The 131,364-nt window shown below is 44.6% G+C and overlaps 1 protein-coding gene across 3 annotated transcripts; it reads left to right on the forward strand.

The window, feature by feature from the left end:
* Positions 1-11,631: 11,631 nt before the first annotated feature.
* On the forward strand, positions 11,632-107,750 carry ATF2 (activating transcription factor 2). 3 transcript variants are annotated; one of them, XM_040439626.1, is made up of 12 exons: positions 11,632-11,945; positions 39,939-40,009; positions 41,366-41,462; positions 43,191-43,309; positions 44,932-45,060; positions 46,594-46,769; positions 48,095-48,209; positions 55,149-55,235; positions 77,209-77,358; positions 79,462-79,668; positions 94,825-94,930; positions 105,848-107,750. In XM_040439626.1, exons 2-12 carry the CDS (start codon positions 39,962-39,964, stop codon positions 106,072-106,074), a joined length of 1,461 nt encoding a protein of 486 aa, XP_040295560.1. In that variant the 5' UTR covers positions 11,632-11,945; positions 39,939-39,961; the 3' UTR covers positions 106,075-107,750. The 3 variants fall into 3 exon arrangements, with proteins under 3 accessions (XP_040295560.1, XP_040295561.1, XP_040295562.1); XM_040439627.1 differs by having other exon boundaries at positions 11,632-11,748; XM_040439628.1 differs by lacking the exon at positions 105,848-107,750 and having other exon boundaries at positions 94,825-94,938.
* The last annotated feature ends 23,614 nt before the right edge of the window (positions 107,751-131,364 follow it).

Consider the following 131,364-nt stretch of genomic DNA (forward strand, 5'->3'; position numbering starts at 1 on the left):
CCTGGATATCACAGAACATTTATCTGAATCCAAGAGGAACCCACTGGACGTGTTATTATCCCAGTGAAATCTTACTGAGGTAAATGAGTAGTCAGTAGGGCCTCTCAATTAATCGTGTCCTAGTATAAAGCAGCAACCAAAACCAGTACAACAGCAGAAAGCACTGAAGAGTGTAGACCTGGCTATTGAATAATTTTTTTTTGCAAAAAATACAATGGGGGGGTATCTATTATAAAGGTTATATATGAAGTCAGTCTTGCTTCTGTCTGTGTTGGTGTACCTGGTCTCAAATTTATCATGTTGCATGTTTGCTAAATTTGGTGCATCTTTAACCCCTTAGGGACCGGACTCATTTTCACCTTAAGGACCAGGCCATTTTTTTGCAAATCTGACCAGTGTCACTTTATGTGTGAATAACTTTAAAATGCTTTTACTTATCCAGGCCATTCTGAGATTGTTTTTTCGTCACATATTGTACTTCATGACACTGGTATGTCAAAAAAAAGCATTTTCTATTTATTAAAAAATACCAAATTTACCAAAAATTTTGAAAAATTTGCAAATTTCTATTTCTCTACTTTTATAATAGTAATACCTCCAAAATAGTTATTATTTTACATTCCCCATATGTCTACTTTATGTTTGGATCATTTTGGGAATGACATTTTAATTTTTGGGGACATTACAAGGCTTAGAAGTTTAGAAGCAAATCTTGAAATTTTTCAGAAAGTTTCAAAAACCCACTTTTTAAGGATCAGTAAAGGTCTGAAGTCACTTTGTGAGGCTTACATAATAGAAACCACCCAAAAATGACCCCATTCTAGAAACTACACCCTCAAGGTATTCAAAACTGATTTTAAAAAGTCGTTAACCCTTTAGGTGTTCCACAGGAGTTAATGGCAAATGGAGATAAAATTTCAGAATTTAAATTTTTTGGCTAATTTTCCATTTTAATCCATTTTTTCCAGTAACAAAGCAAGGGTTAACAGCCGAACAAAACTCTACATTTATTGCCCCGATTCTTTAGTTTGCAGAAACACCCCATATGTGGAGGTAAACTACTGTACGGGCACACGGTAGGGCGTAGAGGGAAAGGTGTGCCGTGTGGTTTTTGGAAGGAAGATTTTGCTGGACTGGTTTATTTACACCATGTCCCATTTGAAGAACCCCTGATGCACCCCAAGAGTAGAAACTCCATGAAAGTGACCCCATTTTGGAAATTACGGGATAAGGTGGCAGTTTTGTTGGGCCTATTTTTCGGGTACATATGATTTTTGGTTGCTCTATATTACATTTTTGTGAGGCAAGGTTACCAAAAAAATTTATTTTTTTGTCACCTTACATCACAAATAGTGTAATGGCAAGCGATCAAAAAGTCATATGCCCCCCCCCCCCCCCACAAAATAGTGCCAATAAAACCGTCCTCTCATCCCACAAAAAATGAGCCCTCTACCTAAGATAATCAGCTAAAAACAAAATAAAGACTGACTCTTAGACTATGGAGATACTAAAATGTTTATTTTTTTTGTTTATAAAAGTATAATATAGTGTAAAACCTAAATAAATAAAAAGTAGACATATTAGGTAATCGCCACATCCGTAAGAATCTGCTCTATAAAAATACTGCATGACCTAACCCCTCAGATGAACACGGTCAAAAAAATAAAATAAAAACTCCCAAAACAGCTATTTTTTGGCCAATTTTCCATTTTAAACAGTTTTTATCCAGTAGCAAAGCAAGGGTTAACAGCCAAACAAAACTTAATATTTATTACCCTGATTCTGCAGTTTACAGAAACACCAAATATGTGGTCGTAAACTGCTGTATGACCAAACGGCAGGGCGCAGAAGGAAAGGAACGCCGTATGGTTTCTGGAAGGCAGATTTTGATGGCATTTTTTTTGGCACCATGTCCCATTTGAAGAACCCCTGATGCACCCCTAGAGTAGAAACTCTATAAAAGTGACCCCATCTAAGAAACTACACCCCTTAAGGTAATGAAAACGGATTTTACAAACTATATTATTAACCCTTTAGGTGTTCCTCAACAGTTTATGGCAAATGGAGATGAAATTTCAGAATTTCTATTTTTGCACCGTTTTTATATATTTTTTTTTTACCGTGTTCATCTGAGGGGTTAGGTCATGGGGTATTTTTATAGAGCAGATTCTTACGGACGCGGCGATACCTAATATATCTACTTCTTTTTTTTTTTTTTTTTTTTTTTTTTTTTGAGTTAGTGTCTCAAGTCTGAGAACCATAGTTTTTTTTTTCGATTGTCAGTGGCTAAATGGAATTAAAATTGGGGAAGGGGATTATAAATTTAGTACTCCATGGAAGTGTGGTACTCCCTGAAGCAACCAATAATGCAGAGACCCAGATGATCGGGGCACGTGTCACACTGAGTGGTGGTGTCCTTCCGTATCCCCCTCCTGTGAAACACTCTGCACCTTTTTTGGGTCCGTCCCTTCTTTCCAGTATGGGGGACCACACCTGGAAAGTGTTGACCAGGGACGATCCGGGCGCCTCCAGTTCCCGGTCAGAAAAGATCAGGGCCTTCAGGACTGCCTCATAGATTTGGAGGAATTTCCCTGTGTTGTCAGCGCTCCGGGACAGCACAAAAGAGTTGTACAAGGCAACCTGTACCAAGTAGACCGCAACTTTTTTGTACAATGCCCGGGTTTTGCGCATGGCATTATCTGGCTTGAGGACTTGATCAGAGAGATTAACTCCTCCCATATACCGATTGTAGTCGACGATACAATCGGGCTTGAGGACCGTTGCCACGGTACCTCACACAGGGACAGGGGTGATGCCGTTACCGTGAATTGTGGACAGTACAAGGACATCCATCTTGTCCTTATATCTGACCAGCAACAGGTTTCCACTGGGTAAGGAGGCCACGTAGATTTTTCTGCACGGTCCCACAAGCGGACGTGGATCTGGCGGTGAGGGACTGGAACAAGGGGATGCTAGTATAAAAGTTATCCACGTACAGGTGGTAACCCTTATCTAGCAGTGGGTGCATAAGGTCCCACACAAGTTTCCCGCTAACACCCAGAGTGGGGGGACATTCTGGGGGTTGAATACGGGAATCTCGCCCCTCGTACACACGAAACTTGTAAGTGTACCTTGAGGTACTATCACAAAGTTTGTACAGCTTCACGCCATACCTCGCCCGCTTAGAGGGAACATACTGGCAGAAAATGAGTCTCCCCTTGAACGCAATGAGAGACTCATCAACCGCGACCTCCCTTCCAGGTACATAGGCCTCCAAAAATTTGGCCCCAAAGTGATCGATGATCGGCCTGATTTTGTACAGGCGGTCATAGGCAGGATCACTTTGGGGGGGCACATGCTACATTATCTGCATAATGCAGGCATTTCCGGATGGCCTCAAACCGGGTACGTGTCATGGCTGTACTGTAAAGTGGGGTCTGGTAGAGGACATCCCCACTCCAGTAATGCCTGACATTGTTTTTTTGACTAGGCCCATGTGCAGCATGAGGCCCCAAAACGTCCTCATCTCGGCTGCACTGACCGGAGTCCAGCCACCCGCCCTAGCTAAAAAGGAGCCCGGGTGTTGAGCAATGAACTGTTGGGCGAACACGTTCGTTTGCTTCACCATCAGGTTCACAAAGTGGTCACTGAAAAAAAAAAAACTAAAATAGTCATATTCAGTGAAGCCCACTGTGGCAATCTGGATTCCTGGTTGGCCAACAAAATCAGGAATCGCAGGCTCAAAATGCTCACCGGTAGGGCTGGAAAACTAGTACAAGCCCCAGAGCTTCTTGTACTAGTGTGGGCCACAGAGTCCCTAGCATGGCGGTCCACTTGCTCCGCCTGCCGGCGTCTCCGCCGCCTTGGGGGCTCATCATCATTGCTAGATGATGAGGAGGACGCGGATGACAAAAGGAAAGTGGGGTCATCCTCGTCCTCACTGGGGCTCTCTGAGTCGGAGGCAAGCTGGGTGTATGCCTCCTCGGCCGAGAACATCCGGCGGGCCACCCCCCGCGCATCCAGGGGGACGCCCCCCGCGCATTGTCCCAGGGTGCCTGCTCAATGATTTCACCAGGCACCTTGCGCGGCGGTGATCGGAACTACACATGACGTACCGTACGTACGTATGTCATGTGTCCTTAAGTACCAGTACATCATGAGGTACCGGTACGTCATGTGTCCCCAAGAAGTTAAACCTAACATTACATTTTTGAGTCACCCCCTACCCTCCTGGAGTTGTCTCACCTCAGACATTGGTGGCACCTCTATCTGGCACCCGCATCTATAGAACGAGAGCGCTCTCCGCTCTCTGAGAGCGCATTCATTTCTGTGGGAGTTCTGAAAATAACTGACCGCTGGCTCTGCTATTTCAGTCAGTCCCACGAAAGTGAATGGAACAGTGGCCACACTTGAGCGAGACGCTCTCGTTCAATTTGGGGGCCCTGTTGTAGAGAAAGATGCAGGTGCCACATTGTTGTGGGATCCCCACCTATCTGACATTAATGGCATATCCTAGGGCGGTGGTGGTGAACCTATGGCACGGGTACCAGAGGCGGCACTCAGAGTCCTCTCTGGGGTCACACACCCTGGAAAAAGTCTATGGTGCACCATTATGCCTTAGACTTTTCCTGCCATTCATCAGCACAGGGCGCACTATGAACAGCGCAGGCAGTGCACTGAATGTAGGCAGGCTATTATAGCTAAATGATAAAGTACATGGAAGATATACTATATGGGAATGTAGTATTCAGGTTACATTGCCGTGTTGGCATTTTTAGATAAATAAGTGGGTTTTGGGTCGCAGTTTGGGCACTCAGTCTCTATAAGGTTCACCATCACTGGGATATGCCACCAATGTGTGAAGTGACATAACCCCTTTAAGTTGCAGTGATAAATCTTGCACAATCCAAGCCACAATTGTCAATTGTGACCACAGCATCTGAGTGGTCAATTACCGGGAGCACTGCCCTCCTGGTGACCGAATGGCTCTCTCGTGACAAGATCGCAGAAGCTGTTTGGTTGCTATGGCAGCCGAGAGCCTTTTAAGGTCTGCCATAGTGAAGTTAATATCGAGCCCTGAAGCATGATGAATGAACATACCTAATATACGAATATATAATCAAGCGTGTTTGCTCAGGCATATTATAGACTGGATAAGACACACTCGTTTTCATTCAGACTATGTGTTAGAGAGTAACCTCTGTTCCCCCTGGGACCTTTGTACCTTATTACACACGAATCTGAAGAATCTACCAATTCACCTGCCAAACTCCATATTATTTTGACACACCTGGGCAATTTGGAAAGCTCTTAGGAAAAACTTTCACTTATGTCATAGAATGTCAAAACATTTACCTTTATGGGGACACCCAGAATTTGAGCAGGGCAGGAATAGTGTTCTGTTTAAAGAATGGAGACGAAAGGGGATAGCGACAGCCCAGCAAATGATGCATGAAACTGAAAATAGATGGCGAACATGCCAGGAAGTTAGGGACACATATCAGCTAGGCCCTTTCCAAACCATGCAATACGCACAAATCAAGAAATTCCTGACCGACAGATTATTAGATGTTTCTGAAGAGACAATTAAAAATGACTTTAACAGGATACTGATGAGAGGGACAGGTCCCCAATTAATTTCTCTCTTATATTCCCAATTACGGGAGAGATTGGGAAATGGGTTGCCGCAGCAGGCTTTTCGGTCTTGGGCTCAGATACTAGAAGATGGAGAGGCTGGGGATAAGATTCTAAAAGGTTGGTGGGCTTTGAGGAAGTCTATATCAAATGAAACGTGGAGGGACACACATTTTAGACTAATGCATACTGCCATATATGCTTTCAATCTGCCATCTGCCCCCAGCAGACCTAACAGACTCACCAGCTGCCCAAATTGCCTTACACTACTACACGGATCTATATCAAAGTCTGTGGACTTGCCCCTAAAATTATTGTTTGTGGGAACAAGTAGCTCGGATAATCAAAGATATCTGAAACCTTATATTCCCACAAAAACCTATGATATACCTATTCCATTATTGGGAGGAGACAAAGGATGGGGTCTGCACGGAACGAAGGTTGCCAGCTCTTTTCCATGCAATCTGTATGGTAACCAAAAGAAACATACTGCAACTTTGGCTGCAACCCTCGGTTCCCTCTAGAGACAACATTTTATTAAACCTGAAAGGTTTATTGGCGTTGGAACGTAGGGAAGCGGAGAGAAGTAAAGAAGGAAAGAGGGGCAAGTTTTTGAAAAGATGGCGGGATTTTATGACACAAATTCTGTCTGATTCTGAAATAGAAAATACAATGAAACCCTTCACACTCACACAATGGTACTTGAAAGAACAATTGAAGGGAGCGCTAGGCCGTTTGCCAAGGAAATAATCATTCCACACTAACACGAAGTAGAAGAGTACATGACAGATGCAAACTTCGCCAATTCTGTCTAGGTTCATGGAATATGCAAAGTTTTTGTTCCGAGCAGAATGTTTGTTAGTTTAATTAAGACTGGGGGGGGGGGGGGGGGGTAAACAATGTTAATTATTGACAAGCTATGTAGTCTTCATACCTATGTAATTGCAGCAATTGTACTGTCAAGATTTATTCAAGCCTCTTCCCTTAATAAAATTTGTTTAAAAAAATAATATATCGAGCCCTGCCATAGGAAACTAGTGATTTACCTGGTAAAGGACTCCCTTTTCCACTCCCATAAGCTACAAAAGTAAATCATTGCAGTCAATGGGAGAAGCTATCAGATGATCACATTTTAAATTCCCCTAAGGGGACTAAAAATTAATCTAAAAAATGTTTTAGAAAACATTAATAAAAAACATTAATAAAAAGAACATAAAAATTCAAATCGTCCCCTTTTCCTATTTTAAATTAAAAAGCAATAAAAACTAAAGATCATTAGTATCACCGTGTCCAATATGCCTGAACTATTAAGTGTTTTTCCCGTATGATGAACAGCGTAGCAGAAAAAAACTAACATGGCTGATTTGCTGTTTTTTTGGTCACATCACCTCCCCCCCAAATTTAATAAAACGTGATCAATAATTATACATACCACAAAATTAGACAATGCTGCTGTCTGAGCATGAGCTACTGAAAAGGAGGACATCCCTGCGTCCATTCAGGCCCTGCGCCAGACGGGGGACAGGGAGTCAGAAAACCGGACTGTCCAGCTTAAAACCGAACGTCTGGCCACCCTACCTGTCGGGTTTAGGAAAAAAAAAGGAAGAGGGCTAATCCTGTACTCCTATGGAGGGAAATATAGGATATAGACGCAGGGCGCCAAGGGTAAAGGCCAGAGTGGATATAGAGACCAAATGTATTAAAAATAAGAAAACATGTCCTATAGTAGGGCATATAATAAAAGAATAGAAGCCGAAAAAGAGTAAGGCAGCCGAAGGTGATAAACTATAAGCAGAAACGCTATATAGTGACAATAGAATAGAAGAAATGGAGGAAAAAATTCACCTAATGGCGCCAAACTGCTAGCGGATATAATAACTCTATGGTTATGTCATATGTGCCCCTTACCAATAAATAATAGGATAATCAGTATTCGGTGACCATATGGTAGAACTATCTACCATCCGGTTCTGTTGTCCGATCTATAGTAGCATACATAAAAGCAATATAAAGTGCTTTAAAAACATAAAAGACAGGTGGAATACACCACACTCACTTCACCAGGGAGGGCTGCTGTGGGATAAAGCTCAAGACACCCACAACAGCTTCCTCCCTCGCCTGGCTCGCTCGTAGGGTTACTGGAATATACGGCAGTCCAACGCTCTGAACTTCTGGTATAGTCCTTTAATAAGATCAGTCAGGTATACACTCATCTAAAGAATTATTAGGAACACCATACTAATACGGTGTTGGACCCCCTTTTGCCTTCAGAACTGCCTTAATTCTACGTGGCATAGATTCCACAAGGTGCTGATAGCATTCTTTAGAAATGTTGGCCCATATTGATAGGATAGCATCTTGCAGTTGATGGAGATTTGAGGGATGCACATCCAGGGCACGAAGCTCCCGTTCTACCACATCCCAAAGATGCTCTATTGGGTTGAGATCTGGTGACTGTGGGGGCCATTTTAGTACAGTGAACTCATTGTCATGTTCAAGAAACCAATTTGAAATGATTCGAGCTTTGTGACATGGTGCATTATCCTGCTGGAAGTAGCCATCAGAGGATGGGTACATGGTGGTCATGAAGGGATAGACATGGTCAGAAACAATGCTCAGGTAGCCCGTGGCATTTAAACGATGCCCAATTGGCACTAAGGGGCCTAAAGTGTGCCCAGAAAACATCCCCCACACCATTACACCACCAGCCTGCACAGTGATAACAAGGCATGATGGATACATGTTCTCATTCTGTTTACGCCAAATTCGGACTCTACCATTTGAATGTCTCAACAGAAATGGAGACTCATCAGACCAGGCAACATTTTTCCAGTCTTCAACAGTCCAATTTTGGTGAGCTCGTGCAAATTGTAGCCTCTTTTTCCTATTTGTAGTGGAGATGAGTGGTACCCGGTGGGGTCTTCTGCTGTTGTAGCCCATCCGCCTCAAGGTTGTGCGTGTTGTGGCTTCACAAATGCTTTGCTGCATACCTCGGTTGTAACGAGTGGTTATTTCAGTCAACGTTGCTCTTCTATCAGCTTGAATCAGTCGGCCCATTCTCCTCTGACCTCTAGCATCCACAAGGCATTTTCGCCCACAGGACTGCCGCATACTGGATGTTTTTCCCTTTTCACACCATTCTTTGTAAACCCTAGAAATGGTTGTGCGTGAAAATCCCAGTAACTGAGCAGATTGTGAAATACTCAGAGGGGCCCGTCTGGCACCAACAACCATGCCACGCTCAAAATTGCTTAAATCACCTTTCTTTCCCATTCTGACATTCAGTTTGGAGTTCAGGAGATTGTCTTGACCAGGACCACCCCCCTAAATGCATTGAAGCAACTGCCATGTGATTGGTTGACTAGATAATTGCATTAATGAGAAATAGAACAGGTGTTTCTAATAATTCTCTAGGTGAGTGTATCTCAACGCGTTTTGGGGATAACAAACCCCTTCCTCAGGAGCAAGGTTCAGTAAAGATATTAACAGAATATTAATATTCCCAAAATATTTTTTATTCGGTAATATCTTTACTAAACCTTGCTCCTGAGGAAGGGGTTTGTTATCCACGAAACGCGTTGAGCTATACCTGACTGATCTTATTAAAGGACTATACCAGAAGTTCAGAGCGTTGGACTGCCGTATATTCCAGTAACCCTACGAGCGAGCCAGGCGAGGGAGGAAGCTGTTGTGGGTGTCTTGAGCTTTATCCCACAGCACCCCTCCCTGGTGAAGTGAGTGTGGTGTATTCCACCTGTCTTTTATGTTTTTAAAGCACTTTATATTGCTTTTATGTATGCTGCTATAGATCGGACAACAGAACCGGATGGTAGACAGTTCTACCATATGGTCACCGAATACTGATTATCTTATTATTTATTGGTAAGGGGCACCTATTGACATATGACTTTACCATAGAGTTATTATATCCGCTAGCAGTTTGGCGCCATCATGAGAATTTTTTCCTCCATGACATCCACCCTACCTGTACCACTCCTGAGTACAGTGGCTGCCGCACACTACGTCCGGCTCCCCCGATCCTCACCGGACAACGGCATCTGAAGGGTTAAAAGTCTGCGATCGCACGTGCAGTAGACGCTATAGCTGACAGTTCTCTGCTGTTTCAAACAGCAGAGGCCCGCAGGTCATGTCTGCGACTGGCAATAATGCCGATCGCAGGTATTTAAGCCTTTAGATGCCGTCAAGTTCGCAATTTTTTCATCACCCAAAAAATTTGATCAAAAAGTCACACACACCAAAATGGTATCAATAAAAACTACAGATCGTGCCGCAAACAATGAGCCCCCACACAGCTCAGTAGTTATGGGGGTCAGAATATGGCAATGTAAAAACGCAAGAAAGTATTTTAGTCCCTACTAAAGGTCATCCAGTTCTCACGAATAGTCTTTTAGCTCTTACTTAGATGTGGTATAAAGTTTTATTTGACGGTTATGTTGTGGTTATGTAATGCAACATCAAACTTCTTGTAACATTGTACATTTTGTCTTACTGGAATGTAGTAAGCTTCTTGTAATTTGTGAATATCTCAATAAAGATGTTTAAAAAACAAAAAACAAAGACACTGTGGCGCTTCGGTGAGCCAGCGGCCTCTTCCTGGGCCAGTGACATCACATTTATTGGTCACATGGCCTAGGCACAGGTAACTGGCCAACAATATCAGAATCTTGGAAAAACTCTTAAAGGGGTTGTCTATTCAGGTCCTTCTAATCTACAGTTGTCAATAACCTGTGACGAATGTTTTAATCTGTGCGATGGGGAGATGCAGCGGTGGCCGTGCGGGGATCAGGAGTGACGCGGGTGCCGGGGAGCGGGGTAAGTATAATCTATAGGAGAGGCTCGGTCATTGGGAAGGGGGGGGGGGCATGTTTTACCCTTTGGATAACCCCTTTAAGATGTTTTACATAGTACTTACCCATCCTGCGCTCCACCAATGCCCCCATCTCCTCTGCCCAGGTCCCAACCGGATGTAGCCGCTTCTTTAACTGTTTAGCTGCATAGTATTGAACAGGAAAAGAAGTGGCCGCATCCGGTGTGGACTTAGGGCGAAAGAGATGGCGTAGCGAGTGACGGGTAAGTACTATGTAAAACATCTGGATTAGAAGAAATGACCAGAGAACCCCTTTAAGCCACAAATATGAATTTGTATTATTCTTTTTTTAACAAATCTGTATGAAGGCACCAATGAGTGTACAGTGCTTGGTATGGGGTACTCAAAAATCAGTATGTGGGCATGTGCACTCCCAAAGTTTGGAAACTGTCCTGAAATGCCTGACAGTGAAAGGGTCAAACAAGTGGCCAAAAGTAGTGTTGAGCGAACTTGAGTTTGGCGCCTAAAGTTCGGGTTATCGAAGAATTGCGTTATGGACCATAACGGAATTTAGACTCCATAACGCAATTCTTCAATAACCCGATCTTTAGACGCCGAACTTAAAACACAAGTTCGCTCAACACTAGCCAAAAGGTTACGATGGGGCATTGGGGGCAATTTATCCAGAACCAGTGTAAAGCAGAACTGGCTTAGTTGCCCATAGCAACCAATCAAATTCCACCTTTTATTTTTCAGAGCTCCTTTGGAAAATAAAAGCTGGAATCCGGTTGCTATGGGAAACTCAGCCAGTTTGGCTAAATCTCCCCCATTGTCCTTGGGAAGCATGCTCAGAGCACTCAGTGGGGCTTTCACAATGCTCTCCCTGATACATTTCTTCAGTCTATATAACGTTTATTGTGACTGCAAATACTGATACAATAATAATGACACCAGGCCACGTCACCCCCCAACTACTACAGGAAACCAACATGGGACCGAAGGCGCATGCGCGCAAATCAAGCGGCTCATACAGGAAACAAAAGCCCAGAAAGGCAAAGACATCCGGCCCGTGGCTCCGCCCACCCCTCGATGTAGCGCCGCCATTACCACTCCTGGCAAGCCAGTCTCTGATTCGATGACGTAATCCCCTTTGCTGGCTCTACCCCTGACAGCAGCAGGCAGAGATCAAACTCCCACCCGCCCTGCTGTCAAAGCGAGATATCGCGATAACCTGACAGGGAGCTGGTGGGATTTGGCCTTGAGCAAGGTTCAACCCTTCTAGGGGGGTAAGTTTGTAAACACGGAGGTCGCACGGCTGCTCACCTGTCGCGATACGAGCTGCACTACTAGGATGTCGGCTGCCTGGGAGCGCACGGTGACATGGCGGAGCGCATAGAGCCGTAATGTTTTATGTCTTCGGTGCGGGAGATCGGAGCTGCCCAGGTGCTGAAGGACAGTACCCTCCTCCATACTTCCCTGTCAGGTAGGGTGGATGACGGACAGCTGAGGGTCAGGGTCCTAGGCTGCAGCTTTGTACACCCAGGACTGTCTGCCATGATGTCTGGTTACCATGGTAACAGCATCCTGGTTTTCCTAGCCCCCCTGGACCATACACACCAGAGACATGCCTGGCGACCGTGCCAGCCGGTCAGCGGCCCCTCCATTGTTCCCTGTGACTAGTTGTCAGCGTATCTATGGGGGCAGCGCTATTGTTTGCAATGATATGGCCGCCATTCACACCTTACATTATTACGTTCCAGTCTTCACGGGATCGCTTGGCATACGCGGCCGTGCTGTCCTATCTGGCCTCGTAACACGTGTGGTGCCAAGTGTTACACGTGTTGTGCCAAGTCTAATGAGTGTCTGATCAGTAGTGGTCCAACCATTGGGACCCCGAGAATGAGAATCGGGGGTCCTGTATCCCCCCCCCCCGGATGAATGGCGTGCTGCATTCGGCAGTTCTATAGAGATAGACAAGCGGCGCGGCGTGTGCTGAACTGCCCCATTCATAAGGGGGACACGGGACCCCCACTCTCGTCAATGGTAGGGGTCCTAGCATCTGGACCCCCACAGATTAGACACTTATTTGCTATTCCTTCTTGACAGTCCGCATCCCATGCATGTAAATGGGGTGTCCGCAAGTAGACGGAAACGCAGAGGATTCGCCCCTGTGCACACAGCAGCACACTCCTCCGATTTCTGCCATGGCCTTAAAGGGGTTTTCCAGCTTTTTTTTTTTTATTCGAAGCCCGCCACGTGTAAGTGTTGAAAAAAATCATATTCATCCGCTCCGCTCCGGCTCCTGGACTCCCTTCAGTGGTCCTCCAGTCCCTTCCTGGTAATTTCCAGACGGACAGGGTCACAAGTCCCTCCGCAGCCAAAGACTGGGCCTCAACGGGGACCTGTCCCCAAGCAGCAAGTCGCTGCTGGGTCAGTTATTAACACGTCATTGGCTGCCGCGGCACATGTGACCCTGTCCATTCGGACGTTTACAGAAAGAGCAAGGCAGCGGGGAGCCAGTGAGTATGGTTTCTTCACAGGTATAGCAGACCGGGCTTCACATTTAAAAAGTGCACAAAGCTGGAAACCCCCTTTAAGTGATTATCCAGAATTATCCATGGGCGGTCTCATATGGACAGTTTCTTTTTTGGACTGTAATTCATGAATTTGTAAGGGGGATGCACCTAGGTAACGTGCCTATGGACATCCCCTATGGTGATGAAAACATGGAAGATCACTCCCACTATAGCAAAATGATGATGTGTGACATACGGGGATCGGCAACCTCCAGCGCTCCAGCTGTCCTGAAACTACAACTCCCCGAATCCTCCTTTTTATTTATTACAAGAACAGATGAAAAAGAGTGCATGCTGGGAGTTGTAGTTTCACAGCAGCTGAAGTGCCGGAGGTTGCTGATCCCTGACCTATGAAATCGCCGACGGATTGTGTGGAGGCGTTGCCCATAGCAACCAAGCAGAAAATATAAGCATTAACCTGATTGGCTGATCTGGGCAACTGCTCCATTTTTCCTTTGCATCAATTTTTGATAAATCTCCTCTATTTTGTGTTCTGGACAGTGACAACCTGTCTGATGATGGCGGATAACGATCGTTAAAGTCACATACTTAGATATTATTGGCCTATATCAGATCAATGGGGGTCCATCTCCCGGTTCCCTGAGCCTTTTATCTAGGGATGAGCGAAGCGAGCTTCAGATCCTACATCCGAAGTCGCTTCGCTCAAAACTTCGCTTTAATGCTGTACGGAGATCTGTCTCTGTATAGCATAAAAATGTATGGGCTCCGGCGAGGCAAATTTATTGTTTTGACCGAAGTCTCGCGAGACTTAGGTGAATGACTTCGAGATTAGATTTTTCAAATTGAAAACCATTTTAAAACTTGGTTTCGAAGTTTTGCCGAAGTTATTCACCAAAGTCTGCCGGAGCCCATACATTTCAATGCTGTACGACGATGAATCTCCATACAGCATTAAAATAAAGTTTTGAGCTAATTGACTTCGGATCTAGAGGATAGGCCATCAATATCTAAGTCCTGGATAACCCCTTTAATTTGTGTGTGTGATGATAAGATCTGTAATCTACGTAGCTGAATAAAAGCTTGTATTATGCTCCTCCCTGCAAATATTTACCTATCGGCGGTTATACTAGTACCCGGCAGCTGCCACTATTGCGGCTTTATGGCGCTGAATTGCTGTGGGTCGCGCTCAGGTGTTTGCACGGCTTGTGTTTGGAGAAACTCCCTTTATAAGCAAAACCTGAGTGCAGCCTGGAGTTACTTTAAAGGGGTCGTCGAATTTTACAATTGTCACAGCCTGTAATGGGCTTTCCTAGGGATAAGTCTAATTTCCCTAAAATGTCAACTTGCGTTATTTTTACTGATTTGCAACAAATGTATTCTGTGTGAACGCGGCTTAGTAGACTCCTGCACCGCCTTGTAGATGGCTGGTAGTCTTGTAGCCTTGTAGATGGCTGGTAGTCTTGTAGCCTTGTAGATGACTGGTAGTCTTGTAGCCTTGTAGATGGCTGGTAGCCTTGTAGATGGCTGGTAGTCTTGTTTTCTTGTAGATGACTGGTAGTATTGTAGCCTTGTAGATGGCTGGTAGTCTTGTAGCCTTGTAGATGGCTGGTAGTCTTGTAGCCTTGTAGATGACTGGTAGTCTTGTAGCCTTGTAGATGGCTGGTAGTCTTGTAGCCTTGTAGATGACTGGTAGTCTTGTAGCCTTGTAGATGGCTGGTAGTCTTGTAGCCTTGTAGATGACTGGTAGTCTTGTAGCCTTGTAGATGGCTGGTAGTCTTGTAGCCTTGTAGATGACTGGTAGTCTTGTAGCCTTGTAGATCACTGGTAGTCTTGTAGCCTTGTAGATGACTGGTAGTCTTGTAGCCTTGTAGATGACTGGTAGTCTTGTAGCCTTGTAGATGGCTGGTAGCCTTGTAGGTGGCTGGTAGTCTTGTAGCCTTGTAGATGACTGAAAGTCTTGTAGCCTTGTAGGTGGCTGGTAGTCTTGTAGCCTTGTAGATGACTGAAAGTCTTGTAGCCTTGTAGATGGCTGGTAGTCTTGTAGCCTTGTAGATGACTGGTAGTCTTGTAGCCTTGTAGATGACTGGAAGTATTGTAGCCTTGTAGATGGCTGGTAGTCTTGTAGCCTTGTAGATGACTGAAAGTCTTGTAGCCTTGTAGATGGCTGGTAGTCTTGTAGCCTTGTAGATGGCTGGTAGTCTTGTAGCCTTGTTGATGGCTGGTAGTCTTGTAGCCTTGTAGATGACTGGTAGTATTGTAGCCTTGTATATGACTGGTAGTATTGTAGCCTTGTAGGTGACTGGTAGTATTGTAGGCTTGTAGATGACTGGTAGTCTTGTAGCCTTGTAGATGACTGGTAGCCTTGTAGATGGCTGGTAGTCTTGTATTCTTGTAGATGACTGGTAGTATTGTAGCCTTGTAGATGACTGGTAGTCTTGTAGCCTTGTAGATGGCTGGTAGTCTTGTAGCCTTGTAGATGACTGGTAGTCTTGTAGCCTTGTAGATGACTGGTAGGTTGTAGATGGCTGGTAGTTTTGTAGCCTTGTAGATGACTGGTAGTATTGTAGCCTTGTAGATGACTGGTAGTATTGTAGCCTCGTAGATGACTGTTAGTCTTGTAGCCTTGTAGATGGCTGGTAGCCTTGTAGCCTTGTAGGTGGCTGGTAGTCTTGTAGCCTTGTAGATGACTGAAAGTCTTGTAGCCTTGTAGATGGCTGGTAGTCTTGTAGCCTTGTAGATGACTGGTAGTCTTGTAGCCTTGTAGATGGCTGGTAGTCTTGTAGCCTTGTAGATGACTGGTAGTCTTGTAGCCTTGTAGATGACTGGAAGTATTGTAGCCTTGTAGATGGCTGGTAGTCTTGTAGCCTTGTAGATGGCTGGTAGTCTTGTAGCCTTGTAGATGACTGAAAGTCTTGTAGCCTTGTAGATGGCTGGTAGTCTTGTAGCCTTGTAGATGGCTGGTAGTCTTGTAGCCTTGTTGATGGCTGGTAGTCTTGTAGCCTTGTAGATGACTGGTAGTATTGTAGCCTTGTATATGACTGGTAGTATTGTAGCCTTGTAGATGACTGGTAGTATTGTAGGCTTGTAGATGACTGGTAGTCTTGTAGCCTTGTAGATGACTGGTAGCCTTGTAGATGGCTGGTAGTCTTGTATTCTTGTAGATGACTGGTAGTCTTGTAGCCTTGTAGATGGCTGGTAGTCTTGTAGCCTTGTAGATGGCTGGTAGTCTTGTAGCCTTGTAGATGACTGGTAGTCTTGTAGCCTTGTAGATGGCTGGTAGTCTTGTAGCCTTGTAGATGACTGGTAGTCTTGTAGCCTTGTAGATGGCTGGTAGTCTTGTAGCCTTGTAGATGGCTGGTAGTCTTGTAGCCTTGTTGATGGCTGGTAGTCTTGTAGCCTTGTAGATGACTGGTAGTATTGTAGCCTTGTATATGACTGGTAGTATTGTAGCCTTGTAGATGACTGGTAGTATTGTAGGCTTGTAGATGACTGGTAGTCTTGTAGCCTTGTAGATGACTGGTAGCCTTGTAGATGGCTGGTAGTCTTGTATTCTTGTAGATGACTGGTAGTATTGTAGCCTTGTAGATGACTGGTAGTCTTGTAGCCTTGTAGATGGCTGGTAGTCTTGTAGCCTTGTAGATGACTGGTAGTCTTGTAGCCTTGTAGATGACTGGTAGGTTGTAGATGGCTGGTAGTTTTGTAGCCTTGTAGATGACTGGTAGTATTGTAGCCTTGTAGATGACTGGTAGTATTGTAGCCTCGTAGATGACTGTTAGTCTTGTAGCCTTGTAGATGACTGGTAGCCTTGTAGATGACTGGAAGTCTTGTAGCCTTGTAGATGACTGGTAGCCTTGTAGATGGCTGGTAGTCTTGTAGCCTTGTAGATGACTGGAAGTCTTGTAGCCTTGTAGATGACTGGTAGCCTTGTAGATGACTGGAAGTCTTGTAGCCTTGTAGATGACTGGTAGTATTGTAGCCTTGTAGATGACTGGTAGTATTGTAGCCTTGTAGATGTCTGGTAGTCTTGTAGCCTTGTTGATGGCTGGTAGTCTTGTAGCCTTGTAGATGACTGGTAGTATTGTAGCCTTGTATATGACTGGTAGTATTGTAGCCTTGTAGATGACTGGTAGTATTGTAGGCTTGTAGATGACTGGTAGTCTTGTAGCCTTGTAGATGACTGGTAGCCTTGTAGATGGCTGGTAGTCTTGTATTCTTGTAGATGACTGGTAGTCTTGTAGCCTTGTAGATGGCTGGTAGTCTTGTAGCCTTGTAGATGGCTGGTAGTCTTGTAGCCTTGTAGATGACTGGTAGTCTTGTAGCCTTGTAGATGGCTGGTAGTCTTGTAGCCTTGTAGATGACTGGTAGTCTTGTAGCCTTGTAGATGGCTGGTAGTCTTGTAGCCTTGTAGATGGCTGGTAGTCTTGTAGCCTTGTTGATGGCTGGTAGTCTTGTAGCCTTGTAGATGACTGGTAGTATTGTAGCCTTGTATATGACTGGTAGTATTGTAGCCTTGTAGATGACTGGTAGTATTGTAGGCTTGTAGATGACTGGTAGTCTTGTAGCCTTGTAGATGACTGGTAGCCTTGTAGATGGCTGGTAGTCTTGTATTCTTGTAGATGACTGGTAGTATTGTAGCCTTGTAGATGACTGGTAGTCTTGTAGCCTTGTAGATGGCTGGTAGTCTTGTAGCCTTGTAGATGACTGGTAGTCTTGTAGCCTTGTAGATGACTGGTAGGTTGTAGATGGCTGGTAGTTTTGTAGCCTTGTAGATGACTGGTAGTATTGTAGCCTTGTAGATGACTGGTAGTATTGTAGCCTCGTAGATGACTGTTAGTCTTGTAGCCTTGTAGATGACTGGTAGCCTTGTAGATGACTGGAAGTCTTGTAGCCTTGTAGATGACTGGTAGCCTTGTAGATGGCTGGTAGTCTTGTAGCCTTGTAGATGACTGGAAGTCTTGTAGCCTTGTAGATGACTGGTAGCCTTGTAGATGACTGGAAGTCTTGTAGCCTTGTAGATGACTGGTAGTATTGTAGCCTTGTAGATGACTGGTAGTATTGTAGCCTTGTAGATGTCTGGTAGTCTTGTAGCCTTGTAGATGGCTGGTAGTCTTGTAGCCTTGTAGATGGCTTGTAGTCTTGTAGCCTTGTAGATGGCTGGTAGTCTTGTAGCCTTAAGAAAAGATTAGTCATCACTTCTGTTAATGTGAAAGCAATCAGAAATGTCCTTGTATATAACATTAACCCCTCAGGTGCGGCACCCAGCTCCCTGTCACAGAGGTTGGGTGCAGGCTATGTGATTCTGCCGCCGCACCCGCCTCCTGTATCTGTTTTAGACGTTAATTTTCATTGGTAGCGCAGTGCGCCTGGCCCTCCTCCGCCCCTCTTTCCTCATTGGCAGCAGTGGCACAGGGGGAGGGAGAGAGAGACTGCTGCTGAGGGAACATGGCGCGCGCTGACAGCAGTAGCGCAGCCTAGTATCGGTTAAAGGCAAATCCCGGTGCCGAACTGATACCGGGACAAAAGTATTGATTGGGTATCAAAATTTCGATACCCGCAACAACCCTAGGTACAGCCACATGCCACGGCTGCGATGTGGGCACCTTGCGGCTGAGTACCGCTCTTCTGTTTCAGCCAGAGTGGGATCAAATGAACTAATTAGGACTTCATTAGGCTCCTTATATTGATGACCTAGCCTCAGGACAGGTCTCAAATATCTGATTGGTGAGGGTCCGACACCGCACACCCCTACAATCAGCTGTTCCCTGCAGCCCCCGGTGCTGGAACTAGCGCTGTGAATGAAGCAGGAAGCACAGCGCCATCCAAACTGTAGTGGCCGTGCTGGGTTACTGCAGGTGATCTCCCATTCACTTCAGTGGTAACTAAGCTGCAGTACCTGGCATGGCCTACACTTTGAACAGAGCTATGCTTCCTGCTCCATTCAAGAACTAATTTCGACAACAGAGGCTGCAGGGAACAGGTTATTTGTGGGGATGCAGGGTGTCGGACCCTCATGACCTGAGGATAGGTCATCAACATCAGGAGCCTTTAAATCCTCTTTCATAATGAAGACTGAATAAACAATAATTAGTTAATTTGATCCTGCTTTGTCTTATAAGGCCGTGCGGTAATCGGCTGCAAGACGGCCACATCACAGCCGTGGGATGGGAAGACTGCACCATGTAATACTGTACCCTATAGATTTCAAAATGAATGGGTCAAACCTCTTAGTGACAGCACTTGGGATTTACTTGCAGGTTGAGAAGGCGCACCACTGTGACCACTGAGGTGGTAAAAGATTGACACAGCTTTAGTATAGCAGAGGGGCACTGCTGTGACTACTGGGGAAAGAGGGAGAACACTGCTATTACTAATGGGGAGAGGGGGAAACAGAGGTGACTATTGTTGGGAATGGATGGAATCAGTGCTTTGGAGGATGGGGCACTGCAGCTGATATACTGTATATACACTGTGGAGGATGGGGCACTGCGGATGATATACTGTATATACACTGTGGAGGATGGGGCACTGCGGATGATATACTGTATATACTCTGTGGAGGATGGGGCACTGCGGATGGTATACTGTATATACTCTGTGGAGGATGGGGCACTGCGGATGGTATACTGTATATACTCTGTGGAGGATGGGGCACTGCAGATAATATTCTGTATATACACTGTGGAGTATGGGGCACTGCAGCTTATATACTGTATATACTCTGTGGAGGATGGGGCACCGCGGATGGTATACTGTATATACTCTGTGGAGGATGGGGCACTGCGGATGGTATACTGTATATACACTGTGGAGGATGGGGCACTGCAGATAATATACTGTATATACACTGTGGAGGATGGGGCACTGCAGCTTATATACTGTATATACTCTGTGGAGGATGGGGCACTGCGGATGGTATACTGTATATACACTGTGGAGGATGGGGCACTGCGGATGATATACTGTATATACACTGTGGAGGATGGGGCACTGCAGATAATATACTGTATATACACTGTGGAGGATGGGGCACTGCAGCTGATATACTGTACATACACTGTGGAGGATGGGGCACTGCGGATGGTATACTGTATATACACTGTGGAGGATGGGGCACTGCGGATGGTATACTGTATATACACTGTGGAGGATGGGGCACTGCAGCTGATATACTGTATATACACTGTGGAGGATGGGGCACCGCGGATGGTATACTGTATATACTCTGTGGAGGATGGGGCACTGCGGATGGTATACTGTATATACACTGTGGAGGATGGGGCACTGCAGATAATATACTGTATATACACTGTGGAGGATGGGGCACTGCAGCTTATATACTGTATATACTCTCTGGAGGATGGGGCACTGCGGATGGTATACTGTATATACACTGTGGAGGATGGGGCACTGCGGATGATATACTGTATATACACTGTGGAGGATGGGGCACTGCAGATAATATACTGTATATACACTGTGGAGGATGGGGCACTGCGGATGGTATACTGTATATACACTGTAGAGGATGGGGCACTGCGGATGGTATACTGTATATACACTGTGGAGGATGGGGCACTGCGGATGGTATACTGTATATACACTGTGGAGGATGGGGCACTGCAGGTAATATACTGTATATACACTGTGGAGGATGGGGCATTGCGGATGGTATACTGTGTATACACTGTGGAGGATGGGGCATTGCAGCTAATATACTGTATATACACTGTGGAGGATGGGGCACTGCAGCTAATATACTGTATATACACTGTGGAGGATGGGGCACTGCGGATGATATACTGTATATACACTGTGGAGGATGGGGCACTGCAGCTAATATACTGTATATACACTGTGGAGGATGGGGCACTGCGGATGATATACTGTATATACACTGTGGAGGATGGGGCACTGCGGATGATATACTGTATATACACTGTGGAGGATGGGGCACTGCGGATGGTATACTGTATATACACTGTGGAGGATGGGCACTGCGGATGGTATACTGTATATACACTGTGGAGGATGGGGCACCGCGGATGGTATACTGTATATACACTGTGGAGGATGGGGCACTGCGGATGGTATACTGTATATACACTGTGGAGGATGGGGCACTGCGGATGGTATACTGTATATACACTGTGGAGGATGGGGCACTGCGGATGGTATACTGTATATACACTGTGGGGGATGGGGCACCGCGGATGGTATACTGTATATACACTGTGGAGGATGAGGCACTGCGGAGTGTATACTGTATATACACTGTGGAGGATGGGGCACTGCGGATGGTATACTGTATATACACTGTGCAGGATGGGGCACTGCGGATGATATACTGTATATACACTGTGGAGGATGGGGCACTGCGGATGGTATACTGTATATACACTGTGGAGGATGGGGCACTGCGGATGGTATACTGTATATACACTGTGGAGGATGGGGCACTGCGGATGGTATACTGTATATACACTGTGGAGGATGGGGCACCGCGGATGGTATACTGTATATACACTGTGGAGGATGGGGCACTGCGGATGGTATACTGTATATACACTGTGGAGGATGGGGCACTGCGGATGGTATACTGTATATACACTGTGGAGGATGGGGCACTGCGGATGGTATACTGTATATACACTGTGGAGGATGGGGCACTGCGGATGGTATACTGTATATACACTGTGGGGGATGGGGCACCGCGGATGGTATACTGTATATACACTGTGGAGGATGGGGCACTGCGGATGGTATACTGTATATACACTGTGGAGGATGGGGCACTGCGGATGGTATACTGTATATACACTGTGGAGGATGGGGCACTGCGGATGGTATACTGTATATACACTGTGGAGGATGGGGCACTGCGGATGGTATACTGTATATACACTGTGGGGGATGGGGCATTGCGGATGGTATACTGTATATACACTGTGGAGGATGGGGCACTGCGGATGGTATACTGTATATACACTGTAGAGGATGGGGCACTGCGGATGGTATACTGTATATACACTGTGGAGGATGGGGCACTGCGGATGGTATACTGTATATACACTGTGGGGGATGGGGCACCGCGGATGGTATACTGTATATACACTGTGGAGGATGGGGCACTGCAGCTAATATACTGTATATACACTGTGGAGGATGGGGCACTGCGGATGATATACTGTATATACACTGTGGAGGATGGGGCACTGCAGCTAATATACTGTATATACACTGTGGAGGATGGGGCACTGCGGATGATATACTGTATATACACTGTGGAGGATGGGGCACTGCGGATGATATACTGTATATACACTGTGGAGGATGGGGCACTGCGGATGGTATACTGTATATACACTGTGGAGGATGGGCACTGCGGATGGTATACTGTATATACACTGTGGAGGATGGGGCACCGCGGATGGTATACTGTATATACACTGTGGAGGATGGGGCACTGCGGATGGTATACTGTATATACACTGTGGAGGATGGGGCACTGCGGATGGTATACTGTATATACACTGTGGAGGATGGGGCACTGCGGATGGTATACTGTATATACACTGTGGGGGATGGGGCACCGCGGATGGTATACTGTATATACACTGTGGAGGATGAGGCACTGCGGAGTGTATACTGTATATACACTGTGGAGGATGGGGCACTGCGGATGGTATACTGTATATACACTGTGGAGGATGGGGCACTGCGGATGATATACTGTATATACACTGTGGAGGATGGGGCACTGCGGATGGTATACTGTATATACACTGTGGAGGATGGGGCACTGCGGATGGTATACTGTATATACACTGTGGAGGATGGGGCACTGCGGATGGTATACTGTATATACACTGTGGAGGATGGGGCACCGCGGATGGTATACTGTATATACACTGTGGAGGATGGGGCACTGCGGATGGTATACTGTATATACACTGTGGAGGATGGGGCACTGCGGATGGTATACTGTATATACACTGTGGAGGATGGGGCACTGCGGATGGTATACTGTATATACACTGTGGAGGATGGGGCACTGCGGATGGTATACTGTATATACACTGTGGGGGATGGGGCATTGCGGATGGTATACTGTATATACACTGTGGAGGATGGGGCACTGCGGATGGTATACTGTATATACACTGTAGAGGATGGGGCACTGCGGATGGTATACTGTATATACACTGTGGAGGATGGGGCACTGCGGATGGTATACTGTATATACACTGTGGGGGATGGGGCACCGCGGATGGTATACTGTATATACACTGTGGAGGATGGGGCACTGCGGATGGTATACTGTATATACACTGTGGAGGATGGGGCACTGCGGATGGTATACTGTATATACACTGTGGAGGATGGGGCACTGCGGATGGTATACTGTATATACACTGTGGAGGATGGGGCACTGCGGATGGTATACTGTATATACACTGTGGGGGATGGGGCATTGCGGATGGTATACTGTATATACACTGTGGGGGATGGGGCATTGCGGATGGTATACTGTATATACACTGTGGAGGATGGGGCACTGCGGATGGTATACTGTATATACACTGTGGAGGATGGGGCACTGCGGATGGTATACTGTATATACACTGTGGAGGATGGGGCACTGCGGATGGTATACTGTATATACACTGTGGGGGATGGGGCACCGCGGATGGTATACTGTATATACACTGTGGAGGATGGGGCACTGCGGATGGTATACTGTATATACACTGTGGAGGATGGGGCACTGCGGATGGTATACTGTATATACACTGTGGAGGATGGGGCACTGCGGATGGTATACTGTATATACACTGTGGAGGATAGGGGACTGCGGATGGTATACTGTATATACACTGTAGAGGATGGGGCACTGCGGATGGTATACTGTATATACACTGTGGCCACAGTTGATAAGTTTTTTCTGTTTAGTAGGTGTTGATCCTGCTGTGATTACTGGGGGTTATACTGCGTTCACACCTCCTGGTTGTGGTGCAGGGCCCAACACTTTGCTCCCCACTGATTTCTAGCCCATTTCCCCAGGCTTGGCGTCCATTGAACTCTATGCCGTGGGCCTATAGGAGCTTTGTGTGTCAACCATCATGCACAGTCCTGCGGTTAAGGGACCAGGTTTGAAAGCCGGTTTATCTCAGACTGACACAGCTAGCAACCAGTTACACACAGAGCAAAATGAGCTTGAAGGTTACAAAAAGAAAATGAAGCAATGCAGTCAGTAATGGTAAGTGTTCGGGGAGCAGTAGACGCTGCTGGCTGTACTTCGGGGCTTTATTCATATTAGGCAATGATGTGGAAGTTGTCAGGCAATGATGTGGAAGTTAAAATGTGGGGGGTTGAGTCCGCACAACCCGTATGTAGGTGCATATCACTATGGCGAAATACATATACAAACGGAAAGTGCAAATGTGATCGCACACTACATCCAGCACTCTGCCCTGCCTCTATGCTGGATGAGGCATTGGTGTACATTTTGGCCAAAGTGTAATAAGCCACTCACCGCGTCAAGGTCGTCTCATTTGAGTGGTCCCTAACACTTGTTCCTACCTGTTTATGGGCCATGACAGCCACATAGGGACCACAAGTGTTAGGGACCACTCAAATGAGACGACCTTGACGCGGTGAGTGGCTTATTACGCTTTGGCCAAAATGTACACCAATGTCTCATCCAGCATAGAGGCAGGGCAGAGTGCTGGATGTAGTGTGCGATCACATTTGCATTTTCCGAATGATGTGGAAGTTGTCGGGCTCGGCTCACTTCTCATTTTTGTACAAGTTACAGTATTCTCCAACTTATACCTGTGACGTGTCTCTAGGTCCCCGTGGCATATGCCGGGCTGGTATGTATCAACACGCCTTCGTTGTATAGGAAGACTATGCTGTCCTATGCTGAGGGATACAGTAAAAAAATAAAAATACACCACGTAGTGTATGTATGAGCGAGGTATCCTATTGTATGCCTTCTTGTGGGATATGGCACAGCCTTACCGTACGTTGGGAGATCCTCCTGACATGTACCTCATAGGCCCAACACAAGATGTGAACAGAGACTCCGCTTTGCTGTTCTCTCCCGATCCAAAAATCTGCAAAACAATAAAAGATTAAAAAAGAGACAGCATTGTTCTCTGCAGCGCGTTCTTTTCTTCGTCACCTTCTCCGCTTTCCAGGCTCCTGGGTTCTGTGGCTATTTGCATATTTCATTTGCACATTTTGTCCAGATCTGGTGGACTCTTCTGTTAGGGTTCATGCACACAACCGTATGTATTTTGTGGTCCTCAAAAAACGGATCCACAAAACATACGTGTGCATTCCGTATTTTGCGGAACAGAACGGCTGGCCTCTAATAGAACAGTCCTATCCCTGTCCTACAATAATAGGACACGTTCAATTTTGTTGTGGAACGGACATGTGGACATACGGAAAAAGAATGCACACGGAGTAACTTCTTTTGCGGAAATGAAATGAATGGTTCTGCATACTGTCTGCAAAAAAAAACGGAATGGACAAGAAAAGAAAATTGTGTGCATGAGCCCTTAGGCTGGTTTTACACGAGCCAGTGCAATGCATGTGCCTGCGAGAACTCCCGTCCTGACCTACATGGCACTCGTAGCATTATGTCAGTGTTATAGAATACATTCCAGGAATTTAAGGGTTACATAGCATCGTAAATCAGTATAATGCTATGCGATCCTATAAGTGTGACGCAGGTCAGGACGGGAGCTCTAGCAGGCACACGCTGCCAGTTCAACGCATTGAACTCGCTCATGTGAAACCAGCCTTAAGGTAACTTCTCACTTGCGTTAAACAGATCCGACCTGCTGTTCCGGCAGAGAACAGCCTACCGGAGTTCACTAGATCCGCCTAAGGGTCCATTCACACATCCGTAGGTGTTTTGCGAATCCGCAAAACACGGACACCGGCAATGTGCGTTCCGCATTTTGCGGACCGCACATCGCCGGCACTTAATAGAAAATGTCTAATCTTGTCCGCAATTGCGGACAAGAATAGGACATGTTCTTTTCTTTTTTTTTTTTCGGGAACGGAATTGCGGGCCTGGGCAGCACATCGTGCAGCCCCATAGAAATGAATGGGTCCGCAAATCCGTTTCCGCAAAATGCGGAACAGAATTGCGAACGTGTGACTGGAGCCTTAGGCCTCTTTCACATGACCGTATGGCTTTTTCAGTGTTTTGCGGTGCGTTTTTTTACAGATCCATTGTTCTGTTTTTTGTTTCCGTTGTGTTTCTGTTCTGTTTTTCCGTTACGTTTTTCCGTATGGCATATACAGTATACAGTAATTACATAGAAAAAATTGGGCTGGACATAACATTTTCAATAGATGTTTCCGCAAAAACAGAACGGATACGGAAGACATATGGATGCAATTCCGCATGTGTTTTTTTTTTTTTTTGGCGGACCCATTGACTTGAATGGAGCCACGGAACGTGATTTGCGGGCAATAATAGGACATGTTCTATCTTTCAACGGAACGGAAATACGGAAACGGAATGCATATGGAGTACATTTTTTTTTTTTGCAGAACCATTTAAATAAATGGTTCCGTATACGGAATGCAAAAAACGGCCCATAAACGGGGAAAAAAAAACGAGGCCTCATTCACACGTCTGTATGAATGGTCTGGATCCGTTCCACAAGGGTGCGGACCCATTTATTTTTAATGGGGCCAAAACGAATGCGGACATCACACTATGTGCTGTCCGCCTCCGCACTTCCGGATCCGCAATTCCGTTCCCGAAAAAAATAGAACATGTCCTATTCTTGTCCGCAACTGCGGACAAGAAAAGGCATTTTCTAATATAGTACCGGTGATGTGCGGGCCGCGAAATGCGGAACACACATTGCCGATGTCTGTGTCTTGGGGATCCATAAAACACTTACGGACGTGTGAATGGACCCTTAGCCAGATACTGCTATTCACCATCGGACCCCATTAACTATAATGGGATGCGGTGGGAATCTGGGCGCTTTTTGGCCGTACAAAAAATGCTGCATGGACGTTTTTTTGTAAGGCCAAAAAGCTGGCATTTCAGACCATTATATCCAATAGGGTCCAGCGGTGAATGGCAGTATTTGGCTAGGCTGGATTTGGTGAATTCAGACAGGCTGTTGTCTTCCAGATCCATTTAACGCAAGTTTGAACCTACCCTAAGCCAACGCTGGGTCTTTCCCAGGACATTTCTGCCTGTTGAGAAGTAATCAATGTGTATGTGAAAAGCCATTGTCTGGAGTGTTATAGGGATCGGTTCCACTTCCGGTTATGTCACCAAATATGGAAACAGATCCAGGGTGTAAGACACTCTCCCGTTCCACGATCCACTGGGGTCCTCGTGGGGCTCGGCCTGCGGGGGACCCCGTTGGAGTAGCGGGACAGGTCACACATGTGCCTGGGGAATCTTCGGTTCCGACTCCTTTGCGGGCAGACGCGGTAGTGCGTCCGCATGGTCGCCCGGAGGGGAAGACCGCCGGGGTCTCGAAGGCAGATTGACCGGACTGGTGGCGGCATGCAGCGTCCGGTCCTGTCTCCGGTATCGCCTGCGGTTTCCGTTCCGGCGTCCGTGCCGACGCAACCGTGTATTCATGCTGGGCCGCTTGAGCGTCTGCGTGCACGCTCGAGAGGAGGTTCGCAAAAGGATACGCGGCCGCTGGCGAGGAAAATACCTGTACGTAAATTCTAGTAGATTAGAGGGCAGGCATGGGTTAAGTGACTAAGGACCAGTCTAGGCTGCACAAGTGTCAGGGATTAGGATCATTATGTGACCTATGAGGAATAGACACATGGCACTTTGTGATTGGCTAGCAGGTACTTAAAGGGTGATCTCCCTGGCCGGTCAGTGCCCACTGTTGTTTTGACAACCCGGGTGTATGTTGCGGTTCATATTCTCCAGACTTACCTGTGCATGACCTCTGCCTTCCTCGATTTATCTCTAGAGACTGCCTCTGGATACCTCATCTTTGCCGAACAGTTTGTCTCGTGTATGACCTTGGATCGGACCCTGGAAACCCTGACGTCTCATCCCTAGGTACCACGTTACACGGACTAATACTGCGCATATGAACTGTGGCCTGGTCACTGGCTGTCCCCTTGGTGTTTCCCTGCACAGGTCATTATTCGGGCTGGTTACCTGTATGTGCTTACTGGTTTGGACTGTACTGCCGTTTATTTAATAAATCCACTATTGTTTAACCTCTGTCTGGTTGCTTGGGGTTCTGCACCATTACACAGGGAGACCTTGAGCGGATTTCTTCTACCATCCATTAATAGATTTCTTCTTTCTCCATTACTATGTAAAAGAGGGAGGGAGGTAAAAACCACATTATGTAAGAGGAATTTAGGCTCATTCACGCAAACACCATCTGGTAGTTTGCATATGACCACCCTGAGATATTGAGCATAGAAAATGAGCCCAGGTGTGGCCTGGTCGGGCATGTAAGAGGACGCAATACTGAGAGGCTCCCGTCTCCATCTTCCTGCTATATTGCTAGCTGGCCCTCGGAATACTCCCCTCCGTGTGCAGACCTCGCCTGCGCCAACATGAAGCGCGCGGGCAAGAAAGAAAAGGAGCAGAGAGATGCCCGGGATTCCTGCACCGCCGAGGCAAGATGGCGCCGCATCGGAGGCGAGAGCCGCGGAGGTTGCGGCCCGTCTGGGCAAATTCCCCCGCTCATCCTCAGTGCCCCCTCCAAATGTATCAGGCGCCCCTACCAACTGTGTGGGGAAACATCCATAAACCCCTCTGAGAGCGCAGACTGTGCGCCTCAGGTCCCCAAGATTGGTGGCTTAGCAATCACGGAGGGAAAAGGCCATAGATCAACAGGCTCTTCCCTGTGCGACAGAGAATCCTATGAAGCTTGACCACTTTCCTACTGATGGAGTAGAACCCACAATTAAAGATATCTTTGCAACTGTACAGCAGTTCACTGGCTATTCTCACTACACACATGGGCAGCTTGCAAGAAAATGTCTCCCTCGTCAGGCAAGATCTTAGGCAGGTCACTGAGAGGATCAAAGAGGTCGAAGATAGAGTGAGCACCATTGAGGATCAATTGCCCCCTGGGAAAAGGGATCTCGGCAGAATTATACATAATGTGACACTACTGATGTCTAAAACTGATACAAGGAGAATCAACCTCAGATTGATTGGGGTCCCCAAAAAAGCAGAAGGGACTGACCCAGTGGCATTTTTTTTGAAGATTGGCTAACCCTTAAATTTGGCAAGGACTGTTTGCCATTGAAAGAGCACACAGGGTGCATTTCCGTGCTCCACCACCGGGGCCCCCCCTCATCCAGTCTTAATGAGATTGCTACACTTTAGGGATAAAGACATCATTCTCAAAAAAGCCAGAAATCATCCTGAACTTTTAATCAACGGAAATAAAGTTTCTATCTTTCCAGATTTTTCTGCTGAGGTTCAGCGCAAAAGAGTAAAGTTCCAGGATGTGAAACGCCGTCTTCGGGACCTAAAAATCCCCTATTCTATTTTATACCCAGCCAAGCTCCGCGTGGTGGCGCATGGAGAAACCTGCATATTTGACACACCGATGGATGCGGCGCAAGGGTTGGAGGCCAATGAACGCACTTTCTACAAGTTCCAGGAACTGTAATGGATCCTATGAGGGTCAAGGATCGTGTCCGATGAGTATAATATACTACCTCTGTGTCCTCTCCTTTGCTCTTGTTCTATTCTGATAGGAGTTTATACATTATAGAAATGTAGAAGATATAGGCCTTAGAATATTAGGGGAGCAGCTGGATGCAGACTGTATTCTTCAGGAAGCAGGTCGGAGGAGTACTAATACTTACTGCCTTTATTTCTTCACATTATGTATTTGAAAGTTTTGTTAATAGGCAGGAGTCCGACTACAGGAAATATTTTTGCCCTAAATGTATTTGTTAGGCTGCTAACTGTCTGGTATATGCTCCTGACAACTGAATATTAGTTTTTTATGATGTTATTAAGTGGTTTGCAATCGGGTGGGATTGGCGATGAGATGGGCACAATACAAATTTGGGATTGGGGTCAGGGGCGTTGCTAGGGCCTGAAAACATCTGGGGCACAAGCCCGCTGTATCACGCCCCCACCCCATGAAGCCACGCCCCCATTGCCTGGGGGGGGCGACTTCACAGTAGTTATTAACCCCTTTCAGTGGGAGGAGCAGGCGCGTGACGTCAGTGAGCGAGCGCCGCCTGCACTGCATGTTTCCGGAGCTGAGTGTGTAAGATAGTAATGAGATGAACGCTGATTTAAAGTTCAGTTACTGCAGGGTACGGATTAGGATTGCAGTTTATAAATGTATCCTCCTGTCCTGTGAGCAGCGGGGCCGGTGTAGAGTAGCGCAGGAGAGTCAGAGCGGCCGGCCCTGCCAGTATAACATTCGGGGCACTTGTCAAGCCCCAAATGTTTTGACCTAACGACGCCCCTGATTGGGGTAGATGGCGGAGGGAACACCAGAGCCCCCAGGATGGTTCTTCTGACCGTATGTACCAATGTGGGGATTATGGCTGATAAAATTAAAATAGTGGGGTGGAATGTAGGGGGATTAGGAGACTCAACAAAGCGAGCTGCGATATTTTTAGCGTTACAACAATATCAGCCTGCAGTGATTTGTCTATCAGAGACGCACCTGGTTTCCACTACTACTCATTTATTACAGAAACCATGGCTGGGTCGCTCTTAGCACTCCACACTCTTCACGCATCCCAGGGGAGTGAGTGTCCTAGGGCACAGATCTATGCCTTTTATATGTCACTCATCTCGTATAGACCCTATAGGGAGATGTGTGTGCTTGCACTGTACTTGTCACCACATCACCTTTGTCCTAGTAGCAGTATATATCCCTCCTCCTTATAGCAGTCTAGTGTTGAAAGAGATCATGGTCTTTGTTGAGGAGCTGTCTATATGTCCCATTTTAATAATAGGTGACTTTAATACATGTCCTTCTGCAAAGATGGATAGGATGGGAGGGTCGAGTATGGATAGAGAAACTAACTTTGCCACTGTATTACGGGAACTAGACCTACATGATATCTGGCGGGTTAGTAATCCGAATGGGCGCGAGTTCTCATGCTTTTCTAGCTCTCACCGCTCATTATCTAGAATTGATTTCACTGTGGGATCCCCAGATATGATGTCTCTAGTAGCAGACGTCACATATTTGCCAAGACACCTATCTGACCACTCCCCTATACATGTAGTTCTTCAGCTGGGGGTGGGGAAATCTTTTGGGGTCGGTGCGTGGAGACAACCCTTTTTGGATGCAGCTGGTGGATGGGGGGGAGGGCATTATAGAGGAGATTAGGGAGTTTTTCACTAATAATATAGGATCGGCATCTGTGGGAGTAGTGTGGGATGCATGTAAAGCATTCATCCGTGGTTTATACATTCAGCAGATTAGCCGCCATAAAACAAAAACCAGGGAAATTCAAAAACAGCTTCAGGACCTAGTCAGGGAATCGGAAAAGAGATTTGTTGTACATCCCTCGCAGGAACATGAGGCGTCATTTGTGAAGGCGCAGACAGATTTAAAGGAACATCTACTCCGTAATGCGGATCGTTAACGTTTCTTTCTTAAACAAAAATATTTTGAGGCTGGAGAAAGCTCTGGCAGACTATTGGCCAGGGTCGTCAGGGCACAGGATGGCCCATCAAAAATTCTGTCCATACGGGGAACTGATGGTTCTCTGGCCACGACTGACGCTGGGAAATGCAGCCTATCTAGACCAACCCCTGACAGTAACCGAACTAGATTCGGCGCTTAAATCACTCCCGAATGAAAAGGCTCCCGGGATGGATGGTTTACCAGCGGAGTGTTATAAAAAATATACCAAACTATTATTACCACAACTACTATCTGTCTTTATTGATGCCTTTCAAAATGGGGAACTGCCAGCTTCAATGAAGGAGGCAGTGGTGGTTGTACTACCAACGTCTGGGAAAGACCCTCCCCTCCCTGATTCGTATAAACCAATCGCCCTATTAAACTCCGATGTTAAAGGGAACCTGTCGTCAACTTTATGCTGACCGCACTGAGGGCAGCATAAAGTAGTGACAGAAATGCTGATTTCAGCGCTGTGTGACTCATGAGCTAAAAGTAAGTGGTTGCTGAGAACCAACATCACAATCATTCCAGCACACGCCTTGAAAAGAGTCAAATCTACCTGAGAAGAGTCCTGGTTATTCCTGCTCTCCTGCCACCTGCTGATGGCTGACAGACTTCTACCTAGTTTTCTCGGTTTCTCTCTAGGAGAGAACTGCCAGTTATCAGCAGATGGGCGGGGAGAGCAGGAGATTAGGAATAACCAGGACTCTTCTCAGGTAGATCTGACTCTTTTCAAGCCCTGGGCTGCAATGATTATGATGCTGGTTCTCGGCAACCACTTACTTTTAGCTCATGAGTCACACACCGCTGACATCAGCATTTCTGTCATTATTTTATACTGCTCTCAGTACGGTCAGCATAAAGTTGATGACAGGTTCCCTTTAAGATATTGGCAAAGGTCCTAGCAAATAGGCTACAGGCTGTTATCTCGACTCTCATCCATAATGATTAGGCAGGATTCATGCCTGACAAATCCACCTCGATAAACCTTAGGAGGCTATTTCTTAATATCCATAGGAGGGCAGAATCGGTGGGAGATCGGGCCATACTATGTCTGGATGCGGCCAAAGCCTTTGATAGTGTGGAATGGAACTATCTCTGGGAAGTATTACAAGTCATGGGCTTTGGAAACACATATATATCTTGGGTTCAACTACTATACCGCGGTCCCAGAGCTAGCATTAAAGCTAATGGTGGTACATCGGAGGTATTTGGGTTTGGCAGAGGCACACGTCAGGGGTGCCCGTTATCCCCTCTTTTATTCGCCATTGCGATTGAACCGCTTGCATGTTTACTCCGATCCTGGGAAAAAATTGTGGGTTTCCCTATGGGAGCCAAAAAGGAAAGGTAGTCTCTTTACGCAGATGACATGCTCATATATGTGGGAAATGCGAAGCAGTCGCTGGGCCCTATCATGTCTCTTATACGGGATTTCGGAGACAGGTCTGGTCTTCGCATTAATTGGGGCAAGTACATTCTGTGTCCACTGGATCAGACCCCTGTTGATTTCTCCCTTTTATACATTCAGCTGCAGGTTGTCCACAAATTTAAGTACTTGGGAATTGTGGTCTCAACAAACATTAGGCACTACGTGAAAAACAATACAGAGTCGCTTCTGAATAAAATAGGTGAAAAAATCAATGCGTGGTGCAAACTACCAATGTCTAAGATAGGTAGGAGCAATCTCCTTAAAATTATTCTCATGCCAAAGCTTTTGTATGTCTTGCAAAATTTCCCTGTCTGGATTCCACAACAATTTTTTTTCAGGATAGATATAATGTTTAGAAGCTTGATCTGGCGTAGAAAATGAGCCAGGATCCGGCTGGATATTTTACAGAGAGGAAAAAAAGAAGGCGGTCTATCCATTCCCAATCCATGGCTATATAATACAGCCAGGTCCATAAATATTGGGACACCGACACAATTCTAACATTTTTGGCTCTATACACCACCACAATGGATTTAAAATGAAACAAACAAGATGTGCTTTAACTGCAGACTGTCAGCTTTAATTTGAGGGTATTTACACCCAAATCAGGTGAACGGTGTAGGAATTACAACAGTTTGCATAAGTGCCTCCCACTTGTTAAGGGACCAAAAGTAATGGGACAATTGGCTTCTCCGCTGTTCCATGGCCAGGTGTGTGTTATTCCCTCATTATCCCAATTACAATGAGCAGATAAAAGGTCTGGAGTTCATTTCCAGTCTGCTATTTGCATTTGGAATCTGTTGCTGTCAACTCTCAAGATGATATCCAAAATGCTGTCACTATCAGTGAAGAAAGCCATCATTAGGCTACAAAAACAAAACAAACCCATCAGAGAGATAGCAAAAATATTACGCGTGACCAAAACAACTATTTGGGACATTCCTAAAAAGAAGGAACGCACCGGTGAGCTCAGCAACACCAAAAGACCCGGAAGACCACGGAAAACAACTGTGGTGGATGACCGAAGAATTATTTCCCTGGTGAAGAAAACACCCTTTACAACAGTTGGCCAGATCAAGAACACTCTCCAGGAGGTAGGTGTATGTGTGTCAAAGTCAACAATCAAGAGAAGACTTCACCAGAGTGAATACAGAGGGTTCACCACAAGATGTAAACCATTGGTGAGCCTCAAAAACAGGAAGGCCAGATTAGAGTTTGCCAAACCACATCTAAAAAAGCCTTCACAGTTCTGGAACAACATCCTATGGACAGATGAGACCAAGATCAACTTGTACCAGAGTGATGGGAAGAAAAGAGTATGGAGAAGGAAAGGAACTGCTCATGATCCTATGCATACCACCTCATCAGTGAAGCATGGTGGTGGTAGTGTCATGGCGTGGGCATGTATGGCTGCCAATGGAACTGGTTCTCTTGTATTTATTGATGATGTGACTGCTGACAAAAGCAGCAGGATGAATTCTGAAGTGTTTCAGGCAATATTATCTGCTCATATTCAGCCAAATGCTTCAGAACTCATTGGACGGCACTTCACAGTTCAGATGGACAATGACCCAAAGCTTACTGCAAAAGCAACCAAAGAGTTTTTTAAGGGAAAGAAGTGGAATGTTATGTAATGGCCAAGTCAATCACTTGACCTGAATCCGATTGAGCATGCATTTCACTTGCTGAAGGCAAAACTGAAGGGAAAATGTCCCAAGAAAAAGCAGGAACTGAAGACAGTTGCAGTAGAGGCCTGGCAGAGCATCACCAGGGATGAAACCCAGCGTCTGGTGATGACTATGCGTTCCAGACTTCAGGCTGTAATTGACTGCAAAGGATTGGCAACCAAGTATTAAAAAGTAAAAGTTTGATTTATGATTATTATTCTGTCCCATTACTTTTGGTTCCTGAACAAGTGGGAGGCACATATGCAAACTGTTGTAATTCCTACACCGTTCACCTGATTTGGATGTAAATACCCTCAAATTAAAGCTGACAGTCTGCAGTTAAAGCACATCTTGTACGTTTCATTTCAAATCCATTACAGTGGTGTATAGAGCCAAAAATTTTAGAATTGTGTCGATGTCCCAATATTTATGGACCAACAGCTGAGGGGGTGGGGGAGAACCCCAGGGGATATCGCATCTGCCCGGCTAATAGCACACATTATAGAAGATGACTCACCGGTGGTCCTATTGGAACAAAGTGGCCTCTCTGATAAGTTGGGGAGACACCCTACACTTACTCGAATACACAAGATTTGGCATAAGTGTTGGGATTTGCTGTCTGTGCAGGGATTTAGGGTCCATTCACACGTCTGCAAAATGGGTCTGCATCCGTTCTGCAATTTTGCGGAACAGGTGCGGACCCATTCATTTTCAATGGGGCCGGAATGTGCACTTCCGTTCCGCAAAAAAATAGAACATGTCCTATTCTTGTCCGCAATTGCGGAACGCACATTGCAAGTGTCCGTGTTTTGCGGATCCACAAAACACATACGGACGTGTGAATGGACAGTCACTCCCCTGTGGAAAAATCCCCTGCTGCCTGAGATATTTCGCTTAGAAGGGTTTTCGCCCTGGGAACGGAAAGGCGTGAAATTTCTGTATCAGCTGCAGAGAGATGGGGCGTTCAAATCATTTGAACAGCTCAGGGACAACTTTGCCCTGCCTCATACGGCCTTTTACCAATTCTTGCAGCTACGGCACGCATTCCAGGCTCAGGCAAAATCTATATCGCTTACATGCACAACAGTCCCACTGTTCCAGCAGATTCTCACAAGTGACTCCTCCAGTGGCTTAATGTCATCCATATATAGGAGCTTGTTTGTGAAATCTGTGAAACAAGATACATTAGTGGTCAAGCGAAGGTGGGAAGGAGAGGTTGGCCCAATATCAGAAGGCCAATGGAAGGCGGTTATAGCCTTGACGCCTCAGTTATCATTATGTGAGGGCCACCGTATGTCCCAGTTGTTTCTTGTCCACCGGGTATATAGAACTCCGGCATTTCTGTTTAAAATTGGTGTTAGGAATGATGCTTCATGCCCTAGATGTGGAGTTAGTCCTGCATCCTTGCTGCACATGTTCTGGGAGCGTGCGGGGCTTGGAAACTTCTGGTCAGATATCAAAGACGCCTATCTGGTTTCGGTTTCGCCCGGGCCAAGGACATGTGTACTGGGAATATTGGACATTCAAAACCGACACTCACGCACCAGAGTGCAGCGCTTGCTCTTTCAGGCCAGTAAATTAATAGCTAAACACTGGCTTAGACCCCAAGCCCCAACTAGGGCTGAATTTTTGAACAGAATGACCGAGATCCTTCGCCTAGAAAAGGGTGTTTATCTTAAAAGGCAAGGCTATGTTTAACAAAATATGGGACAAATGGGTTGAATGTACAGTACAGACCAAAAGTTTGGACACACCTTCTCATTCAAAGAGTTTTCTTTATTTTCATGACTATGAAGGCATCAAAACTATGAATTAACACATGTGGAATTATATACATAACAAACAAGTGTGAAACAACTGAAAATATGTCATATTCTAGGTTCTTCAAAGTAGCCACCTTGCTTTGATTACTGCTTTGCACACTCTTGGCATTCTCTTGATGAGCTTCAAGAGGTAGTCCCCTGAAATGGTCTTCCAACAGTCTTGAAGGAGTTCCCAGATATGCTTAGCACTTGTTGGCCCTTTTGCCTTCACTTTGCGGTCCAGCTCACCCCAAACCATCTCGATTGGGTTCAGGTCCGGTGACTGTGGAGGCCAGGTCATCTGGCGCAGCACCCCATCACTCTCCTTCATGGTCAAATAGCCCTTACTTTCAAAGTTTTCCCAATTTTTCAGCTGACTGACTGACCTTCATTTCTTAGAGTAATGATGGCCACTCGTTTTTCTTTACTTAGCTGTTTTTTTCTTGCCATAATACCAATTCTAACAGTCTATTCAGTAGGACTATCAGCTGTGTATCCACCTGACTTCTCCTCAACGCAACTGATGGTCCCAACCCCATTTATAAGGCAAGAAATCCCACTTATTAAACCTGACAGGGCACACCTGTGAAGTGAAAACCATTTCAGGGGACTACCTCTTGAAGCTCATCAAGAGAATGCCAAGAGTGTGCAAAGCAGTAATTAAAGCAAAAGGTGGCTACTTTAAAAAACCTAGAATATGACATATTTTCAGTTGTTTCACACTTGTTTGTTATGTATATAATTCCACATGTGTTAATTCATAGTTTTGATGCCTTCGGTGTGAATCTACAATTTTCATAGTCATGAAAATAAAGAAAACTCTTTGAATGAGAAGGTGTGTCCAAACTTTTGGTCTGTACTGTAGGTCCATTGTGGTACTTTTTTCGGGAAGCAGGGTCGCAGAGATCGGTGTAGATGCAGGACTTCCTAATATGAATCCCACAATGTAGAATGGAGAATAGGTGTGTAGACCCGGCGTGGAGGTGGATAGGTAACACTGTCTTGATGCGGTTGGACATGAAGCCCATACTTAGTGTATCAAGAGTTTGTTGGTGTTCCAATACAATATACCTTTATTGTGGTTGCTGTACCCGTTTCATCGCCAGGGTGGTGGTTGGGATGGTTTAAGGGTGGGGTAGTTACTGTTAATATTAAATATGGATGAATGGGCCTTGACATGTAACTTGTACTTCTACTTCTGGAAAATGTCTAGATAAATTTCTGCAGGTCCAAATAGATTACTTATACTCATTATTGTATCCGCTGATGATATTCCATGTTTATTTTTGTATAAATGGAAAATCGTTAATAAAAATTATCTGATAAAAAAAAATATTAGCCCTAAGTATTATGGGGGTCATTTATTAAACAGAAATACGCCTAAATTATAGCGTCGAAAATGGTCTAAGGGTTCGTTCACACATCCGTGTGTGTTTTTCAAATCCGCAAAACACGGACACCGGCAATGTGCGTTCTGCATTTTGCGGACCGCACATTGCCGGCACTAATAGAATATGCCTATTCTTGTCCACAATTGCGGACAAGAATAGGGCATGTTCTATTTTTTTCGGGAGCTGAAATGCAGACCCGGAAGTCCGGGTCCGCATTTCCGGATCGGGGCCGCACGTCGTTCGGCCCGATAGAAATGAATGGGTCTGCAATTCAGTTCCGCAAAATGCAGGACGGAATTGCGGATGTGTGAATGGAGCCTAAATGTAAGAAATCAAGGAAGCTGTCTTACATTTAGAAGCGGTGGTGGATTAGATGAAGTTATGGAGTGGCCGGCGCCTCTTCATGACTCCGGCGGATCCTCTGCCAGGTATAAGGCTTATTAAGACCGGACGCCCTATGTGCCTTCCTTGTAATGGGCTGTGAAAACAGAATAGAGGAATCCTCAGCAGTGAAGCAAATATCTGGAGAGATCCATGGTCTTAATTTCTGAGTTTGGTTTTGTGATGCGTTCATATCCTAAATGGACAGCTGTAGCATGACCTATTGTATTATTGATATATATATATATATATATATATATTTTTTTTTTTTTATGTACTATTAAAAAAGTCAACCAAGATTCTACTCTGAAATGCTTTTGAGACATGATAGATCAACGTGATTGGAAAATAGCATCTTTGCAACCAAAAAGTGCTTCACTTCGTCTGAAATTTTAAAAAAAGGAACGTTGCAAATAGCCTTGATTAAAAAACACCCTATGGGTTTGTGTCTCTGGCAGGTAATTAGTGCACAGATAGGAGAGAAATTGACTGCATGATCAGACTACACAGGGTCTCTTTGTAGTCTGTTACCGTGGAGACACACAAGGGTATATTTTTTTCTACATGCAGCAGATTTGCTACAGAAATGTCTACAGCTATTCCATTTATATGAATAGGGCTTATAGAAATCCTTGTGCTTGACAACACCAATCAGATGAATGAGACTTATTTTCAGTCAAAGACATTTCTGCAACAAATCTGCCGTCTGTGAATATACCCTAAGTCAGCTTAGGAGTTGTAGACACAAATATTTAAGTAAAGCCAAATCGTGAAACTGCTTTTTTTTTATATTTTACATGCATAAGAGGGAAAAGAACTGTTGCAAAGACACTTCTTTTAGCAGATTTCCAACTTCTGTCCTTGGGTAATAGTTTTAAAACGTATCAGATATTGTTAGGTAAGATAAGCGACAAACAAGGACCTGTCTCTTCTTCTGACTCGTCTGTTTTAGAAACTACTTGTATTCCTCATAAAATAACTCCTTTGGAACATCTTTTCTTAGACTTCTGTTTGTAATATTCCTCTGTTATTCCTGCTGGAAATGTTTAAATAAATTGTCAACTGGATGTTACCATTCCCCTTTTCAACAGGGTGCCCATCTACACATTCTCACATTGCCAACACTAACTGGACAGTAACAGAGGACACAGGATTGAATCATATTCGTTAGGGAAATGGTAACACCTAGTTATCAATTTATAGCCACAGTTCCAGGAGGAAAAACAGAGCAACGGCACAATACATGGTTCTGAGAAAGGAAGCTCCAGAATTATTTTATGCGGACTACAGAACCTTTTGGAGGTATAATTGTGGTCTGAACCAGATGGCAGAAGTATAGTATACAGCAAGTTCAGCAAACGTATGTAATAATGATTAGCATTATATAGCACCAACATATTCCGCTGCACTTTACAGTATATGTCGTTTTCTTACCCCCACCCCCTTGGCAAGAATAATCACATTGTAATCTCCCACATTCAGGAGCCAGAAGTAAATCTGAATGAAGAAGTTGTAATGTATACAGTGCAAAAAGTTATTTTTTTTCCCCCCTAGTTTTTATGAATAAATAAAACTGTGGGTCATCATATGTGCTTATAATACATCTCTGTCTCTCACAGGTAATCCCGAGGACCTGTAGAATATGAGTGATGACAAACCATTTGTATGCACTGCCCCTGGATGCGGCCAGGTAAGACGCCGAGCAGCAGAACATGGGGTAGTCGACCTAACATCCAAGGCCCTGGAAATTGTCTTCAGAATGTCTTAAAGAGGCTGTTTATCTTCTCAGTGTACTTACAGTCAGGTCCATAAATATTGGGATATCGACACGATTCTAACATTTTTGGCTCTATACGCCACCACAATGGATTTGAAATGAAACAAACAAGATATGCTTTACCTGCAGACTGTCAGCTTTAATTTGAGGGTATTTACCTCCAAATCAGGTGAACGGTGCAGGAATTACAACAGTTTGCATATGTGCCTCCCACTTGTTAAGCGGATAGTCTGCAGTTAAAGAGGACCTTTCACCGATTCTTACCCTATGAACTAACTATACAGACATGTGGAGCGGCGCCCGGGGATCTCACTGCACTTACTATTATCCCCGGGCGCCGCTCCGTACTGCCGCTATGCCCTCCGGTATCTCCGCTCATTAAGTTATAGTAGGCAGAGATTTCAGTCCCTAAGTTATGGTAGGCGGAGTCTGCCCTTGTTCTGCTCTAGCGCTGGCCAATCGCAGCGCAGAGCTCACAGCCTGGGAGGTTATTTTCTCCCAGGCTGTGAGCTCTGCAATGCGATTGGCCAGCGCTACAGAAGAACAAGGGCAGACTCCGCCTACCATAACTTAGGGAACGGAGATACCAGAGGGCATAGCAAGAGAACGGAGCGGCGCCCGGGGATAATAGTAAGTGCAGTGAGATCCCCGGGCGCCGCTCTACATGTCTGTATAGTTAGTTCATAGGGTAAGAATCGGTGAAAGATCCTCTTTAAAGCACATTTTGTTCGTTTCATTCCAAATCCATTGTGGTGGTGTACAGAGCCAAAAATGTTACAATTGTGTCGATGTCCCAATATTTATGGACCTGACCGTAGCTTTAGAATGCCCCACAATTCCCTTGCTCCCACACCACATCGCAGTTTACTGCCCTTCGTGAAGACCCATCGTCCCTATGGAGAGGACACATTATGTAAGCGGGGCAGGGTTGACTGTAAATGAATGTGAATATATATATTTTCGGAGACTTATGTTTTTAAGGAATATTCACCTAGACCCAATCTCCGGCACTCCAGCTGTGGTGAAACTACGACTCACAGCATGCTCCATTCATTTGGGGAGTTGTAGTTTTACCACAGCTGGAGTGCCGGAGGTTAGCCGTCACAGACATAGACTTATATAACTGGTTTCTATGGAAGAAAGAAGATTTCTCATACATTTGTAGAATTGTAAGTGGCCTCCAGAACAGTTTTTTTTTGTCTTAAAATAACAAAAATTGCACGGAAACATTTTCTTATATTGATATTATATATTGTTTTTAATTAACAGCGTTTTACTAATGAAGATCATTTGGCCGTGCATAAGCATAAACATGAGATGACACTGAAATTTGGCCCTGCCCGAAACGACAGTGTAATTGTTGCAGGTTAGTGCTTCTTTTGTATGTTAATAATTTGATTGGACTGCCCTTGGCTTCTTGATATCAATTCGGTATGGCCCAGTCCGCTGCAGATTTGACCATTAAAGTCTATGAATACCTTTGAGCTGAAGTTTCTTTTTTTTATTGTTCGTTTGTTTCCTGATTGCAAAAGGAAGGGAAAATGTTCACTTTCTAAATAGTTTTCATTGAAACTTCCTACCATTTTGTTTCTGTAGAGTCTGTGCAGCTGCTGTACATAGCTGGTTGTTCTGTTGATTTTAACATAATTCTGACAGCACACTGCTTCTGGCTGTGCCAGGTCTCCTCTCTCCCACTCCCTTCTCTCAGTGTTAAAAATACCTTCAGGGAGAGAGATGAGGTTGTACACAGCATAACCGAGTAGAGAGACCTACAGTCTGTGCTGTATCAGAGTGTAGATAGGTAGAGCCCAAAACGCAGTCGGCCAGGGAAAGAAGGCCAATCGTACAGACTAGGTATCAGTGTACAGTAAGAGGAAAGAATCTACTCTGTATGGGGGATGACGGGGTAAATCACACACTCTTTAGCATCGTTGTCAGAAGCACAAGGGAGAAGATCCCCCTTATAAGCTGTGGAAAAAGGAATCAGAACAGTCTAAGACTGAAGCTGTACTGATGTATGACTGCTAGTGAAGGCCGCATCATCCTGGACACACAAACCTCACATCTAGCATGTATTAGGCCTCTTTCACACGAACGTGTGCGCTCCGTGGCCGTATTGCGGACCGCATTTGCGGATCCGCAATACGCTGGCGCTGTTCCGTAGGCATTCCGCACCACAGATGCCGACCTATTCACTTGAATGGGTCCGCAAATCAGGAGATGCGGAATGGTGCGGAACGGAAGCACAGAACGGAACCCTACGGAAGCACTACGGAGTGCTTCCGTGGGGTTTCGTCCCATACTTCCATTCCGCAAAAAGATTGAGCACGTCCTATCTTTTTGCGGAACGGACGGATCACGGACCCATTAAAGTGAATGGGTCAGCGATCTGCTGCTCCGCGGTCGGTGTTCGTGCATTGCGGGCCGCAGCACGGCCACAGGGCACGCACGTTCGTGTGCAAGAGGCCTTACTGAGACATAAATGAAGGATTAAAGATTGCAACCTGAACTTAGTGCAGATTTTTTTTTAAACAAGGTAATGACTGAGGTATTTCCTACTGACACCCTGCACCCTCACTGATCAGCTGTTTTGTGCAGAAATGGAGACAGACAGCTCTGTACATGGTGTAGTGGCCTTGAATGTGAGCTGAGCTTTAATATGCCGGTGCCATAAACTACACTGTGTACAGAGCCTTCTGCTTCCACTCAATGCACTGTTAGCCGCCAGCGCCAAAGCAGTCTGAAACGTCTGATTGGTGGAGGATGTGAAACCCTCACCGATCCAAGAATGGTCCGGGGTAGTGGAATCTATAAGGGAATTCTTAGATAACGCGAACCTCGTATGCCGAACTTGAAAACATAAGTTCGCTCATCCTTTATGGTAGCCGTTAATTGGTGCCACTAAAGGGAGGATGATCCAGGTGCCCTACCCACCCCAAGATTTTATTTTTGCTCTTTACATATAGCTCTAAAAGTGTGGATTTTGGGACTTGCAATGTTTTTCTAAGTTTATGCATTCACGGGTTACGGAGAGTAAGACAACAAAAGTAGAACTGTTTTTAAATCCTTTATTTCTGTTACATTGAATTTAAAGATCAGACCCCAACCCCGACTCGGTTCCTGAAGAACTGTGAAGAAGTTGGTCTGTTTAATGAGCTCGCAAGTCCGTTTGAAAATGATTTTAAGAAGGCATCGGATGATGACATTAAGAAGGTACATAAATTATTACTTCCAGTATCTCGGAGCCGGGGCACACCGACATCTGAGAGATCGCATAGCTGTGTCCTCTGGTTCAACCGTTCTGTGCTGTTACATGAGAGGAGATGCAGTTGGTGGAAGTCTGTCCTTACACATGAATGTCTTCTTATATAGGCAGCATAATTCTCCTATAGAAAAGAATGTAGGGAGTTTTTACCTTTTTGCCTCTTTTTTTTAATCACAATTTTTTTATTAAAGACGTAGAGACTTGCAGGGGGCAGATAGTTACTGAATCAACTATTGAAGCAATATTTCACGTGTGCTGCAAGGGGGGCATATTCTAACTAATAGGGCCACAAAACCATGGAGACGCTTTTTGAATTAAGATGGCATGGTGCTACATATACTTTTAAACGTACATCATACAGTTAGGAAACCATACGGATTGGACAAATCAAACACCCCCAGAACAGTATACAGGTGAAACTCGAAAATTTGAATATCGTGCAAAAGTCTATTTATTTCAGTAATGCAAATTAAAAGGAGTTGCATTAATGCAGCCTAAAATTAGAATTTTGTGAAAAGGTTCAATATTCTCGGCTCAAAGATGTCACACTCTAGTCAGCTAAATAATCCATACCCCCTGAGCAAAGGGGACCTCAACATTGAGACTTGGGGTTTCATAAGCTGTAAGCCATAATCATCCAAATTATAACACATAAAGGCATGACATATCTCGCTTTGCATGTAATGAGTCTCTCATATGTCAGTTTCACCTTTTAAGTTGCATTACTGAAATAAATGAACTTTCCACGATATTCGAATTTTTCGAGTTTCACCTGTACATAAGAATAAGAGACCCAAAGGAAGGAAAGAAGTTAGGGGAGAAAAGAAAGAAAGGAAAAAGAGAACCTGGAAGAATGAAAGTTCTCACTACTTCTCATAAGAAAAGGTCAACAAAAAAGTATATTGGTCCTGTCCTCCTTGGCCCCTAGCTAGTGCTGGCAGCAGTTTAGCATGGTCAGAGCTGCTTCCATGACTTGGCCATTGTTAGATGTGCTGCAGGTAAGATGGATGTGGAGTCTAGCCGAGGTCTAGGAATTCTAGGTAAGGCTTAAAAGGGTTTTCCAGGAGTTTTGTACTGATGACCTGTCCTCAGGATAAGTCAACAATATCTGACACCTATCAGCCGTTTGAGAGCACACCAGCGCTCGCAGTAGTGCTGTAGTCTTCTCTCAGCTCACCAAGCACAGTTCCGTACATTGTATAGCGTCTGTACTTGGAATCGCAGCTCAGCCCCTTTCACTTTAATGGAGCTGAGCTGCGCCTAGGCTATGTGACCGATGAACGTGTTAACACTGGCCTAGGAAAAGCTGAGAGAAGGCCGTGGCACTACTGTGAGTGCCGCTGCCTTCTCAAACAGCTGATCGGCGGGGGACCCGGGTGTTGGACCCCCACTGATCAGATACTGATGATCTATCCAAAGGATAAGTCATCAGTGTTAAAATCTCAGAAAACCCATTTCATCGTTGTGTCAGAGAGCAAGCTAGGTCGTACAGGTGACTGCACCAGGTTGTTGTTTTTCTAATTGCTCACTTGTATGTCAGAGATTTCAGGTTTGTCAATCTGTGTTGTAGATGCCTTTGGATCTTTCCCCTCTTGTAACACCTGTTATAAGAAGCAAGATTGAGGAACCAGTTATTGTTGAAACCACACATCAGGACAGTCCATTACCTCATCCAGAGTCTACGACAAGTGACGAAAAGGTTACAAAGCCTGGGATTTATTAGTATTTGACCTGAACGCATGCAATTTTCTTTTAAGTGGGGTTTGCAGTGGACAAATATTGATGACCTATCCTCAAGAGCAGAGGTCTGACTCCCGGCACCCCTGCAATCATCTGTTTGAAGCAGTAGCGGCGCTTGTGCAAGTGCTGCTTCCGCTTCAAAATGACCTGCATGTCCTCTCACTTGCAGAGGTGGCGCAGTGTAATTACAACTGATCACCCCGTTCACTTGAATGGAATGAGCAGTTGTAATCAAACTGGACTGCCTCTGCAAGCGCGACAACATGCAGGTCCTTTTGAAGCAGAAGCATCGCTTGCACCAGCGCCGCTACTACTTCAAATAGATGATTGCAGGGGGGTGCCGGGAGTCAGACCCCTGCCTACCTGATATTGATGACCTGTCTCGAGGATAGGTCTTCAGTATTTACCAACTTCACAACCACTTTAATCGTCTACAAGGTTCTGTAAAATGTGTGCTCATAACTGCTTGAAGGGTTGTCTGTGATTTTCAAAAACACGGGAACCTTCGAAAAAACTTACGGTAAGTTCCCAGTAATTACCTTATGTAAAGGTGCCACTGATGTCCAACAGAAGAGCAAATGTTTGTTTCTTAGGCAAATGTTTTTACGGGAGAACATTGCACTTTATAAACAGGGAATGTTCTGCTCACAATTTGCAAACTGAATGGGCGACGCATGATTGTCATAACGATCATTCGGCCCCATTCACTTTGCGTTGGACCCTGTGAAAGGCCCTTTAAAATATAAGCAGGAAACCTGCCAACACTCAGGGTGTGTCCAAAATAAGTATAGACGATTAATTACCTAGCAGGTCCCACGCCGCCAGTCCGATTTTCCTGGAGGGGCTCTACTGACCCAGCTGCAGCGGTGACGTCACATTGACAACACGTTGTATCACTGGCAGTGACCAGTGCTTGGTAAGTAATCGTCTATTTTCTATTTCAGGCAAGCCCCAAGTGTTGTCTGGTTCCCTTCTGAAACCGGATAACCCCTTTAGACGAGCTCTGATCCTCTTTCATATTGAGGCTTGGTACCTGTTATCAGTCAAACTTTGGCCTGTGGCACTAGACCCTGAAATAAGAAAAAAATTAAAATACTCACCCGTTCAATCTCCAGCCATCCCTTCAGCGATGATGTCATATCAGTCAATAAAGGTCTCAGTGGTCATGTGCCGTGCACGCAGGCATCATCGCTGAAACCAGGTAGCATTGACATGAAGAATGTACAGCATGTATTTGCTGCAGGACCAGCGGGGACCACCACAGCGGTGGTACTAGAGCTGTAGAAGATTGAACGGAGGACAAACTGATTGCTAGGGACATGGTACTTGACAATTCCATTATTATTGTGTTTGCCTACCAATGAGATGAAAGATAATTATCTTTGTATATCTGTTTTATGTTGAAATTAAAAGATCCAGATATTTTCCCTGTTGATCTGTAAAGCTGCAGTAGTTTTATCTTCTATTAAATTGTCCTCTCCGTTTTTTATAGGAAGTGCCATTGCCAACCGCACAGCCCACATCTACCATAGTCCGGCCTCCATCACTTCAAGTTCCTAACGTGCTGCTTACAAATTCAGACTCAAGTGTTATTATTCAACCAGCGGTACCTTCACCAACATCCAGCACTGTAATAACCCAAGCGCCACCTTCTAACAGACCCATAGTGTGAGTACCCTCAACGCCCTACCATCGTCCCCAGTACTGAAACTGTGGCACTGTTAACAGACACCATAGACCATTACATCTCCTCCAGTATTTTTAGCATGTCCAAAATCTTAATGGAAAATCTAAAGTCACTGATTTATTTTAAGATTTTATGAAGCGAAATTCTGATAGTCCTGTATTTCCAGGACCCGCTGGGCGTTCAACTATCAGGATCAGGAATGATGTCCTAAGGAAATGTCAAAAGTCGAGGCTATTTTAATATTTTAATTAGATGGTTAATTTATAGAATATGCAAAACAGAACCAGTTGAAATTGAAAAATTGCTGTGGTGTTACATACTTGTTATGGCGCCCTCTGCCGTCCCTTTGGTTCTTTGACAGAACAGCCGCCTAATGTGTCCAGTGCTGGTGAGGACAAGACGCTTCTAGCCTGCTGATTCTTATTGGCTGGTTTGTACTATAAAAGGGGTGGGACTGAGCTACTGAGCATGTGTGGCCACCAGCAGTGGACACGTCAGGTGGACATTCTGAGAGTGAATCAGAAGAACAGTAGATGGCGCCATAAGTATGTAAAAGCAATGACACTGAAGATTTTTTATTATTTTTATTATTCCAAATGAAAAGTGTCTGAAATGTAATATTTCTTAGTGGGACAAGCCCTTCAAAGGCTGCATTCACATAAAATTCAAGGTGTATAAAAATAACCCCATATGACGTTCTTGCTCCCCTAAATTAGAGATAAGATAGTCATCTGACTGCAGAGTTTTGTCAACATTTCCTTTTCTTCTGAACTATTATGTTGAACTGCCATAGCAGACAAACATTAGTATTCGTCTCGTATCTTTGGAATTATTAAAGTAAACTTGTGGGCAAAAGTTGCCAAATCGGCTTTTTCCTGAAGTTTAGTTGCTTTAGCACCCCCAGGTCATTGCTGATGGAAAGATCCCCTGGCATCTCCTAAAAACGACTCCTTCTGTCAGCTTCCAAGCAGTAGTTGTTATAGGCCACCCGGGAACCTGCACAGGAAATAACTCTCGGCACTGTGCAGCTTTTTAGGAAGCCTATGACTGTCACCGCTTGGCAATGAAGTGATACAGCAGGCTACACTGAAGGTCTGCATCTGAGGGTCTGTGCCAACGAGGGGAGTAGAACGGGGGAAGGGTTGATAAACTCTGGAATAAAGCCGATTTCTAAGTGTGTCTCACTTTACAAATGTTCTGTTCAATTTCGCCTGATCGTGGCTAATATGCCCAAATTTTCTAAATTGCCAAGTCTGTGGTTGACTTGTTTTCTTAAGGTTGGAACCCTGCTTTTTTCTATCCTCAGACCAGTTCCAGCACCTTTTCCTCTATTGTTACATCTACCTAATGGACAAACCATGCCTGTTGCTATTCCTGCCTCAATCACAAATTCCAATGTACACATACCTGCTTCAGTCCCAGTAAGTCTGTATGTGTGTGAATTCTCCTTGTGGTCTTACTGTGTAGATAGAGCGGTCTTCACGTTATTCTTCTCTCATGTCCCTCGTGTCCATCACACCATGCCATTCCCATTTAAAGTGCACCACGGAAATGACTCTAGTGCTTCTTTCTTTCTTTCTTGCTGCGTTGATGTCATTATGTATATATACTTTTGGGTTGACATGGAACAATTTTTTGTTAAAGGCTCACCGTGTCTCTCGGCATGCCAGAAATGAAATGATATACCACAATACATCAAAGGTATAGGGAATAATTCATTGGAGTTGCTTAAAGGGGTTTTCCAGGAATTAAATGGGTTTTCTGAGATTTAAATAGCATCTGATTGTGGGGGTCCGACACCCAGGACCCCCACCATCATCTGTGTGAGAAGGCACCGGCGCTCCTGTGAGCACCATGGCCTTTTCAGTGCTCACCAAGCACAGCGCCGTACGTTGCATAGCCGCTCTGCTTGGTATTAATTAACAGGATGTCCATCTGAATCAAGCATTCAGTGCTCAGCGTGCATTCGGTTTTTTAAATCTCTCTGTGGCTTAACATATGAATTGGTGATCACTTCACTATATTGGTGATTACCTTCACTATATGAATTTTCCGTTTTCTTCTATTGTATACCTTGCCTTTTACTCCTAGCAAAGGCTATTGCCGCCTTTGTGCTAATTTTTTTTATTTATTTTTCATTTGCTTCCTAGTTTGAAAATTAAAAAAACATTCCAAATAGTCTTCATTAAAAATTGCCAACTCTTTTGCTGCTGTAGAACGTTTGCGGTCCTTCACGTAGATGACTGCCCTGCTATTCCTCACATAGCGCTGCTCTTACCCTTGCCTTCTCTCAGTGCCAGGATCCTTGCACACACTCAGTTTTAATGTGTTTTTTTTTTTTAATTCAGAGCAGATCTTAGAAGAAAAAAAGAGTAGATATGAAACGTTATTCTCCACTCCTGACGCTGGCATCAAAAACTGTCTGAAAATGGCAAATGCCTCAGAGATAGCAGCGGGGAGGGAGTTGTACATAGCAGAATGGATTTTCTTTATCTCCTGGTACTCATGGGGGCACATGAGAAGATCTGAGAATGAGCAGTAGTTGGTGACATGTGTAAGGCTGATGCAACTTCCATGTGTCTCCTCCACCCTCAAGGTGGCCTTACACCCTTAGATGGTTGCTGGGAGGTTGCTCATTTGGCTGAGCGCGCAGCTTATCTCCCTGGAGAACAAAGTATGTTGACCTCCAACATGCTCAGTCCTTCTTTCTCCCGACATCTGCCATTGGGGATAATCTGGACACCCTAGACATCAGATGGCTATCTTGTCCCACCAAAATCAGCAGGTTGGGCGTGCAAGTGAGTGATGCGCCGGGGGGGGGGGGGGGGGGGGCTAGTGACACGGCGGGCAAGCCAAATCGATTTCACAATTCTGTAAAAAAAAACTGAATTGTCAAGGGTGAATTCATTCGATTAACCGCCCGGCCCAACGTTCATCTAATGCAGAGGTGCACCACCTTTTTTGGTCCCAGAGCCACATTGTCAGATAGCACCACTCCCAAGGGCCACAATAAAACGTGATAATATATATCGACAGTATAGGCCATAAATATTTGATGAAAGGGTTACATTTCAGAAACTTGCTCTCATTTGGAGATTGGAGTCCCCTGCGGCCTCATTCGGAACTCCAGGGAAAGAGTGTAGGGTTCATATACAAGCCTATGTCTGCTGTAGTTTACGAGAGTTACAAAAACAGCCAAATGTTTCACATCCCCATAAACCACAGTAGAGAGGGCTACATTCAAACACAATACTGAAGAGAGAGCGGCTCTACATATGGGGGGTGCCTGACCTGGCTGGGGATCATACAGAATAGCATTTCAGGCGGCACAGGATGTGACCCAGTGTGTGTGGCCACTGCAACAGCTGACGGGTTGTCACATTTTTGTACTGGCCAAAAACCGAGAACTGGAAAACCGTGGTGACTGGTGATAATGTCTTAGTACTGCGGCAGTCCCCTCGGTCACTTTGATCCGAGGCTTAGATACTACAGCAGAACCGGGGCCGTTTACCCTGAATCCAGCGAGTTCTGTTCTTCCCTGTAAAAACACATAATAATTCTGATCATTACTAAAAAGACTGTGTGTGTATATATATATATGTTACTGCACGTGACTCTTGTACTTACTGCAGTGTGCTTCCATAGCTCAGAACTGAACTTTTGATAATATACACCTAAGAGCATATTGATAACTGCGGGTCCGATTTTCCATGAGAAATCCGGATCCGTGAAAAGCAGTAGCTCCCGTGTGCATCCCATTTTTCTCATTCCCATAAATAGAAATGGCTATTCTGATCTGCAAAATCATAGACAAGAATAGGATCTGCAGTGAGCGTCTCAGATCAGGCACAAAGGTCTGTTTAAAAAAAAAAAAGGTTGTCGCAATAGCCCTAATGACTTGGACGGGTTCATCCTCTGCCCTGTTTAATTAAAATACAGTTGTGTGAATAAGCACTATAGATGATCACAATTTCCTTTACTAGTGTTTTCCAATTATGTTGCTCGGCACCTATAGAGAAGGACCCCTACATTTCTCCATGCCGCAGCAGCAGAATTTATTTAGTATCCACAATATATAATATTACTGACTATAACCACTGATGGTCCTGAATCCAGTCCCCGCAGATCTGTCTTTTCGTATATACTATATATGCATATCTATATAATATACCGGTATAGTTTGTTTGAGTTCCCTTGTAATTGCGTTTCAGATTTTCATTGTAAAGCTCACCCTCTAGTGGCCAGTCCCTGCATTTTTGCTTTAAAATGGAACTGAAGATAGTATTTTGCACAAATAACTTTAATAATGATCTGATTATTGTTATATTTTTTCAGATTTAACATATTTTAATTTTAAAAGGGTTGTCGACCTTTCTTGTACGTTTTTCTGACCCCATCCCCACACCCCGAGTGTGGCTGGACCCTGATGGTGGGCATACTAACTGATTCCCGCTGTTACGTGACCGCTGCAGCCAGTCATTGACTTTAGCGGTCATGTGAACCACATCAAACAGGATGTTGATATGGGTAGCTACCGGACCAGAGGAGCATAAGGTGGGGCGATGAAGCTGGAAACCAACAGGGGGGATCAGGTAAGTATGTTCACCACTGCAGGTCTGATCACTGATCAAAAGTACAAGAAAGGTGGACAACCCCTTTAAGGTAGAACTCATCAGATACAGTGGATTTAAAAAGTCTACACACCCCTGTTAAAATGTCAGGTTTCTGTGATGTAAAAAAATGAGACAAAGATAAATCATTTCAGAACTTTTTCCACCTTTAATGTGATCTATAAACTGTAGAACTCAATTGAAAAACAGACTGAAATCTTTTAGGTAGAGGGAAGAAAAAATATAAAAATAAAATAATATGGTTGCATAAGTGTGCACACCCTTAAACTAATACTTTGTTGAAGCACCTTTTGATTTTTTTTACAGCACTCAGTCTTTTTGGGTATGAGTCTATCAGCATGGCACATTTTGACTTGGCAAGATTTGCCCACTCTTCTTTGCAAAAACACTCCAAATCTGTCAGATTGCGAGGGCATCTCCTGTGCACAGCCCTCTTCAGATCACCCCACAGATTTTCAATCGGATTCAGGTCTGGGCTCTGGCTGGGCCATTCCAAAACTTTAAAGAGGACCTTTCACCTGTATAAACTATGTGAACTGAGTATGCTGACATGTAGAGCGGCGCCCGGGGATCTCACTGCACTTACTATTATCCCCGGGCGCCGCTCCGTTCTCCCGTTATAGGCTCCGGTACCTTTGCTCCTTAAGTTATAGTAGGCGGTGTCTTCCCTTGTCCTGTGGGCGTCTCCTTCTCCTAGGCTGCAGCGCTGGCCAATCTCAGCGCACAGCTCACAGCCTGGGAGGTTTTTTTCTCCCAGGCTGTGAGCTGTGCGCTGCGATTGGCCAGAGCTGCAGCCTAGGAGAAGGAGACGCCCACAGGACAAGGGAAGACACCGCCTACTATAACTTAAGAAGCAAAGGTACCGGAGCCTATAACGGGAGAACGGAGCGGCGCCCGGGGATAATAGTAAGTGCAGTGAGATCCCCGGGCGCCGCTCTACATGTCAGCATACTCAGTTACCATAGTTTATACAGGTGAAAGGTCCTCTTTAATCTTCTTCTGGTGAAGCCATTCCTTTATTGATTTGGATGTATGCTTTGGGTCGTTGTCATGCTGAAAGATGAAGTTCCTCTTCATGTTCAGCTTTCTAGCAGAAGCCTGAAGGTTTTGTGCCAATATTGACTGGTATTTGGAACTGTTCATAATTCCCTCTAGCTTAACTAAGGCCCCAGTTCCAGCTGAAGAAAAACAGCCCCTTGGCATGATGCTGCCACCACCATGCTTCACTGTGGGTATGGTGTTCTTTTGGTGATGTGCAGTGTTGTTTTTGCGCCAAACATATCTTCTGGAATTTTGGGCAAAAAGTTCAACCTTGGTTTCATCAGACCATAACGCGTTTCCCCACATGCTTTTGGGAGACTTCAGATGTCTTTTTGCAAAATGTAGCCTGGCTTGGATGTTTTTCTTCGTAAGAAAAGGCTTTCGTCTTGCCACTCTACCCCATAGCCCAGATATATGAAGAATACATGAGATTGTTGTCACATGTACCACACAGCCAGTACTTGCCAGATATTCCTGCAGCTCCTTTAATGTTGCTGTAGGCCTCTTGGTCGCCTCCCAGACCCGTTTTCTTCTTGTCTTTTCATCAATTTTGGAGGGACGTCCAGTTCTTGGTAATGTCACTGTTGTGCCATATTTTCTCCACTTGATGATGACTGTCTTCACTGTGTTCCATGGTATATCTAATGCCTTGGAAATTATTTTGTACCCTTCTTCTGACTGATACCTTTTAACAATGAGATCCCTCTGATGCTTTGGAATCTCTCTGTGGACCATGGCTTTTGTTGTGGGATGTGACTAAGAAAATTTCAGGAAAGACCAACTAGAGCAGCGGAACTTTATTTGAGGTTAATCAGAGGCACTTTATATGATGGCAGGTGTATGCTGACTCCTATTTAACATGATTGTGAATGTGATTGCTTAATTCTGAACACAGCTACATCCCCAGTTATAAGAGGGTGTGCACACTTATGCAACCACATTATTTTATTTTTTATTTTCTTCCCTCCACCTAAAAGATTTCAGTTTGTTTTTCAATTGAGTTGTACAGTTTATAGGTCACATTAAAGGTGGAAAAAGTTCTGAAATGATTTATCTTTGTCTCAATTTTTTACAGCACAGAAACCTGACATTTTAACAGGGGTGTGTAGACTTTTTATTTCCACTGTAAATATGATTCTGCACAGTGTCATAACATGATGCCATTTACAAAATCACCACTTTACCATCAGTGACTGGGCATGATTGTTTATCACTTTCCATGATTTTATACGCTGTGGTCTATATAGTATACATAACATACTCGTATACCTACCATGTACTGGGCCACCCCAGCAGCCAGAGGTCAGTAACAGGCTGCCATGTAAAGTCCACCGAAAATATCATTAGGCGGAGCTACACTTTTAATAAATGTTGATAATGTTTCATTTCTACTTTCCATATCGAGCCATACTAAGCTCAGCACAAACTATAGGTAGCATTTGAAGCATATCATTAGGCTTATCTCTGAATTAGTAGGAGTTAAAGGCTGTGTACACCCTTTAAACTCTGTAAAGCCTGACCAAAATAATTCTCTCTGGAAGACCTTCTTACTGGGGTTGTTCTATCTTGGACATTGGGGGCATATCGCCAGGATATGCCCCCAATGTCTGATAGGTGCGGATCCCACCTCTGGAACCTGCACCTATCCTTAGAACGGAGCCCACAAAATGCATGTGCAGCCCCCCTCTATTCATTTCTATGGGACTGCCGAAAAATGGCTGAGCTCTGGCTCCGTTTTTCCGTAAGCCCCATAGAAGTCAATGGAGCAGTGGCAGTGTACTTCCCCTTCATTTCAAAGCGATATGCCCCCAATGTACAAGATGGGACAACTCCTTAAATGGAGTGTTTGGCCGGAATCATACATGCAATTTTTGAGCCATAACCAGAAGTGAATTTACAAGGAATGGAGAATATATATGAAGGACCTAAAGTGCAAAACCCCAAAATGATGCCCCCCTATACACTTGGATAGAATATTTCCTTTATTTCAAGAATTTTTCCAAATTCTCTTGGTTGCCATTGGAAACAGACTTCAGTTTAGCTCCTCTCTGCTGTCAGACACAGGACTTAAAATATGACTTGAATGCCTTGTTGCCACCATTGCTGAGATAACAGGAAGCCAAGCGAATTCAAAATTTAGCTTTAGATATAAATGTAGAAGGATGTGCACTTCGATATCTGTGTAAGATGAGTACATTACGACATTTGCTGAACCCGATGAGTATAACTGTGGTGTCTTAAAATTGTTATTTAAGGCAATGTTTTTTTTTTCCGTTTTTTTTTATTTAAGGGGGTCGTCCTAACGGGACCATCTTTTTTCCTAATGCAGACCCACTAGACGGGTTAAACCTTACTGCTGTGGGGGATACCTAGTATTGCACAGTACCCATTCAAATAAATGAGGGAACATGTAATACAACATGTTAAACCCTCCAGAATGGGAGTGGCTTATTGTAGCAGGTTACCGATCTGGATTAATAGGAGGCGGTCCCATGTGGGGGACCTCCCCTTCTCTGATGGACATGTGCCCACATGGAAATGGGTTGTCCTAATAGGGATTTTTGAGTGGCCTGACTTGCGCTTTAAAGTTACAAGAACCTCTAGAACATTAGCTGCCTGTGTAATAAAATATAAATGTTGTATTATGAGATTATTTTTTTCATTTTTCAATGTTCTGCTGTTTTATAGATTGTCCGACCCGTCACCGTGGTGCCTACGATCCCAGGGATTCCAGGCCCTCCATCTCCACCACCTGTTCAGTCAGAGGCAAAACTGGTAACTGTTGTATACTGTATTTTGCCTATGTATGCTGAGATTTTGGGGACTGCCTGTATTGAGATGTGTGCGTTTTATGTCCATACAATGAGTCCGTGGATTCTCATAGACCTCTTTGAACATGGAGCAGAATAGCTGTATGGATGTGCAAGTAAGCGCGTACACCTCCATATAATAAGGTCTCGGTATATAGCCACTTTCAGGCAAGGGGTTTATTAAAGGGGTTGTCCAAGATGATCAAAAATCTCAACCCTGCAGTAGCCCGGAATAGAAAATTGTCCTATACACACTCTTTCTTCAGTGCCATTCTCTCTGGCGTTGGTCTGGTCCTCCTGCCGCAGCGTGTCTATTGCTGAGGACAGGAATGCCGGCCCGTCACCACTGCCACTCAGCTGTTCGGGAGTAGCACTAGAACTGCACAGCACCACCTATTGTGTAGTGGACAGAGCTGGTTACTGCAGCTTCACACCCATTGAACAGGAGCAGTGTTGCAGTAACCAGCTCTGTCCACTACACAGGGGATGAAGCCAAGTAGTTATGGCGCCTATTGCCCACGGTGGAGCTACACCCAAACAGCTAATCAGCAGGGGTGCTGGGTATCAGACCCCCTCCAGTCTGATATTGGTGGCCTATACTGTATAAAAGACCCACTTGAAGTTTTAAAGGATAAAAGGGTATTTTGTATGACCATTAGCCCTTATCATACCCTTCAACTCACTGAACACCAGTTTTCACTTTGAAAACTCTTATATCAGGGTAAATATCTGTCCTGTTAGACTTACAGAGAGATCTCTGGATTCTGCTTCTTATAAGGACATGTTGGTTTGTTTTCTCAGAAACTTTTAGGATTCACATCATAAATCATATTTGCAAATGTTTCTTGCATAAGCCTGAGTGTCCAAAACAGCAAGATGGTGGCACTGGCAGAGGTGCAGACATTTACACTGGTTTTTGGACTGTCTAATTCAGGGGCGTTGCTAGGTTAAAACATTCGGGGCCTGGGCTCCTGTTGTTTTGTCCCAGGCCCCGAATGTCCTGCCTGCCTGATAGATATAACTGTATTGCCATCCACAGGACGGCAATACAATGGAATCTAATGCGGTGGAAGAGCTGAAGGACCTGTGGTGACATCACAGGTCATATGACCAGTAAAACAGTCAATGGTTGAGAAGGACCTGCGATGATGTCACCATCATGTGACCAGTGCAGGAGAGGGCGGCAGTGAAGAGGGGAAGAAGCTGAGGTGATGTCTGCTACATCAGGAGAGGTAAGTGAAGGGAGAGGCAGAGCAATGCTGGGAGTTGTGGTTATTTAACTGGGACTGTATGTTAGGGCTGAAGGGAGGGATGTTATTTACATGGAACTGTGTGTTGTAGGTGGCTGGGGAGGAGGTCATGTTATTTACATGGGACTGTATGTTGATAGTGGCTGTAGAAGGGAGGGATGTTATTTACATGGAACTGTGTGTTGGAGGGTGCTGGGGCAGGGTGATGTTATTTACATGGGACTGTATGTTGAAGGCTGCTGTGGTAGGGGATAATGTTATTTACATGGGACTGTATGTCGAAGGGGGCTGGGGAAGGCAGTGATGTTATTTACCTGGGACTGTATGTTGATAGCGGCTGTGGGAGGGACTGATGTTATTTACATGGGACTGAATGTTACAGGGGTCTGAGGGAGGGAGTGATGTTATTTACATGGGACTGAATGTTCAGGGGGCAATGTTTACGTGGGACTGTATGTTGAAGGTGGCTGGTGGGGGGGACTTATGTTATTTATATGGGACTGAATGTTGAGGGGGTGATGTTTACACGGGAAGGCATGTTGAAGGCGTCTGGGGAGGGGGTGATATTTACTTGGGACTTTATGCTGAAGGCGGCTGGGGAGGAGGTGATGTTATTTACATGGGACTGTATTTTGGAGGGGCTGTAGATAGAGAGGGATATTATTTACATGGGACTGTATATTGGAGGGGGCTGGAGAGATGGTGTGATGTTATTTACATGGGACTGTATGGCGGAGGGAGGGAAATAGTGTTGGAGGGGGTAAGGAGGGAGTTAGGTTATTTACATGGGACTGTATGTTGGAGGGGGCAGCAGAGATGGTGTGATGTTATTTACATGGGACTGTATGGTGGAGGCAGGAATATAACAACAGGTGGCACTGCAAATCCAGGGGACATTAGGCGTTCTTATTACTACTGGGGGCTCTATAGGAGGGAATATAGATCCACCTTATTTCTACTAAGAGCATTATGGGGGCCTTATTACTACTGAAGGTCTGTAGAGAGCTTTATTACCACTGGGGGAACAATAGGGGGGCCTTATTTGTACTGGGGGCTCTGTAAGGGCATTATTAATACTGGAGGGCTCTAATACTAATGGGGGCACTCTTGGGGAGCATTATCACGGTGGGGAGCACTGTAGTGGGCAGTATTACTATGGGGGCACTGATTTTTCTTTAGGATAGTATCTGGGGGTATTGGGGGCACAGCTAGCAGCAGGATAACACTTTTGGGACTCCAGGTTGGGGGATGATGATATAAATGTAAGGAAGCTAAGATGTCTGTGTGTCACACTCTGCAGAGATGAGGCGGCTGAGAGAAGTTGTCCGGACCGAATGGAGAAGATCTACATCCGAGGAGACGTCACCTGGATGTGACAGGTATGTGCTGCTTTATAGTAAGTACAGCAAAATGTGGTGTGTGTATGTGATCATCTGTCCATGACACAGACAGGCTGCCGTGGAGCCAGAAATAACCTGAGATTTGGGTAGATCTCCCTGAGTTTGAGCACAGACAGTTGTGGACATTGGAGGATTTGACTGATGTCTGTAGCATCATAGAATATATGGGCAGCTACGTATAGTAGAATTTGACCTTAAAGGGCTTTTCCCATGATTAATGTAAAAAATGAAAATCCGACATCTTTTATAGTACATGACAATCTCTTTCTAACAAATCTAGAACCAGCCCTGTACCTCCCATGGATCCAGAGATCTCCCCATTCATTGCTCTGCTAGATTTATATCAAGCTGACAGCTCAAGGGGAGTGTCTATTCTGCTGCAGCTCAGGGGGCGTGTCCTGCTCCCTCCCTATTATAGCTCAGGGGCGTGTCCATTCTGCTGCAGTTCTCTCCCTATCACAGCTCAGGAGGAAGTTGAAGGATGAAACTGAACATGTGCAGCCTTTTCAGTAAGCAGGACAAAGAAATAGGAAAAAGAACAAACAGCAGGTGGCGCTATACACATTTTATTAAATAACTGTAGTTATGAAAATTTTTTAATTACATGCAATCACAAAAGTATTCAGATCCAGGTGTTGGTTTGAAAATTGTAGAATGTTTTCAGTGGGACAACCCCTTTAAGCTTAGGGCTGAGCACTGACTACTGGTTGCAGTAAAATCACAAGTTACTGCAACCACACTGCAAAACCATGGCAATTGCACCACGAGTGAACGTGGCCCAATCATGTCAGAATTCTTGCAATTTTTGCTGACATTTTATCCCCATAGGGAAACACTTAGGATGGTCCTCTTTAACGTGACAGTCACATGACCAAACGTGGCTATAAAGGCCTAATATAATGCATTACCTTATTGGTCACAGAGACATGTCTTCTTCTCCCTTGTCAACTGTACATTCAGTTTGAGATGAATTGTTCTCCCCAAAATATGTGCATAAAGAGATTATGTCAATGCAGCGCTTTTATCTAGGCGGCACGCATATTCTCTTGTGCATGAACCTAAGGTAAGTTGGTACCACGATCTAATCATATGCCATAGATTATGTTTTGGCCAGGTAGACTTAAAGGGAACCTTTCACCATGAAAATGCAGTGCAACCAGGTTGTAGAGCAGGGGGAGCTGAGCAGATTGATATGTAGTTTTGTGGGAAATACATAGTAACATAGTTTATAAGGCCTGTTATCCTGCAAGTTGATCCAGATAAAGGCAAAAAAAAACTGAGGTAGAAGCCAATTTTCCGCACTTAACCCCTTGAGGAACGGGCTCATTTTCACCTTAAGGACCAGGCCATTTTTTGCAAATCTGACCAGTGTCACTTTATGTGGTGATAACTTTAAAACGCTTTTACTTATCCAGGCCATTCTGAGATTGTTTTCTCGTCACGTACTGTACTTCATGACAGTGGTAAAATTGAGTCAAAAAAATAATAATGTTTTTTAAAGGGTTTCTATCACTTCGTTTCACCTATTTAGCTTTCAGACACTAGCGATCCGCTAGTGTCTGCTTTATCTAACCATCCTAATATAAGAGCTTATTGTCCTGCCGTTTAGCTAAAAAAATAACTTATATAGATATGCAAATGAGCCTCTAGGTGCTATGGGGGCGTGATTAGCACCTAGAGGCTCCGTCTACCTTAACAAACTGCCGCCGCCCAGCGCGTCCCTCCAGCCCGCCCATCTCCAGCTGAAGCGATCCTCTCCGTGCGCGTCTCTGTTCTGCGCATGCGCAGTGAATGTCTGATCGCTTCCCTGCTCAGACATCTCCACTGCGCCTGTTCCTCGGAGCACTATGACGTCATCGGCGCAGGCGCAGTGGAGATGTCTGAGCAGGGAAGCGATCAGACATTCACTGCGCATGCGCCGAATACGAGGAGCATCGCATTCCGGAGGAGATGGGCGGGCTGGAGGGACGCGCTGGGCGGCGGCAGTTTGTTAAGGTAGACGGAGCCTCTAGGTGCTAATCACGCCCCCATAGCACCTAGAGGCTCATTTGCATATCTATATAAGTTATTTTTTTAGCTAAACGGCAGGACAATAAGCTCTTATATTAGGATGGTTAGATAAAGCAGACACTAGCGGATCGCTAGTGTCTGAAAGCTAAATAGGTGAAACGAAGTGATAGAAACCCTTTAAAAAAAAATTCAAAATTTACCAAAAATTGGCTAATTTCCAAATTTCAATTTCTCTATTTTTATAATAGTAATACCTCCAAAAATTGTTGTTACTTTACATTCCCCATATGTCTACTTCATGTTTGGATCATTGTGATCATTTTATTTTTTGGGGACGTTAGAAGGGTTAGAAGTTTAGAAGCAAATCTTGAAATTTTTCAGAAAATTTCTAAATCCCACTTTTTCAGGACCAGTTCAGGTCTGAAGTCACTTTGCGAGGCTTACATAATAGAAACCACCCAAAAGTGACCCCATTTTAGAAACTACACCCCTCAAGGTATTCAAAACTGATTTTACAAACTTTGTTTACCCTTTAGGTGTTCCACAAGAATCAATGGAAAATAGAGATGACATTTCAGAATTTCATTTTTTGGCCGATTTTCCATTTTAATAATTTTTTTCCAGTTATAAAGCAAGGGTTAAACAGCCAAACAAAACTCAATATTTATGGCCCTGATTCTGTAGTTTACAGAAACACCCCATATGTGGTCGTAAACTACTGTACGGGAACACGGCAGGGTGCAGAAGGAAAGGAATGCCATGCGGTTTTTGGAAGGCAGGTTTTGCTGGACTGGTTTTTTTGACACCATGTCCCATTTGAAGCCCCCCTAATGCACCCCTAAAGTAGAAACTCCAAAAAAGTGACCAATTTTAGAAACTACGGGATAGGGTGGAAGTTTTGTTGGTACTATTTTAGGGTACATTTTTGGTTGCTCTATTTACACTTTTTGTGAGGCAAGGTAACAAGAAATAGCTGTTTTGGCACCGTTTTTACTTTTTGTTATTTACAACATTCATCTGACAGGTTAGATCATGTGGTATTTTTATAGAGCAGGTTGTCACGGACGCGACAATACTAAATATGACAACTTTTTTTGGTTGTTTGTTTCAGTTTTACATAACAAAGGATAAAAAATATATATATATTATTCTTTAGTGTCTCCACATTCTGAAAGCCATAGTTTTTTTTTTTTTTTGGGCGAGTGTCTTGTGTAGGGGCTAATTTTTTTCGGGATGAGATGACGGTTTGATTGGCACTATTTTGGGTGCATATGACTTTGATCGTTTGCTATTACACTTTTTGTGATGTAATGTAAGGTGACAAAAAATGGCTTTTTTTACACCATTTTAGTATATTTTTTTTTTTACGGTGTTCATCTGAGGGTTAGGTCATGTGATATTTTTATAGAGTCGATACGGACGCGGCGATACTTATAACACGATACTTATAACACGCACAGGCGTATAACACGCACCTTCATTTTAAGAGGGAAATTTCAGGAAAAAAATTAAAATCTCAAATAAAGAACTTTGAAGCATGTATGGGGCGGGGGCCACAAGGAGATGTCATGCTGTATGGGGCGGGGGCCACAAGGAGACGTCATGCTGTATGGGGGTGGGGGCCACAGGGAGACGTTATATTGTATGGGGGCGGGGGCCACAGGGAGATGTTATACTGTATGGGGGTGGGGGCCACAGGGAGACGTTATATTGTATGGGGGCGGGGGCCACAGGGTGACGTTATACTGTATGGGGGCAAGAGGGAGACGTTAGTATGGGGAAGTCCCCGTCCACCCCCTATTCATGGAGGGTGAGTGGCTGGAAGTTGGAACCTGGCAGCACTCCTATTGACACTTCAATGCCAGGGAGAAGAAGCAGAGCGGCAGCCTGACAGCAGAGCATAGCTGACCCAGAGCAGTCACCACACACACTACCTGCTGGGCTATCTATCACAGCACAGGCTGCCACCATGTCAGGAGCTCCTACTACAGCCGCTGACTAACTTGTGCCTCCGCTGGGAGTTGACTTCCGGCCCGCGGCGCCCGACTTCCGGCCTGCACAGGAGCGCTGATAACACTGCGGTAAGCAGCCCGGACTTGCTGCACCGGGCTGTGTATTAGAGGAAAACCCGGCGCAACCCTAGCCCTGCTACTTGCCCGCAGGGCTAAGCTGCCTGCACAAACTACCTGCCCGGCGCCCGGAACTGCATGTCCCGGGCGTCGGGCGATAGGAATTCCACACCCCTGTAACATTATATCGGCATTATATCGGCGTATAACACGCATACATCATTTGCCTCCTATTTTCAGGGGGAAAAAGCGCGTGTTATACGCCGATAAATACGGTAATATGTCTACTTTTCTTTTTTTCCCTATTTTTTACCAATTTTTTTTAAACTTTATTTGGGGAAAATTATGTTTTTTTTGCTTGTTTTTTTACTTGAAACTTTTAATTTTTTTGGGGAAAAACTTTATTTTTTCAACTTTTTTTTCACTTTATTTTTTGTCCCACTTTGGGACTTCAACATTCTGTATTGGAATGCATTGGCTGTATGAAAGATACAGTGTGTATTATTCATACAGCTTCCTGCTTGTGAGATCCAGGGGGCTGGATCCCACAGGCTCTTTACCGGAAGGCATCGCGCTGCCTTCCATGCCATCAGGTCCCCATTACAGCAGCACGGGGACCTGATGGCAGCACCGATCCCCGCCGGAATGACCCGTAAACGCTGCAAACCGCAGGTCTGAATTGACCTGCGGTTTGCAGCGATCGCCGATGCGGGGGGTCACAGGATCCCCCTCGGCATTGTCGCAGAGTGCCTGCTGAATGATTTCGGCGCTTCGTTGATCGGAAATACACAGGGCGTACCTGTATGCCCTGTGTCCTTAAGTACCAGGACATCAGGGCGTACAGGTACGCCCTGTGTCCCCAAGAGGTTAAGGGGGAAAAAATTCCTTCCCGACTCCAATCAGGCAATCAGAATAACTCCCTGGATCAACGACCCCTCTCTAGTAGCTATAGCCTGTAATATTATTACACTCCAGAAATACATCCAGGCCCCTCTTGAATTCCTTTATTGTACTCACCATCACCACCTCCTCAGGCAGAGAGTTCCATAGTCTCACTGCTCTTACCGTAAAGAATCCTTTTCTATGTTTGTGTACAAACCTTCTTTCCTCCAGACGCAGAGGATGTCCCCTCGTCACAGTCACAGTCCTGGGGATAAATAGATGATGGGATAGATCTCTGTACTGACCCCTGATATATTTATACATAGTAATTAGATCTCCCCTCAGTCGTCTTTTTTCTAACGTGAATAACCCTAATTTTGATAATCTTTCAGGGTACTGTAGTCCCCCCATTCCAGTTATTACTTTAGTTGCCCTCCTCTGAACCCTCTCCAGCTCTGCTATGTCTGCCTTGCTCACAGGAGCCCAGAACTGTACACAGTACTCCATGTGTGATCTGACTAGTGATTTCTAAAGTGGTAGGACTATGTTCTCATCACGGGCATCTATGCCCCTTTTGATGCAACCCATTATCTTATTGGCCTTGGCAGCAGCTGCCTGACACTGGTTTCTACAGCTTAGTTTGCTGTTCACTAAAATTCCTAGATCCTTTTCCATGTCAGTGTTACCCAGTGTTTTACCATTTAGTATGTACGGGTGACTTGCATTATTCCTTCCCATGTGCCCAAGCCTCCAGTCTATCCAGATCCCTCTGTAGTAGTATACTGTCCTCTTCAGTGTCAATTACTTTACACAGTTTAGTGTCATCTGCAAAATTTTTTATTTTTTGTGCAAGCCTTCTACAAGATCATTAATAAATATATTGAAGAGAATAGGGCCCAATACTGACCCCTGAGGTACCCCACTAGTGACAGTGACCTAATCTGAGTGTGTACCACTAATAACCACCCTCTGTTTTCTATCCCTCAGCCAGTTACTTACCCACATGCAGACGTTTTCTCCCAGTCCGAGCATTCTCATTTTATATATTACCTTTTATGCGGTACAGTGTCAAATGCTTTGGAGAAGTCCAGATATACGACATGCATTGTTTCGCCGCTGTCAAGTCTAGAACTTACCTCCTCATAGAAACTGATTAAATTAGTTTGACATGACCAATCCCTCAGAAACCCATGCTGATATGGCGTTTTTTGCTTATTTTCATTGAGGTACTCCAAGATAGCATACTCCAAGATAGCAAAACCTTCAAACAGTTTACCTACGACAGATGTTAAACTTACCGGCCTATAGTTTCCGGGTTCTGTTTTTGGACCCTTTTTGAATATTGGCAGTACATTTGCTATGCGGCAATACTGTGGAACACATTTAATGGGGAATTAACTTTTACATTCTGCATTTCATCTGACAGTTTATTTTCTTCAGTGAATACAGTAAAAAATATTGAATAGCTTTGCTTTCTCCTCATCGCTCTCTGCAACTTCCCCCTCATTACTCTGTAGAGGGCCAACACCTTCAGATTTATACTTATTACCATTTATATAATTGAAAAACATTTTAGGGTTAGTTTTGCTCTCTTTGCCAATTAATCTCTACGTCTCTAGCTTGGCTGCTTTTATTCGTTTTTTACATATTCCATTTTTTTCCTTATAGTTTTTTAGTGCTTCCTCGCTACCCTCCTGTTTTAGTGATTTAAATGCTTTCTTTTTGTCATTTATTGCTTTCTTTACAGTTCTATTTATCCACATTGTTTTTTCTTGTTCCTTAACCTTTTGTTCCCATAAGGTATGTACCTCTCACAATTAGATTTTAGGGTGCTTTTAAAAATATCCAATTTTGTGTCTGTATTTTTATTTTTGAGAACTTTGTATCAGTTAGTTAGACCTATGGCCTTTCTTAGTTGGCTAAATTTAGCTTTTTTGAAGTTTGGTATTTTTGTTCCTCCCTGACGAAACACTCTTTTGAATGATAATTGGAATGTTATTACTTTATGGTCACTATTTACCAGGTGTCCCCCGACCTGCACATCTGTTGTTCTGTTAGGTTTATTGGTTAATACTAAATCTAGTATGGCTGTCCCTCTAGTTGGGTCCTGTTGGGAAAGGTAATTGTCTTTGGTTATTGCCAATAACCTGTTTCCTTTATGAGATGTACAGGTTTCAGTTTCCCAGTCTATATCTGGGTATTCGAAGTCCCCCATAATAACCACCTCATTATGATTTTCTGCCTTGTCTATCTCGTTTAGAAGCAGATTTTAGGTGGATTCTGGTATATTAGGTGGTTTATAATAAACTCCTACTAGTAATTTATTATTGTTTTTGCCTCCATGTATTTTTACCCACAGTGACTCCACATATTTTCCCTAACTTATATCTTCCCGGAGTGTGGGCTTTAGACAGGATTTTACATAAAGGTAGACCCCTCCCCTCTCCGGTTTTGGCTATCCTTTCTAAACAGACTGTAACCTTGTACATTAACCGCCCAGTCATAGCTATCATCCAGCCATGTCTCAGTTATTCCCGCTATGTCATAGTTCTCCTCACACATCACTAATTCCAGTTCCCCAGTTTTATTAGTCAGGCTTCTGGCATTAGTATACATACATTTAAGAGGTTTATGTATATTTTGTACCCTACACCTTTCCTTCTGAACTGTTCTAGTCCCTCTATCCATTTCTCCCCCAGTCCAATTACCTTGCCCCCGGTCTCTATCTGCACTATCTTCCCATCCTATAACATATTTACCCTCCCCCCGTCGCTAGTTTAAACACTCCTCCAACCTTCTAGCCATTTTCTCTCCCAACACAGCTGCCCCTTACCCATTGAGCTGCAGCCCATCCCTACGATAGAGCCTGTAGCCAAGAGAGAAATCGGCCCAATTCTACAGAAACCCAAACCCCTCCTTCCTACACCAGTTCTTGAGCCACTTGTTAACCTCCCTAATCTCCCGCTGCCTTTCTTGTGTGGCTCGTGGTATAGGCAGTATTTTGCCCTAAGCTTTTGACCTAAATCCCTAAAATCATTTTTAAGGACGCTCCACCTACCTCTAACTTTGTCATTGGTTCCGATATGGACCATGACTGCTGGATCTTCTCCAGCCCCTCCCAGTAAACTGCCAACCCAATCCGCGATGTGTTGAACTCGAGCTCCAGGAAGACAACACACTGTTTGACGATTCCGGTCTTTGTGACAGATTGCCCTATCTGTACCCCTAATAATTGAGTATCCCACTACCAGCCCCTGTCTGGCCTGCCCTGCTCACCTGGTTCCCTGCTTACTAGAGTTTACATTTCCCTGACTGGCAGAGGAAGTGTCTGGCTGCAGCAGTGATCTCCCTGTACTGACATCCTCCTCATCTGCCAACCGTGCAAACTTGTTGGGGTGTGTCAGATCAGGGCTAGCCTCCCTGGCACTCTTCCCTCTACCCCGTTTTCTAACTTTTACCTAGCTAGCTACCTCACTTTCCTGAGCCTCCTCGCTACCACCCTCCCCCACATCTACCCCAGAGAGTGCTTGCTCAGTGAGCAGCAAACTCTTTTCCAAATTGTCAACGCTTCTCAGTGTTGAAATTCGCCCTTTTAGATACTCGATGTGCGATTCCAAACGGGCAATTTGCTCACATTTTGAACAAAGATATGCACCCTCAAACGGCATATCCAGGACTGCATATATTAGACAAGATGTGCACTGGACTGCGCTGTCAATAATAGAACACATACTAAGTGGGGATTACGCAAGAAAAGAGAAAAATGCAAAATAGTGCAGTGATAAGAATCTAACTTACTGTAGTCCCCTCATAAAGTCCCTAAATCTCAAGTGACTTAATCTAAAGTCACACACTTCATACAAACACGCACTTGAACTCAAACACGTGAACGCTCACAAACTTGCGTTATTTGCCTGCTTTTATAAATGCAGCACTTAAACTAGTCTGCTTTTTTTCCCTCTGGATTCAAAGATAATTCTGTATAACTTACAATTTTTTCATTTTAATCTTGACTCTTTATTTTCTTGCTTAGGAGTCTAGTGGGCAGTCCTAGTCAGTGATTGATAGGAATTTAAAACAAATGGCTACAAGTTATTCTGAATTTTCCCCCCATATATCAATCTTCTCAGCTCCTCCTGCTCTGTAACCTAGCTCCCGCAGATCAAACTAAATGTTTAATGTGACGGGTCCTCTTTTAAGGACAAAATACGGTCAATCTCTTTATAGGCCGTAGACATAATTAGGAAGCAAAATCACTATTTCCGTCTCCCTTTATACCAGTGTAATGGTTCAGGATTGTGTCAGGGACTCAGGGAAGCATCAGTTTTGCTGTTTATTGCAAGATATTCTTCTTCTAGGTCTGATTAAAATTGGTACCGGTCCTTTGAGGCTTCTCTCTGTTAACCCTGTTAGCTCTTAGGTATTGTAGACGTTATGGTGAGCATCAATCTAAATCCAAGTCTTCAGCATCCGCCTCCACCTATAGGTTTTTCCTTCAGCACAGGGAGAAAACATTGAGACAATTCCTGGCGTCATGCGTGTCATTTACCAGTTAGTGACGGTAGGTGCACATCTCAGCATTTTATATCGGAGTGCTCTACTTAACCGAAAGAGCTGGAAGGGAGGGAAGAACAATCAATAGAACATGAAATGAAGTTCTGCCCGGTGGGATCCACCATGTAAAGACTTCTGTGACAAACTGTGAGTTATCTTTCCACACAGTGTGATGCCAGTAGGTTTCCTGCAGGAGGCTTCTACTGAGAGCTGACAGAGGGCATCTTGGCAACTCTTCAGAAAGCTATATTACCTTGGTTGAGCCCGGCATGGAAGCTTGTGTTCAGCAGAATTCTCCTGACCTGCCTCTCCACATGCCAGGCTCATCAGCAAACACCTAATGAACCCCCCTCCACACAGACCCGCTCCCAACCTACTTCATTTTCCCCGTGTCCTCTGGGGGAGGAGAGACAAGACTTCATGAGGACTGATGATGCTGCAAAGACCACAATAATGATAATTAACTTGCTGAATTTAGAAGATTATGCTGTTAATTAGTTGCAAAATAAAGATAAGTAATAGAGCAGCAGATGGTCGGATAACACCCAGGAGGAGGAGGGTTATTACCCTGATGAGCTTTTGTGGCAGATATGAAATATGGATCTGACTTTTTCCTCAGTTCTTCCTGGAGAATATTACCTGGTTTCTGTAAGCTGATGATGGAGCGACCTATCCTTACCAAATTTTGACAGATGTTTGAGGGGTTTGTTTTCAAGGATACGTAGGAAAATTCTCCATGTATAAGCGCTAATGAAAAAAGCATTTTATATGCATGGTGTATTTTCAATGACCTATTTCCACCGTACATGCATTAAAAGAGCAATTCTTTCCATTCATGTATAGAAATTAAGATAAAACCAAACAAGCAGCCCATCCCCAATGGACGTGCCAGCCTGCATCATTTCATAGATACAGTAAATTGGAATGATGATGGGGGCTGATCCTCGTTCAGATCTGCAGCACATCCCGCAGCAGAATTCATAGCCCCAGATCTTCTATGAAAATAGTTGTTGGATTTGCAATATGCAAACATACCTGGTGTAAAAGGGCAGTACTGTCTGTGAGTTAGTAGTCAAAGCGTGGCTGTACACCTAATACTATATTCACATCTTCGTCATTATAAATGGAAACCACAGCGCTGTGCTGGATCCTTTGCACAACAGACATTGGTGGTGTCCAATGGACCCTATTGCAGTGCTCCAGACTAAAAAGAAAACCTAGGTAAAATTGGCTCCTAAACTGAAAAATTTAGGCGCCAAATTTAAAATCCATATAATTATAATAATTAAAGACTTGGAGAAGGTGAGACGTAGGTCACAGTAGTGCCAGCACTAAGAAACCTATAGGAGAATACAGCACCACATACCTCTTACATCCAGTGACATCTCCTGTCATCTAGACATTCTCTTTCCTCATCTCCTCCGTTTGACCCAGACTGACAAATTCTTTCAGCCACGTCTTGTCTCTGCAGAGTTTATTTCAAAGACATGTTAGATTTCTAAATTTTTCCATCAACCTCCCCACCTTTTCAACTAAAACTCCCCACCTGGTGTCCCCAACTCCCTAGCCTGGTGTCCCAACAATGTCATCCTGCTGTGCTCCTCAATGCCCCCAAATACTATACTGCTGAAAGAATAGTGACCCCCAGTAGAAATAATGTCCCTATAGTATCTTCAGCAATTATAATGCCCCCAGTAATAATAGTGTGGGCTAAAATGCCCCCAGTAATAATAATGTGAGCTAAAATGCCCCCAGTAATAACAAAACCCTACATTGTGCTCCCAGTAATAATGCCTGTATAGTGTCCCCAAAAATAATGCCCCCTAATATGTAATAGAAATGCCCCTACAGTGCCTCCAGCAGGCATATCCCCTATGTTAAAAATGCCATTATAGTGCCCCCAGTAATAATGCCCCTGTACAAAAAAATCCTGCTATAGTGCCCCAGTATTAAAATGCCTCCAGTAATGCCCCATATAGTGCCCACTGCCCTCATATTAAAAAAATCCTCAGTAATGCCCCCTATAGTGCCCCAGTTTAAATAAAAATTCCCAGAGTGCCCCCAAAAATGTTGCCAGATGTCCCCCACAGTGCCCCCTAATAAAAATGTCCCCCACAGTGCCTCTCCAGTATTAGTGTCCCCCAGAGTGCCCCTTCATTAGGGGTGTCCCCCACAGTGCCTCTTCAGTAGTAATATCCACAACAGTGCCCGTCCAGTGGTAATCATGTCACCCACAGTGCCCTTCCAGTAATAATCATGTCCCCCACAATAGTAATATTCCCCACATTGACCCCCCCCCCCCCCTTGAGTAATGTCCACCACAGTGGTCCTTCAGTATTTTTATCAGTGCCCCCCACAGTGCTCCTCTTCTGGCTAGTAATGTCCCCCAGTGCTCTTCTGGGCACTGAAAAAAATCCAAAAACTAATGCCTGTGTCCTGGACAGACACACAAACGTCACTGCGCTGCGTCCCGGTAAAGGCGCGTGCGATGACGTCATCAGACCAGCTTGCGCCAGGATTTACTACCGCATAGGCCTGAGTCGTATGAAGGTGATCGTCAGCAGGGCAGGGAACTATCGATTCCTGTGCCCTGCCGCAGTATTCAACTGCAGCACAGCGGCGGGTCTAGTCACATATGACAAGACTAAAAAGTCTTGTCGCCAGTTGCTAATTCTAAGTCGCATTGGTGACCATTTTGATCGCCATCTGGAGCACTGCATTGACGTATAATGGGTTTCACTGATACAAGCAGCACTATTTCTCCCGTTAAAAACAATGGACGCCATCAGATGTGAACAGAATGCAATAAGCATATATGCTTGGAACAGCTGACTGTGTATCTTTACTGCCATGAAGAGAGGGGGATAACCACCATACACCTGGAGTCACTTACCTCTTGTGAGGCATCAGGAATATTGAAATCCAACCTGCTTAAACCTTGCTTTCAGGGGTAAATAGCCTGGCTTTTTCCAGGTGCATTAAAGGCTATGTACACCTTTGAGACATTTTTTTTCATGATTGCATTTTACTCATTTTGGGCAAAAAAATAATAATTCAGTAGGTCTTTATTAAAAATTTTCAGCTATCTCTGAGATACAGGGTTAAAAATCAGTCTGTTTGCAAGCTGTCACAGTCTGTTTTCTTTGAATCGACTCTTGTGTAGCTCTTATCTCTAATCTCCTGACCTCATAAACACTTATTTAAGCCATATTCTTATATTCTTTTCATTTTATAATAAGTGTGGATGAGGTCAGAGAACAGCTGACAACCTGCAGACTGCTTTTTTTAACCCTGTAACTCAGAAACGGCTGAACATTTTAGCCCAAAATGAGTGAAACGCAATATAGGCGCATATTGTGGCAACTGCAAGTGGCCAAAAAACTAACCACAATGGGTGGGCAGGGTTTCAGCTGCATATGCTTGCCGCAATGTGTCCGTACCCTAATGTTTATGTTTGATGCCATCTCTTTAGCATAGTGGGTATGGATATGAATATGGATACATGACTGCAATTTTTCCCCGTGATCCAGGGCCATCTTGCCACAGTGCATAATCTGAAAATTTCCATGTATGTATATTATACCACTGTGCACTTTTATCAATATGATTTTTCTCCAAGTCTGTTGAGCGAATAAACTTGAAAAAAAAACAAAAAAACACCTCCTTTTAAAGCTTGTATTATACTGTAAGCAGAGTTTTGTAAGCCCCATTAACCCTCAACTGTTCCCAGTAGGGCCGGCAAAATATTGCACTGGAGGGGTTTAAAGATTAAGCAAATCTCATTGTGTACATTTATTTAATTTAACAAATCTTATGGGGGAACCTACTATTCTCCCTTTTGCCCTACAGTGCTAAGTCACACCTAATCAGCTCTCTTAAACTGTGCGAGACTGTGACATATAGCTCATGTCTGCAGCACCATACGGTATACGCTGGGTGATCCGGGCACATGAGGAGATGATGAAAAATCATGGCTGCTGTTTCCTTGCATGAGGTTACAGCTTCACCCTGCAGTCATTCTACAACATATGATTCAACAACGAGTTCACTGCCTTACGTGAATGTTAACTGAACACCATTTAGGCATAGCATGGGTTGTTCTTGAATTACTACGGCTGTGTTCAAACCATGTTTGGTAAGTATGTTTGGATATATGGCTAACCTATACACAGCCTATGTTACACACATATGCCAAGAGTGTTTTTTTTTGGGCATTCTTATGGCCTGAAAGCATTGACATACTTTTCTTTTATGTCTACAACTGAATGGCGGTATGATCAGAGATGTCAATGCCTCCTGAAGAATCCCATTGACTATGATAGGGTCTGTTGGGTTTTGTCTATGGATTCTGGCATTCTGCTGGTCAAAATACTGCTGCAGTCAACAGTTTTTTATTCTTTTTTCCAAAAAAAAACCTGTGATGGAGGCTCCAGCCAGAACATCTGCTGTAGATGTGAACCAAGCCAAAGCATATATACAGACACAGAAACTAAGATGTGTCTTCACTTGACCACAATATCTGGGTAGTGTTATAGCAATAGCACATGACAGTCGCCACTCTGCTCCTGCACGGCTGCTGCTGTATTCACCTGTTCCCTGATTCTCCAGAGGTTCAGTCCCATTGCTTTGCTCTTCTGATGCCCATTGTATCTGGCTGCCGGAGCAGTGATTACCACCTCCCTCCTGCTTTTTGCACTTTCTCTTTCTGCCTATAAAGCGTTCACCTTGATCTTCTCCAGGTGATGGCTGGTCACTCTGGGGTACTTAAAGCACCACCCTTGTGGGAAGGTGCCTGAGCAGTAGGTTCTAGTTTGCTAATGTCCTGCAAACGTGTGCTATTTCTACATTCATCTGCCATTTACCAACAAACACGCTGCCTGACCTCTGTCTGATTTCGGTTCTAAACCCTTAGCTTCCTGCCCCGACCTCAAACTATTAATTAGATTTCATGAACTCTGCCTGCCTTGACCTCAGCCTGTTTATGACTGGTTTTTTCCTGATCCCTCAGTGCTCCATACCGGTGTCTCTTGGTCCCTGTGGATCAGCAGAGGTAGCGGCCTGCTAGTTTCCCTACACAGGGATTAAAAGGTGAAGACCAGAAGGCCCATTTAGATAACACACTTAGGAGTAGCCCCAAATATGTTCAAGTGACAAATCTGTAACAGGTAAAAAAAAAAAACACGCTAACCCTAAACCAAGATTAAACCCATGATAACTTTTGTGTGGCGTTGTTGCTATCAGCATCTAGACTAGGCAAGGTAGATCAGATTATTAGCATATTTCAATGTGTTGTTGATACCACTGCTTCTGATGAAAGAAGATGACCTACATTATGTTCTAAACAATGTACAACTCATAGAATGGACTTAACGGCCATTTAAAAGATGAATTTCCCCCCCCCCCCCTCCGTCACTTGGAAAACCTGACGGAAATAATGAGGGAAAGGTCACTGACAAATGCTTAACCTCATAACTCCTGAGAGCGCGTCTACTTACAGGAAAAAACCTACAGTAATAGCCAAAGAGAAGGGACATATCCTTTTGGCCTTCTCTGGGACCTCGGTACACATGCAGAGGAAGGTAACTATCTACAGCTGTACAAACATTGACAATTTCGGGACAGTTTTTTTTATTTTATTGTATTTATATATTTTTTTTTTAAAGCCATATTTAGTTTGCAAACCAGGTTCAAAGTTCTTGATGACAGATATGTTAGCGACAACTACAGGTGAACCAACCACATAAGCTCAATTTGCCAACCAATAAAATATTAAAAGACAATCTGCTGATCTTATTGCTTCGGAGAGTGTAAGCAAATACATTGGGTCAGATTTACTGACGGCGTGAACCTAGACTGGCTGACTAGACCTGCATCGGATTTATCGCAACGCCTCAGCCTGGATGATAAATGTGGTGCAGGGATGGCTTACTTTGTGACACAATTTTATACATTTGTGGCGCAATTTTGAAGCAAAATAAGTAACGCCCTTTCTTCAGCAAGCCCCAACCACTCGGCCAGCTGGGCGCAGGGGGAATTTTCTAAAAATAGATACACCAATTTGCAATACATTTTGGCTTTTACTTACACATCTAGGTGCACTCTTATTAGTAATTATACTTAGCTGGGTTAGAATGATCAATATCAAAACTAATTTGAAAAGTATAGAAGAATTTACTGTTTTTCTGTACCCTGTTCTTATATTTTGATGGTGATTTAATGTGATTATGGGTGTCTGCCGCAGCTCTGCTTTCTTTGGCGGGCAGGGCACCACCTGCTCCCCCAGTACGATGCCTCATCTCCTTCCTGCAAGGCCCGACCACCGGACCAGCCTGGCTATTTGTTCTTGCAGGCATGGCCTGCTTTTTTTTTGGCAGTGCCTTTTATTGCCTGTAGGCCCTGTGCGTTCCCTCCAGATCTTAAAGCAACAGAGTGTGTGCACCCTAATCTTCCCCAACCTATGGCTGGCCACCCAGGGTTACTTAAAGCACCTTTCCCTATCAGAGGATGCCTGAACATTAGGTTCTAGTTTCCTGCAAAGGTGTGCTGTACTACATTTCTCTGCCCATGTACCGACTACTCCCTGGTTTTCCAGATTTAACTATTCACTGCCTGATGTCTATACTGACCCTGAGATGCCTGCCCTGACCTCGGACTGTTTATCAGATTGCACAAACTCTGCCTGCCCTTACCTTGGCCTGTCCCTGACTACAGCTTTGCATGATCCCTTGGTGCCGGGAACGGGGTGAGTATATTACCTGTAAGGGGCCCGGCACAGGGGGGGGGGGGGGGGGGCTGTTTGAGAACTTGAATAACCCCTTTAAATCAAATCTGTTCTAGTGGCAGAGCGGATCCACATCTGCTTTATAACAATGGGCAGCCATCTTACCTGTGCATCATCTCTGAGCTACAAACAGACGTTTAGATTTGCTTTACAGCACTTGGACATAGCAAACTGAAGTTTGGAGGTGACTCATGGTCTTCTATGGTAAAGTCTTGTGAGCATGCACTGTGACCGGTGCAGGGAGGAGAAGTAGATAAGCTGTGACATTGTCAGTGGTGGACCCTATAGTATATTTATGTAGGTATTGTTTCATTGTAATCCTGCCTGTTATAATAATGAGATAACTCCTGGGAAGATTTATTTTTCTTTTATAGATAACATATGCTCCAACATTTTTAAAAATATCTTTATCAGAAAAAACTTGATTCAAACAATAGGATTTTCTGATTACGTATTTTCCCTAAGTAAACTTTTTGGGGTTAGCTTTTTAATGTTTTCATGTGCTTGCAGACTCTAATTGAATAGTAAAATTTAGTGCCGCCTCGTAACAACTGTAATTGGGACTTGATAGCAAGGACACTGGGGCTTTATAGTTGGCTTCAGCTGGTGACATTTAGGTTGCATAGCTAATCTTGACTATTGAAGTCTACTTTGAAATGCCATTTATGCAAATTCTACTGCTATACAATTGTAGTACTATTAACCAAAGGGGTCTTAGACTCTTCAGTCTGCTGGTCCATTGTAAAGTGTTTGTAAGTTTCATCTTTCTTTCCTAAAACATAAACTGGCATCTCCACCCTGTTAGTTTTTGGAAAAAGTGCCTACCTACAGTGTCTGTTGCCAAAGGCAACCAATGACAGTACAGCTTTTTTTTTCCAGAGCGGTTTGAGAAATAACAGCTAAACCCTTAATGGTTGCCATGGGCAACAAATCTGGTTCTTCTGTATGGACATTTTGATATATGAGGCCTGATGAGTCCCCAAACAGTTGATTCATTTGAGACAGACTGGTTACTACAGATACATAGTAGTATGTCCCTAGCAACCAGTCTGTCTTAGTTGAATTGATTTTTAAACTTCATGGGGTTTTCCGATTAGGGTAACCCCCCCCCCCTTATCCTTATGCTCTCCTAGTGTGTATGGATGCCACAGAACCTCCGGATAGTAAAGTGCATGTTCTGCTGTGGAGGACTCAGCCCATCCATGTATTACATACTTGTCTAGTCTAATTTCCTAAACGCAGCTCATCATTGTAGGTTAGAGCTGCCAGATCAGTTCATCTCTATAGCTTTCAGCTGCCACATTAACCTATCAATGTACAGTAGGTTCTAGCTACCGAATCAGCTGATTGTTGTAGATATCAGCTGCCGGATCAGCCGATAACAGTAGGCTTCAACTCTCAGATTAGCTGATTATAGTAAGTTTATGCTGCCAAATGAGCTGAATGCGGTAGATTCGGGGTTCAGCTGATCGTGGTAGGCTTTGGCTTCTGGATCATCTGATCATGGTAGGTTTCAGCTGCCAGATGAGCTGATTGCGGTAGGTTTTAGCTGCTGGATCAACTGATCGCAGTAGGTTTCGACTTCCAGATGATCATAGTAGGTTTTGGCTTCTGGATCAGCTGATGATGGTAGGTTTTAGTTACTGGATCTGCTCATAACAGTAGGCTTCCACTGTCAGATTAGCTCAGGCATTCTCAACCCTGCTGTAGGCTGTTCGGGCATGCTGGGAGTTGTATTTTTGCAACAGCTGGAGGGCCGCAGGTTGAGCATGCCTGGATTAGCTGATCGCAGTAGGTTTATGCCGCAAGATCAGCTGCTCTCAGTGGCTTTTCGGGTTACAGATTAGCTGATCCTGGTAGGTTTTGCCTTCTGGATCAGTTTATCATGGTAGGTTTTAGTTTCTGGATCAGCCGATAACAGTAGGCTCACACTGTCAGATCAGCTGATCATGGTAGGTTTCGGGTACCAGATCAGTTGACTGCTGTAGGTGTCATCTGCCGGATCAGCTAATCACCAGCCAGTCCTCGTATAGGTAAGGCATTTTTCAGCTGTGACATTTCTTTTAAGGCAGAATTGAGACTAAAGAGCAAAAAAGACTTTTGCAGAATTTAGAGCACACATATCTTTTCCTGCCTTATTAATCAGATTTTCCAGTAAAAGCTGCCTAAGCTTGAGTTCATACAAGCGTTGGTTCCTTTTATCAGAGCCTTTATCAACCGTTCCATTAGATTTGATGGCAAGGATAGTGCATGCACATACTGGACATGTCTTCAGTCCACTGCATCTGGTACTATTCGAATAATTGTTACTAGAGCAACATTTGTGATGCCAGACCATAGGAAAATAAAAACTAAAATCAGCATTTTAGCACAGAGAAGAAAAATCTTAGAGCATGAATGATACTGTTTCAGATGGCTGTGTACGGGCTAAGAAAAACGGTCTGTATGATGGCCGCATGCTCGAATAGACAGTCGTCTGTCTAACCTGAAATCACTGCATTATATAAGTACAGTACAGTAGACCCGTGATCGGGCAAGAACTTACAGCATCATAAATCACCATTATGCTGTGAGTTTGAGTCACATGAGCCACGGTCCAGGAAACAGGGCCATGACATAGACCGTTTTTCACGGACCGTACACAGCCGGGTGAAACAGTATCATTCATACTTTCTTCTCAATGCTAAAATGCTGATTTTTGTTTTTATTTTCCTATGGTCTGGTCTGGCATCACAAATCTTGCCCTAGTAACAAATATTCTAATGGTTCTCTTCTAAGTGGTCTGACCAGTAAGGCAGCTTTCGGAAACCAGTTATTTTAAGTATCATAGGCAAAGCAATCATCACTAATAATTGTAAGATATTTTGATTAATTAGCAATAATCTACTTCTGTGATCTGATTTATGTAATCAATGTTTTAACTCCTACTGGCCTCAGCCTTTAGGTTTTTACAGTGTTGTTATTAGCAGCATTTGTTTCTCCTTCTTTTTAGAGACTAAAAGCTGCCCTGACCCAGCAGCATTCTCAGGTAACCAATGGTGAAACCACCAATGGACAGTCGAGTGCAACTGCAAAGTCTCAGCCAGAGGAAGCTCATCCACAGTCACTACAGCAACCCGCCACATCAACTACTGAAACACCGGTATGTACAGTATTTTACGTTTTATGAGACACACCTAGATTTTAGAGGAGGAAAATCTGAAAAATATTTTTCATCAGACCTCAGATCAGACCCCCAATCTTCATAAGACCTCACTTCAGACCCCAAATCTTTATCAGACCTCAGATCAGACCCCCAATCTTTACTAGACCTTAGATCAAACCCCCAAACTTTATCAAACCTCAGATAAAACCCCCCCAATCACACCCCCAAACTTTATCAGACCTCAGATCAAACCCCCAAATCTGTCACGCCCTGCCCTGTGAGAGGCCTGAGAAAATCTGACTTACTACACGTGAGTCTATCTGACAGATTGTTATGTTTCTCTTTGTTGTGGTTTTGGGCAGGATCCCACCTCCCTACAGGTTCTTCTCATAAGCTATTTAGTGGTGCTATTTATACCCACCTCTCACTATACTCCTTGCGTTTTATATTTGTTTCTGGAATTCTCAGCTGGTTTTTGGTGGATCTCCTGCTCCCTGTCCGTCTTAAATTAAGTCATATTCCTTCCCTTTTGTTGTGTGTTCTGGCTAGGCCTCAGGAAGACGCTGGTTCCTGCACCAAGCGCTAGGAACCGGTTGTCTTATCTCCAGCTCCCTAGCTGAGGGTTTGTTTCAGTTTCAGCTAGGTTTAGGATCCAGCGCATGAGCACTTCCACCTTTAGGATTTGCTCATGTTGTCAGCAGTCAGGGATAAAGTCAGGGATTGTCAGGTGGTGACCTTTCCCTGTCCCTTAGCTTTGGGGCCTAGCCTTGTGTTTTGTTGCTTTAGTTGGATTTGGTTTGCTTCCCTTCCCTCACTTACCGTGACACAATCATACCCCCAATCAGACCTCAAATCAGACCCCCAATCCTCATCAGACCTCAGATCAGACATTAAAATACATACATTTTCTTACCTCTCCTGCTCCGGGTGGCACCGCCACTCTGCTGATCTAGTGGGCTCTTCCTGCACTCACCGCTCCCTGGTCTTCTTCCAAGCCCTGTGCTGCACTTTGACCTGAAGACGCACCATCAGGTAATAGTGCATGCCTATGTTCATTACTTCCTGACACTATAGACAGTCAGGACACAGTGCAGGGTCTGGAGGGAGACCAAGGAGCGGTGAGTGGAACCAGTCACTCACTGCACCTCCTACACATTAATGAGCTCTTCCATAATGGAAATGCTCATTAGGATTCGCTTTATAAGATGCATTGCCATTTTTCTTCCACTTTTGGGGTGGGGGGGGGGGAAACGTCTTATAAAGTAAAATATACAGTACGCCAAAACCAGGGCTGCATCATGTCTTCTCAGTCTGCTATTAATTTGGTTGGTGTGTTTCAGAAGTTGGAATGTGTAGATGTCCTCGGTCCTGAAATTTGAATTCTATCTTCTGAAAATCGTGCCGTTTGGCTACTAAGAGCACAGATAGAATACAACAGACTTCTAGTTTGAGTCCGGTGCATTCATCAGGACAGTCCTCTCCTGCCCTTCGGGGCATTTGCACGCACATCAATTTGTCAAACCCCGGCCTGAAGGGTGGGGATAGGCTGGGCCTTATAGATGCACCAGAAGCATGAACTGACTTACAGCACTTCTGGTAGCCAAACGGTACGACATTTTATTGTGCCTTTGGTTGTCGGCTGTACAAACCTTTTAGCTGTAATTTCCTCAGCAGCATATGCAGCTGACATATCCCTTTTAAGATCCTATTGCTGCTGAGTTTCTTTTTCTTTTACTTCAGTCTGGAGACACACCTTCCATGTAAGCGTGCAATTTCGGGAGCATTGCTTGCATTACTTACATTCTACATTAATGTGCGTGCTATATGTTATTGTGGCTTTATGATGTTTGTAATCGCACACGCTGTCTTTCTGCAGTGAAGGAGCAATCCTGCGCTCCTGCTCTGTGCTCTTCCTCAACATCTCCTGAACAGAAGGCTGTTCTGGGAGATTGCTTCACCAGCTGTTCTCTCCGGTGTTTAATGTTCACATTTTCCTTTTTTGCTTTTTGCTTCTTTTTTTTTTCTAATGCAATGCAGAGAGATAAGTTGTCTGTAAAAAATCAGCCAGACACCAAACTACTTTGTCCTCGTTTGTTACAGGCATCTCCAGCTCCCCCCGCACCACAACCTCAAAGCACAGGGGGGCGTCGGAGGAAAGCAGCAAGCGATGACCCAGATGAAAAGAGGAGGAAGTTTTTAGAACGGAACCGCGCTGCCGCTTCCAGGTGCAGGCAGAAGAGGAAAGTGTGGGTGCAATCCTTGGAAAAGAAGGCAGAGGACCTGAGTTCATTTAATGGGCAGCTACAGGTACGGATGACCTGGAAAGAAACTTTGCCGCATTAAGGGTGAAGTTGTACATTTTTCCGTTCGTTGCGTGGATGTTCATTCCAGTGTAATGTGTTTTCAGGCTCATAAACGGGTAATAATTTCAAAGGAGAGGAAACAGCCTTTTATGTTTTTCCCTCCCATATGTAAAGTGGAATTCTTTTTAAAATTCCTGCAAAAAAAGAAAAATGACTGTTTGATACATTGAATCTGAAAGCTTTATTGGTAAAGCTGACAGGAGATAAATGGTTTGCAGTTTAATGAAATGCCTTATAGGATGAATCTCACAATTAGATGGCGGGCCAATGACAGCTGTCATTTCGCTCGTGTGGTTTATTTGCAGCCCGTCCTACGGAGACCGTATTTTTTGGGATAGGGGATCATTATGCTAATTCAACCCATAACCGACTGCAACTTATTTTGTGGCACTGCCAGTGTAGGAAGAGAATCTGCACACACATAGAGTAATGAATGCTCTTAATACTTTATTATTTTTTTAAAGCAATTAAAGTTTGCGTTGTTTATTCCATTCATTATAAGAACATATTACAGTCCTTAAAGCAAACAGAGACATGCCTCACAGGGATGGTATAAAATGCTGACACTTTTATCATTCGTCATGGAATTCATTGTGTACTTGGTACTTGGTGATACAAACAGTAAAAATAATCATTTGTTTGTCGCAATCTTTTTTTCTTCATTTTTTTATTTTTACAAAACTGGGGGCCCAAAAGCCACTCTTCAAAAGGAACATGAAATGCAGGGGGCGCTGTTAGATATTTTGCATTGGGACCAAGGAGCTTGTAACTCTTTAAAGAGGTTTTCCCACAAATGACATTTATCATCTATCCACAGGATAGGTGATACATGTTTGATTGCTGGAACTCCCATGATCGCTAAACAGGGGGTCTTAAGTCCTCACTTTCTTCTGACTGTAGATATTTGAATAGAGGGACGGTTGAGCATGCTGAATCTCTAATTCTCAGTTGTCTGTGAGTTGTTGGCTGGAGACTAGCTGATCCCATAGACTACACATAGAGACAGCAGAGTCTGCTCCCTGACTCTCAATCACTCGGAGGCAATATAGGACATTATAAAGAAGAACTGAGCAGTATAGATGTGAATAAAGCACTTGGGCTAAGATATAACACTTACTATTAGCTGCTGAATCAGCTGAATTATGTCTGCCTGACTCTTGTTTGTTTCTCTCTGCACTTCTTCCCTCCTCCTCACCCCAAATTTCAGAGAGAGAGAGTTAGTTTCAAAAAGATTGGGGGTGGGCTGCATCTAACTCTAGAACAAAGTATTTTTCTCTTCTAAGATATATTACAAAGTACCGTACTATTGATTTATGCAAAGTTTTGTAAAAGTACAGAGACCATTTAAACTGAGACCTTTGTACAAGGTCTAAAAGTGGAGTTTGTCAGTCCCTGCTTATTGTATACATCGATGGTGCAGACTGAGGACAATTGTTTTGTGTGAGCATTGAATGGGACGAACCAGGGAGTTCTGCTCTGGTCACACTATCTTCTTGGGGGGCTGGTACATTTTTTAGAGAAGCTTGAACTTTTAATTTAAATCTTGCGGTTTTGAGGTCGTACAAACCTTAAGGAGTAAAACAGACAAGCTGTTGCCAATAAAAATTCTAGCGCAATGTGGAAATCTTGTAAGAGCCATATGGTTACCTAAGAGCCCTACAAGTGTTAACCCTGTGATTCCCAGCAAGCAGAGGAATTCCTCTTTTCTGGATAGGTACTTTTCTGATTCATACCGGTTCCACCTGACTAGAGACAAACTGTAACTAGAAGTATAGTCTACCTCTATGGATGTCTTGTCACCCTAATCCCTTACTGGAATAACTGCATTAAGCGGTAGTATGGAGCGGGCTCGCGGGCTCGCGTAATACAGCAGACACCTACTGGCAGTTGTCGGCATCAGAGCTACAGTAACTCGTATCCTAGTCATTTAACCCCTCAGATCTCACTGCCAATAGTAAATGTGGCATCTTTGGGGTTAGACAGAGGGAGGTACCACTTACCTAAACATTGTACAGACCAACTGCACACCTTCATGGCAGTAGCTTTCTCATGGCAGTGGTCTCTTTCAGCAGGCTAAGGCTACTTTCACACTAGCATTTTTGCTGGATCCGGCAGGGCTCAGCAAAAACGCTTCGAACATAGCCAAGACAGATCCGTTATGAACTCCACTGAAAGTCAATGGAGGACGGATCCGTTTTCCATTGTGTCAGATTGTCTCAGAGAAAACGGATCCGTCCCCATTGACTTGCATTGTGGGTCATGACAGATCCATCTTGCTGCGCATCCCAGGACAGAAAGCAAACTGCAGCATGTTGCGGTTTGCTCTCCAGTATGAGAATGGAACGGAATGCATTTTGGTGCACTCCGTTCTGTTCAGTTACATTTTGTCCCCATTGACAATGAATGGAGACAAAACGGAAGCGTTTTTTTCCGGTATTGAGACCCTATGACGTATCTCAATACCGGAAAATATTAACGCTAGTGTGAAAGTAGCCTAATTCTCCTTGCGACACTGAAAAATTGTTCAGGAATGGTTTGGAGAATGTAACAAAGAGTTGAAGGTGTTGACTTGGCTTGACAATTCCCTTAATCGCAATACATTTGAGTATCTATGGGATGTGCTAAAAAAAAAAGAAACAAGTCCGATTCATGGAGGGTCACAGCTCACAACCTCCCCATGTAACAGATCTGTATGGGTTCAGCTGGCCTTTACGGTATTTTGAACAGATCAGATCAGTTTATAGGATAGCTGCCTTACATCTGGTGGCATTAGAGGCAGAGCTTGTTTACAGCTTATTTGCAACCCTTTTTCCCAGAATTCCAGAGGATCATTGCCTGGCCTATAAGACTCATGACGCCGTTCTAACGCACTCTCCATAAGGGGGTATTGTATTTCCCAAATCTTGACTCAGGCCTATCACCCGGTTAAGCCGGTACTCTCTACTCTGCACTGATGAGGGGCAATCACCCTGAAACAGCTGTCTGCAGATGAGATGCTGGTTTATTTAATATCCGAGTCATGTCTCAAGGCCTCTTTAGAGGTCGAACATTGACTAATAGGATAGCTGCCGTACATCTGGTGGCATAATACGCAGAGCTTGCTAAGATCTTATTTGCATCCCTTCTTCCCAGAATTCCAGAGGAGCATTGCCTAGCCTCTAAGACTCCTCACACGGTTTAATGCGCTCTTCATAAAGAGATATTGTATTCCACAAAAGCATGATGCAAGTGTGAACAGAGGCTTATAACGGCCCCCCTTCCCCCACCTAATGTCACTACAGGGAATCAGTATTTCTAAAGTCACGACAACCTCTGTCCTCATGACTGCAAAGAAGAAAATGGAGGTTAGTCAACCTTTAAATTCAGAGAATGCAGGCTCCACATGCATGCTGAGCCCACACCGTATCTTACCTCTCCTGGTGCCAAATGACCTCCAATAAATGCAGGGAGAACAGACTACAGCTTTATACTTGCACTAATTAAAATCAGCCTATGGGACAGACAGGTTAGTTAGCCGTACCCCCCTAAACTATAGGAAAAAGTGCCTATGCGCCTTCCCCGGGACCTAACCACCAGAGAGGCCGGCACTTTTTCCTATACTGTGCAAGCACGACCACCGCTGCTAGATTGAATGGTGGTCGTAACACCTGGAAATGAGCAGTGTGATGGAAAAATGAATCAAACCAGCAAAGGAGGCAATATGGACAATCACAATACATTAGTAAGTGAATTGTATTAACTTTCTCTACATGGTAAATACAATTTGCCTAAGTGAAACACCCCTTTTAAATTTCAACCACTTTGCTGCCCCTGTGAAACGCTGCAGATTTTCCGCCTGTCAAAAACGCCCCTTGAAAAAGTCGCAAAAAACCTTTAGGCCTCTTTCACACGGGCGTCATGGATTTGGGCCGGATAAGATGCGGATGTGTCGCGGGAAAATGCGCGATTTCTCTGTGCGAGTGCAAAACATTTTAATGCCTTTTGCACGCGCGTGAGAAAAATCGCGCGTGTGGTACCCAAACCCAAACTTCTGTGATGGTGATGGACCATGTGATGAGCACAGTGACATCACCACAGCTCCTTTTCCTCCTGCACAGCAAAGAAGAAGAAGAAAGAAGAGAAGCCGGGCTGCGCGAACAAGTGGATTAAGGTGAGTTAAATTATTATATATTTTTTTAACCCCTTCAGCGCTAGTTTACTATGCATTCTGTATTAAGAATGCTATTATTTTCCCTTATAACCATGTTATAAGGGAAAATAATAATGATCGGGTCTCCATCCCGATCGTCTCCTAGCAACCGTGCGTCAAAATCGCACCGCATCCGCACTTGCTTGCGGATGCTTGCGATTTTCACGCAGTCCCATTCACTTCTATGGGGCCTGCGTTGCGTGAAAAACGCACAAAATAGAGCATGCTGCGATTTTCATGCAACGCACAAGTGATGCCTGAAAATCACCGCTCATGTGCACAGCCCCATAGAAATGAATGGGTCCGGATTCCGTGCGGGTGCAATGCGTTCACCTCACGCATTGCACCCGAACGGACATTTCGTCAGTGTGAAAGAGGCCTTACTGCTGCATACACAAGTGACTACAGGTTAGAATCATGCATTCACTGCAAGGGGTTAAAATGCCCACCCTGGCGGTGATTGTAAGCGAATGAAATCTTCCTGTCTGCCAACAGCAGAACCTTCGGCTGTGAAGAACAGAATGACTTGTAAAGAAAATTGAATGTCAGAGAAATAATTAAAGTGTTCTTTATGTGAGCACATTAATCAATCCTGCGCTCCCCTTAATAACTCTTCACTTGACGTGCCGGCAGAGCTGATGAGCATAGTGGGCAGTAATGACCCATGATTACTTTTACGTTGCATTTAATAGTAAAAGTAATATGTTTGGAGGTCTGCCTTTCACATGGCAATTCACACCATGAGCTGCTGCTTTTTTACTTTGGATGATCTTGCATTGTACTTAGTGTCAGGACTGTGCTTGGCATAGGTGAAAGACATTTTATGTATTCCATACGATGTACCCCTGCCTCGAAACCTGGTTATCATTATGCCTGGGGAGCCATGTAAAAGTCGCCTTAGCCAATTCTCCATTGTGTAAGCCACCCCCCCCCCCCCCCCCCCCCCCCCATCATGAGTACCTATAGGTAATTTGGTTCTCTCTTCATTTTAATGTTAGAAATTCTTTTTTTTTTCTAACTACTAGTTATATCCATTCACCAGACTCATATCCTGTACGCCTATTTGACTATACCTGCCTGTGCTGCTATATTATCCTTATGTAATTAGGAAGATTTGGCTCATTAGGACTATATAGGGACACACACCATCGACAAACGAAATGGTAACCTGCAGTTAATAATTTGTTATTGTATTTCCAGGAGGAATAACAGAGGAACGGCAAAATGCAGTCTACTAAGGAAAGATGCTCCAGAATTGTATGTTTTGTATACTAGAACAGGAGAGCTGGTACATCCATCTTAGGCTATCTTTCACACCAGCGTCTTTACTGGATCGGGCAGGGTTCAGCAAAAACGCTTCCGTTACTGATAATACAACCATCTGCATCCGTTATGAACGGATCCGGTTGTATTATCTGTAACATAGCCAAGACAGATCCGTCATGAACTCCATTGAAAGTCAATGGAGGACGGATCCGTTTTCTATTGTGTCAGAGAAAACTGATCCGTCCCTGCTGACTTGCATTGGGGGTCATGCCGAATCCGTCTTGCTCCGCATCCCAGGACGGAAAGCAAACTACAACATGGTGCGGTTCGCTCTCCGGTCTGGGAACGCAACTAAACGGAATGGAATGCATTTTGGAGCACTCCGTTCTGTTCAGTTCAGTTTTGTCCCCATTGACAATGAATGGGGACAACACTGAAGCGTTTTTTTTTTCCGGTATTGAGCCTCTATGATGGATCTCAATACCGGAAAACTAAAACGCTAGTGTGAAAGTAGCCTTAAAAGGGTTGTCGTCTTTTACTAAGTGATGGCCGTTTGCAGCACCCTGCATCCCTCTGCTGATCAGCTCCGTCGCTGGAAGTCTACATCGTCATCTGTGTAGTGGACAGAGCAGACGCTGCAGCACTGCTCCTATTCACCACAATGGGAGCAGAGCTGGAGTAACGATCTCCCTCCACTGCACAGATGACAGTACTGTGTAGTATCGCCACTGACTTCAAGCTGATCCGGGGTGGTGAAGTGTGTCGGACCCCCGCAGATCAGCTAGTGATGACCTATCCTGAGGATAGGCCATCACTTAGTGAAAGCTGGACGACCTCTAACATATAAGGCACACTTTAGGGGTGGGCGATATGGACTAAAATCTATATTGCGATATAATTTCAAGCATGTGCGATATGTGATATATATCGCAATATATTCTTTATTTCAGGGGGGTTAAACTTTTTTTTTTACTTTTTATTTAATAACTATTAGCCTCCTTAGGGGCTAGAACTCTTGTCCTATTCACCCTAATAGAGCTCTATTAGGGTAAATGGGACTTCACACTCTCCCTGCTGTCCTGTGAATAGTGCACACGGCAGCAGGGAGCTGACTATGGCAGCCTGGGCTTCGGTAGCGTCCTGGCTGCCATGGTAACCGATCGGAGCCCCAGGATTACACTGCTGGGGCTCCGATCAGAAGCTGCCAGCCTGGGGCCACTGCCACCAATGATTTAATCGTGTGGAGGGGGGGCCGCAATTAATATAATACTTAGAAGAGGGGGAGTAGAAGGGAGGGGCTGTGGCCACTGTGCCACCAATGAATATAGTTAATATGCCTGAATACAAACGTAGCTACCTGCATGTGCCGGGCATATCCCATGCCCGGACTCTATTACTGTGCGCCGTGATCCGCCGCAATTAACCCCGCAGGACTGAGGAGTTAATTGCGGTGGATCACAGCATGCAGTCATAGAGGCCGGGTATGGGATATGGCCGGCACATGCAGGCTAGGCGGAGTGGCCACAGTCCCTCCCATCCTCCTTCTCTCTGTTCTCATTGGTGGCGCAGTGGCCACAGTCCCTCCCCTCCTCCTTCTCTCTGTTCTCATTGGTGGCGCAGTGGCCACAGTCCCTCCCCTCCTCCTAGTCTGTTCTCATTGGTGGTCCGCGGCAGCCGCACACAGTGGGGAGGGACTCCCTCCTTCTCCACTGTGCCGGCTCAGGAGAACATGGTGCGTGCCGAGAGCGGCGCATGCCATGTTCTACCGCAATATGGCGATATAAATGAAATCTCTATGGTTGGCCAAATTTATATAGTTTATATCGCATATCGTCTATATCGCCCACCCCTAGTAGAACATAGTTCTATAGTCTGCACTAGGTAAACATTATCCATAGATAAGAAAAGATGCTAAAGCTTCCACAGTTTTGACGACATTGATAATAGATTTTTTTTTTTTCATTTATATTACTTAGGCAGTAGACCATAACAGGAATGATTGTGTCCTCCACTATTATAATTGATTTACTGAATCCTTCAATCTAAATCATCCGCCGGTACAGACCTAGCTTGTAGAATGGTGCGCCAGCTCGATCATTCTAGCTCTTCATCTGCATAATATCGCAAAGCTTATTCAGAGCCATTTCCAACCACCAGTAGTAATACCTGGTAATATAGAACAAGATGCAAGTGGTGTTTTAGAGTCAGGATGGAGAAGCCACACTTCAAACTGGAAAACATTGAGGGCCTGATGTATCAAGAATTTTTTTTTGTCTTAAAAAAGTGATGAACATCACGTTTTTGTGACTTTTGAAAGCCAAAAGTCACAAAACTCTGACTTTTCCCCTTTTTATGCCACGTACAGCTTTTTTTTTGTTTGTTTTTTCTTTTCTTTAATGTGCATTGCCGGAGGGGGGCATGCCACGTTGCCCTGGCACATTTACTATAATTTACTCCAGAAAACGGCATACTTTTTAGCAGATATCTATGCCAATTTAGGATTGGTGATGCGCAAAAATAACAAAGGGGTTTACCGACTTTTTGGATAGATCATCAGTGTCTGATCAGTGGGGTCTAACACCTGGGACCTGCGCCAATCAGCACCTTGGCCTTCTCACAATTTAGCTTTGGCCACTGACGTCACATGGCCTAGACCCAGCTCAGTCCCATTCAATAGAATGGGGCTGAGCTGCGATACCAAGCACAGCCGCTGTACGGTGCAGTGCTTGGTAAGCTACAAGGAGTTCCGGTGAGCACTGCAGCATCCTTAAACAGCTGATCAACGGGTGGGTGGGGGACCTGTTCGGCCCTGAGGACAGGTCATCAGTTAAAAAAAAGTCAGAAAACCCCTTTAAGAGATGTGCGCTTTCTTAATGTTTAAAAAAAAAGTTTGATCAAAGAGCATAAAGGGGTTTTCTAAAATTATGTAAATATGGCTTAAAGGGAACCTCTCACCGGGATTTTGTGTATAGAGCTGAGGACATGGGTTGCTAGATGGCCGCTAGCACATTCGCAATACCCAGTCCCCATAGCTCTGTGTGCTTTTATTGTGTAAAAAAACGATTTGATACATATGCAAATTACCTGAGATGAGTCCTGTCCCTGACATCTCACATACAGGACTCATCTCAGGTTAATTTGCATATGTATCAAATCGGTTTTTTTTACACAATAAAAGCACACAGAGCTATGGGGACTGGATATTGCGGATGTGCTAGTGGCCATCTAGCAACCCATGTCCTCAGCTCTATGCACAAATTCCCGGTGACAGGTTCCCTTTAAGGGGTATTCTGGTCTGACTGATGGCACCTTCACCAATCCTATTGGCAGCCAGTCAATCTTGCGCTCTGCCGCTTCTTTCATTTATAGCTGAGTACTTGGCTATGTCTGGCAGTCCCACTCCTTCTTATGGAACGGGAAAATAAAAAAGTTATGGCTCCAGGAAAGCACAGAGTAAAAAAAAACTGAATATTGCAGGGTCTTGAGGAGGTTAAAGTATTTTTTCACGTTCCCTGCGGTGCAACAGATCTAGGAATATTTAGCAGTGGAAATTACCAGTTGTAATAGAAACAGGTTGGGCATTTTAATATGTGCTAGAAAATGGTTGCTGTAATACTAGTTACCAGTATATACAGTACACATACACTAAATATATATAAAGACCCCTTGAGTAACAACTATTGGGACCTATTGGATAGGTTTCTCCTACAATATATTTGCAAGCCTTCCTTCCAATATAGTTGAAAGGGAGAGGTGAGTTTATAGTTTAACATGAATGTATTGTGGGGATTCGCTCTGGTAGTTGGGATAAGCGGGTGCAGTACAGAGGCAAAGTACAAGTTTGTAATTCAAATGTCTGTATTTATTCACACATAAGGTCAAACAAAAACACTCTTTGCAAGGTTGGTGTTTGTTCACATCGAGTAGAGAGTTTGTGCATAAAAAAACGTCACCTTGTCGGCGGTTTTGCCTCCAGCAGTCCAAATGCAGGCTTAAGGTGGCCTGCACTCCCAAGACACAGGTCTCCGCATTCCAGCCCAGCACAGAGCTCAGTTCCCACACCAGCGATTGCCAGAGCTCCTCTGTGAGAGAGCGGTAATCACTCCCAGCTGACACTGCCGGCTGGGTTTTTTAAAGGCCAGTCAAGACCTGGCCTGGAACGTGGGGAGTAGTCACCCACCCAGCACTTTGCCTACTCCCAGTAAGAGCCGTCCCGGATCAGCTATACAGCCATACTAAAATAGTAAAGTGTCAATCAGCATTAGCTGCCGATGACACCTGAAAATACCGGCTCTTACTTCACCGAGGCCAGGAACCTCGGTGACACATACCTTCCGTCAACGACGGAACCCTTGCGCCTTCCTACAGTATTATCTGGTCATGTTTATGGTAGCACTCTCTGGCAGGTACTGCTAATGTACACGCTCTTACTGGAACTGTTTATGTGCATGTTCTCTTGGCACTCTTTATGGGCCCAGTCTCCGGCAGATAATATTTGGAAGCCCACTTTCTGGCTGACACTGTTTGTGGGTGCCCTCTATAGCTGACACTGTTTGTGGGTGCACTCTATAGCTGACACTGTGGGTGCACTCTATAGTGACACTGTTTGTGGGTACACTGTCTGGCTGACACGAGTCTGTGGATGCATTATATGGCTCACACTGTTTTTAGGCACACTCTGGCTGACACTGCTAATAAGTGTGTTCTCTGGCTCACACTATTTGTAAGCACATTCTTTGATACTGTTTGTGAGCACACTCTCTGGCTGACACCTGAGTGTCCTCTGTCTGACACTGTTTGTGGGCACATTTTCTGGCTGCTACTGTGAGCACACTCTCTGGCTGACACCTGGGTGTCCTCTCTGACACTGTCTGTGGGCACATTTTCTGGCTGCTACTGTGCATGCTCTCGGGATGACACTGTTTGTGGGCACGCTCTCTGGCTGATGCTGTTTGTGGGCATGCTTTCTGTCTGAAACTGTTTGTGGACACTCTCTCTGGCTGACACTGTTTGTGGGCATGCTCTCTGGCTGACACTGTGGGCATACTCTCTGGCTTACAGAGTTTGTGTGCATACTCTCTGGCTTACAGGGTTTGTGTGCGCATACTCTCTGGCTGACACTGTTTGTGGGCATGCTCTCTGGTTGACACTGGTTGCATGAATTGCTCTCTGGCTGACACGGTTTGCGGGCACGCTCTCTGCTGACACGGTTTGTGGGCAAACTCTGGCTGACAGTGGTTGTAAACAGATTATATGGTTGACACTATTTGTGGGCATGCTCTCTGGCTGACACTGTTTGTAGGCACGCTCTCTTGCTGACACTGCTTGTGGGCACGCTCTCTGGCTGACACTGCTTGTGGGCACATTCTCTGGTTGACACTTGAGGTGGGCACACTCTGGCTGACAGTGTTTGTAGGCACATTCTCTGGTTGACACTGTTTGTGGACACGCTCTCTGACTGACACTGTTTGTGGGCGCACTCCCTGGCTGACACTGTGGGCACACTATGGCTGACACTGTGGGCTCGCTCTCTTGCTGACACTGTTTGTGGGCTCGCTCTCTTGCTGACACTGTTTGTGGGCTCGCTCTCTTGCTGACACTGTTTGTGGGCTCGCTCTCTTGCTGACACTATTTGTGGGCATGCTCTCTGGCTGACACTGTTTGTGGGCATGCTCTCCGGCTGACACTGTTTGTGGGCATGCTTTCTGGCTGACACTGTTTGTGGGCATGCTTTCTGGCTGACACTGTTTGTGGGCATGCTTTCTGGCTGACACTGTTTGTGGGCATGCTCTCTGGCTGACACTGTGGGCACGCTCTCTGGCTGACACTGGTTGTGGGCATGCTCTCTGGCTGACACTGGTTGTGGGCACACTCTCTGGTTGACACTTGTAGTGGGCACACTCTGGCTGACAATGTTTGTAGGGACATTCTCTGGTTGACACTTTTTGTGGGCATGCTGTCTGGATGACACTGAGCACGCTCTCTGGCTGACACTGGTTGTGAACACATTCTCTGGCTGACACTGTTTGTGGACACACTGTCTGGGTGACACTATTTGTGGGCACCCTCTGGCTGACACTGAGCAGATTTTCTGACTGGGTGCAGTATGAATGTCACTCACTGTCATTAATACTGTGGTTACACTGTGACTTTGGCCGTGACACACTTCACACAACCAAAGATCGTCATGTAGCACAGCCTGATTTACGATGTCATTTTTCAACCTGCAATTTTCCTCGACCTTACGGTGGCAAAAATCCAATCCTGCTTGACTTCTTGCAGCCACCAGGTTGCAGACGTGGCAGCCTGCAAGTCGCAGCCCGACCCTATTCACCTTCATTACTTGCGGTACAAGCTGGGCTACATGACCACCATTTGCAGTGTGATTTATGGCATGGCCAAAGTCGCCATGTAGCCCCAGACTGAAGGGTATGGCCAGAGTATTTGAAGGTGGGACTTATGCATCCATGTTCTGCAGTCTCTTTCATCTGTTTTATCTCCCTGAAAACAATTTCGGGACATTTTCTGCCTCCTTAAACAAAACCTTTTGGGTTCAGAACTATAATTCATGTTGTAACGTTCTGTCCATGATTAAACCTAATTATTTAATGCATTCGTTTTACTGCCCTGCCTATACCGTCTACTCCACTTTCAATGCGTTTGCCATCTTCTCTAATGATTTACTTTCAGTTTGCAGCCAGTTCTCAACAGCTCATAAAGATTTTATGTGAAAATTAACCCATTGGAGCAGAGCCATATTTGCCCTATTAAAAATGCCTATTCTTTGAAAACCTCTGTATAAATTGCATTGCAATGTGTGCTGTGTAGGCTCATAAGGTGTTAACCAGCATGGAATTTATGGGTGATCCTTAGTTCAGATTCTTACTTAGAATTACTACTTATTATGGTCCTGAGTATGAACAACCATGTCTACTACATAGGGATGTTCTTTCTGTAGATTTTTGATATTGAATATTTTATCATTTGTTCATAGTGGCCACTTAGTGATGGTCTGGACAACAGGGGCGCCAAGACAGCTGATGTCCGCTTTTTAGATTTGGACCAGATCTGCTATTTGGATACCCCTAGTACAGGGTAAAGGTGGCCATGCATATTAATACGTGTCGGCCATCCCCATTTACATGCACACTCAGTCGGAAACGTTTTTCAACTAGGAGAAGGGGATAAGTTGGTGCCAAACTCCTCCCATAGTAAAATGGGATCATGCATGTTGAAATCCAGAATGCTAGATCTTTCTTTCTCATCACATCTGCTGTTGGGAGAGTCAGATGGCCTCCATACACATTAGACCATGGGTGGATCCCGACAAAATTTGAGTTTAGTCAGGTTTTTTCAAATTTCTTCTAATTTGTTTTTCCTGCTGCACCTGTTGAAAAAAAAAACATACTCCCCTGTACCCAGCCTCTTCACTCCAGCCTTCTGGGTCTATGACTCTCTTCTATGGTCTTCTGGTTCCCGTTCTGTAAACCTGTGGACGGGGTCACATACACTGCTGCATCCAGTGACTGGCCTCAGAGGTTCCCGTCTTGTAAACCTTTGGAGGTGTCACAAGCCACTTGAGGACACGTCACCGCTGAGGCCAGTCATTGCTTGCCTCGACAAATGTGACCCCTTCCAACTTGAAGTTTACAGGACATAGACTGCAATAGAGAACCAAGGTGATGGAGCGGCAGGGAGTATGTTTTTTTTTCAACAGGTACAGCTGGCTGGGGTTCACATTTAAAAAATAATAATAAAATGCAAAAAGTGGAAAAACCCCTCAAGTATTGTGTTTTTTCCCCATAAAATATTATACCATTCATTAAAAGGTGTGTCCAAGTGAGGGCCATGTATAAATGCCAAGATGATTACATTGGTCCAAAGGGCATAAGGGGATGATCTGGCATAAAGCAAAGAGAATTTACAACTTTTGGAAAATCCTTGTGATATTGCTTGCCGATGGTTCTTTTGGGAATCTCTCCCTAAACCGCTAGCGTCTGCTTGTCATGAGGCTGTGTATACGTCTCCAGTTTAATATTCTAATCCAACTCATAACCTTCCATCTCTTTGTGCCCTTTTTCCTATTGAACGCTTCCTTGGATGGGGTCTGCTCTTTGTTCACAATCGTGGGTTATCCCCTAGTCCGGCCGTGTCAGTGCAGACTATGAAATAAACACCATTGTGGTTGTGAGGCCTGGGTTACGGCTCTGTTCACATCTGTGAGGCTTTCATGGTTCTGTGGAAGTTTTCCTTCTCTTTGCTGGAGAGAATAGCATTGCATACTGAACTAGTCACCATCATAAACAACGGAAACCCCTGACAGTAAAAGAAAAACGCAGATGTGAACGAGGAGCTATTCCCTATGTTGATTCAAGTAGATCTGTCATCCGACTAATGCCGTATGTAAGGTTTACGCACAGGTCCTATTAGCCAAGACGATGCAAAAAAAATATCCTGCTATTTGGTTAATAGAAGCGTTTAGAGAATACTCTGGACATATGGGGCAGATATACTAAGACTGGCATTTGTATAAAGTCCATCAGTGCAAAATGCGCCAAATTTGTTAAAGGGAACCTGTCACCTCCCAAAACCATCCCAAGCTGCCAACAGTACCTGCCTGTAGCCCGCCGTGTGTTTCTGATGATGCCTTTCTTCCTAAAGGCCGATGCAGAAAAAGTACTGAAAACATTGTTTTATCCCCTGCCCGGCGCGCTTCTCCACACATGCTAGAAGTCAAGGAGGCAGCGGCCTCTTTGCTTCAAGTCACGGTAATCACATCCCCTTCCCTGCCCCTTCGCTGTGACTGACAGCGCTTATTCAGAGAGTTCGGCAAAGCCAGCCGAACTGCCAGCCGAAGGTGGCGCTGTTACCGTGACTTGAAGCAAAGGAGGCCGCTGCCTCCATGACTTCAAGCCTGTGTGGAGAAGCGCGCCGGGCAGGGGATAAAACAACGTTTTCAGTACTTTTGCTGCATCTGCCTTTAGGAAGAAAGGCATCATCAGAAACACACTGCTGGCTACACGCAGGTACTGCTGGCGGCTTGGGATGGTTTTGGGAGGTGACAGGTTCCCTTTAAGAAGCACAGGCCCTTTAATAAATTTGGCGCATTTCAATGCAGTCCATGAGCCAGAAATTCGAAGCTTTAGCAGCTATATGCTGGGGTAGATTTGAACCATCATTTATGCCAATTTCTGACGTACATGATAGGAAATCTGTTGCCACGTCCTCTCCTGATAAGCCCTGCCCACTTTTGAAAAGTGGCGAGAGAAGTGAAAAGTCGCCAATATGGCGTGCACCATCATTTGACAAATCAGACTATGACCGATTAGTAAATCTGCTCCATGTGTATATGTTAGCATTGGTTGCCAGATGGCAGAATATTAGAGCGGACCTGTGCCCATTCTGTGCAGATCCATATTCACGTATATGGATAGAATGTAATATCAGTAATGAGTTGTGTGTTCTAACTTCGTGTCCTTCCTCTATAATTGACGTCTGTCCATTTTGTCAGGTATTCCTTTGCACATTGTGTGAAGTTCTCCTCCGGTGCTGTCAGAACCCTGTGTGGGTGTCATTTACTTTGCTATGAACTTTGAGAACTTATTTCATTTGGTTCTAAAGAGAAAGTTTCCCCTTTACCTCTAGAATGAAGTCACCCTGCTGAGAAATGAAGTGGCGCAGCTGAAACAGCTTCTTCTGGCTCATAAAGATTGCCCTGTAACCGCCATGCAGAAGAAATCTGGCTATCATAGTGAGTAATGTTCCATTACCCATGGCCTTGGGCTACATAGTGAAATACTGCCAATATAGGAGAGCTCCTATGCACTTCCAGTGTTTAACATCAACTATAGAAAATAAGGGGAGGTTAGCGCTGGCTGCATTTACATGTCGATTCAATAGGATTCATCTCCACGCCGCTCTCCAGGAAATATTTTTTTGCTGCACATGATTAACCTCAGTGTAAGTCTCTCTGGCACTCAAAGCTTTAAAACATTTAGCAGATTTCCCCCCCCCCCCCCCCCCCCCTTTCCAAGCGTATTTTAATTAGTACTGTATGTTAAAAAATCCCCAAAGCTATTGTGCTCCTGTTTCCGCACATACACTAGACTAAACATATGCAAAAGGCTCGGGTAAGTTTCTCCAGCGTGTGAAATAAACACATAAACAAATTATATGTATGTATGTTTTGACGGATTTTATTGTAATGGGATTTATTCCGTCTGCACACGGAATTGATTTCCGCATCTTGAATTAAATGTCTAATATTTCTGTTTGGCGGCTTGTGTTTCGAATGTTAATGTACGTCGGGGATAGACGGTCGTGATTCACAGGTCCTAGGTTGGACGGCTTGCTGCTGTTGTAGGACTAAAAGTCTCAGCGTGGCCTCTCTGTCACTACTGTAATTGCAGAGTTTGGTCGCAAAGGCAAGTAATACATGCTGTGGATATTAAATCTAAGACAATGGAGGCATATCACTAGGATATGCCCCCATTGTCTAATAGGTGCGGGTCCAGCCCCTGGGACCTGCACCTACACCGAGAACGAAGCGGGAAAGGTGGTGTCCGGAGGACCCCGGGTTTCCCCGGCTCCGGCCACCACCAAGTGCTTTCCCCATAGTACTGAATGGGAGCACACTGCGCTTGTGGGGCCACTGCTCCTATTCATTTCTATGGGGCCGACAGAAATAGCCGATCCAGCTGGCTTGGCTATTTTCGGCGGCCCCATAGAAGTGAATGGAGTTCGGCTGCGCATGCGCAGTGCACCCTCCACAACTTTCTGTGTTTCAGTGTAGCTGCGGGCCCCAGCGGTGGGAACCGCACCTATCAGACAATGAGCATATCCTAGCGATATGCCCCCATTGTCTGAGATGGGAAAACCCCTTTAATTCTGCAGTATGCTCTAACATCTGTGCCATGTTTTCCCTCTGTGTGTGAATGTTGTACTGTAATAAGTTGCCGATTTATGCCCATCCACAACATCTGAATGTGGCTTTTATTCCACATACATGGTATTCATACTGGGACTTGTTCAGCACAGGTTGTCTACCTTTGAGTTTCCAGCAGCATGTCACAGTGGCAGCATTAAGCCTCATGCACACGACCGTTTTTCGGGTCCGCATCCGAGCCGCAGTTTTTGCGGCTCAGGTGCGGACCCATACACTTCCGCATCCGTTGCTCCGTTCCGAGGCCTCGCAAAAAAAATATAGCATGTCCTATTCTTGTCCGTTTTGCATGTCTACAATGGGCTGCCCGTTCCGTTCCGCAAATTGCGGAAGGCACACGGGAGGCTTCAGTTTTTTGCGGATCCGCGGTTTGCGGACTGAAAAAAAACGGCACGGTCGTGTGCATGTAGCCATATAGTGCGTATTCACACAATTTGATTAAATCAGTAGTACAGGAGCATATAAGAAACTTTGTAATGTAATTTATTACAGGTTCTTTTCCTGGCCAACCCCCTTCCCCCAACTAACAGTCTCTGTCTTGAGAGATCGAGCAAGACTGTGAGCTTACTCCTCCTCCCCCTAACCTCTGTATATACTTCTAGGGGCAGCATGTAATCTGATCCTTTAGTGAGCTGACAGCATGTCTCATCATCAAGATATATCACAAAGTTTCTTATAGTCACCTGTGCTATTGATTTATGCAGAGTTTATTGAAATGTTAGTGAACACTTAAGTGAATAATCATGGTCTGTGTACTGCACTGCAAAATATGTTAGCCCCATGTTCCTATGAAGAACACTTAGCCCCTATCCATAGGGTAGGGGACAAGTTTCTGATTGCTGGGGAATCCACAAATCACAAGAACGGTGGTCCCCTGTCCTATGGTTTAGTGTTCTTTATGGGAAAAGCCCCTTTCATGGTAAGAGAGACTTTTAAAGTCAAGGATTTTCCCCCCAAAACAGCACCAATCTTGCAAAGGGCTGTGCCAAGTATTGCAGATTAGACTCTTTGAATTAATTTGGGATGACCACAATATCAGGATCCGTTCCTGAACAAGCATAACAACCATAGAACTTTATCACAGCTTTCTACCAATAAATCCCAGCACTGCTTTCATGTTTCCAGGGCATTTTAAGAAATGTAAGCTGGGCTCTGTATGCTGTTGGCAATAAGGCCAGTTTATTTTAATTTTCAGTAAATGAGGCTTTTCTCTTTGGAATATGGAGGTATTATTCATTTATAAACCTGCCTAAGATACATTCACAAAAAAACTGTTAAAAATACACCAACTGTCAGTTTTTCATGGCTTTTTGCATCCATTTCCTGGGCATCTATGTCCACTTTTAATCCGTTTTGCATCCGTTAACTGCTATTAAAAACCGATGAATTTAATTGTTAGTAGTTTAAAACTACAGCCTGTGCATTGCCCTGAATTGCCCCCAGTACACATAATGCCGCCCTCAGAGCGTATAATTCCCCCAGTATAAATAACTCCCCTCTATTGTTCTAGTTTTGCCCCATAGTGCCCCCAGTATATGAAGTGCCCCGTATATATTAAGGCTCCCTTAGTTCCCCCGTTAGTGCACCCAGTAAAAATAATGCCCCTCTATAGTGCCCCCTGAATATGTTATGGCCCCCTTTGTCCCTCATATATACTGTATAATGCCCAACGGCCCCGATAGTACAGACAAAAAAAAAAGAAAACAAAAAAAAACACTCACCTCACCACAGGCAGTCATGGGGAACACTCGCTCCTCATTGGAGGCAGCAGGACCTGAGATCATGTGATATGACGACGCTAGGATCATCAGGTCCTGCTGCCTCCATTGAGGGGTGAGTGTTTCTACGAGTGCCGATGGAGAGGTAGATATTTTATTTTCATAATGTACACCCGGCCGTTAGATGGGCGTACTTCTGTCTATACAGCCATTAAGAAACAGGCCCATTGATTTCAGTGGGGTCCGTCTGGCCATCAAAATGGCCAAAAATAGGACATATCTAATATTTTTATAGCAATTTGTTCACTGGCTGATAAAAAATAACGACCATGTGATTAAAAAGATTTTCCAGGATTTTTCTTACTGATGACCTATCCTCTGGATAGGTCATCAGTATGTGATCGGTGGGGGTCCAACACCCGGGACCCCCGCTGATCAGCTGTTTGAGAAGGCAACGGCAGTCCTGTGAGCGCCGCTACCTTCTCGTAGCTCACCAAGCCCAGTGCAATGTATAGCGGATGTGCTTGGGATTGCACTGAGCCCAATTCACTTGGATTGGGTTGAGCTGCTTCTAGGCCACGTAACGCATGAACGTGTTGTAACTAGCCTAGGAAAAGCAGAGAGAAGGCTGCGGCGCCCACAGGAGCCCCACTATCTTCTCAAACAGCTGATCGGCGGGGGGTCCCAGGTGTCGGACCACCCACCGATCAGATACTCATGACCTATCCTGAGGATAGGTCATCAGTAAGAAAATCTCTCGTGTTTGTGTTTGAATCTGACTCAGGACGACATCTGCATGGAGTTTGTATGTTCTCGCTGTGCTTTTGTGGGTTCAACTCGCAGTACTCCAGTTTCCTCCCACACCTCGAAAACATACAGGTAGGTTAATCTATAAGTTAGATTGTGAGCCCCGATGGGGACAGGAACTGATGTGAGATAGATAAATCAATAAAATACATAAAATGCAGATTTCATGTATTTATCCATAGCCTCCCATTGATTTTAAAGGGGAAGAACATATTTTTAAATTTTAAACTAGATTTACCATGTCATTGTACATCGTGGCTGTAAAACATGTCAGCGGAGTCCTAATGATAAAAAACTCCACTGTACCTGGGATTTGAAAAATTGTCCCTATATTCCATATGAATCGTGGCGGCTCCTAATTCTTCACTGTGAAATGTGAACACGATAAGACATACCGAAGGCAGTAGACGCTCCGGAAAGCCTGTCCGTCAGAATGTGACAAGTCACCTCTTTGGCATGTGGAAGGTTAATTGAGCCTTGCCTCCGCTCCCTCTTTTTTTGGCTGTGATATACGGCGCTCCAACCAGCTGCTGCCGAGGAGTAAATGGCCAATTTTGTCCCTGGTACACAAATTTGTAACAAATAACAAAGCTGGGAATGCATTAGGCAACATTCATAATATATAACCCACAGCTTTCTCCTTTATGATTTAATGATATTCTGGGATATTTGTAAATGTGAAGATTGTCTCTGCCATATGCAGCCACTTCATTTTAATTTGCCAGTGTCAGTAATTCAGGAGGATAAAGAAACATTTGGAATTGCATGCAAACAGTTCCTCAGGTGCTCGCGATAAAACTTAATAGCCTCCATCTTTACTTGTAGTCATTTTAAGCGGTTTTATCAGAACAGGCAATATTTTTTAATTTAAAAGAATCGAGCGGTAAAGGCAACTTTCCATTGCCATATATATTTAGGGAGCTGATTTTGTCATTTCTGAGCTGATAAATCTTACTCGGCGGCGGCGCAGTCATTTGACAGGGCTAGAGAATAACATTTTGCAGCAAATTGGATCGGCATAGGCATATGTTGGAGACTGGTATTAACAATGATTGCGAGGAGGATGAGGCTATTATCCTTTACATCTGATAAACCCACATAATGTCATGTAGGCGCTCCCAGTGTCTGGCATTGCGCGCTGCGTTTGCCTTTGATGTCTTCCCAATATCCTTGCCACATGTATATTCATCTGCACAGCAAATGAGGCCCCCGTGTTCTGCAATTATGATGGCTAAATGTGCTGTCATATTGCAAAATTCTGCTGTATGAGATGCAAAGAGCTATCTCCCAGGGAAAGAGAACCCTCTCGCCAGCGCCACCTTGTGGAAGTGGCTCCCTATAAGTCAAAGTCTGACTTTTTAAAAGCCTTGGAATATGACAAGGGAAAATAGCCAAGCAATGTAGCCTACAACTGTTTCGGGGTGCTTGCTCCTCATCAGTACAGAGTAGGATTCTGGCTGAATGCAATGCCGGGGAGATATCTTTCTGCATATTTTTTTTACTGCTTAAAGGCCTCCATACACAGCTGGTCTCTTTAAGGACAGCCAGCACCCTGCCTAGTCTGCGTTCAGGGGATCGCACCCAGCCAGATTCTTATTCCGCACTGATGAGGGACAAACACCCTGAAACAGCTGTGTACGGATGGATATCTGGCTTGGCTATTTACCCTTGTCATATTCCAAGACTTGTTAAAAAGTCTGATTTTGACTCCTAGGGAGCCACTTCTAGAAGGTGGCGCTAGCGAGACGTTTCTTTTTCCCTGGGAGCCTTTGCATATTTGTTTTCTCATGGAGCATTGCCAATAGGTCTCCATATTATGGAGCACTGCTAAAAAGTCTCCATACATAGTTGGTCTCTTCAAGGAAGAGCCAGCACCCTGCCTAAGCTGTATGAGATAATCGTTCCTGAAATGTGCTCATTCAACATGGACGTCAATTAGTAAAAGAAAGTAAAGTGTGTGTATGTATATATACAGTATATAAGTGTATGTATACATAATCTATGATCCATATCTATCATTTGTCAATCTCACTATCTATCTAGCCTATCTCCAATGTCCCAACAAACAAGGCAGAAAACTAGTGAAAACGTGGTGCAGTGTAGAGCTCTCAAGATCCCGATCACACGGCAGAAAGGTCCTGGTAGAGTATATGTCGCGTAAATACTGCGGATTCTTCACAGTGGAATTGTGGACAGAAAATCCACAGCATTTACAGTACCAGTAAAGTGGGTCAGATTTTCAGAAATCTCCTCCATACTCAGAAAAAAAAAAAAAAACTGCAGCAAAAGGCCTGTTTCACACTTGCGTTGTGGCTTTCCAGTTCTGAAATCCGGCAGAGGATCTCAAAACGGGGCCAAAATGGATCAGTTTTGTCCCCAATCATTGTCAATAGGGTCAAAACTGTTCAGGATGCATTCTGTTCTGTTGTTGCATTTTTTGACTACACACAAAATCGGTGCAAGCTGCGGTTTTGCGTCCGTTCTGCGGAACGGAAAAAGCTGTAAAAAACTGATCCGGCGCCCATTGACCCACATTGTTCAGTTTAGATTTAATACAACCGGATCTGGCTGAAACTGATGCATCAGGATGTATTAAATGGCCCTGATCCGTTTAATTCCGGTTTTGAGATCATCTGCCGGATCTCAAAACCAGAAAGCCACAATACAAGTGTGAAACAGGCCTACACTGTGTTGTGCTACAGATTATCAATCCGGAGCTTGTCAGTTTATGATGTGGGTTTCAACATTTGCAATGCAAAGGTTGAAAGCAGCATAAGACCTGCTGCGATTCCTGCACCAATGCCACCACACAAACCAGCCCATTTCTGGTGGCTTTTGAGGAGGTGCATTTCAGAGAGACCCATTGCTGAATGTCCATGATGGAAATTCAGCCGCAGTCACCCCATGTGGCTGTACCCATACAAAAATGTCCTCATGTCAAGCTCTGCACTTGAGGATTTTTGGCCATTGTATCTTGAGGGATCACTGTATATAGATGGCTGCATCTTCCCCTCACACAATTAAGGTGCCCATACTCATTCAGTAGCTGACAGCTCTATCTCTCAACTCTCTCCCGGCTTCCCCGTACGCATACATGTTCGACTCTGGCAGCGGCCTGTTTTCCTGGAGAACAAAAGGATTGAGTGAAAATATTCATTTTGCCTGATCCTTATCTCCCCGACATCATCTGTCAGGGTCAAGTCTGGAGCTTCCCATATACATTAGTGTGTCTGCCGAACCCTCCGTTCTCTCTGGTTACGGCCAACAAAAGACTAATGTGCATGGCCAGCTTAAAGGGGTTCCCCTGGAATAGTTTAAAATGTCTGCCAATAACCTGTCCTAGAATGTAATCAGGACTGGTTGCCACCACTTGTAGAGCTGCCTTCATTGCTCTACAGTAGATGGTAATGATGTGATCCTGCCTCCGGTATATCATCATGGCTGAGCAGCCCGACAGGAACACACACCACTATGTAGTATAGGCAAGTGCTAGAGTGTAGTGAGGCATCGACCCCTCACCTGCCAGGCAGCTCTGCAAGTGGAGGCAACCAGCCCTGCTCACATTCTAAAGCTCCATTCACACGTCCGTGGTGTGTTGTGGACCCGCAAATTGCGGATCCGCAACACACCCGCCCGGCCCCCCTATAGAAATGCCTATTCTTGTCCGCAATTGCAGACAAGAATAGGACATGTTCTATCTTTTGCGGAGCTGCGGACCTGAAGATCGGGGCTGCGCTCCGGAAATGCGGATGCTGACAGCACACTGTGTGCTGTCCGCCTCCATTCCGTCCCCATAGAAAATGAATGGGTCCGCACCCGTTCCGCAAAATTGCGGAACGAATGCGGACCCATTTGCGGACGTGTGAATGGAGCCTAAGACAGGTTGCTGGTGGCCATTTGAAATCATTCCTGGAGAACCCCTTTACGATGTGTTCCGAAACCTTAGGATTCGCCAGAATCAAGCATTTATGTATTACTTTTTTATTGTTTGAATTATTTTGCTAAATTTAGTGAATAATATTATTATGTATTCTATAGAGAAAAAAAAGCCACAGATGTACATTTAAATGGCGATTCCCAAATACTAAGGCAACAAATGTACAAATTGGGGATTGACATAAAGTGAATGTTTCCGTCTGACAATCATTTCCTACTCCGCTCCAGTTCCAAACAATCATTTAGTGAAAACATGTTTGCAAAGTTACTTTGGGGCGTCCTTGCAGTGGATTTAGTGTAAAATCTGTTCCCAAATAAGCCAGCGCTATCAGCTGGGATCATGATTGCCGGTCTCTTTACAACATAGCAGCGCTTGCCTTAACTCTTTTATGTGTTAAAACATCATCATCATTACCTTACCATTTAAAAATGTTTGTTGGTTAGCACAGCAATTTGCACGTTTGCCATCTACAATTTACAGTGATGTATTTTCATTGGCTTCTTAATTATCTTTCTAGGATCCGCTCAGAAGGACTAAATTATTAGATGCAGCGCGCGGAATAGTGGATGTTTTCGGTGCCCTGAGCCCAATTAATTTGTGCATCTCTGGAACAGCTGGTGGCATTTAGGCTCTAAATACTGCTTATTCTCCCGAGTGCACACCATTACAGTCAGGTGCCGGCATCATCACTCGCTGCACTTAATGGAAAGGCATCCCCATAAATGTGAAAAATAATCTTTATTTGCCATCGAATCATTGCGAGGTGTGTTTACATCACCTCTAGAATTAGGCAGCATTAGTTCCATTAAACCAATTTACAGTAGAAATTTTCAAGAACAACATTGTCGCCCGATTCATCTCTGAAAGGTTGATGTGTTTTGCTTTTCTTCTGGATTTGATCCGAATCTGAAAGCGGAAAATGTCGGAGGCTGCAGGACGTTAATGAAGCTGCGTGGCAAATGGTTTCATTAGCTGGCATCCTAAAGACACGTGCTGCTTGTGGCTGATTGGAAAATGGGGATGGAGACTAGTGGGGTCTGTAGTTTTCTCTAGGAGGGTTATAATGTTAAAGGGGTTTCCGATTAAAGGTCATCTGTCAGCAGATTTGTACCTATGAAACTGGCTGACCTGTTGGAAGCTGAAGGCATCTGTGTCGGTCCCATGTTCATATGCTACAAAGAAAAAATGTGGGGGGTTGAGCCCGCACAACCTGCCTGTAGGTGCAGATCACTATGGCGAAATACATATACAAACGGAAAATGCAAATGTGATCGCACACTACATCTAGCACTCTGCCCTCCATGCTGGATGAGACATTGGTGTACATTTTGGCCAAAGCGTAATTAAGCCACTCACCGCGTCAAGGTTGTCTCACTTGAGTGGTCCCTAACTCTTGTTCCTACCTGTTTATGGGCCATGACAGCCACATAAAGTCCAGGGAATGCAGGTCAGCATGCAAGCCAAGTACACTCTGCTTTTAACCCCGTCCGGTGCCATTACAGCTTTCATCGGATCCAGGGATGCAAGTACCAACATGCATGCTGAACCCATCATATACTTCTCCTGGAGCATTTTCTCAGCAATGCGGGCAAATATGAACATGGGACCAACACAGATGTCTTCAGCTGCCAAGCGCACATGTAACAGGTCAGCCAGTGTCATAGGTACAGATCTGCTGACAGATGCTCTTGAAAGCTGCCACAGATCCAGTTCCCAGCACCAACAGCATCAGCCAAGGGAAGCCAGCACAATGGCCATCTAAGAAATACCTGCCTCTCTTACAGTGGCTCTCTATTCTGGCTCATAGAGGAGGCCTGAGAGCAGAGTACCCCTCCACGATGTCCGTATTTCCCAATAGGGCTTATCAGATCTCTGCAGATCGGGCTCCTGGTACCCATAGCAAGCAGCTGATTTTAAAGGGGAAAGCCAGATGAATGGAAATGGTGTAATACATGAACATCTCTAGTCTGCCACAACAGAAACCTTTCTTAGAGTAAGTTCAGACATAGCAGTTGAGATTAGGTAAACCGCATCACGGTTTTATTGGTTTAGCCACACCTCAGTTGCTAAATCTGGCTAATTGGGGGGGGGGGGGATAAGTGGTGTACTCCTCTCTATATGTCTCTCTAATAGGACATATGGACAGGGGATGTCTACTTGAGACAGTGCCTTTTAAAGGGGTTATCCTGGAAAAGATAATGATGACCTATCCTTAGAATAGGCCATCATTATCACTTTGGCAGGGGTCCGAGACTCCGCACTCCGCCGATCAGCTGGAGCTCAGGTGAGCACTGTGACCTCCTGACAGCTTACCAAGCAGAGGGCCGTACATTGTATAGCGGCAGTGCTTGGCATTGCAGCTCAGCCCCTTCGACTTGAATGGTGCTGGGCTTCAACTAGGCAGTGACATCATTGGCCTAGGAAGAGGCTGTGGCGCTAATTGAGTGCCCAGTGTCTTCTAACAGCTGATCAGCAGGAGTCCTGGGTGTCGGACCCCCGCATATCTGATATTGATGACCTATCCTAAGGATAGGTCAGCAATATCTTTTCCTGCATAACCCCTTTAATTTTTTTGACCATTTTTTGTAAACAGCTGAATCCTTTTAGGCAAGGAGCACACATAATTGTATCCGTAGCGTTAAACTGGACATTGGTCAGTCAACACCACTTAGTGGGAATTATGCATTTTTAGTAAGCGAGTGGGCAAACCGCTTTGTAGGAAAGCAACATCAGACGGGATTATTTTCAAGTGTTTTCTGTTGAGTTTATTCCTGTTCTCACCACAAAAATCCTATGACCATTCAGCTGACTTGCTTTTGCAAGTCAGAGGAGATAGCTTTTGGCGGCACGTCCAGCCCTATATATGGAAATAAGATTGTTGTCTATCTTTTGGAATCCCTTTTTGTATAAAGGTCACTCCAAGATAAGTGAATTTACGGATTGGCAAGTTGCTTGGACTCCCAACCATCATCTGTAATCTATTTGTAGCAAGCACTCAAGTTCACTGCAGCACCACCACAGGAGAGATGAAGCATTACATGATTCCCATTGAGCTATCCATATAATGGGTCCTCCAGAGAGAGAGAGAGAGATGTTCTGTCTAGCTGCTGTAGCTATTTGATGGAGCATGAATGATGACTTTGGCAAATAGGCAAAATGCAATCATTGAATTTCATCTACATAGATCCTATGGCAGATACAGTAGTGTAAGTGCTTCGTATATATATGGACACTGACATACATTTTGTATCTTTGTGTGTTTAGTAGATCCAGAAAAAGACGAAAGCTCAGAAGACATTTCAATGCCTGGCAGCCCACAGACTGAAGCGATCCAGCACAGTTCAATCAGCACTTCCAATGGTGTGAGCTCCACCTCCGTGGCAGAAGCAATAGCGACATCTGTTCTCACCCAGATGGCAGATCAGAGTACAGAACCAGCTGCCTCCCGCGTCAATCTGGCTCCTCCTCCCGTGCAGCCTTCAGGAAGTTGATTAGGAACACGCTCCACTCCAGGTTTTAGCAGATGATTGGCGATTTCAGAGGGGAAAAGAGCGAAAGGCCAGTCTTGAGAGGTGAAAATAATGTAAAAACTCTCATTTTATGTTTTACGTTGTAGCCGCTATGGAACAAGTCCTGCCCTTCTTCAGGAGCGAGTGTCTCTTCATTTCCTTTTTCAACGTTTTTAAAGTTACTTTTTAGCTTCAAATCAATTAATGTGACCCCTTTCTCTGTAAAAACCTACGTTAGGGGGTTAAAAAGAAATTGTAACCCTATTTTCGTGTAAACAATACGGGGATGAGATCCGGGGTCAGAAACTATGCTAATGTCACCGTTATACCAAAGTTGCATAGTCCCCTTTGATCTTGATTGTTAAGGTCGTAATGCACTAGGCGTGAGAAAGAAAGACAAAATCGATTTTGCTTTTAATCTTTTGCCGTTTTATTTATTTTTTAATTTTATTTGCACAGCTGGAAAAAGAGAATAGTGGGGGATATTACTTATACTTTCTTCATTATTTATGTTTTTTTTAAATCTTTCTAATTGCACTAATTTTTAGTGGTTTGGACATCATCACATTTGAAATGTACAAAATGATTGCTCTTTATTTGCAGACGTTATAGTCTAAGTGCAATATTTCTTAGTTGCCTTTTTTTTTTTCTTTTTGGCAAACATACAAACTGAAAATAGTAAAAATAAACTCACCCCAATCCCATAGAGTGCTAGTTTATTAGAAGCAAGCAGGATAGTTTCAGGAACAACACCTCTGTATGTGCTCCCCAAGCTGTTACTTACTGTATTTGAAGGCCAGGAAAAGCCTAAAGACCTATTTTAGACGACTTTACAACTTGCATTTTTCATTGTATTTGCTGAGTTGTACTTAACTCTTGTGTAAGCGCGATCATTATCCTGTAACAGAATTTTCATACATTTTTTCGTGGAGAGACAAACCATTAAGTTATTGGGATGGAGTTCTTTGGCAATATATGTATGTTATATGTAGCAAGGCACTCAAAGTACAGATGTAGCAGGGTTAACGCACAAACTCTTAACTCTAATTTCTTAACCCATCGTGATATCTTGAAACAAAAGCTGTTGAAAACCAATTGAAAGTGTTTGCTTAACGCATTTAGTTTAGATAACACGTCTCATAAAGCATGTGTGTTAACTCTACTATATCCGTACTCTAACTTTCTAATGTACTATGTTGAAAATTAGCCCCGTTACCTTGTGGCACTGAGGTCCTGGGTTCAAATCTTACTACGGTAAACATCAGCAGGGAGTTTGAATATTTTTCTGTGTGTTTGCATGGGTTTCTTTTGGATTCTCTGATTTCTTCCAGCACTCATAAAGCATCCTGATAGATTACAGGGCATCTGTCAGAAGATTTGTACCTATGAAACCGGCTGACCTGTTGCATGTGCAGCTGAAGGCATATCTGTTGGTCCCAAGTTCAGATGTGCCCGCATATCTGAGAAAAATGACGTTTTAATATATGCAGATGAGCCTCTAGGAGCAACGGGGACGTCGCAGTTACACCTAGAGGCTCTGCTCTCTCTGCAACTGCCGCGCCCTCTGCACTTTTACTGACAGGCAGTGAAAACATTATTATGCCTGCCTGGCCCTTTGATTACGGTGAAGAGGGCGCAGCAGTTGCAGAGAAAGCAGAGCCTCTAAGTGTAACGGCTCCTAGGGGCTCATTTGCATTCATTAAAACATAATTTTTGTCAGCAATGCAGGCATATATGAACATGGGACCAACAGCTGCCAAGTGCACATGTAACAGGTCACCCAGTTTCATAGGTACAAATCTGCTGACAGATGCCCTTTAATTGGCTTCCTATGAAACTTTCCCGAGTTCATGTGTGGCAGACATATGAGAAAAATTAGCCCAACTGGGGACAGGGATGGCAACCTCTGTAGAGAGCAGAATATGTTGGTGCTGTATAACCATTAGAAAATAAATCATGGGAATCATTCCTCCAGGAGCAGGGGTGCTGTCTGTTTGCATGATGGCACAAAACCTTTCCTGCCAGCCAACCTTACTTGTGCCCTCTTCTACAAATAAACAAAACAAAAATTGGAGGCCATATTCCTAAGCGAAATCTTGGGGGGGAGTAACTTGCCCATATTCTTTCCTGCTTCCTCCTGTGTATTTTTTTTTTGACTAGCAGCCCAGATATTTTCTCATGTTGCCTGATAGATACAGCACATAAGTCAATTGCATACATTAGGGAGCCTATAGAAAAGGTGGAAGATCTCATCATACTGGAGTTCCTTTTAACTCTTTCACTGCCAAGGACATATCTCATATGTTCTCGCAGGGTGGCACTTCAGTAGCCAAGGACATATGAGATACATCATTGCTTCTAAAAGCTCTATCTCAGGCTGTATAGCAGAAGTCTTGTTTTAAAGCTGAGAGTCTAAGCTAGCTAAGAAACAGGCAGAGATTAAACCTTTAGAAATCGGATCATGAGCGAGACTTGCAGGTATATGCAGTTCCCACTTTACCCAACTGTATCTCTGGCTAGATCACGGCTAGCACAGCGATTCTGGTCCTATTTTAAAGCTTAGATTCTCTAGCTGCTATAAGAGCCAGTAGTAGCAAGGACATATTTCATGCATCCTTGCCTATTGAAGGGCTACTCTGTGTGGATGTTCTTGGCAGGAAAAAGGTTAAAGATACAACAGATTAGGATGTTGTGTTGTATACAACGCAGTGTTTTATTTGCCTATATTTATATATTGTTGAAGAACCCCTTTAATTTTATTTTAATGTGTGAGTCAGGAGTGCAAGGAAACATTAAGGCGAGAGTGGAGCCCATAGATTTTGCCAGCAATCTATGCCTGAATGTTTTATGATGCCTTCAATGTGATGCTGGCTTATAGAAGACTGCAGGTTAAATAGAAGTATATGTATATAAATATATATTTATGTTTGTGATGATTGATAACTAACATTCCATGATGTAAGGTAGTTTGTGTTGGAGGAGATGATTGTAAAGTACACATTCTCATTATCGAGGTTGCCTGCAGGATATTGAGTCCTCTCAATGTGCCATTATGTATTTTCATTCACAATGCAATATTTCCAGGATCACTAGGAAACTGAAAGTGTTTACTTGACTTCGAATCAGTTTTTCACAATTTTTATGTATATAAAATGATTACTTTAGCAGCATTCCTGCGACAAATAGTGGTTACATCATTTTTTTCCTCATACTTTGAATGGTTGCGGACCCAACTTAAATGAAATATTTTAACCTAAAATAATTTATTGTATTTTAAATGAAAATCACACTTAAAGTGTAAGTTACCTGCAAAAGTGACATAAAATGGCTGGAAAGACATATCACAACTCCAGACAACTACAGTCACACTGCACTTATGGAGTGATGGTGCAGATTACACGGCCAAACTGCTTTTAGGGACTACCTGGTTATTCTGGACCACGCATATCACAGCAATAGTCTGTCTATGGGGTCTGGACCTCCTTCTTGTAACAGCAGTCTGGAGCCAGAATACGTGGCCAGACTGCTGTTATAGCGGGAGGTCCAGACTACACAGCCAGGCTACCACTGTTAAAGGGAGGGGGGCAGAATAGAAAAGTCAGACAACTGTTATAGTTGTAGGTCAAGACTACACAGCTAGACTACCGCTGTTATGAGGGGAGGTCCAGACTACACAGCTAGACTACCATTGTTATAGGGGGGTCCAGACTACACAGCTAGACTACCATTGTTATAGGGGGGTCCAGACTACACAGCTAGACTACCATTGTTATAGGGGGGTCCAGACTACACAGCCAGACTGCTGTTAAAGGGGGAGGTCCAGACTACATAGCCACAATACTGCAGTTATGGGCGGTCCAGAATATACAACCAGACTACCACTGTTATGAGGGAAGGTCCAGACTACACAGGCAGACTACTGATGTTATCGGAGGGGGGGGGGGGGGGGGGTCCTGAATATACAACCAGACTGCAGTTATAGTGGTAGGTCCAGACTACACAGCCAGACTACACTTATAGTGGTAGGTCCAGACTACATAGCCACAATCCAGTTATGGGGGGTCCAGAATATACAACCAGACTACCACTGTTATGAGGGAAGGTCCAGACTACACAGGCAGACTACTGATGTTATCGGGGGGGTCCTGAATATACAACCAGACTACAGTTATAGTGGTAGGTCCAGACTCCAGAGCCAGACTACTATTAAAGGGGAGGTCCAGACTACATAGCCCCAATAATGCAGTTATGGGGGGTCCAGAATATAGACGACAGCCCTACTACTGTCATAGGGAGGAGGTTGAGGAGGTCCAAAACTACACTTTATTGATTTTCATCTGTCATGTCTTAGGGAATATGTATACGCATTAAGCACTGGATGAAGCTGCAGTAATCCAGGGTAAAGGCAATGCACTACCTTTTTTATTGTTCATTTTTTTTATTTTCCAGCTGAAGGGGCATACACAATGTGTTTATTTTTTTTTTTCTTCTAATGCCAATCAACCTCAGCTACATCAAATGTGAATTCTGCAGGAAAGCTTTATATTTGTTGTCTAATTTAAAGATAATTTGTGAAGGTTCTTAATCTCTACCGCGGACACGTCTCACTTTATTTACACATTTCATTTTTTTGTATTATACAATTGTCGCAGCTGTAAATTAAGATGATATTCTGTAAGTATGGAGAGAAAATGTATTTGGTGAATGGTGTTAGTTTCAATATTAGAAAAACAATGTTCATCTGTGTCCTGCGAGTAAATGATTTGTTCTTAAATCCATTTTGCAACTTGTCGACAAGTCCATGCGTAGCAATTTCTAATCTCTGAATTTAATTAACATTTCACAAACTGTACGCCATCATTTTTTAGTACAGTTTGCATGAGTAAATTATGTATAAAATAAATGCGTTATTTAAGATTGTTTTTTTATTTTTAATAATCTTATTCGGTTACTGTATTTCCATTGTTTACATAATGTCTTTATGATCTGTCTAGAAGGCAAGCACATAAATGTACATTGAAATAAACATTTTAAAAAGCAATTGACTTCTTTTGGAATATTTATTTTTATTTAGTTATTAGTTGATCTTTTATTTATTTTATTTTTATTTTTAAATAAATTTTATTGGCAGAAAATGACAATACAATATATGGCATGACATGTCCCACCAAACAATTGATGTGGGAATAGTTCGCATATCGATAGATATAATAAACTACATCTGATCAAGAATCAATTGCATTTCCATTTTTACGATTGATTGAGGGACAAGACATCAAAAACAATGTATGATCATTTTCTCAATTTTTTGTTTTTTTATATGTCAAACTCCCCCCTCCCCCCCAAGATCAACATGCACCCAAAAACTAACAAAATTCGCTCCTTGTGGCTCACCACGTGTGTCACCTATTACATAAAGCTGAGTTTCACAGGTTAAGACATATCTCCTCCCTCAGACCAATCGCTGTCAGGTCTTCCAAGCGTGCCCTTTGTTTTCTCCAGAAGATACCACCGAGTACCTAGGAACGGGGTTACCATCTCCTTTATCTCGTCTTGGGGCAGTACCTTTACTATGAATCTTCTCCATTTATTGAAAAAAGCCTTCGTGGCTCTACCCTTACACTGTTCTGTATCTAATCTTTCCATGTATAATATCTGTTTTACTATGCCCAAAACCTCCTCAATATTGGGCACCGAGGGGTACAGCCAATGTCTTAGTATACTCTTCTTTGCGGACAATAGCATTACATGTATCCCCTTGATGCCGATCACCTGCGAAGTGTTCCCCTCCGGGTCTATCGGGATATAGTGAAAAATACATTGTTGGGGAGAGAGATCCAAACCAATGTCCCATATCTCTTTGATCTGGGCGACCACTTCTCTCCATAGCTGGGATAAGGAAGGACACTCCCAGAGACCATGAAGAAGATTGGCTTTGGGTAATTGACATTTTGGACAGGCTCTAATATAATGTGCCGGGGCATCCTTGTAAGATAAATCAAAAGCATATGTCGCCTTATGAAGGATTTTAAATTGCATCTCTCTCCAGTTCTCACAACTCACGGCCTGTCTCACTCTCTCCAGTTCTCACAACTCACGGCCTGTCTCACTCTCTCCAGTTCTTACAACTCACGGCCTGTCTCACTCTCTCCAGTTCTTACAACTCACGGCCTGTCTCACTCTCTCCAGTTCTCACAACTCACGGCCTGTCTCACTCTCTCCAGTTCTCACAACTCACGGCCTGTCTCACTCTCTCCAGTTCTTACAACTCACGGCCTGTCTCACTCTCTCCAGTTCTCCCAACTCACGGCCTGTCTCACTCTCTCCAGTTCTCACAACTCACGGCCTGTCTCACTCTCTCCAGTTCTCCCAACTCACGGCCTGTCTCACTCTCTCCAGTTCTCACAACTCACGGCCTGTCTCACTCTCTCCAGTTCTCACAACTCACGGCCTGTCTCACTCTCTCCAGTTCTCACAACTCACGGCCTGTCTCACTCTCTCCAGTTCTCACAACTCACGGCCTGTCTCACTCTCTCCAGTTCTCACAACTCACGGCCTGTCTCACTCTCTCCAGTTCTCACAACTCATGGCCTGTCTCACTCTCTCCAGTTCTCCCAACTCACGGCCTGTCTCACTCTCTCCAGTTCTCACAACTCACGGCCTGTCTCACTCTCTCCAGTTCTCACAACTCACGGCCTGTCTCACTCTCTCCAGTTCTCACAACTCACGGCCTGTCTCACTCTCTCCAGTTCTCCCAACTCACGGCCTGTCTCACTCTCTCCAGTTCTCACAACTCACGGCCTGTCTCACTCTCTTCAGTTCTCCCAACTCACGGCCTGTCTCACTCTCTCCAGTTCTCACAACTCACGGCCTGTCTCACTCTCTCCAGTTCTCACAACTCACGGCCTGTCTCACTCTCTCCAGTTCTCACAACTCACGGCCTGTCTCACTCTCTCCAGTTCTCACAACTCACGGCCTGTCTCACTCTCTCCAGTTCTCACAACTCACGGCCTGTCTCACTCTCTCCAGTTCTCACAACTCACGGCCTTTCTCACTCTCTCCAGTTCTCACAACTCACGGCCTGTCTCACTCTCTCCAGTTCTCACAACTCACGGCCTGTCTCACTCTCTCCAGTCCCGCCCTTAGCTTTGTTGTCAGCGAGTCATCCTTGAGTTCTCTCTCCCAGTGTCTAAACACCTTGTTGCCCAGCCCTATAGAGTGAGTACTTTGGAGTCTGCTGTACATTTCGGATAGTGTACCAGCCGAGTTGTCCCGGCCTATCAAGCCCTCAAACCAAGCAAGTCTGTCCGAGTCTCCCAAACCTTTTGCTTGGTCCATAGATCTTTGATTTTATGATGAGAAGGATTTATGTTTGAGCAAAATGTTTAACTCTTACATCTCTGCAATCATAAAATCAAAAATTTACAGAAATGTAAGTTATTTTTAACTCACATATTTGGAGGAGTTTGTTTCCTTCCTGTGGTGGGCAGCAGCTCATTGAGTACCTGCATTTTCCAGGATGCCTTGCCGTTTGCTCTTGTTTCCCCTCTGCATGCAAAATATTCCATTGCATACAGCCCCAGAGATACATAGGCTATGTAACACCACCAGAATTTCCCTCTCCGCTGTCTAGAGAGAGATATAGCTATATACGTGTATGAATTTAGAAGTAGGGATGAAGGATGGAAGGTGTCTGGACCACTTCACCTCCTCTCTATGAGATCAGTACACCGGCACTGAGGGGAGGAGAAATGAGCAGGGAAGCTACTGAGCATGTCAGTCCACCTCTGAATGCAGGAAAAGGTGGACCAGAAGAATAAACAGCAGGGGGCGCTACCAGAGAGGAAAATGTACAGAAAAAATTACAATATTTTTAGTGCATGTATATTGGAATAATACTTCATTTGAAATGCCCTATTCATTGTATAATAATACTTTTCATGGGATAACCTCTTTAAGGAAAATTTATGCAAGCCCGTTCACAGTGAGTTTTTAGGAACAAAGCATTTATTCACAATCATTGTCTTATCATTGCAGAGAGATATGGCATTCTCTTTGTCACAGTACCACCTGAATACTGTAATACTCCATTCTCTAAAACTACTGAAATACTTACCTGGCAGCTAGGGGTGGTTCACTGAAAATTTCTGGTATTGATAATATTAGTCCGGGTGCTCTAGGATGGCTATTGATGGCCACCACAGAGGGACAATTTATATCCTGTTGTATACTATAAACCTGTATGATGGAAATACCCCTTTAATGCCAGCATCCCTGGTGGTCTAGGGTTATGAAGTGGTTATGCTAGCATCTCTGATTGTCAAGGTTGGCGAACAGATTAATAAATACCTGGTGGGTATCCATGGGGTAGTCACCCCTCCAGGTTCCAAGGGTGTCTATGCAGTATATTGAGCGCCATGTCCTCATTGCATTCATCTTGCATTGATCATAATTCTGGCACCAGTCCTTTTTATAGTCACCATGTTTTTTTCTTCTCCTGGGCTATAATAAGAAAATACAAGTCTCACATTTCCAATTTCCTGTTCACTTTTTTTTGGGTACAGAATTTATATTGTAATCTGTTTTAATAGAAGAAATCAATCGAGCACTTCATACCGAGGTCGGATTTAATATCATAGTTTAGTGTTATGAGATGGCTTGCGTATTATTTTTCACCATTGCACTGAATGAGGTCATATACTTTTAGTCTACTATAATTCCTCAGCGTACACTCCAGAAAGTAAATTATGGTGCTGGTCATAGACTGGGTTGTGTGTGCCCTGCCAAGATTGAGGCTGTCTCTGTGGTCACTGGACTTGAAGGATGACACGCTGGTTTGGCAGTATGTGGAATATGACGGCAGCGAAGTTGTGTTAAGAACTCGTGCGCAGTTTTATTTTCATGGAGGGGATCTACTTTCTTCATCTGTCAACTGCTACTCCTAGCAGATATTCATGATTCACTTAGTTATTGCAGTTATTAAATGAGCCTCGTAGCGGTGTCACACTGGCGTTTTGGTTTCAGTTTGTTAGATCCGTTTCAGGGCTCTCACAAGCGGTCCAAAACGGATCAGTTTTGCCCTAATGCATTCTGAATGGAAAAGGATCCGCTCAGAATGCATCAGTTTGCCTCCGTTCCGTCTCCATTCTGCCTGAGGATGCGGAGGCAAACGGATCCGTCCTGGGGGACTGATCAATGGGGACAGATCCGTTTTCTATGACACAATCTGGCACAATAGAAAACTGATCCAAAACTGTTCAAGACGGATCCGTCTTGGCTATGTTAAAGATAACACAAACGGATCTGTTCTGAACGGATACAGACGGTTGTATTATCTAAACGGATCCATCTGTGCGGATCCATGACGTATCCGCACCAAACGCGAGTGTGAAAGTAGCCTAAATGGCATGATATTAATTTGTTTTAGTGCTGGACAACTATCTGATTGATAGAGGCATCTCTAGGCATGACTTTCCATGACTCTTATATTCATGGGAATGTGTGCAGCCCAGGACAACTAAAAGCTGCTTATGTTTACAAAACTACTGTGAAACTGAAATAGATTTTTTTTTTTTCTCGGAGATTGACATGGCTTCTGATGAAAGGCCTAGCAGAACATTCTAAAAGTTCATGCCCAACAGTGCACAGAGGCCATATTGGTCCCTTAAAGGGGTATTCCAGTTTATGGATATTGATGACCTATCCTCCAGATAGGTGATCAACATCAGATCGGTACCGAAAGGCAGTGGACTGAGCCAGAAGCATAAGGCTCAGTCCATTGTGTAGTAGTGGCGTAGTGCAGCTCAGCTCCCATTCACTTGAAATGATCACCTGCTGAAAACAGCTGATCGGTGAGGGTCTGACACTGATGACCTATCTGGAGGATAGGTCCTTAATATCTAAAAGCTGGAATACCCCTTTAAATGTAGCCTTCTGGTGTAAAGGATCCATTGGACTCCTTGTGTACAAAGGTATTCTCCCCTAGAAGCCATGCTACGGTGGTAATGTAGAAGAGGGCTCATGCACCTCTTAGGAAGCCATCTCCATGGATCCATAAAAAAACGGAGCCGTAATATAGCCTTGTGCATGATTCCTTTAGGCCGAGGTCACATGAAGTCTTTAGCATACCTATCCAATTTTTTTCAAGCTACAGATGGCGTTCAAGGAATTTTCCTGTGTACTCTATCTATCATTCAGTAAAGTCACCATTCAGCCCCAGAATTAGGGCACTAAGCTGCAATAGGGCTGGCATAGAGGTGCAAGGGGAGTGAGAAGCCAGACATCTACCCATTTTCATGACCATTAATGTTTGTCTTTTATGGGGATTTTCCGTGTAACAGCTTCTTACTGTATTTTTGTACGAGCCATTTAGTTAATCATAACGCCATAATTTACACAGGGGGAAAGCCGCAGGTAAAACACATTATAAAGTGATGTGCTTGGCTGCCTGAGAGGCCTTGGTTGGGGTACTGTTTCTTCTTACGGAGGGCCCCTGTCAACGTTCCTCTGGATTTCTAGGAAAAATACATGAAAATTAGCACGTTTTACATCTGATGGCATCAGATAGGCTTAGGAAAGCTAATTTGAATATCTTTCCTAGTAATATCTCTCTCTCTCCCCCCCAAGCTTGGTGTCACAGTGAGGGACCATCATCTCCGCACTTAGTGTAATTTAGTGTTCATTTTGCAAGTGGGAGCAGTACTAAATGCTGTAAGCGCAGATACAGTAGTTGTACCCTCTTCTGTATGCCTGTGTTCAGGTGCGTAACTCAGAAGGGGCTCACCCAGGATGAGGACTAAAAGATTTTATTGTCAGGGCCCACTCAGCAGTATTATACAATGATATTATATATAGTGACACTGTAGAAAATGGATCGAGCGGCTGCTGGCCCTCATCTGAGAGCATAATCTTGACTAGCCACAGGAGTAGGGGTTGCGCAAGAGGAGGGGGTTCCAAAGAAGTTGCTGGGGGGGGAAGTGGGCCTGTTCACAAATTTACTGTGGCGCCCAGTCATTTCCAGAAGCTCTATATAGAGGTGCTCAATATGACTGAAGGAACTTTCTCTCAGGCCATGACAAAAAATAATTGTGGAATCGCACTCACCAGATCTTGAGGTCATCTGGAATGCAACAGCCTACCTGGAGTCCAAGATTCATCAGGGCTCCTGCGTAACAAGTCCCAGAAAAGAAGATGGAGGCAGCATGTCCGGTAAAAAACCCTTTAATGGGGATCGCCAAGTGAACTAACGTGCAGCAGGTTGTGACGTTTCGGCTGATCCGCAGCCTTTATCAAACACAATGTGAAATCTAAAAGTATCCGTTTAAATATATTAAGACACACCCACTCACACAGGAGTGGCCAATAACACAATGAGTGAGGTGCTAATGTCATTAAAAATGTATATTGCAGTGCTCCCACTCAGTGTATCAATGTACACCAATCATATATATATAAGATCCAATACCTCCACATACCTTCAGGGCACACATGTTCCTTGGCGTTCCTAGGCCACCAGTGCGCATGTCAGGGAAGGCGGAACTGCGTCACTACCCAGCTGACCCGAGATCACCTGACCGCGAGTAACTCCGCCCTGGTGATCGTCGCGTCATTCCACACATCCTCCGCTATGCGCACCGTTGCTAGGGACGCCAATGAGCCGATCCGCCCACCTCCACGCAATGAGAGCGGTCACCCCATAGCCCCACGTCACCAGTGCCGGCGGCCGGGTCCCGGGCCAAGCGATGCGGCGATCAGAGCTCATCGCCAACCGCATAATATCCTCTGGCGCAACCGGGGACCGTCAGAAGAGATATAGGCAGGGGCCCTCAGTCTTTATGTCTCCGGCCGAAACCCGGCCTAGGTGACATAATGGCCCCGCCTCTCTATTATCCAACCAGCTCCATGTTGCCAGAGACGCATCCAGGATCCAACACCGCCCACCGCGGTGACGTGTGGAAGGAGATAACCACACCCACAGCGGGGGTGCAGACAGGAACGAGCCCCCTAATAACTCAGTGTGCCATGATCCAGTGTGGGTTGGAAACAAGTGTGATAGTGAATCAATGAAAAACAAAATACAATTAAAAAACACTATACAGTGAACCAGTTCAAAGGTCACTCTGAACCATTACACATTTGATACAGAGAATTCTATATTCATTCCGAATGGTTGGAGTGCTCTCATCTCAAAGATCCATTTGAGCTCTTTTTTACGTAGAATCCGATCCTTGTCCCCCCCACGTCTCAGCGGGCCGACAGAGTCAATGATTCTAAACCTGAGTTGGTTGACCGAGTGTCCACGTTCCAGGAAATGCTTCGCCACCGGCTTATCAATCTGGGCCCTACGAATATTGCTCTTATGGGAGTTAATACGCTCCCTGGCTTCCATTGTGGTCTCCCCTATGTAGATCAACCCACACGGGCACGTGATCATATATATCACGTCCCGTGATCGACATGTAAAGAAATTTTTAATCTTATAGGGCTTACCACTATAAGGATGGGCAAAAGTATCCCCCTTTAACATGTTGCCACAGTTGCAACAACCGAGGCAGGGAAAACATCCCAACTTCCTCGGTGCCAGATACCTCTGCCCATCCCCATGTGGCTCACCAACCTCAGTTCTCACCAGTTTATCGCGTAGGTTGGCCCCTCTCTTGTATGCCATCATAGGGAAGCCCACAAATTCGTCTACCATAGGTAGCCCTTTCTGCAAAATGTGCCATTCTTTGCGTATAATACGTGCTATATCCCCACTGTTGGAGCCGTACGTAGAAACAAACGGGATCCGTTTTTGGTCCCTCTCCTTTTTCTTTCCCTGGAACGTGGACTCCCGATCAACCTCCCCCACCTTCTGAGAGATCCTCTCCACCAATCGTCGTGGATATCCCCTATCTAGGAACTTCTTCCCCATCTCATCCACCCTTGTCCCGAAAAGCTCATCCCCCGATACCACCCGTCTCACCCTTAGCATCTGACTCCAGGGCAATGACTCCACCATCCGTCGTGGGTGATTACTCTTAAACTCCAACAAGTTATTCCTATCTGTTGGTTTGTAAAAGATGTCAGTTTCAATACTTCCCTCCCTGATATGTACCATCACATCCAAGAATTGTAGAGAGACTGCCGACGCTGTCATGGTGAACCCCAACCCGGGCACCATGTTATTAAGAAACTCAAAAAACAGTTGTAGTTCACCACGAGAGCCTCCCCACACCACGAAAATGTTGTCGATGTAGCGCCACCAGCAACGGGCTCTCTCAAACATTGCGGCTCTGTATATGAGTCTGTCCTCCACCTCCGCCATGAACATGTTGGCATACGTGGGCGCCACGTTCGAGCCCATGGCCACCCCACGTACTTGTTGGTAATAGGTGTCCCAAAAGCGGGTGACCGCTCTCATTGCGTGGAGGTGGGCGGATCGGCTCATTGGCGTCCCTAGCAACGGTGCGCATAGCGGAGGATGTGTGGAATGACGCGACGATCACCAGGGCGGAGTTACTCGCGGTCAGGTGATCTCGGGTCAGCTGGGTAGTGACGCAGTTCCGCCTTCCCTGACATGCGCACTGGTGGCCTAGGAACGCCAAGGAACATGTGTGCCCTGAAGGTATGTGGAGGTATTGGATCTTATATATATATGATTGGTGTACATTGATACACTGAGTGGGAGCACTGCAATATACATTTTTAATGACATTAGCACCTCACTCATTGTGTTATTGGCCACTCCTGTGTGAGTGGGTGTGTCTTAATATATTTAAACGGATACTTTTAGATTTCACATTGTGTTTGATAAAGGCTGCGGATCAGCCGAAACGTCACAACCTGCTGCACGTTAGTTCACTTGGCGATCCCCATTAAAGGGTTTTTTACCGGACATGCTGCCTCCATCTTCTTTTCTGGGACTTTCTCTCAGGCCAACAGTGACCCAAACAGATCAGAGGCATTATACGGCATAATCATTTAAATTCTTATGTATTCGCCATAGCAACTAAAATGATAGCAGCCAAGATATTTTGAGAACTGGAAAATTATGCACAATGGCAAAAAGTTTGGTCTTTTTTCATTTTGTGGCTACAGCTTTATTACAAAACAAAAATAAGACCCCCCTCAAAAAAATAACTTTTTAAGCTACTTATTTAATCTTATATAGCCAAAGAGTAAATCTCCGGGATGTGCAGTATGTTTGTGTAATGTGCCATCTAGTGGCCAGAAGTACAAATTGCAAATAACACATACACATATACGGGATGTGCACAAAAACTGTTCCTGGTTTCCAACAGATATAGAATGGGACTTTATTGGAATATTCTTACACGCTGGTGGCTACAGTTGCATCAACTCAGTTTCATGTGGTATTGGTTGGTATCACACACACTCAATGTGCGCCCCACCCATGAAGTTTCAATTTTATAACTACTTGAAATGAAGGAGTGTTTTTGTGCACACGAACGTTGTTTATTTCCGTGTCCGTTCGTTTTTTTTTTTGCGGATAGGATGCGGACCCATTCATTTCAATGGGTCTGCAAAAAATGCGGACAGTACACCGTGTGCTGTCCGCATCAGTATGTCCGTTCCGTAGCCAGCGCAAAAAAAAAAAATAGAACATGTCATATTCTTGTCCGTTTTAGGCATTGTTACAATGGTTCCGCAAAAAAAACATACGGATGTCATTCGTTATTTTTTGCGGATCCGCAATTTGCGGACCGCAAAACACATACGGTCGTGTGCATGTAGCCTAAAGCTGTAGCCTGCTCTCCCTGCATTCACTGGAAGCCTTTTGGCACCAGTAGAGGTATAGAGTGGGCTCTGCATGCATGTTGGTACCTGCATTCCCTGAATTTAATGGAGGCCATTTTGGCACCAAAAATTATAAAAAGCAGAGTGGACCCAGCATGCATGTGGAACCTGCACTCCCTGAAATTTATGGTGGCAGTTATGGCACATAACAGGTAGCATTTAGTGTCAGGTTCCTGTCTTACAGAGATCGCCTTGACGTGTGGCAGACGGGCCCAAATAATTTTGTACAAAATGTATTTGCCAAGAATCAAAAATTTTCAAAATAAGCGTAGCATTAGCACCAGAATATTTTCTATTACCATGGCATTATTGTACTTTATTTGGTTTGCAGAGTGCTGTTGCATTGTATTTTTTTCTTTGTGTTTCTAGCCATGGCGGCGTGCACCTGCGCATTGGGATGTGCTGACTGACCCCCTTTTTCTTTGCAGTTTGTTTTTAAAGTACATTACATTTTCCTCTCTGGTAGCGCCTCCTGCTGTTTCTCCCACTGGTCCACCTTCACCTGCATTCAGTGGTTAACCAGACATGCTCTCTTCCTCTTCTCAGTGCTGGTGGAATGACCTCATAGTGAAGCAGGACGAACTGGGAACTTAAAGTGGCCCTGGAAAAAAAAACTAAACGTGGTCGCATGTCCAGATTGACGGAAGGTGGGACAACACAAGTAGGCAGGAACAATAGAAGTAGGCAGGGCCAGCAACACCATAGTGCACCTGAAAATACCACAGTGCAGCACAAAGCCACCCCCGCTGCAATATTGAACTGTATCACCGTCCTGTGGATGGCAATACAGCTTAATTCAGGAGGACACTTGTGGCTGCTGACCAGGCGCATAAGTACCTTATTCTCCTACATTTATTAATGCTCAGAGCATCAGATCATTATGTACCTGACTGGCGGCTGTGAGAAGGGCTCGAGCGGACTCCTGAGCATTGGCTCACTGGGAAATTTTCCTGTAAGGTCTATGGCCAGTCCACCCCTGCATTCCTGCTTCTAAAGCAATATCTAACTATATAATATCTCTCTATAGACAGTAAAGAAAGCGTTGGGAACGGCTTTACATTACATACCATATACACTCACCTAAAGAATTATTAGGAACACCATACTAATACGGTGTTGGACCCCCTTTTGTCTTCAGAACTGCCTTAATTCTACGTGGCATTGATTCAACAAGGTGCTGATAGCATTCTTTAGAAATGTTGGCCCATATTGATAGGATAGCATCTTGCAGTTAATGGAAATTTGAGGGATGCACATCCAGGGCACGAAGCTCCCGTTCCACCACATCCCAAAGATGCTCTATTGGGTTGAGATCTGGTGACTGTGGGGGCCATTTTAGTACAGTGAACTCATTGTCATGTTCAAGAAACCAATTTGAAATGATTCGAGCTTTGTGACATGGTGCATTATCCTGCTGGAAGTAGCCATCAGAGGATGGATACATGTTCTCATTCTGTTTACGCCAAATTCGGACTCTACCATTTGAATGTCTCAACAGAAATCGAGACTCATCAGACCAGGCAACATTTTTCCAGTCTTCAACAGTCCAATTTTGGTGAGCTCGTGCAAATTGTAGCCTCTTTTTCCTATTTGTAGTGGAGATGAGTGGTACCCGGTGGGGTCTTCTGCTGTTGTAGCCCATCCGCCTCAAGGTTGTGCGTGTTGTGGCTTCACAAATGCTTTGCTGCATACCTCGGTTGTAACGAGTGGTTATTTCAGTCAACGTTGCTCTTCTATCAGCTTGAATCAGTCGGCCCATTCTCCTATGACCTCTAGCATCCACAAGGCATTTTTGCCCACAGGACTGCCGCATACTGGATGTTTTTCCCTTTTCACACCATTCTTTGTAAACCCTAGAAATGGTTGTGCGTGAAAATCCCAGTAACTGAGCAGATTGTGAAATACTCAGACCGGCCCGTCTGGCACCAACACCCATGCCACGCTCAAAATTGCTTAAATCACCTTTCTTTCCCATTCTGACATTCAGTTTGGAGTTCAGGAGATTGTCTTGACCAGGACCATAGCCCTAAATGCATTGAAGCAACTGCCATGTGATTGGTTGACTAGATAATTGCATTAATGAAAAATAGAACAGGTGTTCCTAATAATTCTTTAGGTGAGTGTATATCTCTGAGGCTACTTGTGAGGGATTATAGTCTATGCAGGGGTGGAAGGGGTTAATAAGAGGTCATTGCAGTGCATACTGGGAGATGCAGGTGCTTGATAAACTGCTGCCCATCCACAGAAAGACAAGCAAGTCCTCCAGATATGTGAGTTAAGAACAGCATTAAATTAGTGGAATAGCCCCTTTAGGCCTCATGCACACGACCGTTGTGTGTTTTGCGGTCCGCAAAACACGGATGGCGTCCGTGTGCATTCCGCAATTTGCGGAACGGCACGGACAGCCTTTAATATAACTGCATATTCTTGTCCGCAAAGCGCGGACAAGAATAGGACAGGTTATATTTTTTAGGTGGACCACGGAACTGAGCATCTTTTGCGGCCCCATTGAAGTGAATGGGTCTGCATCCGAGCTGCCAAAACTTTTTGGCGGCTCGGATGCGGACCAAAACAATGGCCGGGCCGTGTGCAGGAGGCCTTAAGAGGAGATGTAATGGTGCATAGTGCCTACTAAAATCAAGGGTGACAAACAATCTTGGCAGCACTTCTCGGCCCCCTTCCTTCCCTCTATAACGCCTATAAACTCTTTCAGGGCATTTGGATAGGGATTGAAGAGACAACTTTATACTTAACGTCATTGTGCATTCAAAGGGATTACTGTAGATATATAAGCATTGCTATTGAAACCAGCGCTAATTCATGAGTGGATCTAGAGGGTCCGACTGCTATACAAGAGGACATACTACAGTGCCTTGAAAATGTATTCATGCAACTTTTGCAAAAAAATTTTTCAAGTTACACTCACAAACTTAAATGTGTTTTATTGGTATTTTAGGTGATAGACCAACACAAAGTTGCAAGTATGTGTGAAGTGAAAAGTAAATGATACATGGTTTTCAAACTTTTTAATAAATAGAAACCAGGAAAGTGTGGCATGCATTTGTATTCAGGCCCTTGTACTCTGATACCCTTGAATACAATCTAGTGTGCCCAAGTGCCTTCAGAAATCAGCTAATTAATAAATAGAGTCCACATGTGTATTCTTAGTATAACTACAGCTGTTCTGTGAAGGCCTCAGAAGTTTGTTGGTGAACATTAGTGATCATACAGCATAATTAGGGAGGAGCGAGTCGATTTCGGATGAAACATTCAAAGTCGATTCGCATAAAACTTTGTTTCAATACTGTATGGAGCGAGCGCTCTGTACAGTATTAGAATGTATTTGCTCCGATGAGCCGAAGTTATTACTTTGCGAAGTCTTGTCAGACTTCGCATAATAACTTCAGAAATTTATTTATACTGGTACCTTGGAACCGAACCCGAGTTCGGGAAATGTTTTTTTACAGTATAAATCAATTTCTGAACTTATTAGGCGAAGTATCGCTAGACTTCACGAAGTAATAACTTCAGCTCATCGGAGCCAATACATTCTAATACTGTATGGAGCGCTCATCCCTAAGCATAATGAAAACCAAGGAACACACCAGACAGGCCATGGATAAAGTTGTGGAGAGGCGTAAAGCAGGGTAGGTTATAAAAAATATATCCCAAGCTCTGAACATCTCATGGAGCACTGTTCAATCCTTCATCCAAAAATGGAAGGAGTATGCAGTGCTGGGACGACGGGTAGGTGAAGGTAGGTGCCCCATTTAGGGCTCCACTTTGCTACCGGTAGGTGGGGGCGTATTCTGGGCACTGAAAAGAACACTTTCTGGGCACATCAATATTGGAGTCTGATCTGAGGTCTGTAGAGATCTGAGGGATGGAGGGGGGCACATGAATATTGGGGTCAGACCATAAGTCTGTAGAGATCAGAGGGAGGGGGGCACATGAATATTGTGGTCTGATCGGAGATCTGTTGAGGTCTGAGGGAGGGGGGCACGTGAATATTGGGTCTGATTAGGGAATCTGAGGGAGGGGGCACATAAATATTGGGGTATGATCTGAGGTCTGCAAGCATCAGAGGTAGGGGGGCACATGCATATTTGGGTTTGATCTGAGGTCTGCAGAAAGCTGAGGGAGGGATGGGGGCACACTGATCTGAGATGCCCTCTAAGGGATGGTGGGGTGAGAGACACATTAATTTGGGGTCTAATCTGAGGTCTGCATTTACGGGAAAGGTTATAGGGCCACATGATCTGGGGGTCTGTATGAATTTGTGGTCTGTATAAATTTTGGGTCTTATTCAGGGTTTGTATGAATTTGGGGCTAATCTGGGCTCTGTATAAGGGAGAGCACTAATTAGAGAAGCAGCCAAGAGGCTAGTGGTCACTCTGAAGGAGTTGCAGAGATCCACAGCTCAGGAGGGAGAATCTGTTCACAGGACAACTATTAGTTGTGTGCTCCACAAATCTGGCCACCAAACATGGTGGTGGCAGTATCATGCTTTGAGGATGCTTTTCTTCAGTAGGGACAGGAAAGCTGGTCAGAGTTCATGGGAAAATGCATGGCGCTAAATACAGGGCAATCCTGGAGAAAAACCTGGTAGAGGCTGCAAAAGACCTGAGACTGGGGCGGAGGTTCACCTTCCAGCAGGACAACGACCCTAAACATCCAGCCAGAGCTACAGTGGAATGGTTTAGATCAGGGATGCTCAACCTGTGGCCCTCCAGCTGTTGCAAAACTACAACTCCCAGCATGCCCTATTAGCTGTAGGCTGTCCAGGCATGTTGGGAGTTGTAGTTTTGCAACAGCTGGAGGGCCGCAGGTTGAGCATCACTGGTTTAGATCAAAGCATAATTATGTGTTAGAATGGCCCAAAGTCCAGACCTGAATCCCACAGACGCTCTCCATGCAATCAGACTGAGCATAAACGGGTTGTCCAGGATTGGGGACATTGTTGTATGTGCACAACAGTCCCCTAAATATTACATTCATGCCTCTCCTACATTTACCAGACATTTCTGATGCCCCTTTTGAGTCAGTGACGTATCGGGTCCCTTTCTGCAGAGCGAAGCCTCTTCTTCCGCTTCGCAAGGCGCCCGGTGACGTCACCGTCAGCCAAAGTAATTATTCAAAGCGCATGGATGGGCGGTAGCTAGGCGGCAACAAAACGCGCTAAGCCACGCCCCTCTGGTCCGGTGACATCACCGGGCAGGGCGCTTTATTATCAGTGAAGGAGGCAGAGTTTAGGGGCGTAACTAAGGGGGAGGAATATGTGCGTCAGGAGGCGGCATGCAGGGGGGGCGGATGCACGGAGGAGCAGACAGACACCATAAACCACGCAATGTGCCTCTGCGCTGGGACCCAGAAGGCAGTGCGGCAGGAAGTTACCGCACACATAAACATAGATGTCAACAATCAGTGGGGGACTGTCGGTGCCCTGCTGATGTCGAAAAATACATAAAAACATCTGGGGGAACCTTGAAACAGCTATTACTAGTGAGTAAACTGTTTTGTAAAAATAAAATTTATCCCGGACAACCCCTTTAAGCTTTTTTGCAAAGAAGAATGGTGAAATAAATTTCAGCCTCCAGATGTGCGAAGCTGGTAGAGGCATACCCCAAAAAACTTGCCGCAGTAATTGCACTGAAAAGTGGTTCTACAAAGTATTGACTCGGGGGGGGGGGGGGGGGGGGGGGGGGTTGAAAACAAAGGAATATCACACTTTCCAGATTTTAATTTATTAAAAAGTTTGAAAGCCATGTATCATTTTCTTTTCACTTCACACACACTTGCTACTTTGTGCTGGTTTATCACTTACAATCCCAATAAAATACATTCAAGTTTGTGGGTGTAACGTGAGAAAATGTGGAAACATCTTGGGGTATGAATGCTATTTCAAGGCACTGTACATACAAACTCCTCACTGTAGTTATGTGGGTGAGGCTCGTTTGGGGTCCCAGTGGTTGAACCGATTTAACAATTAGATTATATTTTGCTGGAATACACCTTTCAGAACCGTTGAGTTGGTATAAAAATAAAAAGAATTGTTCACTTTCAGCCTTTTACCTAACCTGTCAATTGTGCACTAATTGGTCCCCATAGGATACAGGAGGCCATGTTTTATTGTCCCCCATGTATATGTATGGAAGTATTGAGAGAGATCCATTGGTTTACCTTTGCTTGTGTGGGCACAAGGACAGGAGGTGATCATTGCTAACAATGCTGGGCAGTGACAATGACAAACTGTTTGCTAATCTCGTATTACCAAATCTTGGAAAAGTGTTTTGCTCTCAGGGTGAAGTGATTTATAGCTTATATCTAGAGACAAAATGTGTGTCTAAATGTGCATTAAAACCGCTAAACATCCCACATCTCCCCTTTCTTTAGACGCTGTTATGTGCAAGGCTAACAGCTATGTTGATTGCTGAAAGTAGAAAAAGCAGCAAGTTACTTCCCCCCTCATTGAAGTCACAGCTCAAAACTGCTAAAGTACCGAATAATTGGCTCCCATCCCTCTCGCAACGATTTGGTGAGGTTGACTGATTGATAGAAAGAAGACCCTGTACATGACTGGGAGACAGAGATGGAGCTGAGCATACCAGGGATAGGCTACTCAGGCTTTTCCTCACACATAGGGTTCATGCACACAAACATGTGCACACCGTGCACCGCCCGTGTGGCCGCCATTTGTGGATGTGGAACCATTCACTTGAATGGGTCCGTGATCCGCAAGATTCAGTAGTGTTTCCTTGGGCTTCAGCAATGTGCCTCCAAGTGAATGGGTCCGTATCCGTAATACGGAGTGCATGCGGCCGGTGCCTGTATATTGCGGACCCGCTGTATGCGGGCTGCAATACTTGCATGAGCCCTTACCGTCATTTAACCCCCCCAAAATCTGGACATTTAAGCCCCTGCCCCAGAAACAGGAGCGGACATACTGCCTGAGCAGGCAGTTCGCCTACACAAGGGCCCACTTGGAGATCTCATTAGACCCCAGCTGAACCATATCTTTCTCCTAGAAGTAGGCAGAGAAGTAATGGCCTGTGCTACTTTCTGAGGTCAGAGATCCATCTCACCACACGCAATATAAGTGTATATGTGTGTAATGTGTATACACTGTGTCTGTGTGTATGTATGTGTGCTTAATGTATTTTATGTGTGTGATGCGTATATACTGTATGTATACATGTCATGTATATATGTGCTTAATGTGTGTATCATTTTCACAATACACATGCACATGTAGTATGTACAATGCATTCGGATAGTCTTCAGACCCTTTCACTTTTTTCAGTTTGTTATGTTGTGCTAAAATAAAATAAAATAAAAATCAAGTTTTCCCTTATCAATCTGCACTCAATACCCCATAAGGAGAAAACAGAATTTTAGAAATGTTTGCTAATTTATTAAAAAAGAAAAAAGTTTTGCATGGACATAAGTATTCAGACACTTGAAATTTAGCTCTGGGGCATTCCATTTCTCTTGATCACATCTGAGATATTTCTACACCTTGATTGGAGTCACCTGTGGTAAATTCAGCTGATTGAAGATGATTTGGAAAGACACAGCCCTGTCTGTGTAAGGTCTCACTCCTGACAATGCATATGAGAACAAAAACCAAGCCATGAGGAGGAAAGAACTGTCTGTAGAGCTCAGACACAGAATTGTGTGGAGGCACAGATCTGGAGAAGGACACTGAATGCTCTGGACCTCAGATTTGGCAGAAAGTTCACCTTCCAACAAGACAATGACCCTAAGCACACAACCAAGAATATCTCTAGAGACATCTGAAAATGGCTGTTCTCTGACTTTCCCCATCCAATCTGACAGAGCTTGAGAGGATCTGCAGAGAAGAATGGAAGAAAATACCCAAATCCAGCTGTGCAAACCTTGTGTCATTATACCCAAGAAGACAGAAGGCTGTAATCACTGCCAAAGGTGCTTCAACAAAATATCGAGTAAAAGGTCTGAATATTTATGTCAATGCAAGATTTTAGTTTTTCCTGCTGCAGACTCTTAAAGGGGTTTTCCATAAAAGAAAAAAAATTAGGATTTTATAACTGATGACCTATCCTCAGGAATGGATAGGTCATCAGTATTAAAGTCTCAGAAACCCCCTTAATAATTTATAATGGCTCTTTTTTCCTAGGGAAAATCTATGGAGTTAAAATGGCCACTGTCAGATTCTTGAGCATGGAATCTGTCCTCCTAATTACACTGCAGGACGGCCTGTGTGAGAATGCAGAGCAGGAGCCCTATGTAAACTCAGTTCTCTGCCTGCATCAGCACTGTGAAGCTCTCTATTATGTGCAGATGACAGCTGAGATACATGGTCAGCTGTGTCCCTGTGCTTCGGAGCTCTCCTTATCTTGTTCTGGCAAGCTGAAGTGTAGGAATGAGGACCAGACACACACTGCTGTGGGGGAGGAGTGTCATTAGAAAACACTTCAGCTTGTGTGTTCGAGGTGAGGTGAGTTAGCTGTGGTCTGAGGCAGACAGATAAGTGCTTATTTCAGATGTCATCTGCAAATTTCATACTACACAATGCCCATACAGACAGAGAACAGAGACTGAGCTCTGCTTTCTTAGGCTACTTTCACACTGGCGTTTTGGCTTTCCGTTTGTTAGATCCGTTCAGGGCTCTGACAAGCGGTCCAATACGGATCAGTTTTGCCCTAATGCATTTAAAAGTACATGTAAAATATAAGAAAAAGAACTGGATCGCACATCCTCAATACTATGCTTTTATCTAACTGCTTCTCAGCATAATCTACATCGCTTCTAAGCGCAATTTATCGTATACCTACCCCTATGCTGCATGCTGTACATGAGGCATTAGTATACAATTTGATCAAAAAGCATAGGCCCACTCACCGCAACAAGGTTGCCTCTTTGAATGGGACCCTATTCTAAATTTGGTGCAGCGCTGCACCGCGACCAACGATGCTGCAGTACCGCCGCAGCAGGCAGCGGGGCCCAGCAGTCAAACAGCGCCCTTGCTTTCTGGCAAAGCCACCCTGGCACTGGGCCCCACCAACTCACCAGCACAACACCAAAGCAACAATGGCCGCCGTGCAGCACTGCACCCAGGGGCGGACTGACCGGTCGGGCACTTCGGGCATGGTCCGAGGGCCCGGGCGGTATGGGGGCCCGCCGCAGAATAACATTATGTGTTGTTAATGTTATCCCCCAGGGCTCTATTTGCGACTAGAGCCGCGCCGCAGCTCTGAATACAGCGGCGGGCACAGAAGCTGAACTATCACTTCTTATCAGCAGCGCAGGAAGTCTCTCCCTCCCCCTGTGCTGCTGCTGCCGCGGCCTATAAGAAGAGGGACAGGGGGAGGGGCTGTGGCCACTGCGCCACCAATGAAGATAACTGAGCTGTTAATACAAATACAGGAGGCGGGTGCTGGAATCAAATAGCCGACACCCGACCTCTATGATAGGGAGCGTCACCTGAGGGGTTAACTGCCGCTGATCGCAGCTCCCTGTCATAGAGGTCGGGTGCCGCTATTTGATTCCGGCACCCGCCTCCTGTATTTGTATTAACAGCTCAGTTATCTTCATTGGTGGCGCAGTGGCCACAGCCCCTCCCCAGTATAATAAACATTGAGTGCGCCCCCCCCCCCCCCCCCCGAGTATAATAAACATTGAGTGCGCCCCCCCCAGTATAATAAACATTGAGTGCGGCGCCCCCCCTCCCCCCCCAGTATAATAAACATTGAGTGCGGCGCCCCCCCAGTATAATAAACATTGAGTGCGGCGCCCCCCAGTGAAATAAACATTGAGTGCGGCGCCCCCCCAGTATAATAAACATTGAGTGCGGCGCCCCCCCCCAGTATAATAAACATTGAGTGCGGCGCCCCCCCCCAGTATAATAAACATTGAGTGCGGCGCCCCCCCCCCCAGTATAATAAACATTGAGTGCGGCGCCCCCCCCCCCCCCCAGTATAATAAACATTGAGTGCGGCGCCCCCCCCAGTATAATAAACATTAAGTGCGGCGCCCCCCCCCAGTATAATAAACATTGAGTGCGGCGCCCCCCCCCAGTATAATAAACATTGAGTGCGGCCCCCCCCAGTATAATAAACATTGAGTGTGGCGCCCCCCCCCGTATAATAAACATTGGTGGCTCAGTGGGAAGTGCCAATGAGGGTTAAAATAAATAAATAAAAATTAACTCGCCTCCTCCAATTGATCGCGCAGCTGCCGGTCTCCTGTTCTTTCTTCAGGACCTGTGGTGACGTCACTGAGCTCCATCACATGGTCCATTACCATGGTGATGGATCATGTGATGTATCATGTGATGAGCACAGTGATGTCACCACAGGTCCTTTGACAGGCTGCTATGCGATCAATTGGAGGAGGTGAGTTAATTTTTATTTATTTATTTTAACCCTCATTGGCACTTCCCACTGAGCCACCAATGTTTATTATACGGGGGGGGGGGGGGCCGCACTCAATGTT

Source organism: Bufo bufo, chromosome 7 (assembly GCF_905171765.1).
Source record: "Bufo bufo chromosome 7, aBufBuf1.1, whole genome shotgun sequence".
Lineage (NCBI taxonomy): Eukaryota > Metazoa > Chordata > Amphibia > Anura > Bufonidae > Bufo > Bufo bufo.

Excerpts from the sequence above, each read along its gene's own strand:
- ATF2 (XM_040439626.1), top strand. The coding sequence starts at position 39,962 with ATGAGTGATGACAAACCATTTGTATGCACTGCCCCTGGATGCGGCCAG. Across the intron at positions 77,359-79,461 it reads CATCAACTACTGAAACACCG|GCATCTCCAGCTCCCCCCGC; the intron begins GTATGTACAGTA and ends CGTTTGTTACAG. Across the intron at positions 79,669-94,824 it reads CATTTAATGGGCAGCTACAG|AATGAAGTCACCCTGCTGAG; the intron begins GTACGGATGACC and ends CTTTACCTCTAG.